This window comes from Fundulus heteroclitus, chromosome 4 (genome assembly GCF_011125445.2).
Source record: "Fundulus heteroclitus isolate FHET01 chromosome 4, MU-UCD_Fhet_4.1, whole genome shotgun sequence".
NCBI lineage: Eukaryota > Metazoa > Chordata > Actinopteri > Cyprinodontiformes > Fundulidae > Fundulus > Fundulus heteroclitus.
The window spans coordinates 8,375,423-8,519,601 of record NC_046364.1 but is presented as its reverse complement, the minus strand read 5'-3'; the positions used below and the strand labels follow the sequence as shown (position 1 = coordinate 8,519,601).

General features: G+C 39.2%; 4 protein-coding genes across 4 annotated transcripts in view; 2 read left to right on the top strand and 2 right to left on the bottom strand.

Moving 5' to 3' along the window:
- Nucleotides 1-35,967: 35,967 nt before the first annotated feature.
- ddb1 (damage-specific DNA binding protein 1) lies at nucleotides 35,968-101,580 on the bottom strand. The gene is made up of 27 exons (XM_036136003.1): nucleotides 101,410-101,580; nucleotides 99,167-99,315; nucleotides 98,355-98,471; nucleotides 97,965-98,186; nucleotides 95,565-95,679; nucleotides 94,384-94,481; nucleotides 87,717-87,875; nucleotides 86,395-86,478; nucleotides 84,801-84,917; nucleotides 81,655-81,757; nucleotides 80,924-80,999; nucleotides 80,721-80,829; nucleotides 72,588-72,766; nucleotides 69,329-69,492; nucleotides 67,143-67,250; nucleotides 65,078-65,285; nucleotides 63,768-63,863; nucleotides 63,444-63,555; nucleotides 60,487-60,610; nucleotides 57,291-57,455; nucleotides 56,632-56,726; nucleotides 52,841-53,011; nucleotides 51,285-51,394; nucleotides 50,448-50,617; nucleotides 39,733-39,835; nucleotides 38,601-38,724; nucleotides 35,968-36,510 (listed from the first exon to the last, which is right to left on the bottom strand). The coding sequence occupies exons 1-27, from the start codon at nucleotides 101,468-101,470 to the stop codon at nucleotides 36,427-36,429; spliced, it is 3,423 nt and encodes a 1,140-aa protein (XP_035991896.1). The 5' UTR covers nucleotides 101,471-101,580; the 3' UTR covers nucleotides 35,968-36,426.
- Nucleotides 101,581-102,683: 1,103 nt separating this feature from the next.
- On the top strand, nucleotides 102,684-120,075 carry cfap70 (cilia and flagella associated protein 70). The gene is made up of 26 exons (XM_012868205.3): nucleotides 102,684-102,819; nucleotides 103,617-103,803; nucleotides 104,002-104,097; nucleotides 105,051-105,136; nucleotides 106,183-106,374; nucleotides 106,490-106,672; nucleotides 106,892-106,986; nucleotides 107,867-107,939; nucleotides 108,084-108,227; nucleotides 108,332-108,481; nucleotides 108,605-108,694; nucleotides 108,834-108,925; nucleotides 110,747-110,807; nucleotides 110,923-111,105; nucleotides 111,211-111,342; nucleotides 111,420-111,548; nucleotides 111,704-111,837; nucleotides 111,982-112,097; nucleotides 113,308-113,514; nucleotides 113,625-113,767; nucleotides 114,012-114,164; nucleotides 116,805-116,966; nucleotides 117,225-117,314; nucleotides 117,581-117,682; nucleotides 119,165-119,212; nucleotides 119,682-120,075. The coding sequence occupies exons 1-26, from the start codon at nucleotides 102,739-102,741 to the stop codon at nucleotides 119,790-119,792; spliced, it is 3,240 nt and encodes a 1,079-aa protein (XP_012723659.2). The 5' UTR covers nucleotides 102,684-102,738; the 3' UTR covers nucleotides 119,793-120,075.
- Nucleotides 120,076-120,746: 671 nt separating this feature from the next.
- Nucleotides 120,747-126,906, bottom strand: LOC105930161 (transmembrane protein 138-like). Its single transcript, XM_012868210.3, has 5 exons — nucleotides 126,771-126,906; nucleotides 124,806-125,367; nucleotides 124,485-124,656; nucleotides 123,813-123,888; nucleotides 120,747-121,218 (listed from the first exon to the last, which is right to left on the bottom strand). Exons 2-5 carry the CDS (start codon nucleotides 124,931-124,933, stop codon nucleotides 121,106-121,108), a joined length of 489 nt encoding a protein of 162 aa, XP_012723664.2. The 5' UTR covers nucleotides 124,934-125,367; nucleotides 126,771-126,906; the 3' UTR covers nucleotides 120,747-121,105.
- Nucleotides 126,907-130,925: 4,019 nt separating this feature from the next.
- Nucleotides 130,926-144,179, top strand: part of LOC105930144 (CD151 antigen) — a 27,883-nt gene continuing 14,629 nt past the window's right edge. Inside the window, exons 1-3 of the mRNA XM_036136002.1 lie at nucleotides 130,926-131,103; nucleotides 137,354-137,438; nucleotides 140,189-140,380. Coding sequence (XP_035991895.1) covers nucleotides 137,355-137,438; nucleotides 140,189-140,380 — 276 coding nt within the window. The 5' untranslated portion in view covers nucleotides 130,926-131,103; nucleotide 137,354. The remainder of the gene's footprint in view (nucleotides 131,104-137,353; nucleotides 137,439-140,188; nucleotides 140,381-144,179) is intronic.

Below are 144,179 nucleotides of genomic sequence, written 5' to 3'. Positions count from 1 at the left end.
AATTCAGCCCCTCTGCTGAGACACTTCAGATTCATTAAAACATTTTGTAATTACCCGACTAATCACGCATTAATTCGATACGTTTAACAGCCTTGCTCTGAATCCTGTGGCTTATTTATTAGCGGCATTTACGCGGAACATTAGCGCTTGCACCACGTCTCGGTCAAAGAATTTCAATGAGCCGTGCGGTGGCAGACGCCCTGAGACCGGCCTGGGGCAATTTTCGCCCCGGCACCAATCACAGCCAAAATGACAAAGACTCATCCGCAGTCTTTGAAGTCACCTCCAGTCCTTTTTGTGACTCCTTAAGTTCCTTTTTTTTTTTTCTTCTTTATTTCCCATCTTGGGTCGTCAAGCATAATCCAGGCAGTGAGTACACCAGAGACGCACTTTGATTAAATTGGCCCACAGGAGGGAAAACGCTTTAGCGTTTTCCGCAGTACTGCAGGTGCAGGAACTCTTTCTGCATTTCTTAAGAGTTTCCTTCAACTGCTTCTATCTTTTTTAATGCCTCTAAACCATATGGACCTCAAAGAGCAAAAGTTCAGGCACAATCAACATGGGGAAACTTTTCAAATTCCAACCGAAAGCCAAGCAAGTATTTTTAGTCTTTTGGCAGAAATGAAAACAGAGAACATTCCAGGACTTTTTCCTACTTTAAAACGCCAGCCATGCACTAAAAAAAAAAAACAAGAAGAAGAAAAGAAGAGATTTTTTTGGGTAAATACCCTGAGTCGAGGTTGTTGAATCACTCTCCCACAGGAGAACCGAACACAATGAGAGGCAAAATGTGGCACAACACACCAAGGTTATCTAAGGTGCAATAATAGATAACAGATCAGTGATTCAAATCACACACTAAAACGCATTTTAGAATGGAAGAAGCAGACAATGATGAAGGCTCGGAAATGACCCCTAACTCAACCCTATTAAAAATGTACGGACTGCAATTGGTAGTCAGGTTTCTGTCAGGAAAGCAACCGATTTAAATAAGATGTACCATTTCTGCCAAGAGCTGTTCTGAAACATCCAACCAGAATAACACCAGCACTCTGTTGATGGTCCTTCAAAGGTATATTTTTGGTCATACTGATGTTTAACATCAATTTTAACAAATCAAAATAACAGCAGAAAAGATTTCTTTAGTTTTCTCTGTGGAAGGTGATAAGAAAGATTTCTGTTCAGGAACAAATTAGGACACCTTTGCATGATTCCCACTTAAAATAGTTAAAATCCCATACAAGGGCATCACAGGTGGATAAGCTTAGACAGACATAGTTACTGAAGTGACAGCGAGCATTGTGGGGAAGTGAAAAGAGCTGCCTGATGTCTTCGATAAAAAGACTGCCGTGTGTAGAGGTCTCAAAATGAATCAGAATGACAACATTCTGCATTTGGACGACCGTACGGGTAAGTTCTCCCTGAAAACAGAGACAGCAGGATGCTAAAAAACAAGCTTCCTAAGACAATGTGAAATATTTGGACGCTAGAAAAGGGGAATCGGTTTTAATAAACCAAATACAGCATTGTAGGAAATCCTCATACCTGCTGTTAAGCACAGAGGTGGACGTGTCCCGGTTTAGGGATGCCTTGCTGCAGCCAGACCTGCGCTGCTCACAGTGCTTCAGGAAAACGTGAGGCTATCTGAAATAAAAAATAAAAAAAGCAGAGCAGGTTGTTGCTGTTTTTTTTTCAGGGTGTCAATGAACGGAAACATACCAGTAAATCTGAATTAAGAAATTCAGAAATGGAAAGCCATGGACCGAGTCAAAGCCCAGATTTTCACCTGAGTTATTTAAGCTACTGGGGATAATGCTAGCTACTAAGAGGTAGGGTGTTTATCTTTTGTTTAAGCAAAAGGGAGCTGATTTCTTTTTTATTGTTAACGTACAATTAAATATGTTTATATTCCCAAGGTGAAAAGAGATATTGAACATTAAAATGTGACATTTCCTAAAAGGACAAATAAAAAAATACATGGGAGACGCGGGAAATGGGACGTTCTTAAATTATTCACATTTGAGCTTGTTATCATTTTAAGCCGCCGTGAATCCTAGTATTCAAATTGAGTGAAAACAGTTTCATGTTCATAAAATGACATGCATGTTACATTGTGATAAGTCCACCCCGGAGAAAAGAGCAGCCGAGATGCATTGTTTAAAGCACAAAATGAAGAGCAATATCATGGATGTAGGAGGATGGAGTCTCGCTTTATGCGTCTCAACACTGATTGTTCGCCAAGCACAGGCATATGTTTCCACCCTTTCATTTGTGCTCATGGTTCTCCACCCACTGAGAATTAAAATTTGCAGGCTTTAATTAGAGCCTATGTGACTTCCTGCTGGTTAGCCGTTTACTAGAATGACCCAAAAACACTGCGCCTCCTGCTGCTTTCGCTTTAGGGAGTTTCCATTGTACCCAATGATCAAGTTGTGATTATACAGAGTATTATTATCTCTAATGAAAAGAAACCATGCTACATTATGATACTTGGTAATGTCTTCTTTGTTACTGTTTTCTATAGAAGTAAATGATCCTGCAAGATGGTTTTTATTATCGTTACGTAAAATATCATTTTTTTTTTCCCACAATGTCTCCAACAGGCTTGGAAATAATTGATCCTATTATTTTACTGTGGGAATGATTTTCAGGCCACTCTAGAGTGCCTTGCAAAAGTATTTATACCCCTTGAACTTTTCCATTTTTGTCAAGTTAAAACTGTTTTTCAACGGTATTTTACTTCACAGGTAACTATTGTGATTTTATGTGACCGACCAACACAAGGTAGTGCAGGAGAACAAAGATAACAAATGGCCTGAAGGGTTTTGCTGATTCTAACAGGTTCTCCCAGGATAATTCTGTATTTAGCTTTATCCATCATTTCCTCAACTCTGACCAGCTTCCCTGTCAATGCTGATGAAAAATATTCCCGTACCATGATGCCGCCACCACCATGTCTTACCACATGCTGAAGGTGTGTTCAGGTGGGATTGGCTGTGTTGGTTTCCACTATATATATATATATATATATATATATATATATATATATATATATATATATATATATATATATATATATATATATATATATATATATATACAAATTATATTTTAATTTAGGGGTATCTGAGATAAGAGGGCTGAATAATAAACACCTTTTTTAGTTTTTTATTCATAAAACACCTTGAAAAGCATTATTTCCCTTCCACTTTATTGTTATATAGAAGTTTGTCTTAGTGTAGCAAATAAAATCCCAGTAAAGAAACAATGAAGTTTGTAGTTGTAACATATACTTATTTCTGCAAGACACAACACAAGTTTTTTTTATTAAAGCAATAACCCGACTAAGGCGTTGTTTTACAATAAATGTCATATTGACACTATACTGTACCTCTTGAATCTGACATGCGCATCCTTGGTGTTTACTGCAGGATACGGCGTAGCAATCTGACATTCAAGTGTTAATCAAGTCGTCCCCCTCCGCCACAGCTTTATCAATCGGGAGCGCGCTGCACACATGCACACACATCTGTCGAATACACAGCATGTTTGTGTTAAACAGAGCCACAAAATATCACAACATATTCCGGCTTTCATTCTTACACGCCCTATGATCAAACCGAGGCAGGAGAGACGCCAACGTTACTGACAGGATGTCAAAGAGATGCAAATTTGACAGGTCAATAAAACATTTAGCATGCAGCAGTGAGACTGGGACCCGTGATTGCGCAAGATTACAGCTGGCTGTTTTCTGTTTAACATGTCGAAGAATCTGCAAATGTATGTTTTCGATACATAAAAATGGGAAGGAATCATAGGCAGCAATCATCGGGTTTGCTTTAGTGAGGCAATATAAAAAAAAACTCTTCTCATTGCTGCTGCTTTATGTAACTTTTGCAGAGAAAAACAAATGTTGCAATCCATACAGCAACTGTTTCACTTCGAGTCTGCACACACTGAATTTAGACATTTCATTAGATATGCCATTTAAACCTTTCCTTCCTGAGCTGCATCTCTATTCCTCTTATTAAAAGATACATCTGGTTTATGTTTAAAGCTGCCGAGTGCAGGGTTTGACAGAGTCGGCATTATAAAACACTGACAAATATTGCATATATATATGTATCATGTAATATGATGTCATCTGTAGGATTACTGTGGAGGACAAAACATGTCCTGCAAAATTGACAACAGAAAAGTGAGCCACAGTTTGGTTGATGCTGCCTGTCACTGTGTCCTCTTCTTGTCAATAATAGCTCCGTTACTGTGATCTGACTGCAGCAAGAAAAATAAATGTGTTCTTGTGGTGAAGATTATCCTTGAATGCCCAAGAAATGGATGACAGGGTTTAAAAAAAAAATGCAAAAGAAAGGTACATGCTGGCCCAAGTTAAGGTTTTCGAGACAATGCAACCCTGAGGATGAATGGATTTCTGAACGTCTCTAATGGACACATGCTTTCATAGGGTTTTCTGAGCCGGCAGAACTCTTTTGAGGCGACACAATGTGAGCAAAATTAGGTGCAAAATGACTGCAGAGGTGGAAACAAATGGCACAAAGATGTGAAAACGAATCCCAAAATGCAAACTGACTACTGCAGAGGGATGTTAGATGACTACAGAGAAAAAAAAAACATTCTCATTAAAAAAAACACAATAAAAATTTGATTTTTTATTGTCTAAATTGGATTAGTTTGTCACAAAATGCCAACATTGAGACCGTAAACAACCAGAGGGAGATCTAACAAGACTTTAAATCTTCATCGTAATCCCAAAGATTTACCAAAACTGTTAACCCCATTCATGCATTATAACATTCTCTAAACATATATGTTTAATTATATTTAAGCATAACAGTTAATGATAATTACTACAATTCAGCTTTTTAAAACATGAATTCAGTTTTCACATGTATACAGATTTCTTGTGTTTTTTTTTTTCTGTTGTTGTTTTTTTGTCAAACAAATAGGTATAATAATTAATTTCCAAGAATAATTATGAATATCAGGCAAAGATAACCTGAGTAAATGCATAAAGTAGTTTTCAATTAGCTGATCAAGGGGGAAACACAGTAGAGAAGGCAAATATAAGCCTTCAGCCCCTTCCTATTTTCAATAAATGATTAGTTTATGGAATTTTGGTTCATCTTGTTCAATTTTTCATGTTACAAATTTATCAGAATAAATCAATCGAATCAAAATGAAGAAGGTACCTGTTCCCTAATTGTAACAAGTGGTCGGAACACCCTTGGTATCAACCGGTTACATTAACTGGACGTCAGTCTTTGGTATCACTCTGGAGGAATTTTGACCCGCTCTTCCTTGCAGAAGTGTATTAATTCAGCCACACTGGGGTCTTTTCAAGCATTATCAAAATTATAATTTCAAACCTTAACACTTCTTCAGAATCTTCTGGTAGGGAGCAGAATTTGTGCAGCTCAAGACCGTTTGATTCTCTGTGTGTTGATCTTCTTTTCTGAAATGCTGCATTGGTTTTAAAATAACTGTGACGGGACACAAACCTTCCAAAAACTTGGGCTTTTGTTCTGTCAGTGAGAACGTGAGAAGGGCCTTTGTGTTAACCAGCAACCTTCTCATGGATTCACGTGGAGCCAGCTGCGCTTTAGACGCTTTGGGCTCCTTTGTGACCTGATGGATGGATTCTTTGAGGGCTAATCACTCCAAGGAACTGTTACCCGTGTTGTATGTCTTCTCCATTTGTGGATATCAGCTCTCTTTGTGTCTCGCTGAGGTACAAAGGCCTTAGAAATTGTTTAGTAATCCCCTCCACACTTAGAAATATGAATAACTTTGTTTCTCCTCCGGTTTTCTGAGTTGCTCCTTGAGATCTTATCGCCCCGTTCATTTGTCAGACAGGCTGAATTTAAGTGATTTCTAGATTCTAACGGTGTGGCTGGAAAGAAATCTGCTTGTAGAAAGTGAGCCTAGTGTTTTTTTATTTGATTATTCATAGTGAAATAGTAAATGGACTGAATTCATACAGAGCTTTTCTGGTCATACCGACCTCTCAAAGCTATTCACGCGAGTCACATTCAACCACTCATAAACTTCTACACCTCATACATCGATGCGTACTGTAGATCGGTAATTGTCCATGTGCCCCAGGGCAGGAGGAAGCTAGGACTTGAACCTACAACTACTTTTCCCATTGAGCCACAGCCACCCCAATTAACTAGTGATTTAACAAGGGGCAAATTACCCTTTTACATAGGGCCAGGAGTGTTTGGAGAGCTATTTTACCTTAATAAGAGACACTTCACAAGACAAAAACGGCTTAGAAATAGCTTTTGATGCAGTGAATCCCTTTTCATGGGAGGCTTTGTGAGTTGGCAAAGGTCCTTTTATCCATTTGTCTAACGGCTCCTTTTGTGTCGCACCAATTTCATTGACACGGTGGAAACAAAAGCGTTTTACCCTTCAAATCACCCCAACAACCCGAAAATAGCAGCACACCTCTCAAAAGTCTGCGCATCAATCACGAAGCGAGCATAAAAAAGTCTCGCCGAGGCCACTGGCTTATGAACTGCAGCTGCTTACATCACAACAAACCCCTCTCCAAACCCCCGGCTCCCGCTCCCATCCCTCAGTTCCCTTCTCAAATTCACTTCACTGCTTCAGCAGATCTCTGTTTCCTTTCCACGCTGTCTTATGCATTATTCACAGTCGCGTTCGCAGGCTTTCTCCCCATCTTGTGCTTGATCAATAAAACATACTTGCTCTCTTGCTTCCTCACCTCTCCATCCTCGTGTCGCGGCGGGACCAAGAGCGGTAACCCGTGCCGGACAGGGTAAAAGCGACGTGGACGGATGGCCTTTCCAAACCTGGAGAAATGGTTTTGATCCAGGCCGTCGCTTCACTGCAAAAAGGGAACTAAAAATAAGTAAAAATTTCTTGAAATGATTGTAATTTTCCTTGATTTGAGCAGGTAGATAAGACTTTTTGCCAATAGAATGAGATTTTTGCACTTAAAACAGGAACAATTCATCTCTAAAATAACATAATTAGACATCCTGCATTGGAAATAAGACGATGGAGATGAATTGTTCCTGTTTTAAGTGCAAAAATCTTATTCCATTGGCAAATAGTCTTATTTACCTGCTCTAATCAAGGAAAATTACAATGATTTCAAGAAAATTTCACTTACTTTTAGTTCTGTTTTTGCAGTGTTGTGAGCATGAGGTTTGCTTCCGACTCAGAGAGACAGGGAGTTCTTGAGTTTCCCACTTGGTCTGAGGTTTTTCCACTGGAAAAAGAAAAAAAAAAAAAAAAGAGAGAAAGTGTTGAAAATTTCTAAAAGTTATGCTTTTTGTGCCGATGTGACCCAAACACTGCACGGAATATTAAATCAGCCAGAAGGGCGCTAACGGTGTCGTGTTCAGCCAGCGTTGTGGAAAAGGCAGAGCAAATAGAGTCCTTAACAGATTTCCTCCAAATCTGAAATGTATTTCATCAGCTCCATCAGACCCGACTAAATTAAACGACATGTTCTTTCGCCTTCGCCGTCGACTCCATGCGGTTAACACTCCATTTGCATTCATATTACGGTCTTTGTTCAAGGGAGAAAGGTAAACCTGACAAAGCTGTTCAGTTTGTGAACTTTATATGACGGTAATGGAAACTCCCCGGGGGGGATTTTGTAGCTAAATGAAAATGGCCATCTGTCACCGGGTAGGCTGGCATTTCAAATTCCTTCCATCGGGGTAAGTAGAAACTGAAGAAAATCTCTCTTAAGAGTCAATTTGTTGTAATGGGAGGCCTGACTATAACCAATCAAAAACACACCTTCGTGTTATTGCTAGCCATCAAGAGAAGGTTATAATCAGCTGCTAAAAATGCCCCCATATGTACCTTCACTTGTCTTATCTGGAATCTGGCTGCAGGGATTTAGCAATAGAGATTAGGATCTGATTGTCCACTTCATCCGCATTAATTCAGAAGAGACCATAAAAGCAGGATAATAATGACAGATTGATTTATAACTACTCGCTTGAGCTGAATTAACGTAAACCTGAATGGCTTTTATGCAGGTTCGGATGAGTCAGACTGCTCCCACATGGGTCTCTGAGAACTTCAGTCTCTGCAAATGAATTATGTGTCAATTATCAGCGGATCCTAATTACGTGCACAGGACTTTAAAGTTTAAAAGCCCTGCTTTCATGCGAAGTCCATTCCCTCATAGCTAAACGGTGCTTTGTTGGTGTTTCCTTGTCTTAGAGCACTTCCATCAGTTTTTTTATTATTATTATTATTATTCTGTAATTTCTCTTTGAAGCAAACGTCTTGGCAGGAAAAGCACGGTCGGCAAAGACACAGTTTTTTAAAAGAAATGACTGCTTTCCATTTAAAAGCGGCACTTCATCTGTTTGCATTGTGCTAAAGCTTTCACGTCTCACTGGGATCAAACCGATCCAGGCGAAAAGTTGCTTTCTTCACCTGTGGTTTCTACTGCCTTTTATGCAAGAACCTGAGTGTTAAAAAAAAAGGTCAGTCCTTAAACTGTATATGGTGAACAATGCCTTCAGAAATTTAGATTGCTCAAGATAACACGGCAAAAGAATTTGCAGATCTTATCTTTAACGGTAAATAGTAGAATTCAGCGGTGAACCATCACAGCCTCCAGGGCATTCATAGAAGGCCTTGAGTAGACGGAGAGATAAAAAAAAAAAACAGGATGAAAAACTACACTTTATTTCATATTTTCTGTCTGAGATCTGAGGTTTAGAGCCAAAGCAATGTCCACAATTATTGGCACTCCTGGTAAACACAGTGCACAAAAGCCTTAAAATAGATGGTTGTTACAGCAGTTTGGTGACCCCAAGATTAACCTTTAGAAATCCCCCCCCCCCCTCCACGTGTGTATGGTGGCAAAATAAACCTAAGTCTTCCTCCAGCTTGGTTTGACACAATCTCAGTCCTTGCTGGTGAAGATTCTCAGTCATCCAGGTCATGGTCATTCCAAAAAAAGTAAAAAACAAAGCAACTGGACTTGTTTTTCGTAGTTGAAGACGTTTCGCTTCCTCTCCAGGAAGCTTTCTCAATTCAAAAAGTCTGGAGTAATGTGGAGTAAGAAGCTTTATACTACTGCCTAACAAAGGCCTTGTAATAGCTTAGATAACATGCAAATTCAACCAAAACAGGTCCACCCCTTAGTAATGGGCGGTCGTTAAAGCCATTAAGCCAGCAGGGAGTCATTAGGGTTGTTATTGTTACATTACTCCAGACTTTTTGAATTGAGAAAGCTTCCTGGAGAGGAAGCGAAACGTCTTCAACTACGAAAAACAAGTCCAGTTGCTTTGTTTTTTACCTTTTTTTGTAATCTCAGTCCTTCTGAATGTCAAATGCTTGCTTTTACGTACTGAACTAGGGGCAAAAAGCACAGGCGACAACCTATTTTGTTGTAATCATTTAAAGTCCTAAACACCTGCTTTACTTCAATGGCATGATCTCTCATCTTTCCTATTTTGAAGAGCTGCTCAGAGCAGGATGGTTTAGAAAATGCAGACAAGCAGCCTGAGCAGAGAGAGCGGCCCTTTGCAGGAGCTGGCGTTATCGACTCCTGTCACCGGCACCTTTCTGATGTGCAGCTAGATCTTTAACGATTTAACCCAGGGCTGGCAGGAAGGGGAAAGAAACAAAGGTGCCGAGAACAGTGCTACCAAGCCATCAGGGCAGCTTTAGCGGATGTCAGAGTAAATTACACGACATCCTTTGATAAATGCCACTCAGAGCTTCGCCTACTTAAACCATCAGCTGGAGGTGGTGAGGACTGAGCTGGAGGGGGACAAGGAGCTAAGCTTGATAGTGACTATGTGTCAGAAAGTTTCCATCTTGGATAAGAACCAGCAGGAAATGCAGGGAACGGTGGTGATTCTAGTGACTAGTCCCAGTGTAAATGTACGACTCTAAAACTGTCCACTCTCCTTTGACCTTAAAACTCCTCTCAGCACCGAAGAAAAACAACATGAGCACACACACACAAACTCTTTATATTGCAATATTCTGCTGAAGAATGGATTCGCTTTTTCCATGTACAATATTGTCTGTCTAAACAGACGTCCTGCCTGTCTTTCAGTTGTACATACTCTTTGTTTGCGTTTTTAAATATCTTTATTTTTCCATCTCTATTTGCAGAAACTCATCTTCAACGTGAACACAGACAATACTGCCCGTATATCCATGCATGTACAGTATCTGACCCTCCACTTGTTTCGTCTGCAAATAGGCCCAACCTTTATATATTTTTTATGCTTATTGCACTAAATTTATCTTTTGTTGGGTGCCGTTCTGCTCACCTGTATTGGTTCAGTCTAAAGGAACTATGACAAACTGGATGATAAAAATAAAACGTTTTGTTTTCAAAGCTCAAACACTTACAAAGATAGCCATGCTTAAAATTACAGTCAATTCAAACTGATTATAATTGCTAAAAAACATTTTTTTTACCTTTTCGGATTAAATCGTCGTCTATAGCTATCAGCGTTGTTTTGATTTATGTGTTCACTTAGCCTAGCGACATCAGGAAAGAAATCTAAATGCCAGGGTTGTTTTTAGGTTTATCCAACCAGAAACAGTGAGAGGCTGCGAGTTTACATTCCCTTACAAGCCCAGCCAGTTTACAGTCACCGGTAAAACTAACCTACATGCTTTTGGACTTTGATGAAGACTTAGATTGGATGAGCAACGACAGACAAGACTAGTTAGATTTAAAAGGAAACACTGTTCCAACAACCGCCTGCGTTTGGCCAAATGGTCAAAAATGCTTTGGAAGATAAAGTGCTAGCATATCTCAGTAGATCAGTTTTCTCAACATTTATTGTGTGTTCCCGCATTTAATAATGAACTAAATTTGCTTCCTTGCTTGGTTTCACTTTTGAGTGGCCGTGCATGAAGGAAAGTCGGCCCCGGCAGCTGCTGTTTGCAGGTGGCCATCCATCAAACTCTGACTGCTCGTGTTTAACTATCCCACCAATCAACTGACACAGCGAATTGCAGAGCAATTTGTAAGCGGCGGAAAATAACTGCTAGTTGAATTAAAATTAGACTTTTCAAGGCAAGAGGCAGAAAACACAAATGACAGAATGCTGACCACATTAATAGTCTTCTAATTGCTTTTCCACTGCGTGGTCTTGGAGCAACCTTTGGTTCAAAAACTTGAGACCCATTAACTCTCCCCCTTTGTGCTCAGGTGTGATGTCAACAACAATAATTGTCCTCTTGGTGAGCTCAACAGGGCGCCATGGTCTGCTGGGACCGGAGGAAGCTTTGCCTCATTAGAACTCCCCCTGAAGCGTCAAAGAAGCCTCACCTAATTGGTTCTCCAGGAGACACAGTCTAAGACTAATAAGTGCCGCAGTTATTAAGCAGAGCGCAGCAGGATGGTTATGCAGTTATTGCTCTTTCTGCGGGCGACGCTGTTGTTTTTGGTGACATAAAAATCCAATCAGGGAGAGAATTTGTAACTATCAAAACTCACTGTTTCTGTAAACTCTGATGTTTGACTTAACAGACGTGTAGCGTGAAAATAAGAGCTAGTTTTTATTTTCCATTTCCATTTGGCTTATAAAACCAGCAGTGTTTATTATCTTTAATAATCCATTCAACGTTTCCCCTGAAGAACTTTGAATATATATGTATTTTGTTTTTTACAACAGATTCCTCATGGGCTTCCGTGCAACAAATAAACCAGACAAACACTACTCTTTGAGTCCGTATTAGACAAAAATAGGAACAATAAAGCATGTTTTTCAGTTTATGGAAGGCTAAAAGCTGTGAAATGTTCTGGCAGAGAAACATTTATGAAGTCCCTTTTATTGTACCGCTGAACTTTTGTCAAATTTGGTGACATTTGGCAGATTTGGTGTGACAGACCAACACCATATAAGTTGGGGTTATTAGTGCCTTGCACGTCGGCATGCAGCGGGAGGAAGCTGGAACTGAACCTTCGACTTTCCAAACAAACATCATGTTTGAAGTCTTTGCCCATTAGACTACCAATGGGCCAAAGTACCTTCAAAGCTTTGAAAGCACATTCAAAGCATTCAAACACACAAATAATCTTTGATTTTAACCAGTCCCTTGTAGCTCTGGTTGTATCTTTCGGCTTGTTGTCCTTCGGTATGGTGGACCTTCGCCTCAGTCTCAAGCCTTTTATAGCCTCTAATCGGTTTTGTTCCAACATTGCAAGTACAATCCATTCATGTTCTCGGTGTGCCCTAATAAGTTTGGTCATTATTGATCTTTAATGCAAAGAGAATGTTTTAGGAGGGCAAGATCTGATAAAGTTTTTTTTTTGTTTTTTTTTACATCACATTATTTTGGTGATATCTTGCAGCCCTAACTCTTACCACCATCCCTCTACTTGCCAAGGGAAAGCTTCCCTGCAGCATGATGGTGCCACCACCGTGTTTTACTGTGGGAGTGGTGTGTTCAGGTCGTTCTGCAGAGTTGCCGTTCAGCCACATTCAATTCAATTCAATTCAATTTTATTTATATAGCGCCAAATCATGAAACATGTCATCTCAAGGCACTTTACAAAATCAAGTTCAATCATATTATACAGATTGGGTCAGATTATACAGATTGGTCAAAAATGTCCTATGTAAGGGAACCAGTTGATTGCATCAAAGTCCCGACAAGCAGCATTCACTCCTGGAGAAGCGTAGAGCTACAGGGAGAGTCGTCTGCATTGTACATGGCTTTGCTGCAATCCCTCATACTGAGCAAGCATGAAGCGACAGTGGGAAGAAAAACTCCCCATTAACGGGAAGGAAAACCTCCGGCAGAACCGGGCTCAGTATGAACGGTCATCTGCCTCGACCGACTGGGGGTTACAGAAGACAGAGCAGAGACACAATAAGAGAGACAAAAAAGCACAGAAGCACACATTGATCTAGTAATCTGTTCTACATTAGATGGTAGTAGCGGGTGAGCCGTCTTCTCTGGATGATGTCACAGTTAACAGAACGCCAGACCAGGTGTACCTACTATGAAGAAAAAGAGAGAGAGCAAAAAGTTAAAAGCTGAAATGACGATAGTCATTTCAATGTAATACAATGCAAAACTGAAGAACAGTAGAAATCAGTAGAGTGAGAAAATTATGTTTTAAAGACACCAGAACAGCTTTATCCACATGTTCCACATGAGCTGTGGATTTCTGAACTTCTCTAAAACTTTATCCCTAACCTAAGTGGTATTTTCATGGGTTGTTTGTACACTAATGTTCTCACACAAACCTCTCAAGTCTTCACAGGGGGCTGAAGACAGATCCATGCGTTTTATCTTTATAAATCATGTATCCACTTCCTTGCACTTCACATCCATCCCATGATTTGTGTTGATACGACACATCAAATAAAACCCACCTTTTACCATTCACTGTATGTTTTTTTTTTTTTTTTTGTGAGCCACGAGCTGACCTGCAAACATAAACTTCTTTGACCTCAGCAGTGACAGCGCTGAATGATTCAATCTTCCTCTCGTCAGTCGTCCGGACGAAGAATGACCTGCAGGTTGATGTTAGGTAAGAGATGAGTGTGACCTCTTATCTAATATTGATGCGTTTGTGCGCCTGCAGGCCGTTGGACAAGTCCTCATGCACAATGTAAGACCACTATTAAATTTTTTAAATAATCCTAAATGAGAAGGGTGGGGAGGGGTCATGGCTTTTGTCACAACAAATTCATCACTGCAGCGGATGCCGCGTCAGAGGAATGCCACTGTCCGCGCTGAAGTATCGACTTTCGACAGCTAGTAGACAGGCTGTACACTGTATGTACAAAAATAGTCCCCAGACTTTGAATTATATATGTCTTCTAGCTCCAAGATTTGTTACTTGACAGAAATGCCCTTTGGAAGCACCTCAAAGCTGTTAGATGGGGACAGAAGATGCCCTTTCTCAGGTTATATTTAGACCCTTAACTTTGTTTAGAGGGTGGATTCTCTTAAAGATTTCCCATCGGGGGGGATGACCTGCTAAAAACAAAACTGTCCCACTGAAAACAGAAAAATGAAGCAGCAATAGATTTGAACCTGTAGGAAGCTATCACATATGTAGTATGACAGAATAAGACCAGGCTAGTGGTGATGCAGACATGTTTGCAGCTACTTTAAAAGACACCTTGAGGCTGACCACCATGTTTAAATATCCTGTTTCGCTGATGAAAGACGCATGAATACTTTGTGAAACTGGCTAATGTACCCGTACAAATCACCCAGTTTGTCCTACATAAAATAATCCCACAAGGGGACGGGTGATGGCTGGGGTTTAGGCGCACAGATGTATCTGTCTATGTTGATATCGTCCTCTGTGCAGTCAAGGATTGTGGGTGTTCAGCAAATACAGACAAACGTGCGTGCTGTTGTTCAAAAAGGCTTCGTGGCTGAACGTCGGTCAAACTTTGACTGTCCCAGTAGAGCCAACAAAAAATCATCAAACAGGAAAAATTGCAAAAGAAACATCAATTCAAAAGTGCGATAGACATTTTTTCCTGTTAGTTTTTTGATGATTACAATGTCTCCTCCCAATCAAAGTAAATCAGCAGCCAGGATCACACAGAAAGGTTCATATTTCTGACCCAAAGTGGCAGCCACTCTACTGCAGGAGGCGAGGGGCAGCTGACGCAGCTAAAGCTGTCAGAAACAAACAACATATTTTCATAAGAAAAGAAGCAGGTAAAGAGATTGTTGGCTGCAGCACTATGGAGCAAACTATCAGCCTCTATAAAGATCTTCAACTATTAAAAAATAAACAGAGTCTAATTCTAAACATCCTTGGGACATGTTTTACATCTAATAAAAATTAATGTCTGTTACAAATGAGAAGAAAATTATCAAACCAAAATATACAATAAAACTAACAACCTACAAACATGATGAACAAGTATGCAAATATCTGGGAGTACCTGGGAGAGCAAAATTCATTCTAAACCATTTTAATTTTTAATGCAAACTTGCTAGTGAATAATTAGCTCTACCAGAGCCCCTTTTGATGGAAACAAGAAGATACCTACCAGAGAAATTATATATATATATATATATATATATATATATATATATATATATATATATATATATATAGAGAGAGAGAGAGAGAGAGAGAGAGAGAGAGAGAGAGAGAGAGAGACACAGACAGACAGACAGACAGACAGACAGACAGACAGACAGACAGATAGATAGATAGATAGATAGATAGATAGATAGATAGATAGATAGATAGATAGATAGATAGATAGATAGATAGATAGATAGATAGATAGATAGATAGATAGATAGATAGATAGATAGATAAAACAAAGTGCAAAACTGTTGGTGCACCACCAATAATCTTCCTGACTGAAACACCTACTGCTAATGAGACATCTAGAGATTTACCTCAGCTAGAGATTTTTATTGTTCATATAAATCACCTCAATATTGTTGCTTTTTCACCCTTTTACATTCATACCAGACAGCTACTCTGACAGAAAAGACTGGACATGTTTTTAATTTGTGTTTCCTTGAAAGGGGACATGGCGTGCAAATTTCCTTTTCGCGGCCCTTAAATACCTTTGTTGTGTACTTGGAGTATTGAAACGTTGAAATTAGTCTTCGAAAGTGTTTCTCAGACATATTTAGATTCTTTTTGGGTCCTATTTTTCAATCTGTTCAGATTTTCTGTTACGTTTTCTTCGCTGTTACGTCACAGCTCATTTTCCAAAACATCTAAATAAGGTAACAGCCATCCCACCATTTCCCCGCCATGTTTAGTCGTCGCTTTGATTCTGTTGTCCAAAGTTGAGGATGCTGAAGCGGCCAAATGTTCAGTTGTTGGGTGCAATAAAAAAAGGGTCGATAAAAAATTCAATAGACTAAGAGTTTTTCTTCCTTTTTACATGAAGGTTAATATTACAGTCGTTAATCCTCCCAACCAATCACAACGCAGACCCACTAACCAAGCTCCGCCCCCTTCAAAGAGTTTAGAGAGCACACATTTATTTTTCCTTTTTAAAAACTTGTAGTTTTGGTAAAAAGTTGGTTGAATGAAGTGTTGAGTTTGAATTTGTGTGTTCTTTATCTAAAAATAGGTAAATAAGCAACAGCACAAAATGGTCAGGGCTGCACTTAGACTTAGACTTAGACTTTCTTTATTGTCATTTTGTATACACAGAGTGCATACAGAACGAAATTTCGTTTTCACACAGCTCAGAAATATTGCAGTAAAATATATGTTTTGAATTCGGTGATAATTATATCAATATGATTTCTATTTTATTGATATGCTTTTTTCTATGACGTCCAGCACTACATTAACTCCACCGGCCCCCGTTATCAGAACCTTGTCCAAGCGCCTGGTTGAACTTTATTTTTCGTGGGAGTGTACCCGCATCAGAGGGGAAAGTCCTCTTCAGAGGCGTGAAGCACTTCAAGGCTCAAAGCTTCAGTATTTCTTGCCTGTAAAGAAGAGGGACTTCATCTGATCGAGGGCTCAGTTCCTTCTCAGTATAGAAAAGGAAGGATGCAGCAAAGCGGCACACTGCTGATAACTCTGATATTTCAGCAGACTTTATTTTAGATATCATGACGCTCGCCGTGTCCTCGCTTACAGTTTCTTCAGAGCACAACCGTAGAGCCTATTTCGAGAAGCATTATGATATTCAATTCAATTCAATTCAATTTTATTTATATAGCGCCAAATCATGAAACATGTCATCTCAAGGCACTTTACAAAGTCAAGTTCAATCATATTATACAGATTGGGTCAGATTATACAGATTGGTCAAAAATGTCCTATATAAGGAAACCAATTGATTGCATCAAAGTCCCGACAAGCAGCATTCACTCCTGGGGAACCGTAGAGCCACAGGAAGAGTCATCTGCATTGTACATGGCTTTGCTGCAATCCCTCATACTGAGCAAGCATGAAGCGACAGTGGGAAGAAAAACCACCCATTAACGGGAAAAAAAACCTCCGGCAGAACCGGGCTCAGTATGAACGGTCATCTGCCTCGACCGACTGGGGTTACAGAAGACAGAACAGACACAACAAGAGAGACAAAAAAGCACAGAAGCACACATTGATCTAGTAATCTGTTCTACATTAGATGGTAGTAGCGGGTGAGCCGTCTTCTCTGGATGATGTCACAGTTAACAGAACGCCAGACCAGGTGTACCTACTATGAAGAGAAAAGAGAGAGAACAGAAAGTTAAAGCAGAAATGACAACACATAATGCATAATTGAAGAACAGTAGAACTCAATATAGTGAGAAAATTAGATCCTGATATACTCCAGTAACCTAAGCCTATAGCAGTAAAACTATAAAGGTGGCTGAGAGTAACATGAGTCACTAGTTATAATTTTTGTCAAAAAGAAAAGTTTTAAGCCTAGTCTTAAAAGTAGACAGGGTGTCTGCCTCACGGACCAAAACTGGGAGTTGGTTCCACAGGAGAGGAGCCTGATAGCTAAAGGATCTGCCTCCCATTCTACTTTTAGAGACTCTAGGAACCACCAGCAGACCTGCGGTCTGAGAGCGAAGTGCTCTGTTAGGAACATACGGGGTAATCAGAGCTCTGATATATGATGGAGTTTGATTATGAAGGGCTTTATACGTTAGAAGAAGAATTTTAAATTCTATTCTTGATTTAACAGGAAGCCAATGAAGGGAAGCTAAAATTGGAGAAATATGATCCCTCTTGTTGATTTTCATCAGAACTCTTGCTGCAGCATTTTGGATCAGCTGAAGGCTTTGAACTGCATTTTGTGGAATTCCTGATAGTAAAGAATTACAATAGTCCAGCCTTGAAGTAACAAATGCATGGACCAGTTTTTCAGCATCACTCCTGGACAGAATGTTTCTAATTTTGGCGATATTCCGGAGGTGAAAAAAGGAAACTCTGGAAACCTGTTTAATATGGGATTTAAATGACATGTCTTGGTCAAAAATAACACCAAGATTTTTTACTTTATTACCAGAGGCCAGTTTAATGCCACCCAGATTAAGTGATTGGTTAAGAAGTTTATTTTTTGAGGACTCTGGCCCAAAGATTAAAACTTCGGTCTTGTCAGAATTTAGATGCAGGAAATTTAAAGTCATCCAGCTTTTGATGTCATCAAGACATGACTGCAGTAGAAGTAATTGATTGGATTGATCAGGATTTATGGATAAATATAGCTGAGTATCATCAGCATAACAGTGGAAATTAATCCCATGCTGTCTGATAATTTTGCCTATCGGAAGCATATATATAGTAAAGAGAATTGGTCCAAGGACTGAACCCTGTGGTACTCCACAAGTGACCCTAGAGTTTGAGGAAGATTTATTATTAACATGAACAAATTGGAATCTGTCTGACAGATAAGATTTAAACCAGCCTAATGCTTTCCCCTTAATCCCTACAGTATGTTCAAGTCTTTGTAGGAGAATATTGTGATCAACTGTATCAAACGCAGCACTGAGATCTAACAGGACAAGTATAGACACAAGTCCATTATCTGAGGCCATGAGAATATCATTAGTGACCTTCACCAGAGCTGTTTCAGTGCTATGATGAGCTCTGAAGCCTGACTGAAACTCCTCAAGTAGGTCATTACTTTGTAAATGTTCACAAAGTTGATTAGCAACTACTTTCTCAAGAATTTTAGATAAGAAAAGAAGATTAGATATAGGTCTGTAATTTACTAACTCATCTTGATCAAGAGAAGGTTTCTTAAGTAAAGGTTTAATAACAGCTACTTTCAAAACCTGTGGTACATATCCATTTACTAAGGATAGATTAATCATGTCTAAAATAGTGCCACTGATCAAAGGGAATATGTCCTTAAACAACTTGGTTGGGATTGGGTCTAACATACAGGTAGAAGGTTTAGATGAAGCTAAAATTTTAGATAGCTCAGAAAGCTCTACTGCTTCTAAACAGTTCAAACACTGCGCAGATTCTAAAGATTCCTCCAATGCTGCCTCACTTACTGAGGACGAGGTAATCATGTTTGGGAGGATGCCAATTATTTTATTTTTAATGGCATCAATTTTATTTATGAAGAATCCCATAAAATCATTACTACTGAGAGCTAAGGGAATGGATGGATCAACAGAGCTGTGGCTCTGGGTAAGTTTGGCAACTGTACTAAAGAGAAATCTAGGATTATTTTTATTCTCTTCAATTAATGATGAAAAATATGCTGCTCTAACTCTGCAGAGGGTCTTGTTATACAACAATAGTCTGTCCCTCCAGATTAAGTAGGATTCCTCTTGGTGTGTAGAGCGCCATTTTCTCTCCAATTTCCTAACATTGCGCTTCAAGGAACGCAGCTCTGAATTAAACCAAGGAGCCAGCTTCCTGTGAATAATCACCTTCTTTTTCAAGGGAGCTACATTGTCTAATGCAGAACGCAATGAGGAAGTCACATTGTTAGCAAAGGTATCGATTTGTGAATGGGAAGAAACAGCAATGCTGCCATCTACAGGGCATTTCTGCAATACTGAGGATATTAAGAAGCGGACAGACTCTTTAAGTTTTGATACAGCATTATCCGATAAAAATCTACTATAATGGAACCCTCTTTTGGGGGTGGAGAATTCAGTTAGATTAAACTCAAATGTTATTAAAAAATGATCAGACAGGACAGGGTTGTGAGGAAATACTGTTAATTCTTCACAATCAATGCCATATGTCAGCACAAGGTCTAAAGTATGGAGCCGAGAGTGCGTCGGTTCATGCACATTTTGAGCAAAACCAATTGAATCTAGGATAGTTTTAAAGGCTACACTAAGGTTATCACATTCAGTGTCAACATGGATGTTAAAATCACCCACTATAATAACCTTATCAGTATTTAACACCAAATCAGATAAGAAATCTGACAACTCATCCAAAAACTGAGTGTAAGGGCCTGGTGGACGATACAAAACAACAAACAGAAGAGGTTTTATTGCTTTGCAGTTTGGATGAGGGAAACTGAGGGTTAAATGTTCAAAAGAACTGTAATTATTAGTTGGCCTGGGACTAATTAATAAATCAGACTGAAAGATAGTTGCCACTCCTCCTCCTCTTCCCACAGATCTGGGAATGTGGAAATTTGAATAACTGGAGGGGGTTGACTCATTTATACTAACGTAGTCCTCTTGTAGCCAGGTTTCTGTGAGACAAAACAAATCAATCTGATTATCAGAAATTAATTCATTAACTAACAAAGTCTTTGGAGGGAGAGACCTTATATTTAATAGACCACATTTTATTATTTTATTTTTAGGTTCAAGGTGAACCATATTGATTTTTATTAGGTTTTTATGATTTGTTCCTTTTAGATCAGTTTTTGATCTGTTAAGTTTTGGCCGTGGGAAAGACACCGTCTCAATAGGATAATGGGTGGGTAACAGTACAGAAGCTGCAGAGAGGTGTGTTAAACTACGACTCTCCATCGTCTTATAATCAGCATTTTTTTTTATCCCCTTGCTCTCGGCCAGACTCTGACTCAAACGTGTAATGCTGAATGGAAACGTCTTCCGCGGACGTTTTTTTCAATAAATGTGGGAATAAAAAGTTTCCTTTGCACTACATAATGGTATCTCAGCTATTAAACTACAAACAAAATGGCGAAGGGGTTGGAGTGGAACGCCGGGGGAGATGGTAGGGGGGCGGTTGGCGAAGGGCCGCATCAAAACAAGCATGAAGAAGACGCGGCCTGAGGCTGCTGATAATGGGCTACAAGAGCGGTCTCTGGAGCTTCAGACCAAAGCGTTACAGCTCCACTTAATATAGACCACAACTGAAGGATTTGAACGTGAAAAAGGATATATTTGTCCTCTAAGAAGATTATTGGTGCACCACTTAATTTAAAGTGACGACGGTCACAACAAAGTTGGTCAGAGTCTACTTTGGTTTTTGGCAGCCTTCAACGTTAGCCCTTAGCTTCAGCCTCCAAGACCAACCGATCTGAATTTACTCTACATCATGAGTGGTCGTGAGTTACTTACTGCAAGTAAAGCATTAGCTGCTTATACCTGGTTTTAATTTGAATCTTATTTATAAAATCCTGAACCATCCCTTGAGACTTAACCATGCAACGTCCTGTAACAGCGGTTCTACTTTTTCCACACAATGAGGGAGCTTTAAACTCCTAAAACATTTTTTTTTTCTCTCCACGTTTCCTACCCCGACTTCTTAAAGTTTGCGAAGATTGCCTTTGATGTCGATACCACCTGTGGCTCAGGCTCATCAGCACAAGTGTTATTGGGGAAAGATAATAAACCTCTCATTGTGCCTGAAGCTTTACCTCGGTAATCTGTATTGAAGGACATCGTGGCCCTTACTGCGAAGCATAAAGGGTGCTCCACACTGCCAGAAAAGAGCTCAAACCGTGATAAAAAAAGCTTTTTATTAACAAATATGGCTAGACTCAACGACACGTGACTCCCTCTGTGTCTTTGTGCCCTGTGAGTAAATGTACTTGTATTGTACACTGGGTGCCAGAGGATGTCTAGATTCTCCTCATGCATAATAAATGCATGTTTGGACTGCCATATTAGCATCTCAACATGGTTATCAGAGAGGATGCGGTGGTATCACACACTCGCCTCCAGTGTGTTCAAAAAAAAAATCAAAAAAATAAATAACACTCATCGCCCAATGTAGGGCACCTCGACTTGAATATTTCATGCTGTATGCTGGAGCATCCAATCCAATCCCATCTAAGTTAACATGATTACAAGCACTACATTATTAGCACAATTGTGTGGAAATGATGTGCAGAGAGAGCATTAGTGATCTCGAGATCATTTTTTTTTTTTCCATCAATCGTAATCTTCATGGTTGTGTAATTTTGGCAAATGTGCGGGGGTCATTCCCGTCTCTGATCTTGAAAGGAGACGTCTGCGCTTCTTATCACCGACACGCAGAGGAACACTCGGTTTCCTTTTCACAGACATGATTATTTCATGCATTTTGAGTCGAGTCTGAAATACTTCAATCACTGTGTCAGCTCTCTCGTGTCTTAATCTTCCTTTCTTATTACGGATAATTGTTGGATTGGGAAGACGAGACAGAAAAGCGGCACTCTAATCTTCTGGTAATCCGATTTTTAATAGTTCGGCAGGTTGCTAAAGGTCTAAATTTATTACCCGCAAATAGACGGTTGTTTCTAAGACCAGAATGAGGAATCATTTTAATATTTCCATGCTCAAATGTAAAATTGAAAGGAAGCTGCTCCGAGACACATACAATCATGCAAACAAAACAAGAAGGGATTGCAGTTTCCTCCCAATGGGCCAAGAATATTTTAGGCAAATGGAAGAGACAAAGAGCCCTCAGTCAGGACCTGCTTTATTGTATCATCGGCTTGAAGCTCAGTACTGAGACAGGAGGAAAACATCCCCTCAGCTGCTGCAGAAACGAGAATGGAAGCCACAAATTATGTGCCAGAAAGCGGAGGCTTCCTGCCAGAGCCGCATGCATTAACCATGCTGTTTAGACTCCATAAAACAGTCCACTTGTTTCCTTGAGGGGAACACAGAGTTCATCTGGGCAAAATTGAGGAGTTCTACCCGTTTGAGTCTCTAACAAAGAGCAGAGGTTTTTCTTTGGAGAGACGAGAAAGTCCAGTGAGACACTCAGGAACACCTTCGGTGAGTGCCGGCTCCAACTCTGAGGAGTCTCGAGGAGACAGCTGCTGCAAAACAGGTTCTCCTATGAAAACCACACGGGAATAAAAGGTTCGATGTTTGGACGTGACGTGGAAAATTATCCGAGACAGACGACATTAAAACAGGCTGCTGGGTGTCTCCTGCAGGGAGCACAAACTTAAAAATATGCCTGAATGAATACTTCACTAAATATGACCACTCTTGACATATATGTGTCTTTGGTCAATGCCCAAACACCATAGATTATTTAATATCTGCTATTAAAATTGGGTTTCATGGTCTGTATGAACTTCTGTTGGAAGCTGTTACTGAGGCAGAACAAATGGATGTTTCTGCCCTCTAACTCTCGTGTTCACTGGGTTTCTAGTTCACTTTTTTATTGTTTCTGCTCTCTTGCTTTTATTCCTATATTTTAATCATGTAAAGCACTTTGCATTGTCTCTGTACTGACTTGTGCTATATAAATAAATTTGCCTTGCCTTGCCTTGCCTTGCCTCTCCGCTCACATTTACACGGCCTTCTGATACAAAAACGCTGATTTTGTTAGTTTGTTAGTCGCTTTCTTTGATTAAGAGCACAATAACAGATTCCATATGTTCATCATTTGTCAACAAAAGTGTAAGTTTCTATACCACTCATCAGCTCACGTAAAATCCCCCAATGTGGGACATTAAAGGGTCTTTCTGTTCTAGTCATTGTAGATCTGCCTCTAGGGTTAAAGTTGTTGTCCCTCCACCCTCAGTCTTGTTTCCTACGTGAGTAAATGTCTTGTATTGTACACTGGGTGCCAGAAGATGTCTAGATTCTCCTCATGCATAATAAATGCATGAGGAGAATCTAGACCTACGGACTATAAAAGGTTTTCTTCCAGGATTGTCCTATAGTCAGCTCCTATCATCTACCACAGAAGTAAAAAAAAAAGGAAGGAAAATTGGATTGTTATTGTTGCTTAAGTATGGCTGTTTATGTACTGGCATCAAAAAGGATTTAAAGGGGCAGTGGCGCAGGGGTGGAGCATGTAAGCCATGTTCTTCATCTGGCTTCGTTCCATTACTGCCACAAAAATAAAAAATAAAAGGATTTCAGGAATCAAAAAAAAAAAAATTTTGTGACAGTAAATTAATATTAAAATCAGAAATTTTCACTGAAAAAATGGATCTAAAAATTAGTAAAATGTTCTTAAAATGTGTGTTTTTGTCCTAGATTTGAGCATGTAAATCAGATCATCTGTCAATGGAATGAGTAGTTTGACCCCTAAATTATGATAATTAGATATTCTGCACTTGAAATAAGATGATGGAGATGAATCGTTCCTATTTTAAGTGCAAAAATCTTATTCTATTGGCAGATCATCCTATTTACCCGCGTAAATCAAGGACAGATACATACATTTTAAGAGCATTTTACTTATTTTTAGTTCCCTTTTTGCAGTGACTGCAAAAAGGGAACTAAAAGTAAGTAAACATTTCTTGGCATTAGTATATTTTTCCTTGATTTGAGGAGCAAAATAAGACTATTTGCCAATGGAATAAGATCTTTGCACTTAAAATAGGAACAATTCATCTCAAAAATAAGATAATTAGATATCCTGCACTTGAAGTAAGACGATGGAGATGAATTTTTACTATTTTAAATGCAAAAATCTTATTCCATTGGCAAATAGTCTTATTTACCTGCTCTAATCAAGGAAAAATCCAATGATTTCAAGAAAATTTCACTTACTTTTAGTTCCCTTTTTGCAGTGTGCTTGGGCTTTGACTCCTTTTTTACATAGAGCTGTCATTTGTTTGATGACTCTACCTATAAATGCACACCTGCTTAAAACCGACAGGTAAAATCTGCAGATTACTGAACACAGAGCAGACTCTGCCTGTTGCTCCTTTAGGCTCAAAGTCAGCTCAGAGTGGAAGAAGGAGAGAGCCGAGTCTAGGACTGTGGAACAGACTGTATTGTTTTTGGTTTTTCTTGGGGTGAAAAAATATGAAGGTTTATAGTGCTGTCAAAAGTTTGTCCTTTAATCTCCTCGAGTTGCTGGAAGCCAGTGGCAGGTGTCAAGCTTGTCTGGGAGAAGCATCAGTTTTTCCTGCACTGTTTTTTTTTTTTTTGTTTCCCAGCTCCGCTCAACATTTGTGGTTATCTATTTAAAATCAAAACAACGGCGTGCAAAATTAACCTTGTGCTACCTGGATAATGCAGAATTATGCAGGGGACTGTCCGACAGGGAGTTGCACGTTTCATCAGGACAAAGCTGCTGGTTTTAATTTGATCTGATGCTGTTGAATACTGATAGGAAAGAAAAAAAAAGTTTGGTTTTGATGTGATCTGTGATAAAGTTTTTAATAAATCACACAATCTTCCTTATTCAAAAAAACGGTTTGCCGTGCGCTCCTGAGGAGAGCTAAAGACTTGAATGGAAGCAGGAGGCTCGGAAAAGCGTATAAATGGAGTGGTGTGGGGAAAATCCCACCTTTTTCCCGTGAGACATTTTTGAAACAGTGTAAATGTGCCATTTGAATTTATTCAGGGCAGGGCGCGCTGAGCACGGCTGCAGATGCTCTCTGGATGGGTTGGAGGTTTGAGGCGCCAACATCAAAGACTCCATCACTTTTGGTGCCAGGAAGAGCCGAGAGGGTCATCCGTCTCCGGATAACTGTAATTAAAAGATGTGAGATGGAACAGGGGGATCCGGGCGAGGCTGGGGTGAGAAAGCCTTGACTCGGCTTGCACCTGTTTTCTCTGAAGATAACTGTGTCAAACAACCTGAGGACAAAATGCTTACCTCAGCCCCCAAGCTGCTGCTGCAAAGCGTCTTGGTTTAATCAACACGCAGCAATCTCCAGAGGAGGCAGAGTAAGGCTGACCTCCCCTCTTGCTCATGATAGCTGATACCTTGGTGGGCTTATTTTAACCCTTTCTCTGCCATTTTGGCTTGTGCAGCAATTACTTGAACATTTTTTTTCATTTTGTCATGATAAAACCACAACTTTTAATATAGGAAGAGGGCAAATTGTTCCAAACGTTTCTTGCAAGTAACCGAGTGGGCTGCATTAGTTTTATTTCTTCTCCTCTAAAGTCACCTGCTTTCTACAGCTACCTTCGACTACAGCAGCAGTGTCCAAACTTTTCAGCTATTGGGCCAAAATTGTTAAACTGAAAGCGCTCAAGGGCCAAAAAATTTATAAAAATGAATAACATAACCAAAAATATGGTTAAGCCCAACAAAATATGATAATTTTAAACATATTAAACTGTATTTAGATGGCTTTTTGTGGATGGAAACCATTGACTTTTAATTAGAGCAAATGTATTATACACAAGTTAAAATCTTACAGTTCAATGTTTTAATTGAATGTACGGTACAACTCAAAACATTTGTCTTTTAATAAGAACACTTTTTACGTTCGCTTTCATAGTAAATAGAACAACTTTTACTCAAATGCAGACTTTGGTGCATTAAAATCCGATTGAAATTCATTTAATAAAAAATAAGCCAAATTTTTCTTTGTGGGGCCACACTTTGGACACCCCTGGACTACAGTCATAGTAAACCCCTCCCTGCAGCATGATGCTGCCGCCACCATGTTTTACAGTGGGAATGGCTTGTTTGGGTCGATTTATGACAAAAATCGACCTCAGACTGTTATTGATACTCCTAAGTGTCGTTGGAAGTTGCCACAGTGTTGTCACAGACAAAATGTTTTTCCTGAGGCAGACATGGTCGCTGGCTGAAGTGTTTTTATGTACAACCTTTATTTACTTTGGGGTCTCAGCAGAGTTAGAAATCAAAACACTGACGTTTTTGAACCAACCGGCAGAAAATTCACCAGATTCTGAGTCACTTCATTGTTTTGGCCTTTAACACAGGACACCATTGACAGAAAAGACAGATCATTATCAAACTTCCTGGATTGAGGGAGGCAATTCCTTTTTGTTGTTGTTTTTGTTTTTTTAAATCTGTAATTTAAGTATATTTTTTGTGAGAATAAACTACTGATCATCTTTCTGTAGTTCTTTCGATCAATATATATATATATAGATAGATAGATAGATAGATAGATAGATAGATAGATAGATAGATAGATAGATAGATAGATAGATAGATAGATAGATAGATAGATAGATAGATAGATTGATTGATTGATTGATTGATTGATTGATAGATAGATAGATAGATAGATAGATAGATAGATAGATAGATAGATAGATAGATAGATAGATAGATAGATAGATATACATAATAAGTATATTGTTTTTTAATTTGGTAAGTACTGAGGTCCCCAGAGGACACTTAGTAGGACACTATCCCACTAAAATGCCAGTATTCCTGACACATTAAACCTGAGTAAGTCCACTCTTGTGTATCAGCCAAACACTGCAACCCCCCGCACACCTTTTCTTCTCTTGATAAATGGTTTTCCAGACACAAGGAGCATTAATCAGAGAAAATACAGTGATGTGAAAAAGCGTTTGCTCCCCTACACGGTTCCTCGTTTTTTTTTTTTTTGCTATATTGTCCCACTGAAATGTTTCATGTCATCAAACAAATCATAACACTGGATAAAGATAACCCGTGTAAATAATAAATAACTGTTTTTTCTAAAGATGATTTCAATCATTAAAGAGGACCTATGTGAAAAAGTAATTGTTCTCTGCACATACACTAATAAAACTTTGCAATAACTGCAGTTGAGTCTTTAATTTCCCCACTAAGGAGTTTTTTGCAGAAAGGCTTTCCTTCAGCTACCTATGTGAGTTTGATCCTGAAGAGCCTGATTAAGGTCATACTGCAATATGTGAATTGGACTTAGGCCCAGACTTTGACTAGGCCACTCCAAAACGTTTTTGTTGTCGTGTGAGTAATTCAGAGGTGGTTGTCCTGCTGCATCACCAAAGTGTGACTGGGCTCTGGGAGGGTTTAATGGACACTTCTGGGCACCTTAAGGTAGCAGTTCCTGACAATCTGAAAATATTTTTTTTTAAAGGTAACCTCTGCTAGCTGAATTAGGCAATAACTTTCAACATGTGGCCATTTTTATTGCAGTCATAGTGATTTCAGCTCGACTCTTTCACAGATGTGGCTATGTTTGTGATACAATTTGCTGATCTTTCTGTACAAACCAACTGCATTTAATTTAACTTTTTTAAGCTAATCAAGTTCTTTGCAATGAATTTGAATTAATATTCATTTGATCTCTCTGGACAGTAAGATGACAACAAAACAACATTTGCAGGAATTAAAATGTGTTTTATTTTTTCAGTGAGCCTCTTAGAAAATGATCTGTCCCTCTAAATACACAATAGCAGATATTTAGGTACTTATATGTATGAGACAGACAGTAGCAACAAAGAGATGTGTTCTGTGCTCTTTAGCGTATGTTTTGTGCATTTTTGTTCAAGTGTCGTGTGTATGATGCAAAATAAAAACGCTTGAAACTCAAATCGTGAGAATTTAACGCTTCTCGCTTTACATGTTACTAAAACGTCTCAGAAAAATCACAGAAATGGCCTCAATATCAAATGAAATGATGAGGCGTGAAACTGATGGGCGTTAAAGACTGAGTTATATGACATACAGTATATAAAGCATTAGGGAACGTGGCATTTTTCCCTCTGAAGTAACGCACAGGGTCACCTCCAGTGTCCTAGGTTTCAGCACAAACAGCTTTAACTATTGCAATCCTCTATGTAAGGATGATTCTGACGTAGATAATGTTTAAAGGTATACTATGCAACCGGGGTTGATTTTCCAGCGAGGCTCCCCCCAGAGGGCGAAAGTAAAAGTGCACTGTCATAAAGATGTTCAGCTGTTCTGGTTTCTCCGTCAAGCCAGGCGCGGTTGTTTTGAGCTTAGCAGACAGGCAAACGCAACGAAAAGTGGAAAAAACGGCAGTACAAACAATGACTAACACAGTGAAGGTATGAACATCAAGCTTCCCGCAGCGCTATCTTGCCTCGCCAAGCCGCAGCCGCTGCCTCGCCGCGGTAGCGTCTCGCCAACATAAAAAAAAAAAATAATAATAATAATAATAATAATAAAACTCGATATGCTTCCATGTTTATTTGACGTTAACACGCGGTTCTTTGTTGTTGCTTTCGCGCGTGCATATAGTGAATGGCAGGGCAAAAACACATGGAGTTCTCGCCGTAAAGCGAGACTTCTGTGAGTGCGGGCCGTGAGCTCTTGCAATTGCAAGTGCGGTATTTCCCCCACAGACCCCCAGGGCGGCCGAGAAAACCTTTGTTCGACCTGAAATGACTCATTTAATCATCCAAAACGGTATGGAACACATTAATTAACTGAAAAATGTTGCATAGTATGCCTTTAAAACGTCACACCAAACCACTTTAGAGGCTTTTATTTCTTGACCCTGTGAGAAACATGCCTCAAGTATAGATGAAGAGGGCTTGAAACTCCAATCCTCCTCTGGGACACAAAGCTGGCATGTGGATTGGATTGTGGGGCGGCACTGTGGTGAAGTTGCTGGCACTGTTGTCTTGCAGCAAGAAGGTCCTGGGTTTGACCTGAGGTCTTTCTGCATGGAGTTTGCATGTTCTCCCTGTGCATGGGTGAGGTTCTCTCCTCCCACAGTCCAATAAGGTGATTGTTGGGTTAATTAGTCACCATACATTGCCCTTAGGGGTGTGTGTGCATGTGTTGTTTTTTGTTGCCCTGTGATGGACTGACGACCTGTCCTGGGTGAACCCCACCTCTCGCCTCGACCCTGCACAGATAGGTGCGTATAGAAAATGGACGGATGGACGATCGGTTTCTTGTACCTGATGTGGTTGGACTTTCAGGTGAAACAGACATTTGCAGCTGGTGAGCCCAGAACAGACGCATCAGACGGCAACAAACAAATGGCATCTGTTGGACTCCTGATCGGCTGCTCCCTTAAGATGTAAGCGCAGCCGGAAGGCACAGGCCCGTGGTGGGAAAAAATCAACTGTGGCTGGCCCTCTGTGATGTGTGCGACCACCACCACCAACTCCAAGGCTGACCCAAGTGCCTTTGTGACAATATTTCCCAGCCTAAAGAGATGGAGGTGAGAGGCTGGAGCTGGCTGCTAGCGTGATCCCTGGAAAGAGAGGAGACTAAGATCTTTGGCCACACAAAGGGAATCGGTAATGTTGTTGGTCACAGCGAGAGTCGAGGAAACAAGCATCCCCTGAGACGGCACTGTACTCCTTTCTTCCTACGCTCCGGTCCCCAATCCTTTGAGAAGATGTCAGATAAGAAGAGAGGACTTTTCCACACAGTCTTGGGAGAGCGATAAAATCTTCGAGCTGTTAAAGCTGGAGTGTTTTGATAAGTTGCTGAACATTTACTCGTTATCCTACCTAAAGCAGCTTTATATCCTGATCAGTAGATTGTGTGTTTTTTCATCTCTTGTTGTGTCCAGTTTGTTCCTCGGCTTTCTCTTCGGTAGATCCATGTAAACATAGATTAGTTACATCCATTATAAATTCACACTTTGATTAAAGTCAAAGCTCTTATCTCAGATGGCATGGATTAAATTTCTGGGCGTTTTTCTTGTATGATATTCGTTCCACCAGTGGGAAAGGAAGAATTTGCTCCAGAATGATACTTATCGTTTAATAGGGTAAATATATGAGGTGGATATACCTATAAGTCATACGGTAGTATAATTTAAAATAGCGCTAATATACACTACACACAAGATTATGTTCAAACATGAAATCTGAATCTGTTAAAGCCTAATTTATTATATCATTTTAACCAGAGACCCACAGTTATGATTTAAAAAGAAAAAAATGTGACATCTCACAATTTTGTATGAATCAATATAATTATTTGAAGGAAAAGTATTTTCCCCCATTTTAAACACCACTATTTTTATTTATTTTTTATAACATGTTTCCACCACAAATGAGCTCAGTTTAATTTAGCCAATTTGGACCTCCAAAAGGAATAATGTTCACATATTGGACCTGCAGAGCGCCACAGCTAACCGCTCCCCACAGGATCTCACCAAGGCTTGCCAAAGTAAAACAAATCTGATTGAGCGGGTTAATTTCATTCATTTGGTGTTTTGGCTCAGCGGCTGCCAGGTCCGCCACATGTGGCTGGAGCTCCTCAGGATCAAAGCAATCTTCGTGTTCTCCTACAGCGCAGATTTCAGCCAGCGGCGCTGACTGCTGCCAACATTGTGTGAAGGGACAACCGGTCTGACTGGAGGAATGTTGCTGGTGAGAAAGGGATCTGACTTTACTCCCTAAACCGCCTCTATATTAGTCATGCAAACTAATATAGTCATAAAGTTATGCGAATAAAGAGGTAATTTTATGAGAACTCCAAACTGCACCGTCTTCTCCCTGTCTTAAAATAAGAAATGTTGAGCAACTTCTGAATTTATTTTTTTAGTATAGGTTTCACAAATAAGCAAATGCTAAATCAAATTATTATTTGTATCAGGACTTTGAAATGATTGTGCAAAGGACTGTGTGACTTGATTCATGTAATGCTAAGACTTTATTCTTGTAATTTTCCAAAAAAGAAAAAGAAAACTTGTATTAAGGCCATTGTTGATTAAAGAAAATTAAAATTGGCCACAGAGGAATAAAGTTCTCACACAAGAAGAAAATAAAAGTGTTTTAGATTAATTTCACGTTTGTAAGAAAAAACTGGAATGTTTTCTGATGTTGAATAGGCGTAAATTGTGGAGGAAATAAAATTTCATGACAAAAGGCATAAATTTGCAACATTTAAAACAAGTAAATCTCTGACATTGTAAAGTCAGGATTTTGGATCATCTCGTGGACCACACTTTGGTCCACGAGATTTTAGAGGGTGGCCTCGTTTCAGGCAGAGGTGAAGTTTCTTGGTTCATTGTTCATAAATGATGGAAGGAGGGAGCGAGAAATGGACGGATACATTGGGGCCAGCTCTGCAGTAGTGCAGAAACTTCTCCGGTCTGTCGTGGTGAGGAAAGAGCTGAGACACGTGCCTGTGCAAATTCTCATGGATCCGGGTCATGGCAACCATAGCAGGCTTAAATCGAAGGCAGACGGACACTATTCAACATCCACCCAAGAGTCTTCAGTCTTTCGTTACATTCCGTGCTTCAATTTAAATGTGTTTTTTTTTTTTAACCTTGTTTTTTGTGATGGATCTGCACAAAAGAGTCTTAACATGAAGAGAATTTAGAAAAAAAAAAATCTAAAAAGATTAAAAAAAAAACTCAAAATGTGCATATATATCCACTTTGTTTGCTATCAAGTCCCTAAAAAGTTCTGATGCAACAAATTATCTCAAAAGTCACATAATTGTTTTGTTGTCAATCGGCCGGGGGCTCCTGCCGGGGGGTGCGGGGCGCCCCTGGGGTCTGGGGCCCATGGCCGGTGCCACTTCAGCGTAGCTGGCTGCCGGCGGAGCCCACGGGCTCGCCCCTGCAGCTCCTGGGGGCTTCGGCATTGCGGTGGCGGGGGGATTTCCTCGGGGTCGTCTCTTCTTTCCTTGGAGGGGTTGCAGATTCCCTGTGTTGGCCCCTCTTGGGCGTCCTGCTTTGGGGGCCCCTTTGGAGTCTGGGGTTATGGGTCCCCTGGCTCCTGCCTTGGTGCTCGCTGAAGGCGGGCCTTTGGTTCTCCACAACCACTATTGAGCATTTTTCTTCTGGATAAATTTCACATACACAAGTGCACTCTCACAATCATCCACAGGTGCTGGGTTCCAGGTTCTAAGTGTTCACTTATATACAGAAAGCCCGTAATTATTCTTTTTTTTACCTTCTTTTTTCAGGTTTCACATTATACATATCAGCTTAAATAATAATACATATGATTTAGCAATGGTATCAAGGTGTTATTCTATTGTATCTGTTACACTACGTCCGTTGGTTGTGCGGTTCTTTTTACATTTCTCTTTCCAGATGATGAAGCAGACGGAAGAGGTTTTATCATTCTTTCCCTTTTATCTCCTATTTCACCACTTCTTTCTTTTTTTCTTTTCTTGTTCTTCCTTTACTCTCCTACTTTCCCATTGTAGTGTCCATATAATTTGAAATACTCCAAAAAAAATCCCTGAGGTAAGATGTGGCGAGCTCATCCAGACTGATCCAAAGAAACAATAATAATAATAATTTAATAAGTTTTCTGTTATTTTGGAATGAACACGATAATACATCCTCAAAGCTGCGCATATATATAATATATATATATATATATATATATATATATATATATATATATATATATATATATATATAAAAACAAAATTGCAATTATGGAGTTTACTTCCTGTAAATATTTCTCTAATGTGCATGCCAATATATATTTCCATAGTGCTGTTAATGTCCTAAATACAAGTAGGAACTACTGAGAAATGTTAGACTAGAGGTATCATCATCACTTATTTTATTATATCCCAACACATGTTGCTTCCAAACAGTCCTTTGCCATTGCAACATTGAACAGATGGACGTGATGGTAATGATTGCAATTTGATATTTTCTGCATCTCTAGTTTAGTTTCATGGTGTTGGTGTGAAGCTGGGCTCTAACTTTTAATGTAATTAAGATACTACTGCATAGAGAGTGAAGCTAGTTCAGTAATATTTCATCTTGCGTTACATTTTCACAGAATGTCCACGAAAATATGTCATACATCTTTTGATTAAAAGTCATAAAATAAATATTTTGTCATTAAAAATATTTTTCAAACAGGCACTTTTTCCATTTATATATATATATATTTATATATCTCCCAGAAAGGAAAAGAGAAAGTTTTGCACCTGACTGCAGTTGAGCCTTGAAGCAGAAAATGTGAACCTACTGTAAAACTGGACTTAGACACCATTTTATTTTTCACACCCTGCTGTGTTGAATAAAACATGTGAAGCTATAGGTGTAGTTTGTATGCTGGAATATCCTTGCTAAGGCATCAACACAGGGGTGGCCGTTGCTTCAGTGGGTAATACGAATGTCATGCGTTGGATTCCAGCTTTTTCCCCTGCCACATGTTGATGTGCCCCTGGGCAAGGCGCTTAACCCTTAAAGTATGAATGTGGCCTTAGTGTAAATCAGTATGACCAGAAAAGAGCTATATACATTTAGTCCATTTATTGCATTTAGACCACGTCAAAACTGTAAAATAATAACATTTCCTTTTGAAGTTTCAGAGAATGTCTCAAATTTATTCTAACGTCAGGGGAAACATTTTTCAAAGACTGAATAAATTTCCCCCATTTGTTATTTAATTAAACATGAAACCAAATTAGGATTCATGCACTTCTGCGGATGCGGAATGGGACCGTTTACCTAATAGTTCATAATGAGGTTTAAAATGGTAAATAAAAAAATAACCCAGTCTGAATTGGAAACCAGAGATAAACAAGAGCCTCTGTGCCTCGGGAAGGAGAGAGAGAGGACAGAAATAGCTGCGGAGAACTGGCAGAAGACTTGGACTGCCAGTCATGACCAGTTTCCTTCAAATCCTCGGTGCAGAGCATTATTACTGAAACTAGATTTCCCCGTCACTCCGCCTGTACCCCAGCCTCTAGGACCTGTTTGCTCAGACAGAACGAGCTCGTATACTCACAGTTCACATCGTCCTACTGTGCACCAAAATAAAATGTTTTATACACACACAACAAAAATTAATCAAGTTCTTCATAAAATAACGTGGTTTCTGTGATTTCAAAAGGTCTGACGCACAAAAAAAGAGTCTCCTTTTTCTCCCTCTTGGTGGTTGTTCATTAAAGCGCTGTGGGCTAAGAGCAGCAAGCCCGCCTTCACTGCAAAATAAAGAGATGCTGACTGCATTCAGTAAATTAGGTGAACTGCAGTAACTGTGCAGGCAAACTTTAAAAATACTCGGCATTTAAAGCTCAAATAAATGCGAGAGCTGGGAGGGGGGAAAATAAAAAATCAAGTGGCAAGCAGATAAAATGTTAATTATCTCAGTTTTATCCGTCACGCTTCATGAATGTTGTTAATTTGGGCCTTTTAGGGGTGTTTGACCTTGTTTTTGGGAGCAGTCTGTCGATGCAACTTGAATTATTTCAAACATGAATTGGATTAAACCAAACCCCACTCTGTACTAAAGCTTGGATACAGGCAAGCTGCAGGGAGATCTTTATTGTGGAGAAGAAGAAAGACGAAACCGGAGACACGATGGCTCACTTTGTTAACGTCAACTCATCACAACAGAACCTGCTAAAAACATCTGGAAACGTTAACATCCTGCAGTCTGGGCGTCAGTTTTTTTTTTCTTTCTACCTTTCATTCATCTAGGTTTTTGATTTAAGGTGAAATTAGAGGCAATCTTCCTGCATTATTTTAGTCTGTGCAATGTAACAAAACCTTGCAACCATGATGCAGCCACCGCCGTGCCTCACGATGGGAGCCGCGCTCTCAGGTTCGAAAGCTTGACCTGAACTCCTCCAAACGGTCCTCATATTTTCACCCAATAGTTAAATCTTTGTCTCATCGGACAATAAAACCTTTTTTTCCATTTGGGTTCTTTATATGTGGGCCGCTGCAAATTACAGTCAACTTTAAAAGGTGTCGATTTCCAGATCCGGACCCAATGATGATGTCAGCGAATCCAACCGATCGGTGACCCAACGCACACATCACAAGCAGTTTTGGGCTGTGAACAGCAGTTCTGGAGCGTTTAGGGACTAAACTTAAACCCAGGTTCATTCCAGGAAACAAACAGTATTAAATAAGTTCAAATCAAGAAGACTATACCAAAAGCCAAAAGCTTGTTGGCTGCGACAGAAAGCCCATAAAGTCTTTGTAACCTGCTGACATCTATCCAAACATAAGTTAGGCAGTATGTGAATATTTAAGCTTGTCTGTATAACATTTAACCCTCTTATGGATTAGAGAAACTCTAAAGACACAGTTCTGGTTTCTATTAAGAATACACAGTAAAAAAAAGGAGGAAATGGTTCAAATAAATCTCTACAAGCCCAAAATTCACGCCTGTGGCGAGTGTGCTCGCTTCTGACAGCAACTGAGAGTTTGAAATCTTCTCTTTTTAGCTTGTGATAATAAAGCTTTTGTTATTTTTTTTTAGCTTTTTTTATCCAGAAAGACTGTAGCTGCTAATAAAACAAGACTAATGCTGCCGTCTTTTTCAAAACAATGTTTAGATCTAATATTAAATCAATCTTAGATTTAATATTAGTATTTCGGTAATTTCAATCACCCTGGAAAACATCAACTAAAAGTTTTAAAAAAATGTCACAGTGTGAGTTAAAACTGAGGTCTGGGAAACATGGGAAAAAAATAAATAAATAGATAAATAAATAAATACATAAATAAATAATAATAAAGAAATAACCTAGAAAAGATCAACGGACCGAGGCACAGACCAGTACTAAAGCAAGGTTTATTAGAATAAACAAAGAAAACATCACAAGGACAAAATAGCTATAAATCTATCAATTTCCTCATTTTATTTCTTACACAGTGTGTTTATCTCAGACTTGAACAGCAACCCGTTGATAGCGTGAGGTGAAGAGGACAGACAAACCTTTAACCTGCATGAAACTGCCACAAATCTTCCGGGTTTTCTTTTTATAACCGCCTCCTGTCCCCGTCGCGCACACTTAAAAAAACACACTCAGACCAAATTCGCCACTTTGGTCGTCCTAACAGGTTGGCGAGCGCTTCACCTGAAGTGCTCCACGCTCCTTCCGGGGGCTTTAACAGCCGGCGGCTCGCTGAAAGGTCGAACACTCACACACACTGTTTATAATTATTTACACATCTGTAAAGCCCAAAGCGTTTTCTGCCCACCGCTTCCCGCTCAGCCGGGGTCCGGGAGCAGCTAGTGGATCCTCGTCAGCTCCTCTACGATCTTAATCACCTCGTCCACTGTGGCTTCACGCTTCATGCCGCTGCCATCATCGATCTGAGAACGAAAGACAACAAGCGGTGAGCCGAGACAAGCCCCGCTTATGAATGGATGCATGAGCAGGAGCCCGCTACGGCAACTAATATTTCCCTTAAAATCAAATGTCATTCTCCTCTGCTTTGCTTTCAGAGTTTTGTTTCTGATATTCTGAAGAGCAAACGTACATGCTGGGAAATCTGTTGCCCACACAGATAACAGACTGCAGCGTCTTGCCTCCAGTTTACTTTTTTTATTGCACCAGAAGGTGAATACAAAGTCTCTTCCCTCAGAGACTGAAACCGCTCATAATTAAAGCAGCCAACAGTCTTGACGACTTTAAAACATCTGTTAAAAGTCGGCTCCGCGTCTGCCAACTTCGCTGTGAAAATAAAAAAGATGTTTCACTCCCCGATTTCGACACAATTATAGTTAAAATATAGCATTAATATTTAAAATATGCATAAATGCGGTATCTTCAACATGCAAATTAACGGCTATATTTAAAGCAATGTTCCTTTTGCACAGAAGTCTTGGCTTTGTACAGGGATTTTCTGGAAGAAAATCAATTCAGTATTTCTGCACTGCTGTTATCAGCTGTTTTTCACCTAACCTGATATATTTTAAGGCAGAATTATCTAAATAGGTCTTTTGAGGTTAAAAAAAACGAGTACCCTCACTGCTTCCTCTGGATTTAAAGAGGAAAATTAGAACCCAGGTCTGACTGATCAAATGGACTAAAGTGACTTCATCACAAATGCAGAAAAGTACTGGTCATGGAGAAGCGTTCCGCGGCTTGTTTCTATCAATTAAAGGGCTTAGAAAACAACTTTTGACCACAATTATTAACGAATATTTGTATTATTAACGAATAGAACACAAAAAGTAATAAATGCTGAATTATTTCCTAAATCTAATCGTAATGGATCTAAGGGGTTTTATTCTTTGCTTTAGGTTTGATAGAATGTAAACAAAATTATTTGGGTTGTGGTCGGCAGAGTCCTCTTCAACATGCTGGATACCAGGGAAGGATGGGTGAGGACAAAATGACTGAAACTCTTAACCACTAAAGAAAGACTCAGCTTCTAAACCCTCCCACCCCCAGACACACACACCCAGACAGACACACAAACGAAACTTAGGGAAGATATCCAGCAAAAGGAAATAATCCTCTTTGTGGGTGATTGACTGTCAGCTGGCCTGACAGACAGAAATATCTCCCGATTAAGAATATATATATATATATATATATATATATATATATATATATATATATATATATATATATATATATATATATATATATATATATATATATATATATATATATATATATATATATATATATAAAAAGACACTTAGCAACCAGTTCAGGTTCCCTCCCTGTCAATGACAGCAACTTAACTTAAACATGGAAGAAAACAAAGACTTGTGAAGTTCAGGGAGACTGTTTTATTCAGAGCTCTCACACTTTTAAGTCCAAATTCCCTTTCCAGACCCAAATTTCCATCCAGTTGTATAAAAATACAAAAAATTCACTATGAATTTTAGATATTTTCACATATTACTGAAATAATTTTGTGGCGCATGAATGGACTGAGTGACAGACGGACCAATGAACAGAAGGACTGACTGAATGATGGATGGGTGGACAGAGATGGAACTTTTTTTTTTAATTCAAATTTTGGATGTTTTACTTCTCTTTTCCAAACAGGGGGGGAAAAAAATCCCTTTTTAAAACTGGGTTGGATTCCTGTTATTTTGTTGTACTGGAAATGGACACGATCTCTATCAACTGGGGAAGAGATGCTTGGCCCCGCGCAACTTTATTATTTCTTTAAAATCAAATAAACAGCATGTTTAGGAATATTCTGGCAATGATGTTAAAGTTCTGATATAAACAGCTTTCCGTACACAAAAAGAACAACAAAAAAAAAAACCTGTTGTGTGAGTTGAAGAAACACAGAAAGTGAAGGATATTTGGGAAGCAGCCGCGTTCAAAGGGGAGTAAGCTTAAAGAGATGTTTGAAAGGCCGTGTTAAAACTAGCAGACACCTTTGGATTTGCATTGCGGCGAGAGGATTTGAACTGAGAGGAGAAACTGCTCCCACCTGCAGAGTGCTGACAACCTCCTGCATCTTTGCCCGACTGAGATCCAAGAAGCTTTCAATCAGATCCCCGTCGATGAACCCCGTGGCCTGCTCCGTCTTGCGCTCCGTGTGGAAGGACCTCCAGGTGTCATCCGGTTAAGGAGAAATCATTACCGGGCTGCCGAGGGTGGCTCTTAGGGTGCCACCATGCAAACTTCACCTCGGGGGAACTACTCCAATCAACAAATATCCTGCAGGCGATGACACGCTCAACGCGGCAGATAGCTGGTAATCATAATGGCCATTTTAAACACTTTTTTATAAGCTGAGAGCATCCAGAAGACGTAAACCGCCTTCGACTATGAAATTAATGGAAGACAAACGCCTTCAAAAGGGATGATGAAACAAAAATCACAGGGATTGCACTAGGGCTGGGCGATATGGATTAAAAAATAAATCTCCGATTTTATAATACCAAATCCGATTAATCGATTTTTTTTCCTCCTTTTTGTTTCATAAAAAGAAATTAAAGAAATTATTTTAAAACCTTGTAAAACAAGATGGCAGTCGTGCCATTATAAACAATGAAAATATAACAAAACATTTGCTGCTAGTGATATTACACATTGCGCTAAGAACAGGCTTCACTGCACTTGTGAACATCAAACTAAGTAAAAAAAAAAAAGTAAATAAGTAAATGAAGTACCTCGTATTATGGTAAAAAAAAAGTTTCTACTTAACAATATTTTGACAATACATTTGCTTAAACATATATTCAGGATCACATGCTGTTCTATTCATGGAAACCCAATGAGTGTATTGGCAAAATAAAATCCAGATTTTCCAAAAATTAAATCTTAAAGAATTCTAAATTCGAATTAATCGATTAAATTGATTTATCGCCCAGCCCTAGATTGCACAACAGACACTTGATCATTTTTCCCGTCTTCTGAAACAGAGAAGTCCCTTCCTCATAACGCCGTGCAGCAAAATGGTGACAAAACTAATTATTTGGGCATTAAAAATGCATCAGTTGCCTTCACAGTCGTTTCAGGGCTTGCTGCCACCGGCAGAACCAGCCGGTCAGGCCGGGTCACCTGACCCGCTGTCGCAGATGGCCGGCGGAACGCGGGGAGTCCAGAAAAAAGGATATAAGCTGTGCTCGATCTTGCCCACGCTCTTGATGACCTTGGTGAGGCGGTTCTGTAGGTCAAGCAGGAGGCTGTACCAGCCCTCGGACAGAGACGTCACCAGACCTGTGGAAAGAGAAAAAGGCGCACAGATAATTTATTACCTGCGAAAGAGCAGCTCACGTAATACCCTGTCGTCGTAACGAGGGGGGAAAAAAAGAGAGACGTCAGAAAAAGACAACGGCTGACAACAGGCGCCGTCATGAGAGCGGTGAAAAAATTAGGCCTCTCACTGAAAGCTGCCATGTTGTTCTGACATATTTGGAGATATTCATTATTCATTTTTCCAAAAAAAAGTACAAAAATAAAGCAACTGGACTTGTTTTTCGTAGTTGAAGACGTTTTGCTTCCTCTCCAGGAAGCTTTCTCAATTCAAAAAGTCTGGAGTAATGTGGAGTAACAAGCTTCATACTACTGTCCAAACAAAGGCCTTGTAATGGCTTTGTTAGGCAAAGGATAAAATTTGCATGTTATCTAAGCCATTACAAGGCCTTTGTTTGGACAGTAGTATAAAGCTTCTTACTCCACATTACTCCAGACTTATTAAATTGAGAAAGCTTCCTGGAGAGGAAGCGAAACGTCTTCAACTACGAAAAACAAGTCCAGTTGCTTTGTTTTTTTACTTTTTTTAGAATGACCATGATCTGGATGACTGAGAACCTTCACCAACATTATTCATTTTTACACTATTAAAAAAATTCAAGCGATATATCCAACTAACAAAAACTCTTTGTGATTTGTGTAAAATATAACTTAAAAAACAAATCATCTGGTAAGGAATGAATTGGGCCATATTTATTCCCAAATAAAACGATTAAAAAAAAATCACACCAGGTGAAAACGAGACGATTGTTTGTCAGCATTTAAACCCGATTCTGCTGCCGACTGTCGAGGTGAGAGCGAACGAAGATCGGAGGAGCTTCCCGGGGGACTTTGGTAACGGCTTGCTAACGAGTTTAAATTAATTTATAAAACAATTTAAAACTCCAGCCATCCAACTGGTTGGACAACAGTCAGTAACGGAGAACGTTCAACAAACGGCCAACATGCCTAAGTCTGGCCAAGTTCGCCCTGAAAGCAGGCGGCAAGATGATAAAAGAAGGCCTCCACAACCCTAAGATGTCATCGTGGCACCTCCAGCGGGATCTTGGTGCTACCGTTGAAGTCAAAGTGCACGCCTGTGCAACCGGAAGGAGACGGCACAGACCGAACATCCAGGAGAGGTGTAAGAAAAAAACAATAACTTTGGCTTAGTAAGAAAAAGTAAAAAAAAACAAGACGGCTAGACTTAAGTTTACCGGAGACGATGTAGACGAGGACCGGGACTTCTGGAATAATTTGGTCTGGGTGAATGAGTCTAAAACTGAACTATTTGGAAACAGAGGAAATGTTTGAAATAAACCAAATAAAAATAAAATAAACAAATCCTCATTCCAACTGTAAAACATGGAGGAGGAGGTGTCATAGTGTGGGAATATTTTCCAGCAGATGGAGCAATTAAATTGATTCCTTTTCCAGGGATAATTACAAAAATGAGATCAAACATGGATATGTGAAGACTGGTTGTCTCAACAGGTAGAGTAGCCGAATATTTATCCAAAATAATGTGCAAAACTTCCCGCTTTGGTTCAAACTTCACTGTGTAATTCAGAAAGTTTAAATCACTTGGAACAGTAGTTTAGTTTGTCGGCATTTTCATTTTCTCTCAGGATTTCAAAATTTTTAGCCTCTTTTAAGTCAATTTAAAAAACTGAAAACTTTTACGGCAAACACACATTTATTATGCGTGTTTAGTTAAATAAAAGCTTTAACTGTGCCGCTTCAACGTTTCTTCCAGGTTATCTGCTGCTGATTTGTAGAAAAACTTCAACCTGGGAAATGTTTGTTGAGCAAATTCGCATTACTCCATTTTTATGGAGTCAAATTTAACACTGAATGTAGACATGTATCTTTGACCATTTGCATCTATATTGTTGTACTTAATTTCATTATATTTGTTTATTTAAATAGCCCTTTTTGACCATTTTCTTTTCAGTTTACTCACATTTTGTTTTTCTTGTGTCTTTGAATCTAGCTTAGGGTGAATCCTTATAAACTTGTAAATTTGTATATAAATTTGTTCATTCTTTTGAGCACCTTTTATATAAATACATTATATTTAAACATTGACTTTTTTATTAAAATGCCTATTATATTAGATTTATCAACACATTACTTTATGGAAATAATCTGAGAAAACACTAAAACTGACAAACGGGGTCCTGTTAACCCGCACCGTCTGTTTTTCTGCATGTGAGGGTGTTTTAGGGAAGCTACGGTGCAACAATTACACCAAATTAAAACTAATTGTTACTTAATAGGTGGGTTTCTAAAATGAACAAAAGATCGAATCCCGCGGCCTTTATTTGTCAGAGCCCTTTGTTGGGACTAACGTGCCTACTGATATGTTTTATTCATTTCATTGTTCTCAATTTGTATCCATTATTCATTTTGTTCAGCTCTTTAAAATCAAGAGACAATCAATGCTATTCTCTATAATCAAGAGAACCGGAACGGTAGGGCGCATTTTTTAAGGCCTTTAAACAGGTAGCAATACTTTGCTGACATGCATTAATTATGGAAGAAATGCCAGGAAATTTAAACAAAACCTTCCGGATCCGTTTGAAGAGACAAGAAGAGATTTCCGCGTCACTCTTGGCCGTTTGAGGCGTTGATGGCGCCATAATTACGTCGTTACCAAATGACAGGGGGGTTAACCCCGACAGCTGTTTATCCGGCAGCGTATCAGCGGCGGATGGAAACATGAATGTCTTCTGAGCAAAAACGTAACATATCACCGTTATATTCACACGGTATTATTTTATCTTGAAGTAAAATCAATCATTTTCTGAGTAAATAGGATCACTTAATAGCATTCCTGGTTCTCAGATTCGGACAGGAAACTGACCGGTTGCAGGAGTCCCAACCAGGAAGCGGAGTTATCTTTGCCAAGTCTGAATCTTCTTAAAAATAAATTTACAATTGAATTTCAGATAAGACCAAATAACTTTGCATGAGGAAAAACCTCTGAGTCACCACGCATCTCCATCGTTTACATTTACTGACTATGATAATTTTGAGAACGCGAGGTCTGAGTTTATAAGAAAAGTCGTCCATAAATGTGTCTAAAAGTTTTTTTTCTTTTGTTATTTTTTTAGGGGGAAATAATCCCATCGCCTCGCAGATTTTTCAAAGAAACGTTTATACCACAGCATCTCGCGGAGCGATACGACCGGCAGCTGCATTTCATCTTCATTACATGCTGAAGCTCATTTTAGTTCGAGGGTTAGAGAAGAAAAGTTCTCAGAGAGAAGGACGACTGTGGTTTTCATTTCCTGTGAAACTTTCCTCTGAGACTTTTTAAAGGATCGCAGGCGGTGCAGGGGTGAAATAACGTGCCGCGTTTTGGAGCTCTGGGAGTGGCGCTCTGTCCAAACGCTCTTTCTCACCTCCTCCATCATTACTGCCACACAGAGCTACAAGCGTCAATCATACCGGGAGGCGACTGTCCGGTAAAGGAAACGGCAGTGAAGGATCTTCAGTTTATAATTTAATAAAAGATTCATCAGCACATTAATTCCTGTCCTTCACAGAGGAACTAAAAGACTTGAATACTGACCCAGTGCAGCAAAAGTTTCCAAGTGGGTCTGCTGCTGTCAGAAAATGGAAAAAAAATATCTGCCAGCAGATTCAGATTAGGTTGAGAGATGTTTGGGATTCATCCTGAGAAGCGCGGGCAGAGTCCTGGGGAAGCTGTGGAGTTTACGGCTCTGCAAACTAAATCCTGCTCATATCCACTGAATCAAGACAGGAGTGAGCACAAGTCTCAACAGTGAATGTCCCAGCATAAAATCAATAACCGCGTGTATGCCAAGAAGCCACGGGTAGAGGGGAAAACAGAGAAAAATCAGGAATTTAAAGACACCTGTTTGGGAAATCTTTCATTTTTTCTCACAACTTTACAAAGACTTAAACACTGCAGGGGGGAATAAACAAAAAAACAAAACATCCTGCATCACTAAACGAGTCCACTGCTTAATGATTTAAGCACCCAGTTGTTTCTGTGCATTGCATGCAAGCACAACGAGTCAATATGCCCCAAATATATCAACCGAGCCAGCAGGATCTTTGTGTTTGGAGGAGCTATCATTACAATGTAGAAGATTGCTGCTATGAGCGTCCTCGAAGCATGAGGGATTTAAAAGTGGCATAGCAGCAATGACCTGGGATGCAGCAGCACGACAACCAATTATAGCCATCAACCTGCAGAATGCGAGGTTGGTGAACTCACTGTCTTTGCTTCTTGTGCACAAAACATTAAAAAGTTCTGCACTCCCCCCCCCACCACCACCACCACTCAGCAAAAAAGAAAGTAGAAAGTATGTAAAATGCCCTCTCTGCTGCCATATGATGCATCTGTCGTGAGCAAAAGGTTATAAATCTCAGCTACACACACTAGCAATATTCCTCTGTGTCTGCCAGAGAACATTAAGCATGCAGGGCTGCTGGATTTTTGAGACCTCGGCCAAATCGTCAAGGTGGGAAGGACCGACTTATACTTCATTAGCTTGCCTCAGTTGACAGAAGAAATTTATATTGAGTCAATACATTTCTCCTTTGTTAATCTGACAGGTTATGACTTGCCTGCGTCACCCGATCATTCTCTGTAGCTTTATTTACTTTTGTTAAAGGCCTTTTCTGGACAGTTTCCATGAAGGACTTCATGTTTTCTAGGACTGAATTTTTGCACCGTTTGCAATCAAGAGACATTTTTATCTCCTCTGCCTCCAAATTAAAGACAGTCTCGAGTGAAAAATCCCTTTTCTTTGTCTTATGCTTAAAAGTTCACAAGTGGAAAATGAAACCAAGTTACTCAGAAATTACCTAAATTAACTATACCATACTGTGCTGAATCATGCATTACTATATTGTACTTCACTGTACTATAATCCTATCCTTTGCTTTACAGGGCTGTACTTCACACTCAAGTCACTGTGTTACACTTCATAACAAATTGATATATATATATATATATATATATATATATATTAGTGCTGTCAAATGATTAAAAATTGTAATCGCATAATGTCGATAGTTAACTCGAGATTAATTGCAAATTAATCGCATATTTTATCCTTTTATTTCTGAAAGTATAATAATTTTTCAAGCACTTTTCAGAATTGGAATGAAAACATCCTGGTACCAAATGTTACATCTCTCTCTCACATCTAATTCTGAGCAAAGGCAGCACAGTGTTGCACAAAGCTACCGAGAAGGTTCCTGGACTTAACTTGAGCTTTGTCTCTCTCTCACACACATCTAATTCTGAGCTTTCACACCAACAACAATAATTTCTTTGAGTATTTTTGCTTGCTGTTTATATCCATATTCATAGAGTTTAAGCCTGGAAAAAGGTTTTAAATTTCCAGGTCATTCCAGTCTTATACTTTGCTTACAACTGGGCAGGAGCTTAATACCCTTGAAAAAGACTGTTTAGTAACTGTTTAGTAACTCCAGGTCCTTCGTTTGGCAACGTGATTCAGCCTTAGTTTGTCAAATACAGAGACAATAAATTAATAAGCATTAAAGTACGGTTTATGGGTTGGTTGGGTTTCTGCGATGTTCTCAGCATGTTAAAAACTCATCTTCAGAACCAAAGTCTGCTCAAAATGGTATTCTGCACCATGTAATCTACTTTCAGCAGTTATCACCGGTTATTGCACTGTAAACTGCAGAAAAAACGTGCAGAGTTGCTCTGTCTGCCTTTACTACCGTCGGCTCCTATGGCGGAGGGATATTTCAGCTGGATACACTCAAATGTAGTGCAGGCGGGTCTCATAATAACCCCTCTTTCGTCACTTATTTTAGAGCCCAAATAAGCGATTTCACTTTCAGAAACCTGCCCAAAAAAACGCAACCCGTGACTCGTGAAATTTAGAAGCGCTTTTAGAAAAAAGAAGCCCAAAGTCGCATGTGTCCGAGGGTAAAAGAAACTTCAGTGAGCGCAGCGCGGGTCTGTTTTGCTACAGTTTTCTAGCACTCTTGAAACTACGGAAGGCGCCGAGGGTAAAAGAAACACAGTCCGGAGAGCGCGGCGGGGGAAAAACATTAAGGAACGGTGTGTGTTTTGACACGCGATTAACGGCGACAAAAAAATTGTCAGCGTTAAAATGGGTTTACGTTAACGCCGTTAATAACGCGTTTAACTGACAGCACTAATATATATATATATATATATATATATATATATATATATATATATATATATATATACATACACACAAGTCAGTAAAATACTGTACTGAAATATACTGAGTCATATAGCTGTTGTACCGGTGCTATTACACACCATGCCACTAACTTTACTACATAACATACTGTGTAATGGCCCACTACACAGAACTATACTAAAAAGTACTACACTGTGCAGCACCAAACTGCAAAACGTTATACTATATTGGCACCTCGCTACTGTGCTATACAATACTGAGATATATCACACCATCCCCTGCATTATTTAACTGTATTATGTTATAAATAACTGCTGCTTTTTGCTTTATTATACTGTGTTGCTGTTGGGAATATTTTGTATTTCTTTTATTGTGTTAACGATTTATTGGGTTTGTCATCATATATTTACTGGAATATATATGTGAGGTGGTTAGTGTTGTAGCTTTATTGTTTGTTTGTGTCCTTCACTATCTTCTGCCATTCTAGGAGACCTGCAGAAGACAGGAAACATGTTGTGTTGATAATGATACAAGGAATTTCTGTAACTGTGATGCACCCAGTTATCTGTGATACTTGTGACCAATTCTCTGAGTAGTGAATGGTCTGCATTGAGTGCCTGGAAGATATGTGATTAAATCATGCTATGTTATCTTGGATGCCATTGTTCCCCTACTTCCTTAGTGCTGCAACTGTGTTTTGTAATTAAGAACCTCCCCTATTGGAAATAAAAAGAGAGGTGACGACAAGGTGTGCTTCAGAGCCATGGAAGATTTGTAAAGGAGCAGATCTCTGTCGTTTCTCCTCTCGAGAGCAAAATTAACGTCTGTTGTCTTTCTTCCCTGATGTGTTGTTTAACCCTCCTGTTATGTTCATTTTATAGGAACAGCAATACTGTTCCCGGGTCAGTTTGACCCGGTGCATGTTTAATTATCTAAAAGATGTCTGAAACCAAAAAAATCCTTACAAGCATTGTTAATATTTTATTACTAACTCCATTACTAACTATTCTATCAATATTTAGTGCAATGGTGTTCTTTACCTCTAACAGGTAATGATCCAATTATGATAATTCACTCGTTTTTCAAAAGAAAAAACTGCATGTTCAAACTTTTTTTTAATGTTTCACTACTTTATTACTTTTGAAAGACCAACATATAAAACACAATAGTTTTACACAACATTGAAACATACCATTTAAATTTAGTTTTACATACATGCACTGTTTGTGAACCAGAAATGAACAAAATCGCAATACAACAATACAACAAACAAGCAATTGCAATATGTACAAGGTGTATGTGCATGTGAGTGTGTGTCTGTCTGTACATCTACACAGCACACGAGTGACATGTCATCACACTGTGCTTTGTGCAAATGAATTTTGCACATTCCGCGCAGGTTATGCTTGTCTTGACATCGTCAGATGGCCTGCAGACCTGGCTCCTCTTCCTCTTTCTTTTCCCCTCAGCAGCAACCTATAAACAGGAAGACCATGATTACTTTACTATGGTGTCTTTTTGCTGATCCCAAGACACACACAACTCACTCTCATACACTTACACACACACATTACACCCACACCTACACACACAAACACTTACTTACCTAAAACATTGGTGTACTTGATGCAGTCCTCTCCTGGATCTCCCTCACCGTGGCTGCAGCGGCTGGGGTCCTTGGCAGGTGCTGCCTCCGTTGGATGTGCGGTGTCAAAAGCGCCTTCCCCAGCTCCTCGAGAAAGATGCACCTCTTGTACAGCTTTGACACATTCCAGTCAGGAAATATCTCCGTGCAGATGATAAATGCATTGTAGGCTGATACATTGATCATGTTATAAAAGATGACCAATGGCCAGCACGCAGTCATCCGTTTGGTGCTGTAGGACCCTGTCACTTTGTCTAAGTTGTCTACCCCCCCCCCCCCCCCCCCCTTTGGTGGCATTGTAACCAAGGGTCATGCTTGGTTTCTGGTCCTCTCTTGTGCTGATTTCAGCATTTTTGTGCAGATTGCCCATGAGCACAACATTTTTTGCCTTTTTGGGGCAGTAAGACACTAGGGCTGTGGTGTCTGTGAAGGCAAACATGGAAGATTGAGGGGCCCTGTCCTTGATTACCAGCAGCTCAGCAGGGAGTTCAGCCCTGTTCTTTCGGACAGTTCCGACCATTGTGAGCTTTCTCTTTAGAAGCTCCTGACCCAAGTTGCAGTTTGTGAAAAAATTGTCACAGGTTATGTTCTGTCCCCTGAGACCCTGTGCCATGTTGAGCATGACCCTTGTGCCCTGATTCTTCTCTGGGGCTCCTCCAACCAGCTTTCCAGTGTAAACCTGCCTGTTCAATGCATAGCTGGTGTTTGCATCACATGCTGCCCAGATTTTTATCCCATATTTAGCTGGTTTGGAAGGCATGTATTGCCTAAATGGGCAGCGACCTCTGAATGCCACCAGCCTTTCATCCAGTGTGTGTGTGTGTGTGTGTGTGTGTGTGTGTGTGTGTGTGTGTGTGTGTGTGTGTGTGTGTGTGTGAGATTGGGGTGAAACATGTCTCACAGTTGCAAAGAAAGAAATAGTCTGACATTTCTGACACTCTTTTACCTCCAGTTTGACTGGTGGGTCAAATTGACCCGAACAGTATCTATGTGATATAAACATGCAGGGGGTGGTTGCAAATATGTGAGATGAACCATTTTCATATTATATGTTGATTACACTATTTAAGGCAAGCAGAAGAAGTTTCATACTGAAAAAATATTTTTAACTATTTTTCCTAGATCTTCAAACTTTGAAACGGGTCAATTTGACCCGTAACATAACAGGAGGGTTAATGAATGTTTTAGGTGCTTTAAACCTGACAGTTGCACTTTATTGTGTTCAACCATACCAGGGGTCTGCAACCTTTGGCTCTTTACACCTTCAGCTTTGGTTCTTAAAAGTTTAGACCAAAAATATGAGGGGGGGAAAAAATTGGTCAATGTTTCTAAATGTAAAGGTAATTTAAAATTGCTAGCTTTAGGATGCATTTAGTTCTGCAATATATGCATATCATTTCCAGAAAGAAAGAAACTAATGGTGTATAGAATATTTTACTATAGACAAATGAAATATCTTTTTGTCAATAGGTTGCAAACGACTTGCTTTTTCATCATTTTGATGCCATTTGCTATAAAAATCAAATGTCCAATTGAAGAAAATGCATTAAACCTAAATATAAAAATACTGTTAAATAATAAAACTTGTTTATCTTTAATTAAAAACAAGCTCTTTTTTCATAGAGATCAGTTACTTTTGTGGCGCTAAAGAAAATTAGTTAAGATGGACCGAGGGCAAAAATTGCTCTGCGGGTTGTAAAGGTTGCTGACTCCTAAACTATACTGTCAATCCTATACAGTCATATTTGTTCCTTATCTTTAGTCTGGAAACTGAGCTTTACATCAACATGCCATTGAAGAAACTGTATCCATCCTCATTTTGTAAGTTTTTCTTTATTTTAAAACTAAAATGGAAATAAAATAACCGTTCAAAAACTAGCAATATGTTCACTCCATGTATGTAACTTTTGCAGCTATAAAGGAGTTTAGTTTAGCTGGATTGTACAGGCTGCAGCTCTATGCTAGGCTATATAGTGTTCACATACATACAACCCTAGGCTATATATTTGTACAATGATGCTGTACCACATTTTACTGTGTAAAACTGTATTATAGTGTTCTATAACTTTGTGGAAAGCCTAGAAATCCCCAATGCAGTTATGCTGCGTTTGATTTTTGATGAAAACACGAATGAGTCACAGCAAACGGGCCAAGGATCTGCATTGCAGACCTCTGATTCATAGTAATAACCTTTAACGCGATTAAAGCCAGATAATCCTGCAAAAATCATCCATACATAAAACATGCTGTCGCAAAACGAGAGCCTGATGATATTGTAAAGTAAAAAAACAGGCAAAATAAGGCTCTTTTGCACCCTAAACGTATGTTTTTGTGCTGCAGAATGACAGATGTGAGAGAAAACAGAAAGAAGCCCGTCCCCATGAAGCTCCATATTATCGTATATATATATATATATATATATATATTATCGTATATATATATATATATATATATATATATATATATATATATATATATATATATATATATATATATATATATATATAGATATATATATATATATATATATATATATATATATTACAGCTGAAAAGGTGGTAATTAGAAAACACCTCTCTTCCATTATATGCCAAGATAAACTAACAGGGTGTTGATACTCATCAGCAGCACAGACATGAGTGTGAGATTCAGCTTCCTATCTAATGCCTTTCGGAAAGACAGAATATGTAAACATCCAAAATATAACAAGACGAACCAAAAGAAAAAGGGTCTTCGTTCAGATCGAAGCTGCAGGAGGGCTTACCGATCATGCCGTTCACCGTGCCGAAGAGCACAGAGCCCTGGGTGGGCGTGGAGCTCTCCCCCAGGTTCTGCAGCACCAGCGAGCCGTGGCAGAAGACGTTAACAAACTCGCCCAGGTGAAAGGCGCCGACCTCCTGCAGGTGCTGGCGCTCCTCGTCGGTGGTGGCCGCGCTGACCGTGGAAAAGGACAGACGTGGAGAGAAAGAAACACGAAAAGCAAAACAACGTCAAGGGCACACCTAGAACCTGTTGGGGGGGGGGGTTCTATCGATCAATCAAACGGAAAACGAGAAGGGCAGAGACGGGGAGAAGTGCTGGGGAAAAAAAAGGTCAGGGAATGATAGAGAGGTAATGGCTAAAAGGCTGAGAAACAGCGCAAAGAGCAACAGTAACAGAGACGTGCCACAAAAATAAAGGTCAAAAGCATTGAGAGGTCCACTCTGACATATTAGACGGATAATGAGTGAAGGCGTAGATGTAAGACAAGCCCCCTCAGACCACATCTTTCTTCCTTTTCCCTAAAGTCAACACTCGTCCAACAGTGAAATTACTGCAGAGGGTGGCTAAAAGCTCGGCTGCGAGATGAATCATAATTTCTAACACAAATGCAAGGACAAAGCTGCAGCGCCACATTCACACCAAAGACGCCGGCCTGAAAGCTATTTATGAAGAAGGACCAGCATCCTAATAGCCGCATCAGTCTGAGTCAGCAGGTATCGGCAGATAATTTAGGGAAATATCTGGTGGTAAGAGCAGCTGCGGGGAATATAATGATTAAAATAAAAAAATAAAAAAAACTTCACTCGGAGCTTTAAAGGAGGGGCTAAGCTTTTCTCACCTGTCCTTTTGGCAGACGAACAAGTTAAAAGCGTTCTCGGCTCCCAGGAAGTTGTCGTCGTCGAGAATTTCCACGGCGCTCATCCAGTTGGGGTTAAAATCGCGGGCGATCTGCGAACAACACACGCAGGTTTGCCTCGAGAAGAAAAGATTTTCTGCAAACTGCTGCCAACGCAGAACAGGAGCGAAACGCGCCAAACGCAACATCTGATTATTACTGGATGTGGTCGAACCTTTGACTGTAGCTCACCTACTGCAGGCGTGTCCAAAGTGCGGCCCGGGGGCCATTTGCGGCCCCTGTGCTGATTTTGTGTGGCCCTCCAACTCCATTTTAAGAAAGATTTGGTCCACCAGCACAGGTGGCTGATGCATTCTTAATTAGGGCAAAATTATTATAGACAGGTGAAAATCTTGCAATTTAAAATGTTAGGTAAAACAAAGAGTGATTATTTTTAATAACCACACTTTTTACATCCTATTTAAATTCTTAATAAACCGGACCACATCTGTCCAAGGACATTTTCTCAAATTCAGACTTTGGTTTAAATTTAGATTTGATTTCATTTATTAAAATTGGCTAAATAGAGCAAGTGTTTTCAAAGAAATACTGACCCAAATCCCATTCTTAAGTTGCTAAATAAAAAAGAATATTTTTTTTCCCCTTTGTTTTTTTATCAAGCCCAAAATAATTTGCTAACTGGATGACCATCTTTTGATAAGACAAATGAGCAAAAACCCTTTTAACTTTGGATCTACAATGATTTACACGTCCCTTTCTGGCTGAATTTTTGACTAATTTGTTAAATAAAATGATCCTGTGTTGTAAAACAGGTAAAAAAAAAAAAAAAACATAATTTTTTGGTTGTTTATTCATTATTTAATTATTAATTTTGTGGCCCTCGAGGACCTCCGACTTGATTAATGCGGCCCATGTGCCAAAAAGTTTGGACACCCCCGACCTACTGCTAAAGGTCTGCTTTGCACTCATTTTATTTCTGTTTTCATGTTACACTGTTTAAAGAGAGTCGATGAAATAATTTAACAACAAAACTGCTTTTTATTCTTTGTAAAAATCCCAATGAACTCATTTAGTGTTGGAGAGAGGAGATTTGACACATAATCGATACAGTTTAGCCAAAGACATGGTCTGTAATTGACCAGGAAGCGTCTGATTGACACACGATATCTGAGGAGACAGAACGCTCTGTAATTGTTCTCCCTGGCGAGTTAGTAACGAGTCCAGTTTGTTTGATTTGCACAAAAGCTTGACTGAAAAATGACAAGTTAGTTGCTAAAGATTTATTTTCCAATAAAAAAAAAAGAAAAAAAAAAGGGTGCAAAACACTAAATTGACTCGACGTGGAACCAAAACTAACCAAAATGTTTTACTCAGTCACAAAAAAATGCGACTCAAGATCATTAAATCGCAAAACTTACAGCGTACAATAAAAGCCGCAGTGGGAAGAAAGTGAAAACTGCTCTGGCATTCTGCATCAAACGCAGCCACCCGCAGCCTTCAATTTCACCGTCTTTGGGCAATTCCCCCTCACATCTCACCTCTTCAAAGTTGCCCTCCATGGGTTTGTACGCCAGCAGCAGCACGGACCTCATCAGGTCTCCCACCAGGATGAAATCGCCTTTGGTCTTCAGGTAAAGGGCCATGATGTTGTTGTAGTGGTTGCACTCGGTCCTCAGCTCCTTCTCGGCCGTCCACTCGTACAGACGGACCTGCGAGACAAAAGGGCCGTTCTGCTTTTAGCCGTCATCGCAGTTTTTCCTGCGCTGCAAACATGTCAACGTTGCTCTGGCAGGATGCTGCGAACTGTTACAGACGTTACGGCTTCACGCTGATCAACGTGTCTGAGGGAGTGTGAGGTTAAAGCGCTGATTAACTTGAGGAACCAGCTGCTTTAGAAACTTTTAACAATTAATGAGGGCAACATGTCGTGCTATTTGTGTTTTTTTCCCCAGACTTTTTTTTAAATAAAGTGATGGAGAGGCGCAGGGGTGCCTGATCTGTTTTTCACCCGCTGGCCTCATTACATCTCGATAGGAAGGTGTGAAATAATCCCCCCCAAACAAGGGACGGTTTCCACTTCAAAAATAAAAACCCACAAGTTCTTCAGCTACTTTCACAAACGCTGATTCTCAGTTTGTTTCAACATTATTACAAAGGTTAGGCAAGGTCCAGCAGCATCTTCATCTCTGCCTCGTATGGCAGCTTAAAGGCGTCACAACAACAAGTTAACCTTAACCCTCAAATTATCCTTATATAAACACATTCAAATGACATAAAGGTATTTCAAGCCTGGCTTCCAAGTGCTCTGAAAGGGTTTTAAAACGGCAAACAAAAGTTACTAATAGATAAAATATTAAACCAGCCTTGAGGTAGATGAAATAAAAGCTGCCGTCATCATGACTCTGCCCATGTTATGTATTTATCTACAGATGTTTACTGGACCAATTTATGACCAATTCCTTTAAGAAGTAAAAAAAAAATGTGGTAACTAAAAATGGCAAATATTTCCTTTATTCTGCGCTGGTGTAAACATACTTGGAATTAATTACTATAACGGTAAATTCAAATAATCTGAAGATTCAGATATTTAGTTTTGCTGTTCAAGCCATTTTCCACTGTTGGTTTTATTACGGCACAAATAAGTAAAGTGTTTGAGTGCTAAAATGTCCCTAAAGGCTTGAGGGCTGGTGTCCTGCAACTTTTATTTTGTTACTTTGATTCAACACTCCTGAGTCAAATAATCAACTTGTCAACAGGACTCTGGAGAACTTTAATCCATCCGCATACGTCTTTTTGGTAAAGACTCTTTAGCCAAAGTGGAAGTGCGTCAGTGGTTGCCATAATAAGCGCAGTCAGTAAGGAAGGAGGTAGAAAAAGGAGCCTGTATGCTTCCTCTTACGGCTAATTTAGGAAAGGAACCTCTCAATGTCCTTTACCGGCACTAAGGAGCTATAAGGAATCCCACAATCCTTTGCGGGACATGACGTATAAGCAGAGCCAACCTCACGGAAATGATTGAAAATGTCCGTAGAGAAGTTCATTTTGTCGTTTATTTTCATAAGGCCAGAGGCCGGGTTTTAAATACAATCATCCATGTGCATTTCTGTCACGTAACGATGCTGAACTTAAAGGCCGTCCGAAATCAGCACAGCAGTCCGAAGGTCCTTTCCTCCCCGCCATAGAGTTCTTACTATTAACCCCATGAAAGGTCAAGGAACTGGAGCTACGAGCTATAATTCAAGGTGTCCGGATGGAGACTCAGCTGTTTTAGATATGGGACACATTTAAAACCTCGAGGACCAGAAATGAGCCCCAGTGGTGTATAGGAACACCTATGATGTGATTTAGAAGCCGATTAGATACAAATGAAGCTTAATTTGACAATAACTGGTGTTTGTGATGCTTTGACTCAGTAGGCCAAAAAAGGATGATTTTTATTAATATTTGTTTCATTTTCATCGATATAAAGACCCAAAAATATGATGATAAAGTTTTAAACCATCACTGCCCATCTGTGAAAAGAACTCAGCTAAGAGTTTGGAAGAAAAATGTTGTTGCTCTTTGTTTCCATACTTGGGGGACAGATTGATGAAAACAGAAATCAAACATGCTTCAATAAATGCAAATCACTTAGTGATTTTAATCAATGCTGCATTTTTAAAACCGCATTTGTTGATGGTCTTCTAATCCCCCAAACCAAAATTTAAACATTTACTTCTTCAACCTCATTTACATCTTATCTCAGCTTTAAAATTTGGTTTCTTTTTTTTTAGGTCTTTGATTTCCTATGAAGTAACTGGGAAGAGGTTCAAAAACATGCTGCACCAATGTTTTTTTTCCCCCCTGAGCAAAATGATGAGCAAAATTAAGACACATGAGAATGAAAGAGCGCTTGTGGATGAGTCTAAATGCAGTCAAACCAGATGTTAAGAGAAAAGACTGGCCACATTAAACCAATCCATTCTTAGATGATCTGATTGCATTATTACAGAATAATCACACGATGGGGATTATGTTCACATAAACCGACTTTTGAAAAGCAAAACTGAGGAGACAACAATCGTTAGTTTTGTTTATGTTAATTTGTGCTTAACTGAACAATAATCATTTATTTATGCGCAGCTAGCTCAGAGTAAAGCAAAGGTAGAGACAGAAAGTAAAGCAGCTGGTAGTGAGAGACTTTGATGAGCTCCAGATATTTGAAATCCATGACAATTATATTCTTGATATCCCAAGATAACGCTCCCTTTCAACTTTTTAATCCCTTTAATCTATCTATAGCGGATTGTGGATGAGCATGGTAATATAGGGCAAGACTATTTGTTTCACACTTTATGTCAGGGGACGTCACTCCAACACACACATGGGACTGCAAAGAAATAAAACAATTGCTAAGAAATAAATCCAAATTGTTGAAGAGGGATATTTGCATTAGGAAAGGCGAACTCTGGCATTAGTGCGTTAAAAATGCCCACTGCAGACATTGTGAAACCGAAGCTCCCAGCTCAAGCTGAGCTCATCAAGTGAAAATTTACATGGCGATTCATCTAGTATGAGGCGGATGCCAGGCTAAACTCAGTTTTGGGCCTCGTTTGACTGCATTTCACCTCAGTGGGAAACATTTCTAGCAGCATTCAGACGCACCTCAGCTTACTGCTGTAATCCTGACCATCGACGTTACTCTGATGTCCACAGGCATCCGTCCCCAGAAGATTGTTATTACCATGCAGTCCTTTTGTAAGGGTTACTTTTCTCCGTGTAATCAGTGTTTCAGCTAAACTACAGCTGTAGCTGTCGAGACATCAATGTCCATTTAAAAAATAAAACTGCAGCTGCAGTCAAATGCTCTCTGCTTAATTTGGCTCAGATGAGAGGAAAATAATATTAGGCTAAAACAGAATTTGATATAACAGCGGGTGTTTTGTACTGTAAATAAAAACTGCTGTAGGATAAACTTTGTCATAACAGTTTATTCTGCATACATTGTGTTTGTAGCAACAGCACGCCCTCTATCCAACGTCTGTGTAGTCATTTTACATATTCCTGTTGAAAAATTATTTATTTTTTTTCAATAGTCCAAGCAATATAGTAAATGTTACCAGTTTCCTTTTTATAAGAGAGGATTAAAAAGCTTACTGTTGTCAAAAAACGTACTTAGCTAAATGATTTATATATTATCATACTATTTTATACTTGCAATAATTGTAGGTTTTATGGCTCTAAAATGTATATTCCCTTTAAATCGTTTTTATATTTTAGATTTACAAACATTGCTGTAACAATTTAGGGAAGAAAAGCTTTTAGCGAGATGTCTGTACGGGCCACTCACTGTGCTGTTTATACTGGCCAGTAGTTTTCCATTGAACTCCACCATAGAATAGACGGCCCCTTTCACCTCTTTCTCCGCCACGGTTTGCAGCTTCCCTGCAGGAAAGATCAGTCAGTCAGTGTTCAGTGAGCATTCAAAGTGCCACGCATGCAACGCCGAGTTAAATTAGCGCCTACAAGGTCCCGGTGAGAACAACCGGGAAAGAGATGTGAGAAAAATGTTGAAATTGAGACAGTGCTGCACTCAGAATGTAAGCCGAGGGTAAAAAAATAAAAATAAAAAATCAAGCGCTGGAGTAGGATAAATGAAATACAAGCAACGCATTTTGTCAGGAACAGTGTGTGAAGGAAGAAGAAGAAGAAAAAACAGTGCTGGTGAGAGGAGGGGGGGGGGGGGGGGGGATGTTGTCGAGGATGTGATAAGAAAATGATTGAGTGAGAGGGAAACAGGAGCACAGTAGGACACAGTGTCCGTGCCTAAAATACAATATTGAGTGCAGGGAGGAGAATGAGAAAATGAAACGGTGTGAAGGATGCGGAGAACAAAGCAGAATGATCTGGGTGAGAGGAGAAACATGACAAGTTGAAAGGAATCAAAGAGCGCAGTCGGGCTTGTTTGCTGCGGAGCGCGGAAAAGCTGAGGGGAGCCCGGCTGCTGACCGTCAGTGTAATGGAAGACAATGATGCGGCCCTGCTTGGGCTCGGGCTCCTCTGGGTAAACCATGGCAGTGCCCACGATGAAGTACACAGACGGGTCTTTTCCCAGACGGCAGGACACGATGCTGAGGGCATACTCGCAGGGGAGGAACTGATGGGCATGGAGAACTGAAAGGAACACAGAGCAGAGAAACACGGGACAATTTAACCCAACTTTATTCATAAAGCACTTAAAAAAATATATTAGAGGTCAAAGTGCTGTACAGATCAAAGAAAGATACAAACACCAGAACAACCAATACAACAGTAGAACAACTTAGAGTTCTACTGTTCTTCAATTATGCATTATGTGTTGTCATTTCTGCTTTAACTTTCTGTTCTCTCTCTTTTCTCTTCATAGTAGGTACACCTGGTCTGGCGTTCTGTTAACTGTGACATCATCCAGAGAAGACGGCTCACCCGCTATTACCATCTAATGTAGAACAGATTACTAGATCAATGTGTGCTTCTGTGCTTTTTTGTTTCTCTTGTTGTGTCTCTGCTCTGTCTTCTGTAACCCCAGTCGGTCGAGGCAGATGACCGTTCACACTGAGCCCGGTTCTGCCGGAGGTTTTCCTTCCCGTTAATGGGGAGTTTTTCTTCCCACTATCGCTTCATGCTTGCTCAGTATGAGGGATTGCAGCAAAGCCATGAACAATGCAGACGACTCTCCCTGTAGCTCTACGGTTCCCCAGGAGTGAATGCTGCTTGTCGGGACTTTGATGCAATCAACTGGTTTCCTTATATAGGACATTTTTGACCAAACTGTATAATCTGACCCAATCTGTATAATCGGAATGAATTTGACTTTGGAAAGTTCCTTGAGATGACATGTTTCATGATTTGGCGCTATATAAATAAAATTGAATTGAACTTCAAAGTGATGCATTATGAAAATATATTGACATAAAAAAAAAACAAGTATTAAAAGTGATAGAAATGACATGATTTATAAAAGATTAAAAACGGCCAGCGAGGACGCCTGCCTCGTTCACAGGGCACATCATTCCAGAGTTTAGGTCCTGCTACGGAGAAGGCCTGGTCCCCTCAGACACAGGGAGCATTCAGCTGACCCACGTCAAAGTATTCCACTAAGGAATGTTTTTTTTTAATATTTTTTTATTTTAAATTGTGATCTCAGCATAAACAAAAAACAAAAACATGTTAATCACTATGGCATCAATGTAGTCGTCCCGATCCTAAGTGTTCCTGGGTTAACTTGATGTTTATGCACTGAAAACTTTTCTTAAAATGAGTGCATTTGTCTTTGATTTGAGCAGGTAAATAAGATTATCTGCCAATGGAATAAGATTTTTGCAATTAAAATAGGAACAATTCATCTCATTTCAAGTGCAGTATATCTAATTATCTTGTTTTAGGAGTCAAAATATTAGTTTCATCGGCAGGTCGTCTTATTTTCCTGCTAAATCAAGGACAAATACACTTATTTGAAGAAAATGTCACTTATTTTTAGTTCCCTTCTTGCAGTGTGTTACAAACAGAAATGCGTCCTCGGCCATATTGAAGGACCACCTGGCTCCACAAACCAAAGTCAAACAAGAAAAACATGAGTGGTAACTCATGCCTGACTGCTTTATGAACATCAATTTTTAATATTTGCCTCATATTTTCAACTGAATTTAGGTCTGGACAATAACGGGAAGCTTTGTTTATGGTTTTCTTTAAGTCTTCTTACCTGTTTTATAGGTCAAATTTGTGCAGCGCAAGTCAGATTACGTTTCATGAGATTAAACACACATTTTTAAAGTTAATTGGTTGCGTTGGATTTTATTTAGAGGTATCCGAATAACTGGGCTTAATAACAAATGAACCACACAGATTTTCATTCACAAATCTATTTTGAAAATTCACACATTGCTTTGCACCAAAGTCAAAGACCATGTTAAGTTGGTTAATCGTGTAAAAATCATCCATAAATACATTGATGTTTATGGTCGTGATGGGAGGATATGAGAAAAAGAGGCATTAAAACTAAAAAAAAAACCAATAACCTGTGGTATAAGTCATAATGTATGACAAAGTGCTCTTGGGCCAGTCATTGAACCCTAAATTGCCCCTGATCTGTGAAAAGCAGTGTGAATGTGTGGCAGACTGCGATGGTGTAAAAGGTCTTTGATCGGTCAGTAAGATGTGAAAAAAGCGAATGATAAATCACTATAGAAGTCAAACTATGAACACAAAGTGTTGGTTAAAAGCAATAATTTCTCTGTTTAGTCGCTGGCCGTAAGCTTTCAGCATTCATGTCCCATCAAAATATTAAAAATAAAAAATAAAATTACTGCTCAGCCAATTTTCTCTTCTTCAGTGTGTCTGGTCAGGTTGTTCTCTTTATGCGGCCAGCGTGTCTGCAAAGAGCTACACGGAAAAGTCTCCAGGAGAAGGAAAATCGCTTCGGAGCTTCTTATTTAACTAAATTAAGCATCCGTATCGACCATCCCAGAAGGAATGTGGCTCATATTTTCTGTCAGTCAGGATTAGCCGTCGGTGCATCGATTTACTTATTATGCAAAGACAAATGCATCTTCCTCGATCAATACTTTTTCCGAGATATTACTTATCAATCTCGCCTTCATTTCTCTGCACCTGAGAGGCTTTTTAATGGGCTGAAAGCCGTTTTCTCATTAAGATAGGCAGTTTATACGATGAGCTAACTAATAAATGAAGTAGCACACAAATCAGAACCGATGCCCCCTGCATCAGAACGTGTCTCTCATCAACAGTACAGTCATTTGAGTACATTGTGCTGAAACAGTCGCTTATTTACACAGTAACAGGTAACATAGGCTCATTTATGTGGGGTATAGCAGCAACCGAGCTTTAAAATAAAGTCTTGGTGCAGAATAAATCTGCAATGCAAAACAGAATGGAGCAAGAAGCAGTCACGTCCACTTGGCTTCACTACAAAAACACCCAGATATAAACACAATATATACACATAAACGAAATAAAACAGCACCAAGCACCATTAAATGAGAAAATGTGTCACGCCAAACAGATTCAGGTGATTAAAATTGTACACTCCTTAAAAGATCGGCTATTCCTCCAAGTTAAACACGTTTTTTTTTTGTGCCATCAGAAGCTTTATACGAACGCAGCCGCTCTTTGAGTTCAAATGGAAATGCAGCCTCAGCCGTCTCACCTTCAAAGGTGTGCTGATCCACGACGAGCAGACTATGAACCTCCACCTCCTCGCCAAAGGAGGTCTCGTGTGGGGACGTGCTGCTGGGGAAGAGCTTGCTGGAGCTCACGCTGTTGGAGAGCGCCTGGAAACGTATGAAACGGGACGCAGAGAGTGAGTGAGGACGAAGACAAACGGGGTGCATGACAAAACAAAAACAAGACACACACACACACACACACACACACACACAATAGACAATGAATCTGCGTGGGAAGCACCGCCGGCACAGTCGGCGCCATCTGCAGCAGCAGATGCGCGGCATTCGAAATCAGGTAAACATCGTCCCGGCCGCCGTACGTGAGAGGCTCCGCGAAAACAAATGAAAACACACGCCTGTCCCCTTTAGAGAGTCAATGGAGCCGAGCAGAACAGGTAACACAGGCCGTCAATGTAAACATGGCTGAAAGGACGCCCTGGTTAACCATCCAGCTGACCTGATTGCTTCTGAATGCTGGCAACTAAAAGCTTAAATGAAAACGTTTAGATATACAATTAGCTTAATTATGGAAATAACGTCAACTGTCCTGATCACACTTAAGAAGTCTGTGAAGCTCTGCAGGCCGAAAAATGAGGATTTAGACAAAGTAGTCTTTTTATTATTATTATTATTATTTCAATGGCCGTCTCAGTATGTGTGGCATTTTGTTTAGATGCAAGATTTATGCTAGGGCTGAACAATTAATCGCATTTTCAATATAATCGTGATTTAAAATAACGCAATTTCCAAATAGCAGAGGTCTGCAGTTTTTTGGCTATGTAACAATTAGGGAATTATACACGTCCATTAGGTGTCAGTAAAATGTTTGAAGTGGGTTTGCCTCCACATGGAAGGGAAGACAGTTGCAGCAGTGAGAAAATCTAATTTTATTGCTCGTTTTAGAGTTTATATAATCATACATAGCATTAAGTACAGGTCAATCAGTTCAATACATAGACTTGCTTGTTGGTTGCACTTTATGTTCAAGGATTGATGTCCAAATCAATTAAAAGCTGTTCTCTTGAATAATATTCTGATCAATAGAAACATTAAAAGTTCATATTTTATATAGTCCTTGTTTACAAACATCTTTCTTTAGAGGCCATTTTTGTTGCTTGTGGTTAATGCAGAGAAAAGTCAAAATTGCAATTTTTATTGAAATATATTGTAGTCAGAACGCAATAATTACTGCTCCGAGTTTAGATGCTGTAGGTCTTTTAGCAACTAATCCACATGGCGAGGAAACAAATTGATTTGTTGTTTGTATATATTTTGAAACATATGATAAATTAAACTGGAAAAAAAATTGCATTAAATCGCAATATTAAGAAGAAAAAAAAAATCGCAATTAGATTATTTTACAAAATCGTTCAGCCCTAATTTATGCGCGTAATTTTCAAGGTAATTACAAAAGAACCCAAGTCTGTTACATCGAAAAGTAAGAAATTATGCCTGATTGATGGTAATAAACCTTCAAAATGTTATAGATTTTATAAATGAGAGCATTTTCAGGATGAATCAAGAGAACTGCTTTGCATAACCATAAACAGTTCAATTATTTCCACGTGTCATTCCCAGGCTGAACTGTGAACTGGGCCCTGGTTTAATGGGTCTCTCCTTGAGAGAAACTAGTCAATAAACACAAGTTGACTGACTCTCCCTGATGTTGTTAAATGTCATTTTTAAAGGGTGCTTTGGCGGTTCCTGAGGCTGCTGCCTGATGATTATGAACATGACCTTCATTATGGAGTGTTTACCAAATAATGTTGTGATAGTGATGGTATTCAGAATTAACAAAGTCAGTTTCCGACGCGGTCATTTAAAGATTTAAAAACAAAGTTGTCTCTTTTCCGTCTAGAGCACCTGGCAGGGCTCCTGCTGCCATTATCTTTATGCACTTTGCTTTTTTCTCCCTACAATGGAAAGTGTATTTTTCCCAGTGCTGCTGTGTTTGCCCCTGTCTCCATCTAAAACCGACCCACAGATTAAGCTTTCCTTGTTCTTCTCTCCTTTAAAAAGTACTCCTGGCTCAGTTAATCTTATATCACCTGGGGGTTTTATATGGGAGGAGCCATTACTGAAGCTATTGCCTTTGTGTACTCATTTATTCAGCCCTAGTAGCAAGTAGTTCAAGCCCAGGGCTTCTGTGTTTAGCTGAGTTGTTATTCTGGATGGAGCCATTAGCAAAACTACAGTATTAACTTTATGTCCCCCCCACCCCCACAAACCCATGGAAAAGTACCATTTTGGGCTGCTGCCTTTGTTGACCAGATCACCCTTGTGAAAGACGTCTTCATCTCACTGGATCTTTTATTTGGTTAAATAAAGGTTTAAGAAAACAATTAATAAATATTGCCTCTGTTAGTTTATTGTTTTTATAGTTCATCATCATAGCTTACTGCTGTGGTTTCTGGCACCAACTTCCTGACGACATACTGAACCTGATGGTTGTTTCCCTAATTAAATTAAGGGGTTTCTCTTTACTGTCGCCATGTGCTTTTTAAGAAGGAAGGATCGGAGCAAAGTCAAAGACTCGATGCGTTCAGGTGGGCTTCCTTAGATAACGTTTTACCATTTAGACGTTTACGATCAATGGAATTTCACTGAACTGTATTATAAACAGATTTAAATAAATTAACTGAATGGAGGTAAATTTGAATCCAACTAAATTAATGGATTGGACTAGAATAAAAAGGATTTATCTGATTTGGACCAAATTTGGTGCAAACTCAACAGGTTAGTGTAGGGACAAACCTTACGATGACATCTGGTAAGTGGGTTAATGCAGATAAACTGAAATTGAATCAAGGCTTCGTCAGCAAAACTAAACACCACTCCGATAAAAGAAAACTAAAACGTTCATCTCAGTTCCCGGTTGCGCTCATGGCCAGCTAGATTGCTTGTATAAGACCGTTAAATCTGAGCTAAGATGCAGCACCTGTGTGCTGGCGCTGGGCCGTACGGCAGACGTGGTGCCGCTCACGTCCTGGATCTCCACCCGGCTGGCCAGAACCCCGAAACACTGTGAAACCTCCTGGTAACAGATCCGCCTAACGTTGAGACAGAAAGTGGAGACAAAATTACAAAAGTAGGTTAAGCTGAAACAGAACAATAACAGCGGGTTGAGCCATTTTTATCATTTAGAGGGTCAGATAAAAAATAAAGCTACCTCAAATTAAAAAAAACCTGCAACAAATCTGGTGAAAAAAAAAAATTTAAGAAATCTGGATTTCTTTTCTAACTCATTGAGCCGTGGACTGACCTTGGAGTCTCGTAGAGGGGAACTGTTCGAATATGGAGTTTCTGAATTTCATCAATGGTGCCGATGGTTAGTGTGCTGTTGTTGGCCAGAGCCAGGCTAAAAGAAATGGAAATAAATAAATAAATAAAAGACAACAAAAAAAGTGTTATAAACTGCAAAAACAGATCTAAAAAATAAGCAAAATGTTCTTAAACAGTGTTTTTGTCCTTGATCTGAGCAGGTAAATATGATCATTTGCCAAAGGAATGAGTATTTTGACCCTTAAATTAAGATAATTAGACATCCTGCCCTTGAAATAAGATGATGGAGATGAATTGTTCATATTTTAAGTGCAAAAATGTTATTCTATTGGCAGATCATCTTATTTACCTGCTCAAATCAAGGACAGATGCACTAATTTTAAGAAATTTTTTTTTACTTATTTTTAGTTCCGCAGTGTTTTGCAGAGGAAAGGCCTAAAAATCTAAACAGACTGCAGTCTACAGAAAACACGTGCAGAGAGCTGCGTAAGCACAAAAGAGGCGCTTAAATAGAATGCTCTAAACCAGGGGTGTCAAACTCATTTTGGTTGAGGGGCCGCATTCAGCTTAATCTGATCTCAAGAGGGCCACACGAGTAAACTCATTGCAAGATTAAATAGAACTAATAAATGTGGACTTGTTGATTTTTATATTAAGTTAATTTCACTTTTACACAATATATTATGAATAACCTCAGCGTTTTTAAGAAAAGTATGTGCAATTTCAACAATACTTTTACTCAGTTAAACATTTACTTGTGCATTATGCATAAGAACTGATCACAGTGATTGTACAATGTTGAAAAACACTGTCCTACATGACAAAATACATCAAACAGATAAAATTTAAGAAATGATTTGAATTTTTCCACATCTGAAGCTTAATCTGCTAATTAAAACACAGCGCCCCTCGTGGACAATATAGGAACTGCATATTTTCAATTAAACAAAGTACATGTTTTTTTCAATAATTGTTTTATCATTCTCTTCCTTTTATCTTGTCCACTTGTGAAAGTCAAACCTGATGAGCTCTGTGTGGCATCTTATTGCCACATTGCCAGACAGGACACTGGAAAAAAAAATAAAAAAAAAATAAAAATTTTTTTTTTTTTTTTTATAATGATAATGCATTTAGCCACAGGGCCGGACTAAATTGTTCGGCGGGCCGGATTCGGCCCGCGGGCCGTATGTTTGACACCCCTGGAAACTATAAATGAAGAGGGGGGGGGGGGGGGGGGGGGGGGGGGGGGTAATACTGCTGTAGCAAAAAAAGAAAAGTTCCCCCACTGACCTGTCCGGGTAGCCTTCAGAGTTGAGCGGGCACATGTAGTTGACTTCCTTCAGGTTGACGTTGGAGAACACCAGCTTGTGGTTGGACGAGTAGATGACAGTGGGCCGGTCGGAGCAGGCGAAGACGTTGGAGGTGGAAAGCGATCTGAAGGTCCGCAGCACAGTGGGCTGAGTGCCGAGAGTGACCTTCTTGCGCTCGCTGAGGGCGCCTGGGGAAAGGAAACGAGGTCAAGGCATATATTTAACTCCAGGTTGAAAGGTGGGTGCACCAGTTGTTGTTGAGGTCGGAGGAGCAATTTGCAGTAATGTTTGTCCTTGTATGCTCAGCGAGCCCTTGAGCTTTGTTTAGAAGCACCTTTCTTGGCTGTTTTTAATGTCGTCGTTTTTAATATGTGGCCAGTAAAAGCGCATACAGCACACTCAGCATAGGGCCTGGCTCTGCCTTTTGATGTTCTGGTCTTTTTCTCCCCTCTAACTAACATACACTCCATGTCTGTGATCCTGTGATCTGAGCAAACCAAAGTTAATGAGTACATTTATATGCACACTCATACTGCAGTTGTGAGTCCCCTGCCTTGGTTTTTTATTCAATTCAGAACAAGAAGTTTACAGGGGAGTAATCTGATTATTCTCAAATCCCTGTTTATTTTCCTGCAGCAGTATCCCAGTCCTGGGTTGGCTTTGTGCAGAGGTTTCGTGCACCGCGGCAAACAAGAGGAGAAAGCTGTCTATTTATTGTTTACTTGGCGGATGAAAACTTCATCTGTGACTCTGAGAATTGAGTGATCGTTGACAACACTTCCAAAGTTGCAGCAGCCATATTCAGTCAAGTGGCAGAATGGTATTTTAGAGCAATGATGTGACAATACAATGTCATCTTGTGCACTGAGGAAATTATGTTATAATCTGTAATGACAGTAAGATGCATCTCTAATGGGCAACATTTTAACACTCCACTGCACTTTAAAATCTCATCACTTCCTAATGTCCTGAGGGGTAAATATAGTTTGATCTAACTTATGTACCATTTAATGAAATAACAAAACAGAATTAGTCTGGACTACCCAGACAGTTGTTATACTTCTAAAAAAAACAGCCATTATGGAGCATTTAAACAACTCAAAGTAAACGTAAAGTCGGCAGAATATGTTGAAAAATGTCTTTCCATCTACCATTTTCCAATTATATGCAATCAAGCGGGTATTTTGACGGGATGATGGTGTTTTACTGGCATCTGGCTTCCAGAGCCATTATTACTAAACTGGCAAAGCACACGACGTCTTCCTGCAGAATATATTCGCCTACATGTACCATAAAGTTACCTGATGAAACTTAAAATAAAAAAAATACATAAACAGGTGTACCAATAGAAAATGTTTATACCTGCGTTTTAAAATTAAAGAAACAGAACCCTGATTTAGCTGCAGCTGATATTCTGGGTTACTGAACCTAGGGTGCCAACATAATGATGTTAAAACTGGCAGCTTTCATTAACGATCTTGGAAACAGGTTTTCTAAAAACTGCATACTAAGCGAGTCTTGTCCTCTTGCTCTCTCTCCATCTTCTCCTGCTGCCAGCATTTTTGAATGATTTACAATTATCACCACCATCAACTTCATGCTCTCACGCAGTCTTTTCCTTTTACAGAAACGATTCCCGTCTCAAACCTGGTCTCTTTCCTGCACAGAATCGCTGCTGCCACTGATTTTGTGTAATATTTATCTTTTCCACTGAAAGTACTCCTCGCTAAGAGCTTTATTAGGTTGTTTTGTCTCTTTATAAATGGATAAGAACTTTACCTACCATGCACTGAGATGACGTCTGTTGGGAACTGGCTTAAAAAAAAATACTGAACTGAAACCGAGCTGATGGAATTCCACAGCCCTTAAAGTTGGTATTTATTTATCATAAAAGTTTTACTGGTATCCATGCACTTTTTGGTTGAAATGATCTTTCTAAACACAAATAATTAAGAAAAAACACATCAATAAGGTCTCGGATGGGTCTAAAACTGCAGTGTAGCTCAGATCTAATGTCTTGGCGTTGGTGGGGCGAGGAAACCTACCAGTCTGTAGGTCGAGACCAAAGTAGAAGAGAGCGCCATCTCCCAGGGCACACAGCAGGTAGTAGCTGCCTTCAAACGTTGTCATTAGGATGGAGCGAGGGATGATCTCTGAGGACGTAAACAAACACCTAATTTAGTTCCCTTTTCCAGCGACTAGCTACGTCGCCAACTGTGCTAAATGAGAAGAATCTTTTAGGGTTTCTGACCGATTACATGTTGTAGAAGAAACACTCGTGTTTGAATTTTTCAGAGTTTCCTCTGACTGGAGCCCTTTCTCGTGTCCCTGCGTCTTTCTCTAGAAATTAGCAGCTCTATTTATATTAGAGTAAATATTATCACCAAAAGAAGGGAAAAAAATTTTAAAAAAAACACCACGAACGGTGACAAAACCTGTAAAAGTCTGTCAAATGCTAGAGAAATGGTTCTTAGCGTTCAGTGAAATAAAATAAGCCAACCTTTCAAATATCACATACTTATTTCAAGGTTTTCTGTCCAAGTGCTGCAGTTAGGCTGCAGTTTTTTAACCAGAGATAAAGAAAAGCTGCATAGTTCAAATGTTTAAGGATTAAACAATTTCCAGTCAAAAGCAGATGAGCAAACCACAGCAAAGTGTAAAAGCAAGTGGTGGAGTTTTCTAACCTTTCAGCATGTTAATTTTTATTTTTTTTTGCTCAGTTCCTGCCACATTACGTAGTAAACTAAATGCATATGCATTTGATGCTCAGGTTGTCCTCTATCTTTATTAATCTTTAGAATGCAGCAATAAAAAACAGGTTTAAGCAACACAGAAAAATGTAAATTACAAATATCTGCAGGAGCAGGATGCGGTTGGGTTTATTTTGATAATTAGCATCTTTAAAAACTAGGAAAATAAAATCTGCCTCACAAGATGCCGCCCACATCCTAAAGGCAAATAAATCCCCCTCACAAACAGACAGGGACTGAAATAACAGCTCGCTCCTATTGAGCTGCAATCAAAACGATTCAAGCCCACAGTCAAAAAGTTGCATTGGGAAAATTGTAAATTATTCAGATTTTTCAAATACAATGGAATATAATAATCCTTTATTGGCCCACAGTGGAGAAATTCAGGCGCATCAGCAGCAAGTAAGGGAAAAAAGTTCACGACAGACGAAAAGAAAAATCCTGCTGTTATTAAAAATGGCAAATTCAGATTAAATGAAATGTCCGACTCGGTAGCTCAGTTTCCTTTAAATCTGTCATCCCTGCTCATCTTAAAACACCTTGGGTCGGTTTTTACAGACAAATCTTAGATTAAGCCAGGAGTAGGCCTAATCTGGACCTGTTAATTAGGAATTTAGGCAGCTTGCATATAAATATATCTTACATTTGTTTTAGTAAGTGTGAGACTATTGAGTCCTGGAGTAAATCTAATGTGAAGACCTGCAGCGAGCCTCATTAGCCTAAATGGCAGCACAGATTGTAAATTTAATCAAGAGGTTGAAAGGATCACTTCTATCCACCAGACATGGGTCTTCATTTAGATATTCTGTGTGCTCCATGCAGCCAAACTGTCACCAACCACACTAAGCAGAGGTTAAACTTTTTTCAGAGTTTACTTTAAGCTTCAGTTTAGTCACAAAGCAGCTCTGATCAAGCCTCTTGCAGCTATTTTTAGATGAGGCTGTGCAACAGGTAGACCTGCTAAGACAGCATCATGGTCTGGGACGAGGCTTAAGACCCGCCTTTAAAACCGGACTCTAAAGTAGGAAACGGTTCGTCTCTTCTATGATGAGGAAAAAACAGGTTTGAGTCTTATTAACATCTATATTTAACTTTGTACATAAACAAACTGGGCGGGGAATGGTAGCCTAGTTAGAGCGGGTTCGAATCCCACAGACCGTTAGTCCCAGAATGCTCCTAAGGAGTGGGTTAAATGCAGAGGACAAACTTCATTGTAATATCTTTTGCAATGGCAAATAAAGATAACTAAACATACACAAGATGATCTAACATCAGGTTTTAGTCAGGTTTGCTATAAACAAGCATTTTTAGGCTTTTGTTTTCATGTTTTGCCTCGAATCTGTTTTTGCAGAACTGCGCACTCAACCGTGCAACAGAATACGTGCAGCTTGATTTGACAGCGTCTCTGCCGGCCCCCCTCATGTCAGACAGATTTCCTTTTATCCAGTAAATTCAGCTACTCCACCCCCCCGTCCACTCACCTCCACCCAGCATTTCCTTGTGCAGAGCTGTGAAACATGGCAGTTTGAGCACACGTGCGGAGATGTCGGTCCACAGTCCCACGGCGCAGAGCGTGGACTCGTTGCCACCCTCCCCCAGAGGTGTGATGTCCAGGCAGGCCACCTCATGCTCCATCTCTGTGGTACTGAGGAGGAGGAGACGGGAAACTCATGAGCTAGCTCCCCCGTGCTTGTTCTGTGGAGGTTTGTGCATGACCGAGATAGCTGGAGATAAGTTGTTAACAAGAATGAGCCCCGGCTTCGATCCATTTTTCATCTCGTGTTAGCTGCAGTTTGTTAAATGTTAAAACAAGCCGTTCGCTCCCACACTGAGGTCAGATTAAACATTAAACAACAAAACTACAGTTTAACACCGGCAATGAAGCAATCTTTCCCCAAAAATTAATCCTGCAGAATTTAGATTTCAAATCACATGCTTTGCTATGCTTTGTTGAAGGTAGATGATTTAATTCAAATTCGTTTTGAACAAATAACCGTAGCGAAATCCTGAAATTTACTCGTACAGCTAGAGACAAAAAACAACAGACATACTTACAAAACCCAATCAGACAACATCAATACTGTTACACTCTGCCTCGTCTCACTTTAAGAATCGCCCACATGCAAATGTAAATATAATGAATACTGTCAATTTGCTGAGAGTTCATGCACTTACGCAGCTTCTGACAGGAGGGCTTCAGTCTTCAACATATGATTAAGCAAACTAAGCCTGTGTAACATTGAAACCATTTTCTGCCCCACAGCAAACCAGCTGCTTATTGATCTAATCCAAACACCATTTCATAGCCCTGATGAGTCTCTTCTATCATTTTATTACTTACAAACACTCACAGAGGAAGGCAAACATTGCGCTTCAAGCGGCCCTGTTGGCCCTTTTTACAAGCTCCGTTTCCCTCGCCGAGACAGAGAGAAAAATGGAAAAACACATGTACTTTCAGTTTATTGCAGAAGAAAACCAAAGATGGCATAAAAGGTAAACATTTATATTGCACCACAACTGGAAGCTGCATGAGGGATAAAAACAACATCAAGGCATGCCTGAGGACCTCTTACCAGGCCTTCAGGCAAAAAAAAATAAATAAAATTTTTAAACTGTGTCAAGCTGAAGACAGGAAAACACTGGATAATGTCATTTTAAAAAACTATTAGTTTCAATTTATTTCTGTTAAAGAGCTAATTTGATGCATTTTATTAGTCAATGCTAATTTATTTCCCTTTTCACAGCATCGAAGACTTTCTTGAGTTAAACATACGAAGGGATACTACAGGCAGTGTTTTCTTTTTATTTATACACCGTATACCAATGGATGTCCACGCAGCAGTCCTAATAGTATATATTACATATACAATATATATTATGAATAGAGACACATGTTGGTAAAGCTTCTCAGTCATCCAGGTCATAATCAGTCCAAAAAAGGTTAAAAAATAAATAAAACAACTAGACTTCTATTCTGAAGCTGAAGATGTTTCATTCCCATCCAGGAAGCTTTCTCGATTCATAAAAATGAAAATGATTTCCACTTTTATTACTCTTAATTCCAAATTAAGACGTTTATTGACTTGTGACAAAAGAACTAACATGAATTTATAGAAATTGCTCAGTTATTTGAGAGGCAGATAATTAAAAGATTATTCTCATTTAGACCCCTGAGGTCATCGCTGTGTCTCCAGAACCAGAACTTAACAGGGAGAGGCAAAATTTGGTTTCTCCATCTGAAAAGAAACTGTTAGCTCCTTTAAATCAGAACAGAAAACATTTCTGTTTACCGCAGCTTACTCATAAAAAGGCCAATGACCTAGCTTTTTGTTTGCTGAAAAATCGTCACTAACATTTTATTTCTTTGACGTGATTATGTCTCATGTTTTGAGAGGAAATTTTGATTAAAAACATCAACTGCCATTAAATCTCCCTCCTCGGTGGGTTTCAGTAAGATTTTTCTTTTCTTTTACAAATGTTAGAACAAATAAATCTCATTTGAAAGCTAAAATTAATCAAGTAAATTATACTTGACCCAAAAAGAGTCAGAGAGAAAGACGAGTACATATTGTTCATCAGAAATAATGTGATTCAGCAGCGGTTTTAGATTTCAGGGCATCCAGCAGGATTATAATTTGAAGAGGGATCTTCATGTTGATTACCTGCGTGCTAAACTGGATCTGAAATGGTAATTTTTATTTTTTTTATTTTTTTACATAAACAGACTTTTCGGGTGCAAGTTCTAATGTTTATTTCATAGTTTTACTTCCTGCTTTTTTCAATATACCAACTTTTATTCAGGCACGGGATCCTGAATGTTTAGCCAGGGCATAAAGTTAAAAGTGCTGCTAATGTTTTTAATAAAATTCTCCTGTTTTAATGATTGCGTTAATGTTGATTTTAAAATTTGAGCCATGGTTGTAACAGTTGGTGTTTTAAATATGCTTTAGAAAATAGCCTCTTGACTTCATGTCAATGAAGCAGTTTAGCAAAAAGAATTATTGTTTTCTTTGCTAAATGAATGAAAGCCCCACATTTAGACTAAAAACTTTAATCATCCCTCACAATATTTGGTAAAGAACCACAAAATGTAAAGCCTAATAAATCAGGCTTTTTTTTTTTTTACCCTATCAATTATTTTATTCAAAAAGTAAACATCTTGATATAAACTTTCTGGGATAATTTTCTCTAGAGACTGTAGTCAGATTTGTTTTTATTAACATTAGTTATTGATGTTATATTAAATTAATCCATTGTTTCTCTAATACAAAGAAAATGCAGCTGATTAAAATGAGTAATTACCATGATTTATGTGTAAGATGTTCACTGCAGCTGTAGACATCAACAGTGTAATTCACATTCAGGTTTTCAGTCTTATGCAAATTTTAGAGACAAAAAAAAAAAAAAAAATCAAGTTGAGTAGTATTCGCTATGCAGTCTCTGTGCTTCGACTGTCTTCCTCAGGAGACAAGCAGCAACATTTCCATTCACTTCTAAACTCAAGTGAAGGCTGAGCAGCAGAAAGGGAGCCGACTGGTGAGTTTGAGGAGTCGGCTGACATGTGGGTGAAGGAAGATGAGCAATTCTCAGATTTTAATGATTATTCAAATTTCAATTTTAACAATTTTTAATGTTGCAAAGCACCAAGAATTTAAAAAAAATACTGTAGAGGGGTGTGGAAAAAGTATTTGCCCCCGTTGTTAAATAATTAACTGTGATTAAATATTAATAGTGTCCTACCTGATCTGTTTGAGCTCTCCATCTAGGATCTGCAGGTAGTAGAGCGCTCGTCCCACAGCGAGCACTACCTGGGTGTGGTTGCAGGCGGCTACGCTGATGTTCTTGCCCTGTGGCTCCTTCCACTCACTGACCAAGACCTTGGTGTCCTGAAGCACCAGGCGCACAGAGCCTGATGTGATCTGGAGGGACACAGATCTTTCAGCAAGAATATAGGGCAAAGATTTTCTAGAGAAGTTTTAAGAAAGAGATCTTTAAGTGGAGAACTGGGTTTTATTAGCGTTGAACAGAGTAAAATACAAGAGCCTTCTATTGATTCACAAAGAGCCATTTAGGAAATGCCAAGGCGATGTTTGAATAGTTTACTCTCAGCCTTACCTGTGGAGCAGATACACGCTGAATGTTGAACACAAGTTAAAAGTGTGCAGTACAAAACCTCAATTAAACCTAAACTAGCAGAATTTACCATTTCTCACTGGAAATCTTGTACAGACACCTGACAATTCCTTAAAAATGGCATTTTTATTTTTATTAGGCTGCTTCTGTTGTTGCCTAGCTGTACGTAAAGTTGGAAACCACGATAAGGTTCATTCCATTTTCGTCTGACTGCATTTGTAAAAGCTTGAGAATACATAAATCACCCGAGGCTAAAGCAAAACACACATTAATTATTCTTTAAATGTAATGATTTAAAAAAAGAGCCACGCCGCCATGAAGAGACAAGAAAACAAAAGAAAAGGGCGCCACAGTAACCTCATTATTACACCGCAGCAGGTACGGAGAAGAGTGGAGCTAGAAACGGAGGCGTTGCGCCGTTTGAAAGGACACGTAATACTGCTGTGTAATGAGATGTGAAAGTAGCATATATTCAATACAGGACTCTTAATAGAATCTGAAGAAGGTGGAAAAACTAAATGGTGCCGTTTCTAAGTTTTGGTTTCTAAGCAAGAGTTCATGCAAACAGAAAGTGCTTGTTTTATAACCCGCAACTGTTAAATTATACCTTTTTTTATTCTTGTCTTCTTTAAATTAGCACACCTGGACGGTGTGTATCAGTAGAGTCTCTAAATACATTTAGAGTTATGTTTTAAGCTTAACTGGTACCTTTATCAGGGTGTAACTTCTACACAATCATGCTTTGAGCAAAAGACTTTAATCTCCAGGCTTACACACTGAAAATAAAAATGCTAAACAAGCCGTTTCGCATTTAAAAACGCAGCTCTTTAAACTTGTTTTTTTTTTTGTACCATACGCAACTTTTTTAATTAGTGGAAAGCATTAAATATGGCTGATGCTGCCGATATCTGGTAACAAAACAATTTTGGGCTAGTTTTGCCCTGGAAAACATTCAAAAGAACAAGTTGAGAAATGTCCAACAGAATAATAATGTGTCTCGCTAAAGGAGAAAAGAAAAAAAAAAACACTGATTCTTTTATTTAGAATGTTATCACAATGAAAATGAAAATTTGCATTTTAATGGGATTTTATGTGATAGACCCACCCTAAACAGTGTATAATTAAAGTGGAATAACTGAATTGTATTCAGTCCTAGAGTCAACACTTTGAGGAAACCCGGTTGCTGCACCTCTTCTGAGGCTGGGTCTCTACTCATTGCACATCTGACGGCTTATATTTTCTCCCCATTCTTCGGAAAATGGTTGAGGCTCGGCCAACTAGATGGACGGCGTCTGTGAAAAGCAAATTTCAAGCCCTGCAACAAACTCTTAATTGGATACAGTTCTGGACTTTGACAAGGCCATTCTGACACAGGATTACGCTTTGATTTACCAACTTCGCTCCTCAAGAGATGGCGCCCTTCATGTTTTAGATGTGTGTCCCCGCACCGGCTCGGTGAAATTAAGTGCTTCGTTACCTCCTCAGTAAGCCGTCAAGTTCTAATGAACCCATCATGTCATTGAAGTGTGAAAAGCCAGGGGTACATCTAAAAACTGACATCATTCCCTGTGGTGGAAGGTGAACAGCTGCATTAGTCCAGTGTTATTTCTCTACTAGGCATCACTTAATTCACAAAAACATGTCTTGTGTGCCGTCTTGCTTGTTCTCTATTGCTTTTATTAAACTTAACATAACAGATATATTAATACGAAGATTAAACTAAACGGGAAGTATACGTACCTGTTAGACAACTGAGGGCAAATGACTGCTCTGGAGGTTATTTAGGGGTGGCAACATAAAGCGGCTGAACATGGAGGAAGTTTTTTTTTTTTCAGATTTTAAACTTGTAAACAATTTTAAACCATTTATTATTTTGTTTTAACTTCAATTATATGCCATTTAGTGTTGGGTTTTAATCACAAAATCAAAAGAAGAAAAAGGATGCAGCCAGAAGGTCTCATAAAACATGACAAACTTTGAGGGGTGTGAAAACTTTTGCAACAATGTCACTGTAGGGGGTGATACTGATTGGTTTTTAATCAAACTGCATGCCTCCAAATGTTCTAAAGAGATATGAATAATGCCATCCAAGTCATAAACGGAGATACAAAATCAGAAGCAGAAGACAAGAGTCTTCTCATATGAACAAAATTGAATGCACTTACACTATTTTCCTTTAAATCGATGTGTAGTTTTAGTTCCTTCTGGATCAAAATCAGAAAGTTATCCTCAAAGACCAATTAGCAGAGAGCCAACTTCAACGTTAACATGAAGCAATGCATCTCCACGATAGGAATATGCGGTTCACAGGCACAACAAATATATCTCATTAAAGTTGTGTTTATGACCAATTGCTCTGTTAGTTCCACATTAACTTGTCTGAACTCTGATGTAGTCTGCTGCTCCCTTTGAGGGAAACATGTAGGCTTCTTCTTGATACTCAGCATTGTTTACAAGCTGCGCCTTTAGATTTCCGACCTAGTACACGCTGAGGAAGACGGCGCATACGGCCTGCTTGAACTTGTTTACTGGAATGAGCTGCACAAAATTTTTAACTGCGAGGTTAATTAAAACAGCAAAGCCGGTGCAGGATGATGGACCAAAATAATGAGCTACACAGATGCTAAAGGCGGCAGAATCAGGCATTATGCACATTATGCACTATGAACAGTGCTTTCATGTTACGTGGAGTCATTTTATATAAAAGTACCGCTATGCACGCAGTTTTCTATGTGATTATATCTTTAAAAAGACAAATTTCTGCAGTCTAAATCTTTTGTTGATTACTAACAGCCCCTTTTTCCATTGCAGGGTTAGCATTGGTAAAATTTTACAGTAATTTAAATTCCCTAGGTTCACATTTTCTTGGCTAATAGGGTCTAGTCTGGGGGTAGGACTATCAGATTACCCCAGGATTAGTGAGTAGCGGGGTCCAAGCGGATCGTTCAAAAAGAAGCGCAACAAGGTAGAAAACAGCAAAGTTTGATATCTTACACTTTCTGTGACACAAAATAAAATGTACAAGGTTTTTGAGTACAACTGTAGCTGTGTAAAACCCAAATATCTGCTGGGCTTAGCGAGACGTTTTCAGAGATGTCCGTCCCCACTGTGCTTACAGTTAAAGCTATAGTTGGTAATCCTGTTCAGGAAGACGTTTTTATTACACTGTGAAAATGCTCCTTCCATCCTGAAAGTAGTCAATACAGTATGTATTCAGAAAAAGGAGGTAAAACAATAGATCTCTGTGGGAGCTGCAAGCCTGTAAAAAACAATCAGTGGTCTTCACACCAAAGAGCAGAGGTTTTGGTCCTGCTCTCACTCCCCTCTGTCCCTCAAGTTCTGGAGGTATCGCCTCATCTATTGGTTGTCCAGCAACACACTCACGAAACACCAGTGTGCGTCCTCGTTCCTTGTTAGTTTTCTAGTGTTTACATATACGGTTAGCTTAGCGGTTAGCCGTTCATTGTAGCTCCGCTGCTCTCCCCTTATACTTTGAACAAGTTTACGGTGAGAAGAAAAAAAAAAAAAAAAAAAAAAGTTTCCATCCCTTTTTATGGCTTCACAGCTCTGTACTTCATGCTGTCAGGGTTGCTAGGTGACATGAATTACTCTGAGGTAAGGGCGGGAGCAGCTGGTGATGTCTTTGGTTTCTTATTACCGCCACCTGCAGGTCTGGAGTTGTAGCGCAGTTTTCTTTTCATCTTTCCCACATCTCATTAGGCTGATGTAAATAAATGATCATCAGCCTTTCAGACCAATGAAAACAGAGAGACACAAATAACCTAAGATTTTTATTTTTCTTATTTTGTATTAAAATCCCAAGACTTTCGGAGGAAGAGGGCTAATGCTTCAAACCACCTGGTCCACAGGTTTTCTGCTATTTTTTATAATGAGAGCTAAGGGCCAAATAACAAAAATGTTGATTCTGGAACTTAGTTTAAATAATTTAAATACTCTATATGAGCCCTAAAGGCAAGAGATGTGTAAACACTTTTAAATATGGAATAATACAAATGTTTTTTATGGTAAATAATGCATACTTATTGCAAGGTGGTAGAAATATTCACATTTCCGAGCACTTGAACATGAGCAGAGCTATCATAACACCCTAAATATTTGACAGAATGCCCTGCAGGAATGATCTTTTCAAAAATAAGGCGTTGAAGTTGAATTTAAGTGGAGTATAACATTCATTCCAGGCAAGTGTAAAATGCATGAAGTCTTTTTGCACCCCTTTTACTCTGGACTATCCCTTTAAATCATTTAAGACTGTTCTAGCAAAAGATTCATAAAATAGCAAAACGCCACAATTAAATATACATATTGTGAAATTTAATTTTAAATTGAGAGAATTTCTTCTTAATGAAATGCAAAAACTGAAAATAATACAAATTTCTTCAGTTTTTTTTCTTTTTGGTGTTAAAATGTATTTGATGATGTAAACCTTTGAACAAAGAGAACCTGAGTAAATAAAAAATAAGTTTTTAAAGTGTTATCTGGCCCTATAAGAGAAAGCAACTGACTCCCAAACCGAATATCAGGCAATCACTATGGGCAGAAACAGCCGCCATCAAGCATTTACCATTACTGGCACTGAGCTATTTACATGACTACGGAGGAACATTGGACTAAGTATTTTTGTGAACCGATTTGAGACAGCTGATGACCAAACGTCGTGTTTCAGGATAACCTGGGAGGGAGCAGAATTCATGGGTCCCTCAATTATGACAAGTTGTCTACATACGGAAGATCAGGTCATCACACATCCACCACAATGTTTGGCTATCAGTATAATGTTCTTTTTCTGCAATTTAAAAAGGAAGAATGTAGGGCTTGGCAATAAATTGATTTAAAAAGAAAAAGTAAATAGCCATGTTATATAATTTAAAAAAAGACTAAAACCGTTTGATTATGATAAAATAAGTTTATATACACCATCCTGATAGTGTTTTGACGGTCCTTTTTGAGGCCAACTAGAACCCAAAACCGGGCACCATGACCAGATATAAACAGATGTGGCGCCATCTACTGGCAGTATCACAGAACTATCATAATGTCAGTTTGCTTAAAGCTAGGGTTGGCAATTTTTTCTGGAAGTTCCCCCAAGTCCCGTTGTTATTATAAATAAACCTTTAATTTATTCATTTTCTTTTTTAAAGTTAGTTTGAAGTTACACAAGTGAAGTGAAGCCTGTCCTTAGCTCATTTAGGCTACGTTCACACTGCAGGTCTTACCGCTCAATTTCCTATTTTTTTGTGAAATCGGATTTTTTTTGCGTGTCCATTCACATTTCCAAATATATGCGACTTGTATGTGATCTGTATGAACTGAATGCTTTCAACCGAAGTGTCCCGCATGCGCACTCGAGGACGCGATGACGTCACACCTAGCAAGCATCCTCAGTGTTTGCGGAAGTAAACAAGGATTATAATGCTGGCGCGCATTTTGCGGTCATTTATTTATTTTCCAACCCGGAGCTTTCCGACTGCTCTTCTCATTATAGTCCGCTATGGGTGTCGTCTTTCTTCCTGCTTCTGCATAGTAGGACGCAGAATAGTGACGTTTGTCGAGTATCGTGACGTACAGGTCGGATAAATGCGACCCGCCGTACAGACGCAGGTCGCATTTGAAAAGATCAGATACGTATCGGATTCAGGGCCACATATCCAAGCGGCCTGGGTCGTATTTGAAAAGATCCGACCTGTGTTGTTCAGACTGTCGTAAAAAGATCAGATACAGGTCGCATATGGGCAAAAAAAAAAAAAAAAAAAAAAAAAAAAAAAAAAAAAAAAAAAAAAAGATCGGAATTGGGTCACTTCAGGCTGCAGTGTGAACGTAGCCTTAGTTATATTTTCATTGTTTACAATGGCAAGGCTGCCATCTTGTTTTACAAGCAAGCCTCACAGCTTGTATTTAGATGCACTTTGACTTCAGGTCAACTACCCAAAAAAAAAAAATATATATTTTTTTTTAAATAATTTCTTAGTTTTTTTTTGCGAATTTAAAAAAGAACAATTTTATTTTCAAGCTATATCGCCCTAGAAGAAGGTCGCCCAAAAAATTCCACTTTGTCATTGAAAGCCCAAATTACAGAGTTTGATGCTTCTGTTTCTCGATTGTTCTTTAGGTTTCACATCAAAAAACGCAATTAATCACATGTAATTTATGATTTATGAAGGGGAAGCAAATACTTATCCCATTTTATTTTGACTATGGTAGCCAGAACATTTTTCCTCCAGATATGATTTCCCAGAACCTTTTCATCTGCCTAGGCTGCTACTTGTGTTTTTTTTTTTTGTTTTTTTTTTCCAGACTGTTTACATAGATTACATCCCCTGGCGCAGAGCAGCTACTACTCCTGTAAAGGTGTGGTGGTGGTCTGGGAAAACAGATCTCTGCCCACCACAACAAATATCAGAATGAGTTTAAGACTATGAAATCAGACCAAACCTGCATTAATCTCATTTCTTTTTATAGAGGTCATAGTCTAAAAGTCGCATCCTGCAAGTCTATATACTAGTGACTTATTTCCACAGGGTTTATTTTAAATAAACTGCACTACAGCCTACCATCTGAAGGTATTGTTTTGTAAATTTCATTGCACTAAAGCTCTGAAACTGAAGCAAAATCACTTTTAACTCAGAAGAAGTTTGCAATAATCTGCAGATCTTTAATAATTAAAGCCAGTGTGGTGCGTCTCATTGGAACAGATGCTGCCGCCACAGTGTGTCTGCTCCATTTGAAACGATCAACGAGCTGGATAACTGCTCAAATTTAAATACCAGGACATACGGATCCAGAGGTTTCTGGTACAACTTCTCCAGGTTTCTGTCTCTCTCCATGCAGCTTGGAAGTAGGTGAAGTGAGAACTCCAGCAACACCGGAACTACTGACAAATCAGGTTTATTAACATATGTGTTTTGGCTTGTTCCTTTTTAAAAAGGTCTGTTAATTAAGTTTTTTTTTCCCATCTTTAACAAATCTCTTAAAATTGCTTTAATGAGAACCTTAGTTTCTCTGCCTCCACAGACACTGAAAGCAGAAGCTCTGGCTTTGTTTAATCATTTCCTCAAAGGTTGGCTAGTCCTAGTTATGCATTTGAATGCAAACTATATAAAAACACAAATATTCAGCATGGGTGGCTGGGTTTAAATGTTGCGTTTGCAAACAAAAGACAGAACAGTTGTGTCTAAGGTTGTCGGGAAATCGGATCTGCAGAGGAGTGCAAACTGGGAGACGACTGAAACAAAATGCTGGGGGCATTCTACCAGAAAGAAATGTCGACCACCCTCCAAACAGAAAGCACCATCTTTAGTTTACGGGCCTTCTAAGAAGTACCGCCTCCGTACCAGGACAGTTTTCTGGGCTTTATTTGTACCGTGGCACTAAGGTTCGCCCGCCCCCTCTTCCCATTTCCTGCAGCGCAAACGACAAAGAAAGAAGAGCGGCCCAGAAAACAAGCCTTTTTCCTAGAAAAGGGTCCCCCTGGTGGAAACTATAAGACCGGGTAGCTTCAGACAACTTCTCCCTTTAACAAAAACACCATTTGAAAACCACATGTTGCATTTACTCAGGTTATCTGTGACTGTTTTCTGCAACAGCTCACTGAAAGGCTTTGTGCTCGATAGAAACATTTCTTTGATGATCTGAAAGATTCAAGTTCAACAAATAAAAGAAATTGATTCTGTAAGAAGGCAAAATACTCCCCCCCCCCCCACAGAGCTGTGTGTGTGTACGAACTTGAATGAGTTGTTGGTGGGCAACATTTCCACAGTAAAATGTTTGCTGGTTGTCCACAAAGCCTGGCAGCTCAGTCTCCTCGACCTCCTCTCCGCTCAGCATCAACACTCTAGAGTAATAAAAAATAAAAAAAACAGCAGTTTTATACGAGATTTGTGAAATAAGAACAGGTGCCACCAATATCCATCCGGCAGGACCCTCACCTTGTCTGACCCACAAAAGACAGGACCAGCATATCATCCGTCTCCCTGCCAGCCTCAGAGCGCAGTGGCCACAAACCTGGAGAGGGGGGGTGGAGAAAATCAGGAATATAATTTCACCAGCATTCTGCAGGGATCGAACTCAATCTTTAACTATTCCATCTGTTAAAACGCAAACTTTTTTTTTTTTGAAGATGAACGGGCTGCAGATTCTTCTTTGGAGAGCGATCGATTGGCAAAGTAAATAATTGCCGTTCGTCAGGAAGCGAGCAGCTGGGACTGGCCGTGCAGACGGTGTCAATAAACAGCTGAAGCCTAACAAGTGCAGGCAGACCTTTAAGTGGCCCGTGTGTCTTGTTCCAGCGTAAGACAAATGCTTTGAGGGGAACCTCATACTTGCGGGCTTTTTTGCATTTCTCCACTCGACCGTTTATCATCACGGCGGACGCCAGAGTGTTCTTCGGTTCACTTAATGGGAACAAATGTCGCCAAACTCAACGCTGGCACCCTTCCTGGCGCTTTGAAAGCGACACGCCAGGACCTGTGACACGCTCGCCATCTGCTCGGCCTTCGGGTGCCAAGCTTGGATGAGCAACAGCTGGCGCGGCGGCTGCTGGGGCAAACAGATGTGCAGGTTGAAGGTTCTCCGCCGCGCGCCGCCGCAGAGGATTAAGGGCTTGATGAAGTCGGGACTAGAGAGAAGACTCGGGCTTCGACAAACAGGAGACACAAACCTTTGATTCCCGGCAGGTCGATGCTGGCGTGCTCGTGAATCCCAATGCCGTTGCGGATGATGCGGAGGGAGCCCTCCTTGAACGCGCCAGAGCACGTCACCAGCTGGGGACGACAAAGAGAATAAAAACGGTCATGAGCCGCCCGTTCTTACGCTCTGACAAAATCCATCACTGGCATTTTCATAACAACAGTGAAGATTGCAGTCTTTAATCACGCAGCGTTAGCTTCAAGTGTGAGAGCTTGGTGACATTAAAAAAAAAAAAAAAGCTAATGGGGCAAATCGGCAGCAATCAACCTCTGCTTTACTTAAAATGAATAAGACGACTGAGGCTAAATGTTCTCTTCTGCCTCTCTTTTCTGAAGACCTCGGCATTAATGACAAGGTTTTTCCCTTTGCAAAAATTACATCCATTCATGCTATTAGACATGTCTCGATAAATTAAAACATCATAAAAAAAAGCATCTTTAAATAATTCAACTTAAAAATTATACATTATGCAGATTCAATGCGGACTGTAATGAGCTGAAGTGTTTAGTGCTTCAATCTAATAAAAACCTCAAAATTCAGTGTCTGAGAAAATCTAAATCTTACATTACAGGAATAAAAAGCATTTTTAAAAACAGAAATGTTATATGACGGTCTTGTCTTGATTATAAAATCACGAGGAGGAAGAAAGCTGTCCAGACAACCCCTGTTGCATTCCTTGTTCTAAGACACTCCTGAACCAGAGACGCCAGAAACGCTTTTCACTGGCTGCATCTCAGTGAAAGGCTGCGTCTTTATGCATATCGTTTGGAAATCAAGGCCCCAGATTCTAGAGGAAAAGTGGAGAGACGCAGAGTCCATGTTGTTTGAGGTCCGGTGTGAAGCATCTCCAGGCAGTGAGGATTTAAGGAGCCGCGTCATCTCCTGGTGATGGACCACTGTGATTTCTCTTTTCTAAAGTTAGGAGACGTCACGCTTCCTACTGGGTAGCTGTGCCTGTCCACACCTCCCACCACTACCTGCTCTATTAAACACGGCATCACTCTGCCTAAACCCCAAAGACAATCTATGGGGTCGTGTCGACAAGAGAGGCCAGAACCAAACAACTCAGATGAGCTGAAAGATGCCATTATTGCAAGCTCAGCTTCCATCACAGGGGACAAACCCACCTGTGGCTTTTTTGGAATGACCATGACCTTGATGACTGAGAATCTTCACCAGCACTAATAACCAATATTGGTGGTTTAACCAATATTAACCAATATTTTAAATAATTCCCATCCTTCTCTGCTTCAATCTCACACACCCAAGCAAATGTTTGCTTCCTTCCCCGTCCATAAACACACACAAGATGGAAATGGGTATGGGCTTTGAGATCGTCCCCGTTTTACTTAACGGACCGATACGGACACTTAAACCGACTAAAATCATCCAATACAGATGCGAGCGCCGACATATCGTGCATCCCTGGTTTTATTGAAATATTCTGATCTGTGACTTTTGGATTTTCATTATTAGTAATCCATGATCATTAAAATTAAATTTGTAATTATCACTCTGTGAGTAATGAATCTACATAATGAGTTTTCCTTTTTTTTTTATTGAATTTCTGAAATGTATCCCTTTTTTGGAGGAGATTCTACAACATTGACATGATAATGACATTTAAAAAAAAACTCAAAACTTCACTCTAAAACAAAGTAAACTCTGCTACATGTCGCTAAAAAAAAAAACGCATCTTCTTGTAGAAGCGCCATCACCGATCTGTGTCCCAGCAGCCCTGCAGGCCTGGTGAATCACTTCATCGCAAAGCTTCAGAGACTGTCATTAAGAAATATGACAGCATTACGATCCAACCTCCATGGAGGTGAATAAATCTGCTTTCAGTGCAGGCTGACTGCAGTGCGCCCCAATGTTATTTATTCATCAAGTCGTGGTATACTAACAAGATTAATACCACAATCTCACCCGCTACCACCTGCCTCCCAACAGCTTCACCCTGATGGAAACAGTCATGATGAACCTGGCAACCCCCCAAACATGTTCTCAAATGCCCGCGCAGAATCAAAATCACTCCCATACAATGTCCGGCACCTTGATAATCCGCCATTTTTTTTATTATTTAGCGACAGTGGGCTATTAAGCTGCACATCTGTGCCCATAATATTAATCTGTGGCTACACGTTTAGCTGCTATGCTTGTTTCAATCCTTTCTGTCTGGCCCCCCCCCCCCCCATTAAAAGTTTTGGAATGTGTGTGCATCAATTAACTGGGCAAAATGCTCAGTGGATTTGCAGCAAATGGCAAATTAAAAACAATTGGGATTAGATTTAGTTCTGGACCTCTGCAGAATGAAATGAGACAGACAGTGTGTACGGATGAAAGCGGTCCGTGGCTGATGGCGCGCTCGTCTCTGCCCAGAGACTGCTGCCTTTGGAACCAGAGCCGGTGCCCTGAAGCCTGGAGTCAAACCCTGCCAACAAAACCTTCTGCACAGCATCTCTATTTCCCTTTTTTTTCCACCGCGTCATCTCCCACTGCTTCACCGAGTCTACACAAAGTAGCACAAATGGGCAAATAACAAACCTGCTTTTACAAAAAACATGAGATCTTGGCAAGAAAGTGTTATTAATATAAGGCTCACGCAATCCTTCTGTTTGCATTTAAAGCATGGATTATATTTTAACGTAAAAAAAATATATATAAATATGGATCAAAAATGGCTGCGTTTTAAATGTGACATTAAAATTCAATACAAGTTAACCTTCCTTATTTCCACAAAACACAGTCTGACATTTGCTGAAGGCGAACAGAAATGAAAAATGGTTTGAATACATGCAGATGACCGAGATGAGGTCTTTAAAGATACAGAGAGTCTTGAAAATACCAGAGCAAATGACCCCCGCAGCAATCTGCCTTTTTGCAATTGAACATAAAGACCAATTCAGGCTTGTGTACTTGAGAGGCGTTTTAACAACAAGGAAATAACCGCAATCCAAAGAAACAACCGCTGACCCAGCCCGGATACGAGCGCAGCGGGCGCATGTTAATGCAGAGCAGCAAAGAAACTGGAGGCATGAAAGACCCAGAAGAATGAAAAACCTCAGCTCTGAATGTTTTAGGATTGAGCTAAAATAAAGAAAAGATGCGGATGTTTACCTGGCCCTGCCCCTGTCTCTCCAGGTCGACCACACACATGTCCACAATCGGCCCCAGGTTGGTGAACGTCTCCATCACCGTCACATAGGAGCCCTGCTCGTTGCTGTCGACGTTAAGCTGCGAACAAAAAAAAAACGCGTCTCTTTAGTAAAGCACAAAAATTAATCACAGTCAGGGAATTAAAAAAATAAATAAATAAAAAGTGTCAACAGGTTCAGCTAGCAACGCTGAAAGTAATCATTTCTAATGCAGACTCAAAATAAAAAACACAGCTAATGTAGTAAACTTCAGATGAAAGGCTAAAGGATAAAATATGCGTAAATGTTTTAAGCTTAAAACTACAAAAGAAACAGAAAAACAATCAAGTTCAAAGCCAGAGTAAAAATTAATGATGTTACGTCTCCACAACAACAGGTCGACCCAACTCATGACACCCAGTATTAAATTCTGTTTACATCAATATTTTCAGTTGACCAATGATCTTTAATGGTCCCCATTTCTTAAACTTAAAAAAAAAAAAAGTTTGTTAGTTACAGACAGACAGATGTAATGTGCAGACTTTATGCAGCTTTATCTGTGCTAATTTAATATCCTAGTGGTTTTGAACCAGATAAACTCCAAAATATCGCATAGAGCTGAAAAATAAATTAATATTCATGTTGTATTAAAAAAAAATTTCCTTTGAGGTTGTCCTAAGAAATGATCACCGATTTTCCTTCATTTCAGTTTAGTCTCATGATAACTGAGATTTAAAAACGATGTATTGTGGCGGACCACTAGGGGGCTCCACTCTCACTCAGCGGAGAAGTTGTAGTGAGGAGAAATATGTTTGTTCGTTGGTGTATATATATGGTTTTCTGTACAGTTGCTCTCAGTTGGAGTCGAGTAAAGAGCTGTTCAAACCTACATCCTTTGTGTCGTCATTTTCACTCCTCCACATTGGTGACCCCTGTGAGCCAACATGTCCACATCTGATGGCCTGCCCAGCTCCTCACAGACCCCCCTCCACTGTTTTAATGGACCGCTGGTCTCCCTCCAGAGATCCTCATTTATCGGAGCTCAACCCCCCTGCAGCCCCTCCATGTCGCCTTCGTCCTCAGGCACGGATGTCCCAGGATCATCCTACAGGGCCCAAGTTCAGCCGTTTTGGACGTTTATTGAAACGCACGAATCTGGATTAGTTGTTATTTTACCCTACTGAGTGTTCGGGGGGGGCATATGTGGCGGACCACTAGGGGGCTCCACTCTCACTCAGTGGAGAAGTTGTAGTGAGGAGAAATATGTTTGTTCGTTGGTGTATATATATGGTTTTCTGTACAGTTGCTCTCAGTTGGAGTCGAGTAAAGAGCTGTTCAAACCTACATCCTTTGTGTCGTCATTTTCACTCCTCCACAGTATATCTTTATTTTAAAATGAAACTATATGGGTTCCATCCAGTCACATGCTTCACACTGAAGTTGACTTTTATAGCTATAGGCTATGTTGTGGCCTGAAATAAATGCCAATTTTAGCCATTATAAAAATAACCCAACAGAAAATTGCTTCTGAATTTTGTTAATTTGTCAATAAAGTTAACGAGTCGTGTCAGACTTACCTTCACGAGCTGGGAGTCTCCCAGTCTGGAGCCAACAAACACCACACCGTTGTCCAGGTAGGTCAAGCACTCCGCTATAGAGGTCTGTCAGCAAGGAGAGGAACATTTTTCTTGCTCATTAATAAAGTTTCCCCAGATTTCTTTGTCATGACTACAAAAAGGAAAATCCCCACTAAAAACAGACTTCACAGAATTACACATGTAATTCAGATAAATTCCATTTAATGATTTACATACCTGACAAAAGACATAGCTAGCATTCTCAGCTTTATTTCCCATTAATATATTAGATGTTCATAAGAAGTGCATAAAATAAAAAAATAAAAATTCTAAATGGTTTCTGTAACATGACTATTAGCCTCAATAAAGATAGCATTTATTAATTTCAAACTGAAAGATGAGAACAAGTCAGAAAAGTAAATTTTTCCTCATTCGGTCACTGGAATATCGGCTTAATTAATTTTTAATGTCCAGTTACAGGAGCAACAGAAAGCCCAGTTCAGTTAAGACAAACTCAAACTTCGGCATCGTAATCAGAACATGAACTAAAACGCAAATTAACCGTTTGCCAAACGCAGAATTAGGAGAACAATTAAACATTTCTATTTTCTGGCATAAAGAGCAGGCGGAAGTGTTCTGGCAAACAATTTATTTGGAAAGCTCGTTTACTTAGCATAAAAAATACACAATGTTATTGATGCGAAATTACTGCAGACTTTTCGGCTTGACATTGAAATCAAAAGCTGCACGTGTCTGCGCAAACTCGCTTACATTTACACATTTCTTTTTGAAAAGCAATCCATCTCGGGCTCAGCGCTCAGTCTGCTTGATTGCGTGCAGCTTCTGCATCACTCAGAACGAGAAACAATGGTTTCACCTCTCCAAACTCCCAGGAAGGTCATTACAACAAGGGTGCTAGACACTAAAAGCTGTACGTTTTGAACACGAGAGTGAGCCTCCAGCACAATACTGAAATGAAGTCATTGTCTAAATCCACTTTTAAGAGATAAGTGACATTTTGGCAAAAGGCAACAAGAAGCTGGAACGGGTTTTTTTTTTTCATCTTCCGTAGGAATGCGACAGACCTATTAGCTAATCGCAGGGCCATATACCATTAAAGAGTCAATCGTAACAAAAAGGAGAGGGTGCATCGGCAGTGGGAACAAAAAAGGCAGAAGAGGAAAAATCAACAAGCAAGATAATGGATGATCGAAACAGGTAGCGAGAGGCAAATGGGAGAAATGCCAGAGGAAAGTCAGGTGGATAAACAGAGTGAAGACAGGCTGAGATAAGGAGGCGGCGGGAACAAGATAAATGAGCACCTCTCCGAGCAGCTCCACATGCAGGTCTTTGAGTGCCACGGTGCCGTCAATTAGCTCCTCCTTCTCCAGGAGCAGCATGAACAGGCGGCCCTCCATGTCTCCCAGCAGGTAGCGGGAACCGTTGGGGTCCACCCGGTTGTGGCAGACGATGGTACTTTGCTGAGAGGAAAAGACGGGAACATGGATAAATATTTCAAAAAGGGAAAAGAAAGAAAAACGTGCAAACCTACAGTCTTCATCCTGATTTTAAGATTGACAAAAATTTATTCCAACTATATAGACCTGTAAGGCACTGAATCCCTATTTATGACATAAACTGATATTAGGCCACTTTGGCATCATGAAGTCATTAAACGGGCCGGTTGCACCTGTATAGATGACACATTTGATTTAATTTCATTCCAGTTCACACAAAAATGTAAAAACATGTCACAGTAACATAAGATTAGCACCCTTAGGCGTATTTGAACAGTTTATGTGCCAAAAAAAATTTATATTGGGATGAGTCTGCATCACTTTCTCTCTTTTTGGACATTTCTGGGTTGTTTTAATGGGTTGTAGGAAAACTGACATCTAGTGGCAGGATGCTGTTACTACACAATTAAAAAAATTTGCTACAGGAGGCGCAGTTTCAGCCAATTTATACACTTTAAAAGGATATATGGCTCTACTTCATGATATGATAGGCCTTTCTGGCTCTTAAGGGCCGGATTCAGGCCACAGGCCTTGAATTTGACACATGTGACCTAAACTGTACTAAAAGAAGTCTTCAGGGTTCATCTTGACAGTTCCGGCCACGTCGCAAAGACGTATAAAAATGCCTCAACGTAAGCTCGTCTTTCATTAAAGTATCTTACAAAGAAAAATAAGGAAATATCCAGTTTTAATTTGAGTACGTTGAGAAAATACCGTTTTAAATAAATCACAAAGGGAACCCTTACTGCTCCTTCTACAAATGCTTTAAAAATAAATTTAAATAAAGCATTTTTTTTTTTTTTTTTTTTTTTTTATAAAGGTCCATCATGGCATCTGGGAACTTTTAATTAGTCATCCATGAATTTCTCTTTTCCTCGGGTATAAAAAAAAAAAAAAAAAAGACAACATAGAGGTCTGAAGACTCAGATTCATCTTCCCACGTCCCACAGTGAGGAGGGTAGTTAAGGAGGGTTTAAAAAAAAAAAAAAAACAATCTCCCAGGAAACTGAAGCAATGAGCTGCAACTTCAGGTCACCACATTTCCATAACAACCATTAGATTGAATCCACATGGAAGGAGTGATCATTTCTTTATCAAGGTTTCTGACACAAAAAAGAGCATTTTGAGTCACCCACTCTAAAAACAAGAAACGTTTCCAAATATGGATCCTGAGTGAGTAACCGAGCCGTCTTGAAGCCTGTCAAAAAGGAATATGTCCAGTGGATCTGTGGGCGCCTAATAATAATGAATGCAGAAAGGTGTATTTTGGACAAAAGAAACCCGAGGGGAGAGAACACGACAGCAATCATACCATAGGTCAGACAGACCAGTCGAGCAGGCAGTCAACAGCCAGACCACCGACAAGTCTGGATGCTGTTAATAAGCCATTTGTTTCCAGGTAAGAAAACGCATGTATTATCATTACATTTCTCTTGGGTGAACACTTGAAATACTTGAAATCTATGTTTATGACTAAAGTTTCCATCGTGCTTGTGCAATTTTTGTTTTTACATAATTTCCACATTTCAGATGTGAAAAAAGGAACAAAAACTATTCAGAGGCAATATAAAAAAGGGAAAAATATATGTATAAAATTCTTGATATTTGCCGTTTAACTGGAACCATTAGGTGAAATGAATATAGTAGTTGACAAATGAGTCACTTGTAATTTTGCTAATAAGATGTTTTCATAAAGTTCCTCCCCCATGAAATAAACATACTCAAATAAAACGTTTGTTTAAACATTTTTATGCAACATTTATGCAATAAAAAGAGTTTATCTTAAAGGCTTAGAAGAGATGTCAACAAATATGTTCTATGGAAAAGATTTTCACTTTATGAGGAAAAACGCCCTCTTCCTCCGTTTTATACACAGTGTCCGCCATATCTTTGAACATTTGCGTCAGTGACTAGCAGATCACTCCTTGGTTTAAATAAAGCTACTTACAAATGGAAATTACACATAAAGGGTCCGGTACTCATCATCACAGACCCTATCATCAAGTTAGACTAAGCAGGGCTAATAATGTGAGAACAAAACCTGAGCACCTGAAGTCTGCATAGACACCATTAAAGAAAATTATTCTCAGTTTAATTCGTCTTTTTTTGGTGTGGGTACCTCGTTAAGACACCAAATCTGTGCGTGAGTGCGGCCTTCCACAAAACAGAGAGCACAGAGGAGGGATTTAAAGCAGTCTCTACCTTTGAATGAGTTTGGGGATGCGCAGAACTGGTGTCAAAACTGACAGGGACAAAACATCGGGAGTGCTTTGTCTTGTGTTTCAGGGGGACATAACTGCACACAGACACTGAAGAGTCTGCTGCGTCTCCACCAGCCTTTCAGACAGCACTTTAGACGCATTTGGCTCTTCTTTAGTTCTGCTAGAACAAGGACGACTACAGGAGGTCATTTCTGCCTAACGCACTCTAATCTAACAACACGTTTCCCTTTTTTTTAGTAATACTTTTCATTTCTTTTGTAATAACCTAAATTCCCTTTGGGAAACATTAAAGTACGCTCCAACTAAAGTCGTTGCTGAAATAAAAGCTGTTGCAGATTTCATGTTTTTATGTTTTAAAATAGTCCTAAATTCAATTAGGAGTGCAAGAAAAGAAAAGAACCAGAGCGGCACAGCTTTAAAGAAAAATATAAGGAACAGTGATTTAAATCCTGCAAACATCCTGAGTTTGAATAGAAGAAGAAAAATTACTCCTACTGATGTGATACTTTCACCACCACAATATGACCCTTCAAATCTAAAGCTCTTTCCAGAAGAGTCTCTCTGACCCAACGCTGAATCCTTTTTAAGGAAGCAACAGCTTTTGCTCATTCTGTTTGTGGTGACACGACTCAGACAGCCATAGCAGCTCAAATCCCCCCTTTAAGACCACAATATTTAGCCTCTTCACTATTAAACATTTTAAACATCACCAAGTGACTTTAGTGCCCCCTGGAGGGCAATCTATGCAACAACACTACACATAGAGGCAGGTGTATTTCTATTATTTAGGCAACGAAAACTCAATATTCATTTACGTTACACAAGGCCAATAAAATTGGATTTTAAAAATAGAAATGTCAGCTTTCTGAAAATGATGGTCATGTATTGTACAGTATATGCGCTCAGTACTCGGTCAGGGCACCTTCTGCAAAAAGAGGCGGGCAGACAGCGGCACTAATGATGCGTTGAACGCCGGCTTTGATGACGGCCTTATGAGTGTCAGGCAGCTTTGCTGGCCAATAGGAAACAGCGATCAAGCACAGTCATTAAAACAGGTACTGGCACAGTTGGCAATGTAGGTAGAAGCCAAGTCCATCTTGAAAATAATTTCACCCTAACTGGAAAGGTTGTAAGTAAAGGGAAGCATAAATTGCTCTAAAATATCCTGGCAGTCAGATTCCCTGACTTTCAACCTGTTTCTGACACACTTTTTCCTTCCATTCGACTCTTAAAAAGTTTACCTTTTTGGATTGAAATACCAAAATAAACTATTTGATCATTTTTGAATTTATAAAAATGTCTGCAGTTCTCCAAACTGCAGACATCCCTCTTGATTGGATTTTTTAATTCTGTCACTTTGCAGCTCCAGGACAATATTTGACGTCCTGGTGGTTAGGGAGCCCGGCGTTTCTGCCTTGGAGAGGCTGCAAAGGTTGCCGGTTTGAAACTGACCCCAGATTGCTCCCTATGCGTCACTCAGAGTGGCAGCACACTGCACCCTAAGGGACGTGTTAAACACAGAGACAAGTTTCCCCTCTGTGGGACCATAAAGGGAAATAGGTTAGCTATAAAATCAAAAATATATAGCCTAACAAAAAGAAAACGACACAAGCTCTCTGAACAGAGAACAGATGGTTGAAAGAGGGGTGAAAGAAGCCACCTTGGTCAAGAGAAAAGCTTCCAACTCCTCAGTGTTGTCAGCTCGGTCCTCCAACACGCCAGAGAGCAGTCCCATCATCCTGGTTATAGGTACTCTAATGTCCTCTGACGACCCAGGACAGTGACGGGTGGGTCATTGATCTGCATCTGACTTAAGGGCCGTTTACACTTTTTTAACCGAACCGAGCCGAGACCAGTCTGAGCTTGGATCAGTTAACCAAGCCAAGACGACCGTTTACACACCACACTGTCCCAGTTCCTTGGTTGCTCCTCGCCTCCTAGTGGTGTTCTGCGGTACTACCGCTCTCTGAGATTGAAGGCGGAAGCAGCAAAACAAAACGGCGGCACCCGTAACATTCAGGATATTGATATTGTGATATTTCGGTGTTTGCGGAGAGTCAGGGGAAGAAGGCAACCATTGGCGAATTTATTTGAGAGAGTCTGCTTTTGGGAAGTGGATGAGACAAACGAACGTCTAATAAGGATTTACAGATGCAGGAAACAACGACAGACACTGAGGTTCATCACACTGCTAAGCAGAATCATCCCTGGAAACCGTGTGGCACGGTAAGGAAGCTAGTATTATTATGAATGTCTGAAATTTGTCTGAATCGAGTGTGAATCGGGACGTGCAGCCAGACACGGCGGAAAAACTGCGGACAGTCAGCTGACTGCAAGGGGATGACGCGGTCTGCTCATGCTCTCTTTATCAGAAAACCGGGCCAGAAAAAAAAAAACCAGGCCGAGACCTACTCAGGAACTGGTCTGCATTTAGCGCGGTCCGGTTATGTTTAGCGCGGTCCAGTTCAGTCTGCTGACCATTTACGCACAAGATTTATCTCGGTTACCGAGCTCGGGCTGGTCTCAGCTCGGTTAAAAAAAGTGTAGTGTAAACGGGCCTTTAGAATGAACCAAGGAGGATGGGCCTCCATGTCTTTAAAAACAGCAGCGCTCCAACTGCAGGTTGCTAAGTGTGAGCCACCAGAATTGACAAAGACTCCTGGTAGGTGTCAAAATATTTTCAGAAAAGCTGAGGGAAAAAGTCCAGTTTACTTCCAATTTAAGCCTTTTTGCTGTCGCCATGACCCAAATAATTCAGAATTTGCAAGGGCATTTAACAACAAAAAAAAAGTGTAATTTCAGTCAACTCCAACAATAAAAAGCAAACAAGAAACATCTTACTGAGGTTCTAAATGAGACGTCACAAGTCAAATCTAGCCCTAAACCTGTTGAAACACATCTACAAATGAAGCTCTGGTAACACTGCAACAGCTGGATCATCTGAACGCTTTTAAAGATAAAACAAATCAGCAGGATGTCAACTTGAGATCATGATCAAATGGCTCAGACATCACCCCCCTCCCCCTTTTTTCTGCCAAGATAAATTACATTTTAAAGCTTGGATGAAGACAATAAACTAAAGTAGAAAAATATGCGTTGAAATGACATCTATACGTTTATAATTTTTTGCAAAATGAATCAAAAGGGACATAATTTTAATGTCTCTCCCTTCTAAAAGCTGATAAACAGAAGGTAGGTCTCTGAAGGAACGTGTATAAGCTGCAGAGACAAGAAGCCACTTTTCTTCTCTGAATGTCGAAAGTGTGAAATTACAGAAAAGCTGCTGCTGCCTGAATGAACTTCCAAGTGCCACAACCCCCCCACTCACTCACTCCTAAGTCAAACTGATAAGTTCCTAAGCAGCAAAGCCAAAGGCTCCAACACAAAGACACAGGAGGATAACAGCTGCGTAACTGCAAATTAGAGGCTTCGACATCAGAGGAATTTAAATGTTCTTTCCAAAATGTATGAAACTCTGGCACTGCGGCGCACAAAGAGAACAGCCTCTAATTATAGAAGCAGGCGGCTGCTGAAGAGCTCCTCTGGGCATTGAGGATGTGCTACAGACTGCAAGTTAATCTTAAGAACACTAAAACCAGTGCAGAAAGTGGAAGTTATCGGTACTCTGGGTGCATTTTAACACCAATTAACAGATTCTTAACAAGCAAACATATTCACTAAAAAGGTAAAAACGTAAGCATGTTTCTCAAGTAATACAAAAATAAACCAGATAATTCAGAAAGTTTCAAAGCCTCCCCTGGAAACTGTAAATATTGATGCAGCTCTGTCACACAAAGACGACACACCTGATCCGAGGCGATAAATCCACTTCACCTGTGATTTCACTTTTGTGAAGACTGATTTATGTTTCTAATCTCCAACAGAAAGGTTTTTTGCCTTGGATGCAACAATACCCTGTTTATTAAGAAACTGTTGCTGAGGCCAAAGTCATCAACGGCGCATAAAGGATCAATAACTGAATTATTTTACATAAATAAATGATCAAACTGTATCGAATGACTTTCTTGCAGCAGGGTTTAATGAGCTTTGATTTGTTTTTTCCTGCAGTCTGCAGGAGGAAAACAACACTTCTCCCATAATACTCTCTACCATTTAGGTCATTTCATCTGTTAGTCTGAGCAGGAAACAGAATCTAAAGTGAAACACTTAGAAAGGTAAAATAATGATATTTATGATGAACACTTTGCTGTAAACATTAACTCTTTAAGCTCGTTGTGATGTTTTTTTACCTTGATTGTTGGTGGTGCAATGGCCAGATATTTGTCCCCATTGTGGTAGGTGATCGACTCCTGCCCTATGATTATAGCGCCACCAAATGGCTCCGGCACTAAAACACAAGCACAAAAGGACAAAACTATTATAGCCAACTTCCAGACTCTAAAAACAATTAATTAATTAATATGAAATCCAAAACTTCTGTACACTCTTCTGCTTTTTGGTCATTTTCAAATAAGCCAGGATTTAATTACATAAACTACAAATGCCAATGAAAAACCAGAAACCATAAGTAAAGAAGAAGATGATTGAGATGGAGAGGAACAACAGGTCATTTCTTTCTGTGAAGCGTCTAAGGGAGCATGCATGCGATTACTAACACGTTTGCCCAAAATGTAAAATAGATGCACACCATCACAAAAGCCCGACATGATCCGACTTTAACCAGCTCTGAATTATCTTTCTTTTAAGGACTACAGCAAGAAATAAATGTGATGCAGGTTCTTGGACAGAACTGTTTTTAAATCCAAAAAAAGATAAAGACGTACGATTATTATGAATCAAAGCCTTATTCCCTAACCTTCATCTAATTTTTATCAGATATTACATAAATAAATAGAATATTTCCCTTTATAGTCCCACAGAGGGGCATTTTGTCTCTGCATTAAACCCATCCTTTAGGGAGAGCGTGCTGCCCACACAGAGTGGCGCACGAGAAGCAATCTGTGGCCTAGGGTCTGGCTCAGGGACCCAAAGTCACAGATTGGGTTTCAAACCGTCAACCTATGGAGCCTCTCCAAGACGCCAACACCTGGCTCCCTAACCACTAGCCCCCCCCCCCCCCCCCCCCCCGCTCCCCCCATCCAACTGGAACTGATGCATTTAATGACATAGGAAGGAAGATTGCCGGTATTTGACCTGCCAATGGCCGGTCAGAGACAATCAGGAGAAAATTGGTTAATTCAATGGTTCCTGATAAGACCAAGTCAATTCAGGAATTTTAGATATTGCATCAAAAAGGAATAAAAGATAGCGATGCTCCCTTTTAAACACCAATAGCACTGCAGGTTTTTCTCCATTTCATCTTGGGAAACATTTATATTGCTTTACTGATTTCAGTTTGAAATATTTTGCCTTTTTCCCCCACAAAATTAATTAAACGTGAAGCTAAGTGACACTTTCAGTACTGATTTACCTGGAATAACCATAGATGCCTCAGCCTCCACGTTCTCCTGTTTCCAGGGGCCCTTGTTGAACTCCTTCTCCCTCAGAGAAACTTCGTAGGTCTTTACGTGTCGTCCTTGAGGGTCCTTTTACACACAAATTACACAAAAGTTGTTAGACTGGAGGACACCCAAGTGCTCGCCACAGAACAACTGGTTAAAACAGTCACAATTAACCAGTTTTGATGAAACAACACTAAATGTTGTTGAAGATGTTTCAGAAGTGGAAATAAAAGAGTGAAGCTAATGTGAGTAGAAACACAAGCAGACTGCGTAGGAATCCTGCACCACAGTTTGGAGGTGCTGCCTGAAAAAGGTTGATACACTTAAAAACATCTATAAATAGTAAGCACTGTTACGTTTCTGGAAGTTGATGCATTGTTGTGCATACCATGAAGAGAACACAGTAATCTCTCATGTTAGGACACCACTACCATTTAATGTCCTAGAGTCTTAAAGCTATAGTTGGTAATGCTCTTCAGAAACACTTTTTATTATACTGGGTAAAATTGTCCTTCCGTCCTAAAAGTATTAAATACATATATTCAGAAAAGGAGGTTAAAATTCGATCTCTGTGGGAGCTGCAGGCCTGTAAAAACTCTGACACATCCCTGCTAGTCGGACCAAAGAGCAGGGATGGGTCAGAGCGTTGGTCTTGTCCTCACCCCCATCTGTCCCTCAAGTTCTGGGGGAAAAAAAAGAAAAAAAAAGAAAAAAAGAAAACAAATCGGCTAATCTATTGGTTCTCCCACATGCCAATCATTCTGATGCGCTCACGTAACACCAGTGTGCGTCGACGTTCCTCGTTAGTTTCCACTTTCTGGCTACGCATGCGCACTTCTAGTATTTATGCACCCAGTTAGCTTAGCAGTTAGCTTAGCAGTTAGCTTAGCAGTTAGCTCCGGTGGTAGCCATTGTAGCGTCGCTGCTCTCACCGTATATTTTGAACATGGCTGAGAGTCTCAAGAAGCGAACAGTGTTCATGTTTATAAGAAAAAGAGGAAGGTCGCAGTAGAAAGAAACAAGACCAGAGTGGAGTTAACACGATTCCCCTCGCAGAACAGCAAGGTAAGACAGTCTTGCACATGCGCAGTTATTCAAAAAAGTAGTTGGGGAAGCTTCCAGAAGAATCGTCGACTCTAGCTTTAAATGTGTGTAAAAGTAGTTTTAAAATGACTTTTACACTGATTCAAAGAGGAAAACACAGTAGCAAGATTTCAAACTAGGGCTCCACAATTTGTAAATTGCGATATATTTCAACCATAATTGCAATTGCAATTTAATTTGGACTTTTCTCTGCATTAACCACAAGCAACAAAAATGTAGATTAGGAGGTTCGTAAACAAGGACTATTTAAAACAAAAACTTTACCTGTTTTTCTTAATCTGAATAGCTTTTAATTGAGTTGAACATCAATCCTTGTTGAACATAAAGTGCAACAAATAAGCAAGTCTACGTATTAAACAGTTTGACTGGTACTTCATGCCATGATGAGATTCCTGTATGTTTCTGGTAAAAATGTAAGATTATATAAACTCTATAACAAATAATAAAATTAGATTATCCCACTGCTGCAACTCTGTTCCCTTCCATGTGGATGCAAGCCCACTTTAAACATATTACCAACACCTAAGTGACGTTTCTTATCCATTAACAGATACATAGCCAAAAACTGCAGACCTCGGTGATTTGGAAATTGCGTCTTTTAAAATTGCAATTATATTGCAAACGTGATTAATTGTGCAGCCCTATTTCTAATCAGATGACAGAAATTAGGAACCACTGGGATTAATTCTGCAGTCTATTCTACCTATTGTTATCATTTCTAATTAAACTACAACAGCATGGGGCCGTACTTTTCACAACATGGAGTCTAATGAAACACGCGTCGGTGCTTTGGTGTACCGTCTGATACCAAACCACTGTGATACGTAGGCCCTACCTTCCAGGCATTTGCAGCAAACCCAACCGCTTGCATACCTCAAATTGGTCAGGTGCTGGTAATGCTGTCCAATGATTCTTCTGTTGCTATTTTGCCTTACTGTCAGATGCTCTGGCAACTGCCTGAGAACATACTAAGCCCCTTATGAAGCCATCATTTCAGATGTGCCAGCTCCTTGTACATCAAATGATTTATTTATTGCATTTGGACCAAATTATATTGACATAAAAATAGCTCTGGATGACTAACCTGGTTTTGGACCTCTGTCAATCAATACATTTTGAGAAGTATCGATGAGAAAATGGTCATAATGAGCAATTTAAGAAAAATAATCCTAAAAATCAACAACTATACATGCCTATTATGCAACCTAATCCAAACAGGGTTATTTTTAGGTTTATAAACACAGCCATGTGGGACCTGACAGTACCTGGTAGATGAAGCAGACTGTTGGAGCCAGGCAGCCATACAGGAAGTGAACATCGATCACCTGCAGCTCCTCCAGCCGGATGTTGAAAGCCTTTAGCTCTCGGTTGTCCCGGTCCAACGGGATCACTTTGAACAACCCGTCGTACAATCTCAGACCGATCATGCGACATTCTGGATCAACAATTCCAATAATCCCCGTTTCTGATGGACGTCCAATACGATCCTGGAGGGAAAGGTTTGGAAATTTTACGTTGGTAAAAACACTTTAAATGTTCTTTGACTGCTGCTAGAAGGACGACAGGTTCTAAACGTGTTCCAAGTTATATAGCAGAAATAAGAAGTAAGAACAGAAAGAAGATAAAACTATTAAAAATAACAGTAAAATAAAAACCTGGACATTGCCATGGGCACGGGTGATGATGTCAATGCTCTCCCCGTTCTGTTTGTATTCAAGGATACATGCGTTGTACTTGGATGTGAGAATGAACAGCAGGTCCTTGCTCTCACCCTGGAAAAAAAAAAAAAAAAGAGGGTGAAATTTTTTTAAAAATTTCATTAATATAGAGAAATGGACTCCCCCCCCACCTCCTTCTGCAACCACTGCCAGGCGTACCCAGTTTACTGAGGGAAAGCCTGGTGTCCCACAATATGCTGCTGATCAGATTTCAATGCTATGTTCACAGCTACGGTGGCTTGTTAAGTCCAAAAAGGCTAATTTTTTGCTTCGGATTGAGGCCATTCTATATTAACGCCAAAAGGGAACCGCACCAGAGTCTGTTGGAGGCAGACAGGCTCCTTCAAAAAGTGGGTCTCAGTCCGGTTGTTTGGTCAGGACCAGGATTCGCTCGAGTGTATTCACACCTGCACAAAAGGTCCGGAACAAGGGGGGGAACAAACTCTGCTCTGTTTAAAGTGGACCAAATGTGGCAGGTGTGAATACAAATATAGAGACAACTTTTAAATACCTCTAAAGTCGTTTTTCTAGCCAAAATTAAGGATTTAAAACATAATTTTAGGTTTTTCTTGTTCGTCTGTTCTAATCAGGAAATGCTGGAATATCTAACTTTGTTTTACCAATTTTCTTACCAGATTTGATTATTGATTGTTCAGCCAAAAATACATTGGTCATTTTAACAGCCAACAGAATATTGACATGAGATAACAGCCCTTCAAATGACTCTCTTGCATCTGTGTAACTCCTACCTTTGGACGGAAGAGCTCCATGACAGCAATTTTTCCATACATGCCTACTTCTTTGACAGGTCTGAGTCCCTCGGCCGTGACCACATAGATCTCCAAGCGTGTGTTTTTAGCTATGAGCAAATTGAGGTCCTCAGCGGAAGTGAAGTGACCTGCGACAAAAATTTCCACATTTACAACATCGTACATTGTGTTTAGGACAGACAAATGTTCAACAGCTTGTAAAATGGTTATCTGGTGCACCTAAAGAAATAGGAACTACAGAGAACTTCAACTCTCAGCCATTTTTACTTTAAATGACTGCATCTATTATAAATTCAAACAGCCAAAATTAGGGCTGCACAATTTTGATCACTTTTCGATTGTAATTAAGTCTCATTTTTGGCCCAATTTATGACCCTTTTTCCTCATTTTCCTTCATCACAATGTGTCCCAAATTTTTATGAGCTTTAGAATCACAACCACTACAAACATACATCCAGTGTGGGCATCGAGAGCATTAAGAGCCCAACCAAAAGGCCAGATATGTTTCTGGCAAGCACTGTTGCCTTGCAGCAAGAAGGTCCTGGGTTTGAGTCCTACCCTGGGTCTTTCTGCATGTTCTCCCTGTGCATGCGTGGGTTCTCTCCGGGTACTTCTGCATCCTCCCACAGTCCAAAAACATGACTGTTAGGTTAATTGGCCTCTCTAGAGTCTCCTTAAGTGTGAGTGTGTGCATGAATGGTTGTTTGTCCTGTTTGTCTCTGTGTTGCCCTGCGATAGACTGGCGACCTGTCCAGGGTGCACCTCCTAATTCTTTGCAAATTCATACTGCAATTGCGAATCGATATATTGAGCAGCTCTATGCAAAAAATTACAATAATAAATTCATAAGTAGAAGTAAATGTTTTATGGTTTACGTGAAAAAAAAAAAGTCACTGCTACTGATTTACTACAACAATACCGTTTATGTCCATCCCTTCCCCACATGATCTCCCTGGAGGCACATGGTGGGAGGCGAACACATGAAGCAGTAGAAACCTTGCTTACACTTACAAATTTCAATATTTTTCAGTCACTGTGGGCTTGATTGCACAATAACAGCTGTAAAGTCAAGCTTGGTATGACTGTTACAAGCAAATTGAACTTTAGTTTATTTGTGAGTTGGAAAAAAATAAATCATAATATACCATAATCTCAGTCATCATCAGAATATCAATGAGTGCTGTGTCAGCAAAGTTATGTTTAGTGCAATATTTGATGTGTGATTCATATATTAAAACTGTTCTTGTCAAAATTATATTGTTTGCCAAAGGGAAACTGTCATTAATGCCCAACCCCTAAATCCTTAAAATCTTAGTCAACAAGAACTCACGTCTGTGTCGATAGTAAGAAAGAGCAGTGAGGATAATGTGGATTAGTCATAATTGTATCATAATTGAAAAATTCAACATAAAACATCAAAACATCATGTTTCCTTAAATATTATGAAGCCCCAAATACCACTAGGATGAGAAACTACAGAACCATTTTTTACATAAATTATAAACTAACAAACATCAGACTTTATTAAGCCATTGACTTCTTTAAAAACGAAACATACCATTTCGTAATTTCATTTTTCTAACACTAGCACACGAGTTCCTCATGATTGTTGTTAACCTGCCCTATAGTAACTGCGTACACCGGTTGATCCTGAAATGATAGTAAACAGAAAATAAATAAATATGACATTTGAAAAATAAGCATTTGAACGTAACTGATAGCCTAATGGTTAAAATGTATATGCTCCTAACAGAATGAGAGCTGTGCTAACTCATAAATTACGAAATGTCCGATTGTTGTTGTTTTTTTCCACTTGCGTCAGAGCACTGTTTTAGCTTTTCTGTAGCCTATTTACGCCAAATTAGATTACCAAATGTTATATGATTGTGCATAGCCTTGCTTTGCAGACTTGTACTGTAATGTGCAATCTACTTTCCAGCTGAAAAAAAATCTTTTTTATCCGTTGTTATTTAAAAACAGTTAAATAAAATAATAACCAGCATGGCATTGATCGGTTTTGCGTTGCAAAAATAAATACAAAGAGCTGTGCAATGCGCTGCACACACGACACCCTGCCTAATATTAAACGTAAACATCTGAGCTAAAACCTAGCAGCTAGGTGCTACTAAAGGCCTGTGTGAAGCGCTTCGGCTGAAGCGCGGGAGCCCCGTTAGCTCGCAGGTGGCCAACGTTCCAGTCCTGCACGGATCGGCCATATTTACCCGTGATGCAGGCGTTCACTGCCGTGGGCTTCTGCGCTGTTACCACGTAGTTATAAGACATCTTGACAGCAACGGACAATAAAACACTGGAGGAGTGTTTAAATCTCACACAAGTGACAAAATCATTGATAATTAAACTACCGGAAGTAGTTGCGGAAGTGGTTTAGGATAACGACGACGTGCACTGCTTCTGGGCTAGAGCGCCCCCTTAAGTATCGAAGGGCGTTCTACAACGGCAAATTTGCAACGCGTCCTAACGCTTCAGCTTCAGGAGCTTTTCACAAATCTTTAGCGCTCTAAAATTCAACAATCTCAAACAGGTCGGTTCACGTTCCATTCACAGACGTGTATTATTATCATAGTTTTATATTAGACTTGCTACAAAACTGTATCGTTATTTACTTTATTTATTTTGTTACTGATGGCTTTTATCAGTAACAAATCATGTGCATCATGTTGCCCTGGAGGGCAACATGATGCACATGTATATATATATATATATATATATATATATATATATATATATATATATATATATATATATATATATAGAGAGAGAGAGAGAGAGAGAGAGAGAGATAGAGAGAGAGAGAGAGAGAGAGAGAGAGATAGATAGATAGATAGATAGATAGATAGATAGATAGATAGATAGATAGATAGATAGATAGATAGATAGATAGATAGATAGATAGATAGATAGATAGATAGATAGATAGATAGATAGATAGATAGATAGATAGATAGATAGATAGATAGATAGATAGATAGATAGATAGATAGATAGATAGATAGATAGATAGATAGATAGATAACAGCCCCAAATCCTTAGACCTGTCAAATCTAAACTACATTATACAACACAGATGCTGATTTAAAACATGCCAATAGTTTCCTAGGCGCATTTTTCAGATTATGGACATTTTTGAAGGCAACATTTTATGTCATATTTGTATTTCAGCAAATAATCATGTAAGAATTTTAACAATTTTAACATATTTAATATCAAAACAGCGTTGCATTCAAGAGAGTGGTAAAACAGCAACATTCCATTTTTGTCATTAAACACGAGAGAAACACAACCATTAGCCCAAGATGGTCAGTAAAACCATGTATGTCTCTGTGTAAAACTATGTATCGTCAGCAACGTTGTGACTTATTACGTGGTCCAATTTTATAAATATTATGATGATTGACGTCACACGCGCTAAGGGTGATTATCCGAGGTTCTTTGAACGCGCCACGAGCCTACACACTGTTGCCATGGACACGCTTTAAACTGTCTTTCACCACGAGTGCACGCATTGCCCTGTTAACTTTAACTCTGTCAAAATGTCAGAAGAAGAGACGTCAGAAGAAACGGCAAAAACAAATTTGGAAATTCAAATAACTGCAAAACGTGGACATAACCTGGTAAGCTCGCTTTTAACCATCGGCAATTATAAACGTGTCACTTTAGCTAAAGGTGGCAACGAAAATTAGCTATCATGTCACAAAATGCGCAGAAAGCACTATCTTCCCTTAAAAATAAGTTTATTCAACTATGACTATACTTATTTCATACCTAAAATGAGGCAGTGTACCTGAAGTTTACTTTTTATACACTATATTTCATATACTTAACAATAGTATAGTAGATTATACTTGAATTATACTGAAAATTATAAACAGAAGTACATTAATAAAACTTAAGTTGTAATTATTCTTAAGTATACTTAAAACTAACTTCGAGTATGCTCCTTTTTGCTAAGGGATGAGCAAAAACACACAGTAATTACAGTTGGAGAAGATGTGGTTGTTATACAGCTTTTTGGGAATTTCCAACGCAGGCGTCCATTCATGTGCAAATGCATCAGCACATGAATGTAAGAAAATATCATTGGTCTTCATGAGAAGGATGTTTTAGCGATCTGAAATGGTTCATGAGGATGGAAAGATTCACATTTTGGATTACTCAAACGTTCATTTTGACAAGGAAGCAATTGAATCGCGTATAGTCTGTCTGTCTTGTCTGTGTTTAATAGCTTTACATATAATATAGTATTATACATATAATATAGTATTATATAATTTGATTTTGGCTCCGTCATAAAAAAAAACAACTAAATGTACAGTAGTGGTGCGACACAGAGAAGTTCAGGTGGACCAGATCTATAAATAACAGGACCATTCCTAAAAGCTGCATTATGATGTGTTGATTTTGTTTTCAGTACGGAAAGAAGACAGACAGTCTGCAGAGTTTTCTGCAGGTTGAGCTGGATGGGGTGATGCTGGGAGAGTCACAAAAGAAACACGCCAACCTGTTGGAACACGCTGTTGATTACGACTTCACCTGCAGATTTGATCCACCGAAGGACGCCCAGGCTTTCAGTATCATAGCCCAAAAGCCAATCACGTGTAAGCTGAATGTGTAAAATGTAACGCCCAAGATCATCCAAGTGTAAAACTGACATTTTAATCTGTTCTCTTTCTTTTAACTGTCTTTTTTCTAAGTGTGATTTTCCAGTCAGACACACTCACCCAGTGTTTAATACTTTCTGTGTGTTATAACACAAGTGTAATAGTACTAACTGTAATATATCATTTTGTGATCAGTTACACTGATGGAAGTCCTGAGTGAGGGAAAAAGAGGAGATGTGAAAACAGTGGTGCTCGGCCAGGCTGTGGTTGACCTGTTTCCCCTATTGCAAGGTGCAGTTTTTCCTCTTAAGAAACTAAAGATTATTATGGTCTGGTATTTCAAGCTGCAGTAGGTAACTTTTGTAAGATTATCATATAATATTTTTTGTTATTTTTTTTATATTTGTTACATGTTTGTTAAAACTATCACTACGCCCTGACAGTAAAATACGATACATATAATCTCTGTGTGTGTGTGGGAGGGGGAGGGGGGGGGGGTTCTTAGACAGAGACAGCCAATCAGAGCCTGACATTCCTGCCCCTCACAGCGCTACTGTCATTCAAGCGTAAGGTTGCCAGATGGCAGAAGCTGTGCAGAAAAATGGCGGAGAAACAACCCACTTTCCAGGAAAACCTCAACTTTCTTGAGGGGCACCTAACCTGGCGAGCTACACTGATAAAAGTGAAGCACTCTACGTATCAATCGGGGCCAGCTCCCATCGAATCTGTTCAAGGAAAGGAGGGACATTCAGCAGAACTTTCCGAGTTGATTGGGCAAAGTTGTGCCCGCCTACCAAAGGTTGGTTTTAGCCAATCACGGGATCAAATGAAACAGGAATCAGCAGGCACCATGAGAAACCATATGTAGTTGAGGCTCCTCTTGCTGTTCTTCTTTTAAAGAAGGAATCTGGGATTCTGATTAACCAGATGTGATAGCAGTAGCTACGCATGCTGCCATGTTTATTTTGGTTCAGCTGTGGGCTCAGCAGCTATTGCTTTCATCACAGCTGGTATGTCCTGCCTCAAACCATAATACTGAAAAGTGATCAGCCCAAACCACTGATATGGGAGCAGAACAAGATGGATTCTCGTGTGTTTGTGAATGTACAAATACTGTAAGAATTCAGCTTGCAGGCAAAGGTTGAGTGGCACCTGCTCAGAAAGCAGATAAAGGTAGACACTACAGCAGCAGTTGTAACTGAAAGGAAAATAGTAACTGATTTTAATTGTCTGTTGTCCCCCAGGTCAGCGCAACCTTTCATGCACGGTCCCAGTCCATCCCCTGATCAGTCCCGGGATTAAAGAATCTCGGCTGGGATTCAACCGAAAGGTTAGTTACTGACTGAGCTCCTGTCTGCAGTTTGATCACGTGCTGAAGGTTTAATTCAATTCAATTCAATTCAATTTTATTTATATAGTTTACAGTCCTTTAATACAGTGTTTCCATTTCTGATGTCATCAGATCATCAAACATGCATTAAGTCACCAAGACGGGTCAAGTTTCATATTAAGCCACATTTCGTTAAGCAATTAAATACATTCTTTGTGAAATATGTTTTTAAAATATTTTATTTCTGTCTACACACACACACACATATATATATCTATATCTATATATATATATATATATATATATATATATATATATATATATATATATATATATATATATACATACATACATACATATATACACGATAACATAAGATAAGCTTTATTGATCTTAAGTTGTAGAAATTCACATGTCACATCGGCTCAGTAATCAGTAAACAGAAGAAGGTGCCAAAGTAGGACAAGGTGCATCAGGTATATACAGTGTGTCCTCGTTTATACAGTGGATCAAAAAGAAGTAGATAAGAAAATAAAATAAAAAATACAAAATAGAAATAAGGCAGAGGATATCTTATGTACATTCACGGTGACTTATATACATGTGTATTGACATATATTCAGGTGTAATAGCAGCAGAAGTCACTTCTTTCAGGATTATTGCACAGTGTATTAAATAGAATTGCACATTAGATATTGCACGTAGGTTATTACAGCTACAGTTATAGTTGGTTGTGGTTACAGTTATAATTACAGTTATTGTTATTGTGCAGCATTGTATAATCTGATGGCAGCAGGAAGGAATGACCTGCGGTAGCGCTCCTTTTTAAAGACAGGATGTCAAAGTCTGGCACTTAAGGAGCTATATCTACATATATATAGATATATATATCTATATATATCTATATACATAGATATATATTGGTTTTTATAGCATTTGTCTGTAGGGTTTGATCAAATGTTGCTGCCTCCTAAACATGACTATGAAAATCAAGGGGAAGCATTTCAGTTAAAGATTAAATTACCATATCATTTATTCCCATTTAGCAACCAACCCTGGATGTTTGTATCAGTGTGTTGGATCCACTCCTGTCTGAAGCTGAGCTCTCAGCCTGTACTTTCATGAAGGTAACTGTTGAAACAGCGTATTCTCTGCCCGACTCATGGACGCTGCCGCCGGGATTAGCTCCCAGCCCCTTCACACACGCCGCTGCCCTCGAGGTTCCTCTAACTGCAGATGTGAGTTCTTATCCTAGTATGTTGTGTTAGAGCCATCCAACTAAACAGAATAGGTATAGAATCGCAAATCTGACTCTTTCTGCGGGGAATAATATTTTTTCTCTGTCTGTTTTAGCAAGATCAAGTGCTGATGTTCTGTGAAGGACAGCTGAAGGCAGGGGGCCAGAGGGAGCTCAAAGGGCGCCAGAGAAAGAGGCCCCATCAGGCCTTGTTGGTGCCAGGGAACCACTTTTTACCTGAAACCTTTTTCCAACCAGAGCCCATTGAACACGAGGATGGAGAGCTAACTGGTTTAGAGGTAATGGCAAACACAAGTTAAACATGAGGCTGAAGACATTAGCTGGAAATAAATGCTTTTTATTTTCAAAACACGGGACTGAATTTTCATTCACTAATCCCTTTAAACAATTGTAGAAACAAGCTTAGGTGTTATGCGGGAGCTATGCCCATCAGTGTAGGGTTGGAGCACACAAAGTTGAAGTCGCATTGACAATTAGAGATCTGAATGTCCCTACAGGACCGGTCGTTTCGCAATGAGGCAGAGATTTCAAAGAACAGGGTGAGCTGGGACACAGAGGCGCGATGCTTCCTGGATGCCGGTGGTGCTTCCAGGTCAGCTGAACGTTCAACTCCTCTTTCTTTCACCTTCATTGTACGTCGGCCACAAGTGTAGACATGCAGCTTTGCAAAGTGAAAGTCAGTAAGGGATAACTTTCACCTTTAAGAAGTGCTTTATAAATCCTAATACATCTAACTGCAAGGACAAAAAAATACAAGCTTCCCCAAAATTGGTTTAACATATTACATGTCTAGTTATTAAAACTCACAGTTTCCAGAAAGAAGTAGCATTCTCTGGTGGAAGAATATAAAAACTGATGTGTGATTGTCAGAAGCAAAATTTTATCAAACAGGACTATACTTGTTTATATATTATAGATCTTTTACCCATTGAAACACACGCATTGTTGTTTTTGTGTGTATTAATTTAGCCATTCAAGGCTAAGTTAAGAAACTGAAACTACATAAAAACATAAATATCCCTGGCGTAGGGGTAGTGCATGTGACCTATGTGATCAAAGCCTTAGTCTTTGATTTGGCCGTCTTGGGTTCGAGTCCTGGCTTGTTGACCTTTGCCAGATGCCTTGCACCCCTCTCTCTCAACACTGTTGACAACTATTGCCACAAAACTAAAATAATTAAAAAGCATAAATATACCTTTGAGAAATTTGAGCTCTATTCAGTTAACATAGCCAAAACGGCTTTGAAATAAAAACAATAGCAACAAAAAAACAACACAATGGCACAAAAAGTCCCTAGGATAACTTAAAGGAGTAATCTAACTTACAACCTTTGTTTATGTTCAGACATATGAGCGAAAAATGATGATATTACGATCTCATCAAATCTCCCTATTTTGAAGCTACACAGATGTAAAACATAAATGGGTCTCTCGACACTTGCTCTCATGTATAAATGATGGTTATCATTTCAGATTGCAGCAGAAAATCAGAGAGAGCCGACTGTGGCCAGTGGAGATAATGAGGTCCTCAGTTCCACTAGCAAAGGTAAATTCACTCACTCCAGCTCACTGTCAATAGCTTTTTCCATCCTAAAGTTCTACCTGTCCAGGACAAAGAGAGTGGCAGCGGTTCAGTTAATCATACTACTGCTGAGCGTCTGATGGGTGCTCTAAGTGTCTCTGTTTGTAGCTGGGTGACCGTGAGGACAACCCAGAGATCCCCTTCCATGGTTTGGCTTTTGTTGACATGGGGCGGTTGTTGTATCCTGGAATCTCTCGCATCCGAGGAGCGTACACCGTTCAGCCATTCTATGAGACCGAGCTGCTGAACAAGGTCAAAAAAAAATAGAAGACATGTGTTTGCATTTCAGTCGTATAGCTGGATGTCTTCCTTTGCTGATGGTTAAAGTGGACTTGGTATTGATTATACATTCACAGACCAAGCGAAGAGTCAGCGTGTTAAAGGCGCAGGCGAAGGCAGCAGCCATACAGGCAAAGGCTCGGGCCGCCTCGGCTGCAGGAAGTCACAAGAAAGGATGGGATGGAAGCAACAAGGGATCCAAAGATCACAAAGAGCCAGCTAAAAAGGTTGGAAATGTGCTTATTGTCAAAGATGAGTTTTTAAAGTAAGGTTTAATTCCCATTTCTTATGATAAATGTTTTGTTGTACGTGTGTAGTAACTGGGTGTCTGATCTGTTTTAATATGGCAGCAAACTGTCAGCCAGAACAGGCAGCCTGCAGCGGACGGCTCCCATGAAAGCTTGTCTGACACTGAGATCCCAGTCAATGTAGAAGGAAATGTAAGTTTCTGCTCTGTAGGATTTTAGTTGTAGTTAGATACAGATTAGGCGTATTCAAACTTTGCTTGTGTGGATTTTCTTACGTGACTATTTCAAACCTTTAAACTCATTTAAGAACATTTTTTTCTGTCAATGGCAGATGTACGTTGACGCCAAAACGTATATTATCATTGAGATAGCCTTGAATAAACCACTGGTACCAAAAACATCCCCCGAGGAACTGGCTCAAAGGTAATGTAACACAACTACTGTCATGACAGGTTAGGAACAGTAGTTAGGGTCTATGTTACATGATTATGTCAATTAAAAGTATCGACTTGTCATATCACAATGAACACTGACCCTTCGTAGTTCCCTGTGCACTGCTGTTATACCTGTTTTTCCTCAAGCTCTGTTGCCTGTAAATCTGTTTTAATGTGTGGTCTACAAAGCTTTTGCACCATAGAAACAGCAACAGCATCGTGTTCTTTTCTCAGAGTGAGAGTGCAGCAGTCCTAAAAGGTGGCCAGTGGTGATTTGAGGTTTTGCATCAGCATCTCCCGGTCAATCAAACACAATTCTGAACTCTGCAAGTCTTCTTCCAGCTGTGTTAGGAGATACAGAGAAAATTGGTGAAAAATCCTTGATAACTGGAAAAGTAACAGCAAAAAGTCAAAATCACCAAATTTGGGTTTAATTAAGGGGGAAAAAAGAGAAAAAAAAATCTATATTTTCAGTCAGGTAAAAATAAGTGTTTTTTTTTTTTGTTTTTTTTTTTGGATTTTCATTATTTATTTTATTTCTACTCATGCCAAGAAGAAAAGGATACAATTTTTGTCATTTTGTGTTTTTTTGACCGTCCCTTTTCAACACAAGGCAGTAAAGTAGAAACTGTTTTTTTTTTTTCTTAAACAAAAGAATGAAAATAAAATCAGTTTTTAACAGTTTAAAACAGGTTTGTCTAAGATTTTATGTCTCAGTGAGCGTACCTTTTGGGAAATGTTTAAACCATAACAATATTATCAATAAGCAATAAGAAAAGAAGTGAAATAACGTCTAAAACTAACTGTCATATTCTCAAGACAGTGAATGTAAACTTGGGAAAAATATGGATCACCTTTTATTTCAATTAAGCAAAAAAGAAGAGAAAAGATTATCTTAAAGAAGATTATCCAGAGTTTTGTACACTTATTTGCTTTTGCTGGGACTTTTGTCCCAGGACTTTTTATTTATTTATCTTTTCAAGTAAGATAAAAACAATTTATTTGACTGATAACCATGTTTTAGGTATTCAAAAATAGTAAGGCAAAACGTGCTATATTTAAAAACCATTAAAAAAAAGAATGCAGTTCATCTGTACAAATAAATAATTTGCATTTCACAATTTCACTCACCACATGGAGACAAAAGTCACAGTAAATGTTAGAAAAACACAATACTTCTAAAGAACAGAGTTCAGTGCAGCTCTATGGTAGAGATGTCAGGTTAGTCCCTGATTAATTCACCATTCACCGTCTCCCCACTGTCCCATTTCTTTCTGCACTTTCTCTCTCAGTATCTTCACAATATTTCTGCAGCAATGGAATGTCATCTTTCTACCTTTTTACACGAGGAAGCACTTTTCACTCTGAAACTGCAGCATCAGGGAAATAATCTCTTCCCTCGCTGCCCTGCTTTTGTCGCCGGCTGGACAGACTCGCCTTGTGAGAGTCATCCACAGTTACAGTCATGTTCCTGTGCTGCGCCGCGCCTCATCCAGTTACCATAGAAGTGGTTAACGCAGAAAGAAGTCCGGGTTGCAACACTGAAAGGCTGTATATTAGTTCTGCAGGCACAAGCAGCAGCCCGTCATGACGCCGTTTCTCGATTGATGTAAAGACTTAATAGGTCTGGTAATGATTGTTTGGTTACACAAGTTTGTTCGGCATTTGTTTTTGAACTGAGTAACGTAATAATCACTCAGGCTTAAAAAGTCTGGTAGGAACAGATTCACATCCATTTACTCGCTTGCCTGTTTCTCTTTTGGTTTCTTTCTGACTGCGAACCTAAAAGAAGTGTTTCCAATCCCCGCAGGGTGCAGGCACTGATCCCTCCCAGATCCCAACATCTGGCCGGTCCTAGCCGAGCAGAAAGAGTGAAAAACACTGACACGTTTCTAATATTATAAAGATATGATATTTAATTAGGCGATCCTTGCAGTCAGGGACAGGTCCTGGCCCTCTGATTTCCCCTCTCTGATGCTCTTGCAGGCCGTGCTGGACTTCCACAGGCAGGTAGGCAACACAGCGGCTGCTGTCTCTGAGCAGTATGTCGAACTATTTGGAGCGAACTGCAAGCTGCCTGAAAGCCTTAGCCAAGAACAAATGTTGGCCGAGGTGATGGGAGGCCTCAATGTCTCTGGAAGATATTTTACCTTCAAGGAGGAGATGAAGGTTAGAAGAACAATCAAAAATGAAATTCTTGGACTGGATCTATGATATATATGTTAAATCCTCTTCGGTTCAACAAATATACCTGTGTGTGTTTCTGGCTCGTAGAGGGCAGTGGTCAGGATTGTCCGTGACAAGATGAAGCGGACAGAGCCTTTCACTGACCCTCAAGAGATAAAAGAATTTGTCAGCAAGCTCTACGTCTACCTGGTGGATGAAACGCATGTGGCTCTCAGCAAGGTGACACACTGGCACTCATTTATTCAAGGAGATCTTTTTTGCTCGCTCGTTGACCTTTATCTCAACAATGTCTGCAGATTTCGTCCAGCGAGGTGCAAGAAGACTGCATAGATGAAACGAAGTTTGAATCATGTCAGCTGAGACATTTTGCTAAAGAGGCACAATCTACTGGAAATTATCAGCAGGCGGCTCAGTACTACCAAGAGGTACAAGAACAGGAAAACAACTAATTTCTATAGATGTTAAACACAGCAAGGCTGGAAGGTGTTGACTGATATCTGTTATTTCTAGCAGAATCCCTATGCGGGTTACCACTGCGCCTGGCTGGTAAACTCACTAACATCTGTTTGTTTACCTGCAGCTAATGGTGAGGCACCCTGATGAGCCTTCGTACAAGTTTGAGTGGGGAAGCCTGTACATGTTGATGGGGGACTACATGAAAGCTAAAGAGTGTTACCATGAGGCCGTGTCCACCCAGCAAACACACCAACCCAGGTGAGAAATAGCTTCATATACACCGCAGATATGAAAGTTTAAGCATTCATTGAATTTAACCAACAATTTACAGCTAAAAGAAACAAGCAACTGTTACCAAAATGAGTCCTAAATTTTTGTTTCCGTCTTTGCTTATTCGTCCAGCCTGATGATGTGTGGGGTTGTGGCCGTGATGTTTGAGCGCTACGAAGAAGCCCGGACCTTCCTGGAGCGAGCCACCAGCATAGACCCGCCCAGTGTGGTGGCCTGGACGCTGCTGGGTCGGTTCAGAATCAGGATTCCTCAACAATGTTGCCATTAAGATAAGATAAGATAGTCTTTATTGATCTCACAATGGAGAAATTCACTCGTCACATCGGCTCATACAAGAAGGTGCAGAGTAGGGAAGGTGCATTCAGTTATATACAGTGAATCTTCATATATACAATGGATCAAAAAGAATACCAAAAAATACAAAAAAGGAAATAGGAATGGGCATATGATGTCTCATTTACATTTACTAACACTTGTGTCCATATCAGATAACATCCTGCTCATATTTGCTACAGTGAAATGAAGGCTATCGCTTTACAACAAATTCTGAATGAGCCATGCTCTGTATGTGGTAAATTAAATGCATTCTTCCTGATTTTTTTTTTTTTTTTAGTGAAGCAATCCTAAAAATGAGAACTTTTCAGTGGAACCGTCTCTTATTGGTTGAGAGAAATCGATTGTCTTTAAGTCAGTAGATTGTTGTATATATAGTATGCAAATATGCTCTATAATGAAAAAGTCTGTTAGTCAAACCCAAATCAGCCTAAACAGCAAAATATAGTCATGGTGCAATTATCATTATTTTAGGTATTCATATTTAAATGTAAGCTATTTTGTTTTTAAGATTCTAAATAAGTTCAATTTCAAGAAGGGAAACCAAAAGAAAATACTTGGTATGAACCGTAAATATGTGGCCATAGCTTTGTGATATTTAACAAAATCAAATCTGAAAATTGCCAGCATTTCACAGCAATATTGTGTTTTGCTCAGATGAAACTAAGACAATCTTTACAGCAATAAACCTGTCAGGTGAGTCAGGTCTGAAACAAAGGTTGAACATCTGGAAAGCCACCCATGCCAGCTGTTGTGTACGTATGATGGAGGATCTATGATGCATCATGATGTGTTTTAAAAAACTTTTAAATTAAAATTTAGATTTTTTTATGCTCAGTGTGCGATTATGCCACTGCACTATGAGATTCATTTATTTAGACATCTTTATTTAATAATTGTTGTTAGGGCTACTCCAATAAAGTATTTTTTAAAGACGAGTTGCACAAGATTGCCACATGACACCATACACAGAAATACAGCAAACATTAAAATCCAAGCTTTTAACCTCTAACAGATCTTAAATAAAAGCAGGGTTGATGGGAATGGTTAAAGGTGCAACACACATATTCTAATTTTACATTTCTGTTGGGATCTGGTGTCAAGGTTTGCTCCATTTAACTCTAAATGAAGCCGTCATGTCTGAGAGAGCATTTCTGGAGGCCAAAACGCTACTCGGAGAAGAGGAGACAAACAATGAAAAAAATGTAGACGACGAGAAGAAACACGCTGGGGACGGCGTTAAAGAAGTGAAGGTCCAGCAGGATGAACAGGAGACGGATCCTCTTGCACAGCCTCTCACAGCTGAGGAAGGTGAGGTGTGGCATAGTTACGGTCATTCTGTCAAGAGGAACCAAATTAACCTAGATTTAAAGCCTGAAGAACTGATGTGAGCTGACAGTGTCGGCCTGTTTCTCTGACAGACGCAGAGTTCTCATTCCAGGACTCAGAGGAGCACAGAGAGCCGTCAGCACAGAACGAGAGCGCCAAGCCAGCTCCAGTTAAACCCACCCGTAGCATTTTCACGCACACAGTGCAGTTCTTGCTGCAGAACAATGCCCTACAGGTAGGCAAGCCTAGAGGATTTAGCAGTGGAAGGTCACATACACACAGAGGGTGTGTAATGTTTTGAGGTTGTAGGTTAGAGCTAGTGAGACAAAAACTGTGACGTGATGACAGACTTACGAAAGTAAAAAAAAAAAAACTGTTTGTCATTAATTGATTTTGAATTTTTAAGGTCCCAAATTCTGAGCTGTGAGAATCTACCTGAAATGAAACAAATGAATGTATAAAGTGTGTTCTGTGGGCAGATGGCAGAGTATGCTTTGTCCCAAGAGCTGCTGTGTCCTGAAGGAGGCTGCGGCGTTGCCTACCTTTTCAACCTGGCCCAGTTGCAGCTGCTCAAAGGTGACTACAGCAGTGCTGCCGGCAGCCTGGAAGAGGCGCTGCGTTACAGAAACCAGGTACCTTCACACTGTCTCTGTCTTGGTTTTAGACCAGGGGTGTCAAACTCATTTTGGTTTAGGGGCCAATCTCAAGAGGGCCACACGAGTTAACTCATTGCAAGATTAAATAGAACTAATAAATGTGGATTTGTTGTTGATTTTTATATTAAGTTAGTTTCACTTTTACACAATATATTATGAATAACCTCAGCGTTTTTAAGAAAAGTATGTGCAATTTCAACAATACTTTTACTTAGTTAAACATTTAGTTGTGCATTATGCATAAGAACTGATCACAGTGATTGTACAATGTTGAAAAACATTTATTCACATTTTTTGGAACTTAAAAACACTGTCCTGCATGACAAAATACATCAAACAGATAAAAATTAAATTATTTGAATTTTTCCACACCTGAAGCTTAATCTGCTAATTAAAACACAGCGCCCCTCGTGGACAATATAGGAACTGCATATTTTCAATTAAACGAAGTGCATGTTTTTTTTCAATAATTGTTTTATCATTCTCTTCCTTTTATCTTGTCCACTTGTGAAAGTCAAATCTGATGAGCTCTTTGTGGCATCTTATTGCCACATTGCCAGACAGGACACTGGAAGAAAAAAAAAAAAATTTTTTTTTTTTTTTTTTTTATAATGATAATGCATTTAGCCACAGGGCCGGACTAAATTGTTCGGCGGGCCGGATCCGGCCCGCGGGCCGTATGTTTGACACCCCTGTTTTAGACGAAAGACCAGAGAAAATACAGAAATGTATGAATCCATTAAAGGTCAAAGAATCTGCCATAAGGAATCCACTTACATTGTTTCAGTATAATGTGGTAGTTTCACACCTTTGAATTAATAATTAGATTAATGCTGTAGAGAATTTGCAGAGCTGCTTCACAAAGTTGTAAAAATCCCTTTTATTGTTTCAGTATTCTCAGCAAAAGCCTTTAAACCTCTAAGGTTTTTAGATGGAATCCGCTATTAGATATATTTGGGTAATGTCATAGCCCTTTTAAAGCGATAAAAAAAAAACATTGCAAGTCATTGCAGTTCTGCAGTTAGTTTTGTGGAAAGGCAGTACATTTAATTTCTGTTGTTATGGAAAGGCCGTAATCAGAATTTTAGTTTATAAATAAATCAAACTATATTCAAGCAACAGTAGTAGAAATACTGTATCTGAAAAACTATTACTTCCTTTTGTTCCATTTGTATATTTTAGTCAGAAGGATGTGAACAGAAAAGGCTTTGAACCACATGCAGTGTTGATATAATCTGTCAAAGTAAATTGCTCATTATACTTGCGTGAAGAATCAAGTTGAGTTTGGGTTATAGTGCAACTAAGCTATTTGTTGGAACTGCTGTTTCCCAAACTACAAGCGTGGAATAAAAATGAACTTAATGACTAAAGTATTTTTCACATTGGAATCATATGTAGCACATGTATTAATTCCCTAATATCAGTTTATTATCATTAGGTATTGATAGGCTGACATATCAATACTTGATGATATTGATTGATGAGCTTACCAACACTTGAAACCTTTTACACCATTTAAGCAGTGAAATGCACTTTATTACCAGTCAAAAATACACACATGGTCAGAGTGCCTGGCTGTTAGGTCCCACTGATTGTATACTTTCAATAGTTTTCTTTGTAAAGATCTTTTCTCACTTTGCTTTTCGTAAGCTTTCAGTTTAAGGTTTTCTAAAATCATTTAGAAAAATGTAAAAAAAAAAATTTACAGTAGGAAAGGTTTGCTTTATTTGGATAAAAAATGACTTTAAAGGTTGGGTTAGTGATTTTTCTGGAAGTTTCCCCCATACCCTTTTTGAAGAACTGCACATGTGCAAGAGACTGTCTTAATTGCTCTTCTGCTCCTCAGGGGATCGCTTGGAAAAAAACAATCTCCTAAATCCACTCTGGTCTTATTTCTTTCTACTGAGGCTTTTATCCTCTTTTCATAAACTTGAATGGGGTTTGCTTCTTGCGGCTCTCAGCGATGTTCAAAGTAAGCGGTGAGAGCAGCGGAGCTACAATGAACGGATAACCGCTAAGCTAGGCGCTAAGCTAACCACATAGGTAAACACTAGAAGTGCGCGTGTGCAGCCAGGAACTAACAAGGAACGAGCACGCACTGGTGTCACGTGAGCATGTCAGAATGATTGGCCTGTGGGACAACCAAGAGATAAGCCTGGAAATTGAGAAACAGAGGGGGGTGAGAGCAGGAACAAACCTCTGACCAATCCATGCCATTTGGACCGAATGGCTCTCACCGAGATCAAAATTTTCAACCTCCCTTTTCTGAATACATAATGTGTTGACTACTGTCAGGATGGAAGGACGATTTGACACAGCATAACAAAAAGTGTTTCTGAACAGGAATACCAAATATAGCTTTAACTGGCCGCATAGAGATCCAGCATTTAAGACTTTATGCCATCTTAAGGTCAAACTGGGATGTCGGCCATCTTTGTTTCTGTCTTCCTATCTAGCAGCAAATGGGATCTGTTAGTGTTCTAAATCTTCTTTTAATGAGACAATAACCACATTTTACTCTGTATGCTCTGACCTAAAACAATTGTGCTTCATGGTTTTAAGCAAACACATTTTTCAGAAAGCTAACATTTAAATAATTGTCTCTGATATGATCAGAACCCGGATGCCTGGGCCCTGAAAGGTCACTGTCACTACCTGCAAGGGGAGTTTACTGAAGCCCGGGAGAGTTATGAGTGGAGCCTGGTCTTTCCACAAGCACCCTCAGAATCTCACATTGTTCTGCCCCGCCTGGGATCCGTCTACCTTATGGAGAATAAAGTAAGATCTCAGTAATGGCTACGGTTTGATCAGAACAGTGTACAATACTTGTTTTTTTTACATGTTCTAAAAAATATTTCTTTTTTTTTTCACATTTACAATTCTAATGCTTTGAAGCAAATAAATGTCCAAAAGACCATTTTGCTTTGTTAAATCCAATTACCATAGTGTATAATCATTGTAAAACATGTAAAACATTTCTGTAAAAACAAACTTTTACTTTGTGACCTTCTCCATGTTTGTGATTTCTATTCTCAGTTTGAGCGAGCTAAAGAGGTCTTCCTACAGGCGTGTGAGCAATCCCCATCTTGCCTGACCTGGTTGGGCCTCGGCAAAGCCTGCTACAGGGTAAAAGGCCACATCTGTAATAATGCAAACATTGATTTTGTTTAAATTTGCTTAAGTTTTTTTATGTAGCATCATAAGGATTTTTTTAATTGAACAGGCTTAATATTATACATTTAAAACGATTAGATGTTGTTTAGAGGAGCTGCTGACAGGGGAGGTAAACGATCACATCTTAGAAATATTTTGTTTTGATCTACTATCTGACAGGTCTGGCTTAGATTCTTAATTTACAAAAATTCAAGTCTTGGTTGTGTGTGTTTGTGTAGTTGGAGGAGCTTTGTGTCGCTGAGGAAGCTTTAGCTGTGGCCACTCGTTTGAATGCAGCAAACGCAGAGGTGTGGGCTTACCTGTCTTTACTCAGCCTCAAGGTAAGTGATTACAATTAATTCTTCTCCACTTCAGCAAAAACATTTCCCCACCATAATGTGTGTGTGGGTGGGGGGGCAAAGCTGGTCTTTTCAGGATAAGCTTTAGCCTGCAGTCCCAGAAGTAGCCCCGAAATAGCAACTGGGGTTTGCTGGAAACGGGCTTTAGAAGAGTCTGATTGGTTTAATTAAAAATTAACCCTGTTTTTAATTTGCTGATCCATTTATTCTCTAGACCAGGGGTTGCCGAACTTTTCAGCCTGAGACCCCCAAAATAACAGTGCCAGAGACTGACGACTGTCTTTTGGCAGGGAAGGGGCAGAGTAGCCTCGTGAGACCATCCTGATCTCGCGAGGTTTCAAGGTTTCACTCGCAGATCAGTCTGGATACCCTCCGTTGAAGAAAATTTGGAGCCGTTCACCAAACGAACGTCCAATCAGCGTTGGCTTTGAGGCGGGTTGAGGTGTGACGCAACGGGAAGCGCGTCAGTTCAGTCTAAAGAACATGGCGGCTTCAGCCGATGAAACTAGCGTTAGCGTGGCTATCGAGCAAGTTTTATCGGAATTACAGAGTATTTCTCTGCTGAGCTAACGAGCCTTTACTTGCAGCAGCAAGAGTAGCTTGGCTTGTGGTTGTGTTTTCGTCGTCGCTCGTACACAGAGCGACGACGAATCTGATTGGTTTATTTGGCCCGTCTATCACCAACATAGGCCAATCAGCTAACCAGTATTTTCGCCCCTTCCCAAAATTACTTCAACGGAAGGTTTCCAGATGGATATGCGGAGCAAATCTATCTGGCGGAGTCAGGTAAGGGGCAGAGGGGTCTTCCCCCTGTTTTAAAGTATGAAATGTTGAGTGTTTCATAAAGCTCTACTTTGGCATCAGTTTCCCAAATAAGGAAGTATTCAATATTTTAGAAAATTAGCATTCATATATCATAAGGGCCAGGACTTTGAAAAGATTGTGCAAACGTCTGTGACTTTATTCTCGTAACATTGCAACTGTATTCACTTAATATTGTGACTTTATTCTCATAATTTTATGATTGTATTCTTGTAATGTTCTTTGTTCTTATACGCCTGATAATATGACTTTATTCTCATTATGTTCACAAAAAAAAAAGGCATCACGGCCATTGTATATTAAAGAATTGGCCACGGAGGAGTAAATTTCAACAAAAAAATTCACTCAACTTTTGAGATTAGTTTCACACATTTTTTTGAGAAAAACTTGTGTGCTTTCTTATGTTGGAAAGTTTAAATATTTGAAAAAAAATTGTTTTTCCTTGATTAAAGGCATAAATCTGCTATGTTAAAACAAGTATATCCCTGACAATATAAAGTCAGAAATGTAGGATCAAAATTTGAATTATCTCACAAACTTTGGGAACCCGTACTCTAGACCATCATTAAAAATTGGTTTGAAATTATCATTTATTTTGCGCTAAACTGACCTGCATTAAGCGTGCACTTTGTCTTTTTTCAGTCGGGGAGACCAGAAGAGGCAGATCAGTTTCATAACTACGCAATCAGAGTAAGTCTGTTTTTTTTCTATGAGGTCTACTGTTGCTGCTTTTAATGACTTAAAATTTGCAGTTTCTTTGTTTTACAAATTTGTTTTACAAATATGTTTAGGACAGTTTACCTGTTTTTTATTTAGAACATCTTAAAAAACATTAGTTATAGTTCAAGATAAAAAAAAAACACATTTTAAACTCTTTAGTGCTCTGATCAGGTTGAAACGGTTAAACTGTATTATCGCATCTATTCCTCTTCCTTCCTGAGCATTTCAAATGTGTATCGTTTGTTGTGTTGTGTGGATCTGAACAGAGTCACTACTATCAAACTGTTTTCCCTTATTAACCCACGAGGTGTTTATGATGTGCAGAGAATCCGTTGTCATGTTTAAAAGATTTCGTTTTCAGTCATTTACACTTAAGTTTTCGTATTTCCTAGTATAATAAACCAGAACATGTGTCATCTACTTTCTCATCAATCTACAGTTCGGCCTGCAGGAGCCGTCCCTCCTCAGAGAGATCAGCGAGCTAAAGGATCAGATTCGAATGAGTCAATTGACATCATGCTTCAAAAGAAGTGTTGAAGCAGAGGTTTAAACTGTTCATCCAAACACATTTTATAGATCTGCATTAGCCATGTATTTCAAATAACACTTTATTGCATCTTTACACTGGAATGTCCTAAAATAAAACAAATTAATATGTTAAGAAGATGGTTGATCAAGCCATAAACATTCAACTCAGAGATGCACAAATAATCTTAAATGCATATAAAATAAAAGGATTGTTTTGTTGTTGTTGTTTTGTGTTGTGTTTTTAAAAGGACTGTAGCAAAAAAATAAAAGACAAAAATGTAGTTGCAGAATATTAAATAACAAGTGACAAGTAAATAATGTCCAATGCACATTAAGACACTGCAATGCTTATGTTTTATATATTTTATAAAACCAGTATTCATAATTTTATGTAACCCATCACCTGTAGACCTGAGATACTGCTGAGTCTGTGCAGAGGTATGAAAGGTTCGCAAACCTGCAGTCTAATATGTTATGATGAAAATTAGGTTCTAATTCCAAAAAAAGTTCAAAAACAAAACAACTGGACTCTTTTCCGAAGTTTGAAGACGTTTCGCTTCCCATCCAGAAAGCTTTCACAATTCAAATTATTGGAGTAATGTGGAGTATATTACTACCCAAAAAGTCCTTGTTATGGCTTAGATAATATGCAAATTAAACCCATTGTAAAGGGGTGGACCAGTTTCGGTTTAATTTGCATATTATCTATGCCATTTTGGGTATTAATATAAAGCTTGGAACTCCACATTACTCCAGACATTTGAATTGAGAAAGCTTTCTGGATGGGAAGTGAAACATCTTCAAACTTTGGAAAAAAGTCCAGTTTTGTTTATTTTTAACCATTTTTGGAACGATTATGACCTGGATGATCGAGTATGTTCACCAGCAAAAGGTTCTAATGTTGAGCTGTTACAACCTGAAGCTATAATGTATATAGCATATACATTACATTACATAAAATAAAGCTTACAAAATATTTCCACACAGTTTGTCAAATTTTAAAATGTCAACACATACCTGAAATACCTTAAGATTTGGCACAAGGGAAGGAAGATGTCATATGGACCATATGTTTGAGCTGTAAAGTAGAAAATCTCCTCGTGTGTTTCAGTGAATGCATTTCAGGCTTCAGTTTATGTTTTGTTACAATTTGTAAATTAGTTATGTATCTCTAAATTAGCTACCAAATACATTTTTTCCTCACCGTGAAATCGAAGAAAATTGAAACGACCGGAGTATGTTGGGATTTTCTTTTAACATCATTCATTCAATGGGTAACTTTTTCACAGTGACATTTCTGTAGCATCGTGTGCTCTTTGCGGATCCCTCTGCAGATCACTGTCTGGACCGGGCAAACACTTCTCTCAGCCAGGGCGAATCCTCATAGAGACGAGGGTCACCCAGATACTCTGAGGTCCGCTTATAGAAGTAGTAGTACAACACAGAAGCTGCACAGATGGAAAAGAGATAAGGTTAGGAGATTTTAGCACAAGAAAAACAAAATCATCAAGTGAATAACAATGTTGAAAAACATTTTAATGAATGTCATGCAACACTGATGGGATTTAAATATAGTTTTTTTTCCATCATAATTACAATTTTTCAGAAGATGGTACTCTTCTAAAAATACTCGAAACACACGATGCAGGTTTGAGCGCCTATGATCATCGGTAATATGACTCTTTATAATTAACAACAAAGGGAAAATCCCTTTGAAAACACCAGGACCTAACAGTGAGTCTGATTGTGCACGAGTACAGATAAACCTGATGAAGTGCCATTATAAACAGAGATTTGGCTGTGAGTCTCACATAAGTGTCTAGATGGCTCTTACGCCAAAAACAAAACAATTAGCGGTGGCTCTTAGTGAGGACAACCTGTTGAAAACAACACCAACTAGACCAGAAATCATTTTATCTGCTGATGAGTTAATACAAGCTGTGTCGCCTCTCATGAAGTCGTTCCCTGCAGTTACAGCTTACAGCTTTTTTGGATGTCTCTACCGGCTTTAGCATCAGGAGACTAAAACTTTAATGTCCCGTTCTTCTTTGCTAAATGCAAAGTATTGAACGCATCACAAACTCTCTATGTACAGTAAGTATTTTTCTGGAGGTACAATTGACGTGAAATTCTCACCAGATGTCAGAAAGAACGCATCCAGTCCACACATACAAAGACATAAACCATAGTATATAAAATTACATGGGGGAATTGAACCCGCTTACTGAAATGTATTAAATACTGCAATACCAAAGGCCTTTTTTTTTTGGGATGACAGCTTCAAGACACCTAATGTATGAGGAACCCAGCCCCACGCATTGCTCAGATGTGATTTTTGGTCATTTCTTCCAGACAAACAGTCTTTAAAATTGTCAAGGTTCTGTGTTTCGGTTCTTTCCATAGATTTTCTACAGGATTCAGGTCAGACGATTAACTGGCCAATTTCTTGCAGATGTATTTTCTTTCTTTGAAACCAGTTGAGACCTTCCTTGGCTGCATGTTTTGGATCATTGTGTTCCTGAAAAGGCCACCCTTCTCTTCATCATCGTCCTAGTAGTGATTTTTTTTTTTTTTTACAGCAATTTTCTTGCATGTTAGTGTGCAAACAGGCCATGGAGGTATGTTATGTCTTCTGAGCTGTGTGCAGAGGTTGGGTGTGTCTTTTTTCTCCTCCTCCTCCTATTGCAGGGTGAGTCAGCAGGTGTTTACTCTAGGTGCTCTGCGTTTGGACTAATCAGCAGGAGCTTATAGGGAGGAGGATCTCAGGAGCCAGATAGTTCTCTCTTTTACTGAGGGAAAAGGATTGGCTCTCCAGTGATCAGCCCTGGATCCCCCCGTCCCGCCTCATGTTCACCCTCCCCAACACTTCCAGTTCCAAATCGTTTTCCTCTCTGGAGCAGAACGGAGACCTCACATTTCTCACCATCACTTCATCCTCTGCCAACCTCAGTCTCAGTGGACAACCCACCTCCTTCCCGGCTCCCCTTCAAACTATCTACAATCTGCTTATCATCACCACTAAACTCCACATCCTCCACAAGCTCTCATTTTTAACCACCTACCTCTCACCTCCAGTGATGTTACGGCCTCTGTTCCAGCCTTCATCTAGCCAAGGACTAACCATAAATAAACTGTCTAATTGCAAACTATTATAATATAATGGTGCATTACTTATTTTTCTCTTTGAAACAAGTAATCTGCTAATTTCAGGTCTTTCTTGAGCTCTCCACAAGTGGTCCTTGGCTCTTGGACAACTCTTCTGATATTGTTTTCACTCCTGTCTGAAGTCCTGCAGGTCCTGTAAGATTTACGGTGTAATAAAACTTATGCGCTCTGGAACCTTTAGGAGTTTAGAAGTTATTCTGTAACCAATGCCATCAGTATGTTTTCCAACATAAGGTTTTGGCCATCATCAGACATTTCTGATATGACATCTTGATTATGAAAAACATTTTCATAGACCGCAATTTGGGACTGAGCAAGATATCTTTCACTAGATGGCAGGATTGCTTTCTGCTAACTCTAGGATTTCAGATGGTTTCAAGACTTTCAATGCCTTTTTACCCCTCCCTTTCTTCCTGTTTGGTACGTCTTCCCTCTAATATTCCATTTCATAACAATTATTTTAATTAATTTATGGACATCTAAGGTTTGATTTCTTTGAATGTACAAAATGGATGGGTTGTTACTGACATTTTGTGAGATATTCACGCCCTTCACAGATAAATGTGCTTAAAGAATTGGTGGTGAGTTCACTACTCATTTTATTTTTACATTATCCAATAGGATTTGATGTTGCTTTGGTCTTTCAGAATAAAAGAGGGGATAATACATACATAATACCTGTCAAACATTTTTAGATTTGATTTATTGTATTATTTTCTACCCCCTTCACAGTTATGCAGTTATAGGCAGTGGTAGAAATATTTATGCAAGTTAATGTAACTTTTTTTTTTTTTTTTTGTGACATGAGACTACTGTGGACCCGATCTACGGATCAAACCTTCAAAATGCAGAAGATTACATGAAAATGGCATCTTACCAGATCTTTGAAACACAAAAAGCACTTGAAGACCATCTGTCCACACATATCTGTTTGTGTTTAGCCAGCGCAGATTCTGAAAACGTGCAGGAAAATACAATTAATACCAAATTTTTGGTTGAAGCATGCAATATATATATATAAACCATGCTACGTTTATAATGGATTATAAACATAAAAATGCAACAACAAAAAAATGCAAAGTAACATCTCTAGTCGTTTTCTATTTTACCAAAATCAAAAAGTTGGTGTTAGCTTATTATGTATTCTTATTCATTCTAAAGAGTCTTTTATTGGGTCTCTTCAAAAAAAAAAAATTCTTTAAAAAACTTTTTGAATTGTGAAATATGTGTCTTGCCCTCTTATGTCTTTGTGCTTATCATTACTTGAGGTGGTGCAATTCCCATTATTGTTTGATTCTGTTCATTTTTGTTATCGTTTATAACTAAGTTAGTGTAATTCTGTAAAAATACCAGAAAGGCAACATGGATAAAATCACTTGGACTTTATGCTTATATCCTCAGATACAATCTTAAATGGGTAAAGCCATGATTACCGAATGTGATGGAAATCTGTCTTTCTAAATAAAAAAATATATGTAAAAAAAAAAAAATCTTTTTGAAAAAAATATCAAATCATGATTTTGTTGTACGTATTTCTTTACGTGTTTACCATAAGCCACGAATGGAGTATGATGCTGAAGGTCAGGTAGAGAGTGGAGAGCATTAGCAGGGCCCTAAATCGCTCCAGCAGGATGGCAACCAGGCCAACCTGGAACACGTAGGTGTTGAAGAGCATCAACAGAATGATGATCAGGTTAAACAAGATGCAAATGTCCTGCATGCTGTGGAAGAGAACAAGATAAAACTAGTAGCCACGAAGGAACCCAGAACAGAAAGCTCATCCTGGTGCGAATAGAAGTCTACCGTTTAGGACGTATGTGTTTTACTCTCACCGCCTATCCCGCTGAAACCCAGAGAAAGTTTGACTCACATGAAAAGCACCAACTGGACAGCGGGTTCAGTCCTCAGCAGTTCGCTGAAGGAGTTGACAAACAGGTCAAAGGAGAGCAGACTGAGCTGAATCAGCAACACAAGGGAGTAGTTGCTGGCGTGGAGCATCTCCGACCCGAAGGCTGGGTGCCCGGGCGGATTGTGGTTCCACTGTGAATCCAAGGCTGCAGCACTCCCTCACGTCCACTGCAGAGAAACATCGACCTGGACACTGCAGGTCTGACGGTTTGGGTGCCTCAGCGGGGCATTCAGGTACTCCTGCTCTTCCAAATGCAGATCAGGTCCGTTTGGTACAACATTACTTCTTCATTCCATGTTGTTGTTGTTTTTTTTCTGATGAATTCAGTTTATTTTAGACAAACTGAAGCACCGCCAAACAGGAAAGCAAGGTTTGGTTTAGAGACGAGCTGCCAAGAATTCAGAGAGGTCAGCATGTTTTGATTGTTGTAGATCCTGCAGATGCAGCTGCGCAGTGCAACCTGCAGACATGCATATCAGAGCCGGTGAGACATCAGGATCCTGAGGGGAAAGGGGCAGAAATCCTGTGGAAGGAAACAGCAGGTCAGCAATCTCCAATAAAGTAGCATCTTTTTATACATTTGTTTGGATTTTGTGTGCATTTAAATAGGACAAATATGTCTTTGCAATAGTTTGCTATACAGCTGGATGATATAGAAAAAAAATCATATTGATAAAATAGAAATTGTATTTCTTGATATTGATAATTATCGACAAATTCAAAATATATATTTTAAGTGCCGCCCTGCCCATTTTATGCTGTTGCTTGGCGACCTAATTTTAGATACAGAACACACGAACTGAATTCAAACTCAACTTTTTATTCAACCAACTTTTTACCAAAACTGCAAGTTTTTAACTCTTTGAAGCCTGGAAGCAGGGTTTCTGGGTTTGCGTTTGTGATTGGGTGGGAGGATGCAATGACTGTAATAATAACCTATGTAGGCTAGAATGTAAAAGGAAGGAAAAGTGTTATTCTATTGAACTTTCTATTGACCCTTTTTCCTATAATCAATATACGTCTAACGATCGATATATATCGTTATTGAATTATCGTCCAGCCCTAGTTTGCTATTTTTTCATACAGTCTGAAGAAAAATAGTGGAGGAAAAGTGATCAAAACAAAGAGAAAAATAAGTTTTTTTTATATTTAAATAAACAATAGAGTAAGCATTTAAATTCCAAAATAAGAAATTAAGTGACAATAACCCAACAGCAGAATATTTAAACGTAAAGACGTAAAGCTGAGATAAACTTTATTTTCTGGACTTAAATACTGAAGATTGCATCCTGCAGATTAAAGAGAAAACCGGCCCCCTCTTCAGCAATATTTCTGATTTTCAGAGCCTTTTCTCAGGTTGTACAGTAAATCCTCTCCTTGCCTCTTCTTATGAAGCTACTATCAGACAGGATTCGTTACACTGACACCTGGTGGATCCTCTCATGATCCCAGTATTTATAGCTCAGCATGAGCATGACAGGTGTGAGAAAGATTAGGGCTACGTCTGAACAGTCGGCCATCCAGGGAGGAGAAGCCTACTTACTCTTGAAAGCTGGCCCACTCAGCTTTTACGTTAGTGGCTTTACTTTGCACATGAAAGCACACCCAAAACATAAACAGGCAAATAAAGGAGTCTATAGTTTTTCCGCTGTTATTCCTAATAGATTAAAAAAAATGGAAATATTATCTTACACTTCTGCTGTCATAAACCTTTTAATCAACAAACGTTTCAGCTGTCCTGGCATCAATTGTTTACCCAAAGAGAATAGCAGCGTAACTTATTAAATCATTGTTGTTGCCTGTGGCTCTAAGTCCTGTTCTATCTAATCTTAGAAATTTCTAATTTCCTTGTTGCCTGGCAGATGTAGAACATGCTACATCCCACCATCTACACACGTCTACCAAAAAAAATAAAAAATAACAAACCTGAACTGGAGGGTTCATTTCAGTTGCTGAAGCTGTCCGCGTCTCTCTGAGGGACGCATGTAAACAACAAAGAGTGCTGCAGCCTGACAGCTTGTGTCCTTGGAGCAGCTTTTATCCCTTCACCTCTCTAATAAACACGCAAGAGATTTGTGACTTGCTTGTCTCTGTAGAGACTCGTTCAACAGCAGATGATGTTAAAATTCCTGCCTATTTTGTGCTCACAATTTAAACATGTTAAGCTTGTTTTGTCTTTTCAGTCAGGGCATAAAAGAAAGTGTGTTAAAGTCTCAAGTCTGGTTAGATGTCTTCCTTGTGCTGTTTGTGTTTCATTGCTTTAATAACCGTAATCTTTCCATTAACCTGCCCTGGATTTCCTTTTAATTGCCATGAATGTACATTACATGACCTTGTTTTCTAAACCTTAACTGCTCTTTTACGCCCCACACTGTGCTCTGCAGTATCCAGCTCTTCTAAATAAAGGTGAGAAGTTTTCTAGGTCATTTCTGTCACATTTCCCTTCAAGATTACGGTACTGATTCCTGGAAACTGGATCCAAGCTACAAAGCAACTGCTGTCATCTTGTGGTGGGTCTGTACTACTACACACAGGGAACACAAAATGTTACATACAAATAGCTTCCAAGTTTTATTCCTCATTGTTTTGTCCTGTAGCATTTACACCAGGTAATTCAGATATACTAGACCAGGGGTGAAAAACTCATTTCTATATTGGGCCACTTTGGCATCATGAAGTCATTAAAAGGGCCGGTTGCGCGTGTATAGATGATGCTTTTGATTTCATAATTTTGTTTCAATTCAAATAGAATTTTTTTATTTTTTTTTTAAATGCACCGTTACATAAAAGTAGCACCCTGCAAAGAAAGTTGATATTGGGGGGAGTTACACTTTAAACTCATTTTGGACATTTCTGGGTTGTTTTATTTGTGTTGTGGGAAAACTCACATCTAGTGGCATGATGCTGTTACTACACAGTTATAAAAACTCTATATTCGCTACAGGGGCCACAGTTTTAGCCACTTTATACAATTTAAAAGGACATATGCCTCTACTTTATGGCATGATTTACCTTTTTTGGCTCTTGAGGGCCAAATAAATTGCCTTGATGGGCTGGATTCGGCCCGCGGGCCGTGAGTTTGACACGTGTACTAGACCATGTGTCTTTGTTGATTTGCCAGACTTGGCAGCAAAACTCAGCAAAACAGAGATTTTCACAGTACTGACCCAACTTTTCAAGCAGAAAACTCATATTTGTTCTTGTTAGAAGCTGAGCCAACTGAGGACCTATGTCAGACTGCTGTTCATAGACTAAAATTAAGTTTTTAGCACTATCTTCCCAGACATTCTGACAAAACAAACCAAAATGCCTCCATCTGAGCATGGATAATGAACCCCAACATGTCTTCCAACCTCAATGAGCACTGGAGATGTCATCGCCAACAAGCTGACATTGAGTGAAAATACAGAAAATGTTAGTAAAAAAGCTCAACAAAGGCTCTACTTCTTACGTATATTAAATAAGTTTGGAGTGTGTAAAAAGTTGATGACCATTTAACATAACTCTCTGATTGAATCTGTCCTCACTTTTGCTTTTATCACCTGGTTTGGCATTCAATCGGCTGCAAATTAAGCAAATTGTAAAAAAATTGCTGACAAAATTATAGGAGTGAGATTACTCAATTTAGAAGATTCTTTTAAGAAGTACTACAAAAGGCAGAACACATAATTCTTTCTTCAAATCATCCACTTTAGTGAATTTGAGCTGCTACCATGGTGGAGGAGATTCAGGCATCCTAAATCAAGAACAAACAGATGGGAAAACATTTTTTACCAGCCAGGCCATCATTCAGATACATTTAAAAGGTTATTGAGCCTGATTTGCTGTTCGGCCAGTTTTATTTTATACTTGTACATGAATGCTTACTGATTTTATTGTTGCTAAATTCATTATTGATTGTTTCTGTGTGCATGGGTGTTGTCTATGTTTTCTTGCCCCACCTTGCTGTAAGGAGAATTTGCCTTAGGGGACACAATAAAGTGGTACTGAGACTCTTCCCAAAGCTGTAGGCTAAGCCCACTCCTGGACACATTTTACACTCACGACTGTGTTCCTTCCCATCCGGGTAATTCAATCTTTAGGTTTGCAGATCACATACTCTGGCTGGACGCACCACAAGAGGGGGAAAGGCTGCCTACAGAGAGGACGGTTAAACATCTGATGTCACGGTGGTCAGCTACCAACCTCATGCCATCTCAGAAACCAAAAAAGTCATTGTAGACTTGCGCAGGACCAAAGTCGACCGTGCCCCCCCCCCCCTACATGAGGTGGAGTTGGTGACCTCATACAGATTCCTGGGAGTTCAGATTACAGAAGAGGTGACTTGGTATGCAAACACTGAGGCAGTGCTGGCCAAGGCCCAACTCTACTTCCTGAAGATTCGTAGTAAGAACAAACTTAATCAGAGGCATTTATTTGTTTTTACACTATATTACACACACAGACACTTGCATGTGCACTTTATGCACAATACAAAACATGTTTTGCAATTTTCTGTTCTTAAGGAATGTAATTTTGTTTCTTTTTTATCGTTACCGTTTATTACTTATCTATTTTTCCTTACTTTTCTTTTACTTAATTTTAGTGCGAAAAGGGTATGGCACCTTTAATTTTGCTGTATGTGACACCTAATGACTATAAAAGCTAACAGCTACTACTAGAAAATAAAAGATGTGCTAAAAAACTGTTGCGCCATTGAGGACTTTATATCTCGGATCAGTCATTTAAAGGATTCAGTTTAAAAATGTCACTGGTGTTAAAAGAGGTGCACAGCGACATGTTGTCAGTACTGACATGAATGCTGTGTCTACAGAAATCTCCCAGTATAACAACATGTACAAAGAAAACGCAAGACGTCTAAGGACGCACCCCTGAGGTACCCTGCAGATCGTTTTGATTGAGGATGACCAACATTTGCCAAATACTAATGGGAAATATGCAAAGTTGTTGGTTTAACTCTAATTTTCCTCACTGCATATTTTTTTTTCTATGGATCTGCATATGAATGTGTAAGCTTTTATGATTGTAGCTAGGTCAAACAAAGAAAAAGTGGACCACGCCCTGAAGGTACTGAAGAGGATTAGGGCCATTAAAAAAAATAAAAATAAATAATAATAATAATAATAGAAATAGAAAAAAAGTGGAAAAAGTTAGAATTCTGACTTTTTTCTTATAATTCTGAGATTTAAGTTAGAATTGAATAGACTTTTAATGCCTTTGTTATTTTATTTTTTTAATGGACCTAATCCCCTTCCGTATGAAGGACACTTGAATGGAGGGAAATGTTTTAAACTCAGGAGATGGAGGGCCAACAGTTTGGCTTCTTCCAGCAGATTACCTGGATCTGGATGTGTTTCACATCCAGGTAATCTGATCCACTGTATATATTAAGATACGCTGTATATAACTGATGCACCTTTTCCTACTTTTGGCACCTTCTTCTGACTATTGATTGACTATTGAGCCAATGGAACAAGTGAATTTCTCCAACGTGAGATCATTAAAGCCTATCTTATCCTATCTTATCTTATCCTATCTTATCTTATCTTATCTTCACAGAGTGGGACCATTAATTGACAGCAACTCATTTACCTTTTCTGAATACCAACATTTCTATCTTACAAATACAGATGAAAACTATTTGTCTACCTTTATATGAGCCAGACTCAAGTGGAACTGTCCAGTCTGACCCAAGCCAGTTAAGTCAAAATCCACACCTCTGCCAAGTACTGAGTCCAACATTCCTGTATTTAAAAATACAGTTTAATCGCTCTTATGCGGTATTTTAATTTTCAAAAAAACAAAAAAACAATAGCATGAGATTTTTAAAATCATTGATTATTCCCAACATGCCATAAATATATCATGGCTTACAGTTTACTTGAGCTGCAAGCCAGGACAATCAAAACAAACCAATAAATACATAGAGGCATGTGAGTTTCTTTGTTTTGATCAAATTCATTTTTTTTGTTTGTTTTTTCTATTTTTGAGCTGCAGAGACTTCTTACCTAGACTGAAATCTGTAATCATGGCCTCTGGACATGAAAACCAAGAAACAAGGTGGCATGGGGAGGAGTCTCCTCAGGCAGCTCCAGCCTCTTTTTTTCTGAGCTCAGCACTTTGGTTGTTTTTCCCTTTTCCCAGTCCAGCTTCAGGCCCTCCTAGCTGTAGCGTTTCCCCAGCTTAACGTCGACATTTAATCAAATCCAGCGTGTATTTCATCTCTTTTTTTTGTGACGGCGGACAGAAGAAACAGCAGGTGAGTGCCAACAGGAAGTAGTCGGTGTTCAGCTTTAGCTCCTCTCACTGCGGTCAGACGCAGACGGAGCCGCCGCCGTCGACCTCGGTCCAGCAGCTCAGACGCTTCGCAGTTTAACACAAATACTCTGTTTTAATCTGTTTTTTTTTAATAGACTGTTTAAAGTGGGCCGTGTTGATTAAAAAGTGATCTTTATTCGCTGTAGGTTTCATCAGCTCATTCACCTTTAGCGTTAGCTTACAGAGACAGATACTGGCTTTAACAGTACAGGGAAAAAAAGCTTTTTTTTCTGGAATATAGTCATAAGTAACATCATAGGGGATATATTTGTTATAATGACAACAATAAGTGATTTAAAACGCTTATTGTGAGTTAAGACTGTCTAAGGGACTGGAGTAAAGTGAGTAAACTGAGTTAACTTTCTGTAGTTATTGGGTTTTTCCAGGTTAGTAGAAGTTGAATCTGGACCCCTTTACTGCTAAATGCAGCTGCGATTGCTGCCAGCTATAATTTCTTTATATTTCCGAAACAACAACACAGTAGTTGGTAAACAAATATAATTTCATTGGGGAAGCTTAGTTCATATTATAAGTACTTTTCTATATGTCGTTTAAGGTCGAATACATAAAAAAAAAAAAAAAAAGAAGAAGATGATTCAGGAGTTTGTGGACGGGTTTATTTGTTTTTCTAAATATTTTGTGATTTTTCTATACAGAACAGCTACAACAAACTAACAACCTCTCTTTGTTCTGCCTGAAGCCAAATGCAATGTTTTTTACATTTTACAAAGCTTAAGACTGTTACTAAGAGCAGAAACTGTTTTACAGGTAATGTTGTAAGTTTTACTTTTATTCAGTTTGGCATGGACAAATACAAGATCCTGAGTATGATAACCTTCAGTAGAATGCCCTCAATAATACGGGACTAAAACTAAGATTTGTCACAAAAGTAGCTTGCCTACCAGCCCGCAGATGGTCTAATGTCTTTCCAGAAAAATAAAAAATCTTAAAAAGAGTGATGGTCCAACCCCTTTATTTTAAACACGTGTTCTTCATCACTCGAGATGTTTCCAAACAGTCTTGTTGGTCTTTTCTGTAAGTATGACAAAAACGGACAGCCTTCTTGTAGCCAGCTGACAGGCCGTGCGCAGCAACAATCACTGTAATACTGCATTACTTAGAAAGACTGCTCCATACAGCTAGAGAAAACAAATTTTTTTTAAGGTACCATATATTTTGGACTATAAGGCATATTTAAATCCTTAAATATTTCACAAAACTTGATGCTGCGCCTTTTATATATGGTTACCGTTGTGCTTACTGACCAATTTTATGTGGTACAATGTGCTCAGAAATCTGTTAAAATGTATAAGTATGACTTTGGTAAGCAATGAAGCCGTTCCGCTCAATGGATATTCGAAGCATTACGATACACTGCGTCAGTACCTGATTGAACCCCTGAGCTGTCTACAAAAGACTGCCTGACTGTAATGTCAAAATTAGAAGTCCATTCATGTAAAGGCCCCCATATACCCGCACTGTAAAAATAGACCTAAAAACAAGAATTTTTTTCTTGAAATGAATGTATTTTTCCTTGATTTGAGCAGGTAAATAGGACTATTTGCCAATGGAATAAGATTTTTGCACTTAAAATAGGAACAATTAATCTCCATCTTATTTTAAGTGCAATATATCTGATTATCTTATTTTAGGGGTAAAAATACTCATTCCATTGGCAAATAATCTTATTTACCTGCTCAAATCAAGGGCAAATACATTAATTTCAAGAAAGTTTTACTTATTTTTAGTTCTCTTTTTGCAGTGCGGGTGCAGTTCACTCTGCAGAGGTCCGCGCTTACTTGAGGCGTACTCTGAGCATACAGATACGTGCAGAACTCAATTTCTACGACCTCGTACGCTGTTTCACACCATAAACTTCTTGTAGGCAAGGAGTCTTTACATTAAAACAGTTTTTTATGTGACACCGAGCTTGATACACTGAGCTGCTCCAAGCAGACTGTCTCCAGGACGCAGCATCACAGTCCCTCTCTGTTCTCACTGACAGGTGGGAGCCTGCTGGAAGAGAAACGGCTCTAGGTGCTCAGCTAGCTGTTTACACATTTTACCATCCCTTACACCGCTTCGTCCCACTGGCATAAATTGTGGGAATCGTAGGAATTTGCCACAAGAAATGTAGGCAATAGTACGCTCCACTATGAAAACGTTGGTGGACGTCGAGTTATTGGAATTGGACAATATATGATATCACCGTCACCATTGTTCAATATCCCAGTAGCATAGGGCTGCTTGAATGCAATATTTTACAGGTTATTATATTTCAGGTGCAATAGATGCAAATTATTTATGCCAATAATATAGAATACAATAACCCTCTATCGTCCATCAGTGGGGAAACTCGGGTGTATCTGCAGCATGTAAGGGAAAAGTTTGCAACAGAAGAAGAAATACTGTACAGTTATTAAAAATGGCATAGACTGAGTCGGATTAGATGAAATGTGCAACCGCGTAGGGTGATCTGAAGGTAAAAGATACACACACATGATTGTGCACAAAAGTATGTTTTACTAAATATACTTTAATATTTTTTGAAAGGTGTGATATATTATGAAATCCTATGTGCCATTGGATTAGCTTTCACTGCCCTCAACACCCACATTTGATGAATATTTAAAATCAATGGCTTAGACATGATTTTCAGCAACGATTATCCACTTACATGTTTCCCTGATATTGCACAAACCCTAGAGTGATGTCTCTCGTTAGTTTGAAAAATATCTATCTGACAGTCTACATACCTTAAAGGGCAAAGGTTTGAAAGCAAGACCAAATTTGTACATAAATCCCCAGTTAATGGGTAGATTTTTCAACAATAAATTAACAATTATATAAAGAAAAACTTATCAGAATGCAATTTTACAATGGTCATCTGTTTATTCATGCTGAGACTTTAGTATTACTATTTTTAACATCACCATGGCATGGATATAATATGCAAACGGAAGTGAAGCCGTGACTCTTGCAAATATTCTTCTCTCTAAAGCAAAGTCCTTCTTTTATTTTTATAATTTATTCATTTATTTATGATGTGGTGACATTAGGGAATACCTAAAGGTAAATTAAGGGGCATATCAGGGAAAGAAAAGAGGTAATATGCAGGCAATACAGCCCAAAATACATAGAATGGTTAATTTTATCCATAGTAGGCCATAAAGACAAAACAAGTCCAGTGTAACCAAAGAATGAGGAAACTCTTCTTTGAGGGTAAATCAATGATACAGAAGTGCTTCACTAGACTTTTAAAACCTAATTACTACTTTCTAAATACTACTTATATAATTAGAATGTATTTCCTTGCGTGGCTTTTTGATAAAGCATTTTTTTTACTGTTTAACTAAAGACTATTTACAAAATAAACTGAGCTGATGACATTCTAAAAAAAGCACTACAAAACACATTGAATTGCTAAGATACGTCTTTAATCATGCACTTAAGTGTACTAATATTTTTCTTTCTTTTTAATGTAAACGGCAATATTCCTATTCTTAGGTTTGTCTAATTTGTTTGACAAAGGATAACTTCCCTTGTGCAAGAGTATACTGAACGCTTGGTCATGTTTAAAAGCAGCTTCTCTGAGCTTGTTCTAAGCATTTTAAGCCTTTAGATAAAACACGAGCGCTGACATCAGCAGTGTTGTTACAGCTGTCAGACTGACAGCACATATTGACTTTATTTAACAGAGAACTGTCTTTCTCTGAGTGAAGAAAAAAAAAAAAACTTAATTAGATCCACAAACCATCCAGATTCATTTTAGAATAAAGCCCACAGATATCTTCACTCAGCAGTTTTGTGTTGTGCTCTGGAAGAAAAAAAAAAAAAAATGACAGCGTTGGCAGTTACGTCTTGTTTGAATTTAATTAACAGGAGCGCTCTAAAGGGCCCACTGCAACAGATGGAGAGCAGACAGGGAGCAGCCACACTCCGTCACTCTCTCATATGCATCGCCGCCCATAAAGAGACTGTAAATGTGGGGGTGGGGAAAGGAGAAGAGAGTCAGAATGAGACATGGAGTGGAGAAAGAAGGAGGAAGCGCGAGTTTGGGCTTGACTGGGAACTTTATCCAAGAAAACTGTGGGTTTAAAGCAAGGATTGAAGAGCAGAGTTAACATGAAGGCAGCTTGTGTTGTTCTTAATTGTGATAATGATTATTTTTTCCTCAACCTGTCGGTGTTTGGGTAGACCGTGACGAGACTGCTGTCAGATTGGAATATTTTTAGTATGTTTAAAAAAAAAATAAAATAAATAAAAAGATTGGTTAAATATGAATGTAACCCCTGTGAAATGTACATCTAAGGCCTAGGGTAGTGCTTTGAAAAACGAAAAGAGGCAATCATGAGGACAAATATGTTCTTTAAAATCCCAAGACACAGAAAATAATTTTTTCTGTAATCCTGTTTACAGAATGGAGAAGAGATGCAAACAGTAAAGAGAACTTGATCTGCGTTTTCTTTTCTGCAGTTTTAAACAGTACTGGAAAAATGATTTGTACACCAATATATTGCTAGTTGAGAAAGTATCATTAATGCCTAAAGTCCTGCAATTCTTAGGGGAACTCAGTGTTCAGTTTATAACAACTTTGGAAGATAGTTAGTATTGATTTTACATGACTTTTTGTCAATTTTGTATTGAAACTATTTTGATAGTTGGTGAAACCGTTCAAAAAACAAAAAAAGGTTCTGATAATTATTTATTCCATATGACCCAGCTGGAGCTGAAGGGCATTTTGGGATTTTGTCCCTGGGAAAGTTGGTGGCCGACACCTGAGAATAAGGTGATTATTCTTTAATCCCATCCTGTGCCAACCTTTAGCTCTTACTCACGTCTTAGTCATGGACCTGTATGCATTCAGATGCAATAACTCAGCTCACTGACTCTGTCCACGCCTGTAAACTAATACTCACTCCTCCACAGTCTCATTTAGCACTGCCACAATTCATTTGGTAAAAGCAGTTCACAATAACTATGAAGTTAGTTTTTAGGAAGGTGCAATTCTGTGCCTGCTGTACCAGCAGCTCCAACTTATTGGTTGATTTAAAAAAACAAAACAACAACAAGGAACCTACAAAAAAGTTGGTTAAAACTATTTAGTCTAAGCTAATACCTGCTAGCTTTAGCTTATGTTGTCCAGGAGGTTTACTGCTAAACTGTCGCAGGTAAAGACGCTTTATTGGCCTTTTTAGATTGCTCTCAAACATCAAGGCATGCAATATTTAGACAACATTACAGTATACCATCTTTAGTATCACTTTGGTGTTTGAAATTGATGTGTGTGAGTTTATATGAAGAACTGCATACTACTTAGGGTAGTAGAACTTTTTATTGCCTACCCTGGAATGGGTGACAATAGTTGAATAAAATTTTGGCTCTCAAAGGCCAAAATAGTGCAACATTCGTGAAATTATAACGTGTGTAATAGTAGTGGAACAATAAGACAGTAAAATTACATTAATAATTGAATAATCTCTTTTAAACCCTGAGTTTTGGCTCTCAAATGGCAAAATAGTGCAACTTTCATGAACTTATATAATATGTATAATACTAGTCGGGAGAGAGAAGGCTGCGTTCAAGTAACAAACAAACAAACATCAAATTGGTATCTGTGCCTATTTGTTGGTACTCGCTGATACCGATACCACCATTTTAGTGCTGGATCGGTGCCCCATCTGTTACTGGTATAGGTATCGGTGCAACACTAGTTATAATACAACGGAGGAAGCCCTGCAATCTAACACTGGTTTATAAATTACATTTTATTCATCTCTAACCGTCCCTTTCTGAAGTGCATAAATGCTCAATGATCAGGAAGGCCACCCTGGTCAAAGATGATCCCCTCCATCGGTCCAGCAGCTCTCGTCAGACACAAGGTTTAAAGTCCCTGTGGCCCAAAAAGTTATTTATTCGGGTTGCTATATCCACCTTGAACACTTTGAATAATAGCAGCATGTTTACACAAAACAGACCTGTTTTATACGTTTTAATGTGCTTTTTGTGAGTGGTATGGGGTTCCATTTGTGCCAAAAATAAGTTAACATGTCTTGTGACGTATTTATGTGTCTACAGCTATGTTTACATGCACAAAAAAAATGAAAAAACAAACCTGGATGGACTTTAGTGGAGAAATTTTGTAATTTGTTTGGTTTATGTTAACTATAGTTGTCCATCTACTCTTTCAGCATGGGGGCTTATGAGGAGAAAAAGGAAACATGTGGAACTGTCTGCCTGAAATACCTGCTGTTTACGTTCAACTTTCTCTTTTGGGTAAGTTTCCATTTAGGTACACGTAGCCATGTTGCAATCCAATCGTCATGCGAACTTTTAAAATGGCAGAAAAAAGAAAATGTGAATAAGGCATGTTTCCATTCACTGGGTTCAGCGCTCACAACATGGTCATCGTAATTATTAATCTCTTTCTATATAGATAGATACCACTGGAAACTTTGAGGTCACCCAAAACATGGCATGCTTTTTCAAGAAAACCCACATTTTATTAATCAAGTGAGTTGCAAAATTAGTAAAAAAAATATGGTTGAGAATTTGAATCAGGTGAAGCTGCCACTTGAGGATTTCTTGATAGACCATATTAACAGACAAGGGTTTTTTTTATCTTAAATGCAAAATGTATATATTTTTTGGCTTACTTCTCTGAGAGGGTTGTTCTTTCAACAGATGGCATGTTTTTAGAGTCTGTATACTCCAGTTAATGATTATTCAATTAAATTAGTTGACGACTGTTTCATTAATCGATTAATCCCCATTAATCCAGGTAATTGTTTCAGCTGTAGTTGTCTGGTTTATTATCAGTGTTTGTAGTTGGAGATATGCACCAGAATGTCTGTTGTTTTTATTTAAATTTTTACTTCCAACGTCAGCAAAGATAACACATCAGAATTCACATTTGTTTTGCACAATGAGGTTTAAATATAGTGTGGCAGTCAGTATAAAAAAGCACGTCCTCCGGGTTGTTGCTCATTGTCAGTGTGAATTCACAGTTTTCCGCTCTGCACATATGTGATAATGAATCTGTTCTTTCCCTCTCTATTGGAAAAAATACGGTAAATTATAAACGTAGTTGCAAGATCGGAGTTGTTGTAAATAATTTCGGCGAAAAGAAAACTAAGACTGCTTTCTTCTTCAGTTTTCTTCATAAAACATCTAACCATAAAGTTCAGGGAGGTACTTTTAGATCTTTTTTTTTTTTCATTTTTAAATAAACAGTAACACATGATTTTAGAAAGTAAGTAAAAATCATTATTTAGTCCTGTGACTGCAGTTGTGCATTTACAGTGTTCTTATACAGCCTTGAAATGTAAGGAAATTGTCTTTCATATGTTTCAAGTCTGAAGTATGGGATAAGAAAGGGAGTGGAAAAGTGTGATTCCAAACATTTAGTACTTCTAAAATACAAAACCATGTTTCATTAAATGATACAAACAGACAATTTATTTTAAAATAGAATAAAGTCACCTGACAGCTTATGATCAGTTAAGTCTAAAATGAAAAGTCTTAATCGTTATAGATTTAAAGTTAACAGGATCTCAGCACCGTTTTTTTGTGTTCAGTGTTGTGGTTTTCATTGGGTTTGGAGCATGTCAAAAGAATTATTAAATGTTTACAGAAAAACTTGCCAAAGTGAAAACCTATTCAAATTAGGCTAAACTTGACAGACGGAATTGAAAATGTAAGTCTGAATCTGTAAAGTGTGCAGGAACCCTGTTTTTCTGGCATGTTACCTGTGAGTTTCCAACATGTTTTCATGAATGGACAAATTCTCTTATCCTGCATAATGTTCAGAGGTTCTACTCACGGCCACTGGGAGGCGCCAAAGTTTGAGCTTCACATAGTTGCAGATTTGATTGAACTATTTACTTTGATTGCGTGTGGACAGCAGAGGTAAAACACTTTGATTCTGTTATTTCAAAGCCTAAATCTGATTCTTCTTCTTAGCTTTCAGGCGATTCTGGCCGATCTTACACATGTTTCTGTCATAGTATAAAGCCTCTGCTGTATACATGTTCTCAGCTCATTCTTAAGTTCCTAGTTAATTAGTTAAACTGTGTTGTATCGATAAGAATCTCCTTATTCTCCTGCACTTGCTGCTATTGCACTTCTGGTTAGACCTAAACTGCATTTTGTTGCCTTGTACCTGTACCTGTGTAATGACAATAAAGTTTAATCTAATCTAATCTAATCTAATCTTCTTAATCCTGACAGCTATATGCTGTGATGTTCCTCCCATTTTCTTTTGAGTGGTTTCAGTTGTTAAGTGAGTAAAAACCCCTGGATGGTAATTATTATGCTGCTGTTGTAATGTACAGTAGTTTCATGTTAAAACCTTTTTGAGGCCAAAACTGATTTTGTCCACATAATGTTGGGCATTACAAAATACATGGCTTTTCTTTTTTGGCAAATATTAGCTGAGCCAAAGTTTTATATCTAAAGGAGTTTGTCGTTTCTTTGGAGTTCCAGTAAGCGATGTGCAGAAGGGTGTTTTTTATCAGGTAAACCATGCAGTTATTTTTGTTTTTTTTATATATTAAAAAATAAATAAACCATGCAGTTTGAATCCACAGGTTCTCCAGCTAAGCTTCAGGTGATGGGACAAATCTGAAAACCAGTTGTTAAACATTCTTTTTTAGCTGGTACATTTTTTTTTTATCAACAGTGCATTTAATGCTTTCAAATTGAAGCACATCCTTAATTGCGGTGTCAGTTTTTTAATTGTTTTTAAAAATAACAAACAACTTTTGGCTTTTACAATATTAGCTGAGCACTTTCTGCTAATGAATGGCGGACACATGTTAGGCTATTTCAGCTCTATAGTTATCCTTTAGGATGAGCAAATCTTGTACTTTGTCCTTTTAGATGCTAATTTAGACAATTTAGAGATACAAGTCAACTTTCTTTCTCCTCATCTGTGGCACTTTCTACTCCTCTCCGGACCAAAACTGCACGCCGTTTCTCTTTAACGTTGACAGAAACCACAGTCTCATCCCGTTTCTTTCTCCCAGCTGGCGGGAGGAGTTGTGATGGCCGTGGGTGTTTGGACCTTGGTGGAGAAGAGCGACTACATAAGCCTCCTCCCCTCCAAGACCTACGCCGCCTCCGCCTACATACTGGTCCTAGCCGGAGCCATCGTCATGGTAACAGGCGTTCTGGGCTGCTGCGCCACCTTCAAGGAGCAGAGGAATCTGCTGCGAGTGGTGAGAGATCGCACATAGGTAGAAGGATAATGGGAGCTGCCCGCGACTTCAGTGCTGTGAAAATGTCACAATGTGTGAAGGAGAAGTCACTTCTGGGGTTTCGGTATCAACAAAATGAAGTCAAAACATGCAGGCAAGCATGTTTTTTTTTTTTCTGCTACTAAGCACAACAGTGAAAGCTTTTTTTTTTATTATTATTATTATTAATTAATGTAGAGTAATTGAACTGAGCACCTTGGCAAGAAAAACCAAGTGCTATTTTTCCCAGTACCTACTTGTTATGAGATCCAGGCTAATGTCTTGCATTTTAGACAAAACAAAATAAATGACTTGGAACATAGAACCCTGTTGACTTTGCAGCAAGAGGGTCCCAAGTTCTTTCTGCATGCAGTTTGCATTTTTTGTGAGAGAACCGATGCACGTACGGCTTCCTTTCACAGCCCAAAAACATGACCGTTAGGTTAATTGGTCTGTCTATATTCCTCTTAGGGGTGAGTGGATGTGTGCATGGCTGTTTTTGTCCTGTATGTCTTTTCCATCTGCTGCCTATCGAGTGTCGCTAAACATTTTCCCATTTAATTTAAGAAGCTTTTTTGTTGTTAAGTCATTATCCAGGGTGGCCGCGGGTCCTTAAAAAGTCTTAAAAAGTCGTAAATCAATTTTCCTCAAAATAAGGCCTTGAAAAGTATTAAATTGTCTTAAATTAATTTTGCATGGGTCTTAAATATTGGTGTGTCACGTCACCGTGGCAATCTGTTCTGCTAGGTCGAATATTTTTTTCCGGTAGCCTATGCGCTGCGTTGTCGATGGCCGTTTCTCAATATGCGTTCTTGAGCAGGCTCGTGTGCTCTTGACACGTCATCAGCCACAGACCGAGCACTGTTGGCGCGGTACGCACGTGGCGTCACCATCTTATGAGCAACGCTCCTTGCCTTTAAGGTAGGACAAATGGTGTGAGAGCGCACGTAGCAACCAGCCGTTACACATGCAACAGAAACAACGATATGACCGACTTTTCAGCTGTTAAACTATCGCAAGAGGATGTCCAGGCGCCCATTTTACTGGTAGAACTGTGGAACAACATACGCCAAAAAAGTTCGTGTGAATCGCCCGGTGGACGGGCTGGGAAAATGCGTGACAGCAACCGCAGCGGTGCGCGAACCCCGCCGGCCGGCCGGTGTCGCGGGAGCGCGCCTCGCTCTGTACAGCTGAATATAGACGAAGAAAACGGATTAAAATGTGACCAACGGAGTTACTTGTTCTTATATTAGTGATATCAAAACGTTTGAATATACCTCTTGTGTGAAAAAAAACGGTGTTTATTTGGCAGATTCGTTTACAAAAGTACGGGTTTAATGAACACCATTAAATCCAAAGTTTTTATCTGAGGTACGGCTGATTTATTTGTTGTGGTCTCTTGTCATTCACATACAACAATAAACCGTGAGAACCGACGTGAGTTTTGAAACTGCAAAGCTTTGTCTTAAACGGAAGATCAGACTGCATCTACAGTAAACAGCACAGCGTTCATAGACCAGTGTGATGCATTCGCGACTGTTAGAAAGCTATGGTGCTTTCAGGGGCATGGGACATTTCAAACTTACAAGGAAAGAGGCATAAAACGGAAAAGAACTTAACTCATACAATAATGTATTTTTCCAGAAAATAGCGTGACCTTTCTAACAATACTTAATGCTCTATACTTGTATTTATTAAATTGTTTTTGATTATGCACATCTGCTAGCTTTTTATTCTGAAAATTCTATAATATTACAACAGCAAATTATGAAAGTTCTTCAAAAGCCTGTTTAAAAGTTCCAAATGGGGCTGCAGATCAAACAGCAACAATTGCCCTGTCATTGTTTTAACGGCCAGAATTTGCATTTGCTGACTAACTACAGATGGATATACAGGAATAAAGTCATACAAGTGCCAACCCCTCATAGATAGCAGGGGGTGCGTTTTTTGGCAAATGGCTGCCGAAAAATGCACCCCCTATGTTTTTAATCTAAAAATTGTCCCAGACTCATGAAATTCATAATGGTAGCTTAGAACACATTTGTAAACATGTAGGAAATGTTTAATCAGCTACAAGTGTATATTTCAGTAAAATAGCAGGGGGTGCGTTTTTTGGCAAATTTACATGTAAATGTATAACACCGGCACCTCAGCGGTGGCCTATAGACCAATTCATTGTTATTGTTTTGATGCGGGTTTTTCGCGCATGCACGCCGGACTGGTTGGCAAAAGGCGAACACAATGGCGGACGCAAACAGAGAAACTGACGAGTTCTCCACGTATTTTTCTTCTTCAGATAACGTATCACAAGATCGTTATAAGAGTAAGTTAATGGTTGATAATATCAAATTGCCAGATCCACACAGCAAAAGCCTGAAGGGACGGAGGGAGTCTGGGAAATGCTGACAAGTGTTTCGTACCGCGACATACACCTGCCTTATAAACACGCAGGCCAGTACAGACAAGAGAGCACGAAAGCCCCTGAAACCACTGGACGGCTACAATTATTTTATAATCGGGAAAAAGGCTCCAGCAACCCCTGTTTTATTTATTTTTGTTCTGAAGGAACAGTATTTTATATATTTACTTGATTTTATAAGCATTTGTTCATGGGACTGTAATGACATGTTTGTCTTTTCGCATTACACACATTTAGTCGATGTTCTTAAACTCAACAGTCATTTTGATTTGTATTTCCATCGTACGTTTGGTCTTAAATTTCATTTAGAAGTGGTATTAAAAGGTCTTAAAAAGTATTAAATTTAACTTGTTTATACTTGTAGACACCCTGTTATCAGTTTGAGCCATCTAGTGAAGTCCTTGTAAATAGAGATTCATCAAGGAATCAGCTGGTGATAAATTGACCTATTTACAGTTTTACATGCCCTGACTAGTGACCAGTTGGTTGCAAACACAAAAATCCTATCTTTTTCTGGTCTTTAAACGCACCACACCTCGGCACTACCATGTTTTGCTAACCGCGATTTGAAGGAAGTCGTTAATTCGAGAACGGATGTTGGAGTTTTCTGTTTTGGTGTTTAAAAATAGAAGCACACCTGTAAAAAAAAAAATACAAAAGAAGAAGCACAAAAGGTGTAAGGAGGTTTTTAAAAGGAAATTGTATGTTTTTATATAGAGTTCTGTTTATCATATTACTCCTTCGCTGTTTTGTAGTTTTTGCTCGGTCGTACTTGGACTTTTTACAGGTGTGAAAAAGAGCTGCGTGCGACACGCCGTCGATCCGTACCCACCCGGGGAGTTTCGTTTTTTTCAGGGTAAATTGACCTCGAGTCGACGTTCAGCAGATACCAGGAAGGCTGAATCTTTTATAGCACAGTTGCTGTGCTTTCTCATTTTGAGCCTTTGTGTCGAGGAGCTCACTGGTTCCAGAGACCAGTTAGCAGGTAATGGTCTACATTATGCTGTTTAGAGTTAGCAACGCTAACCACACTGATCATATTAATCAATTATGCAAGATGCTACAGGAAGCTCCGAATCATGTTTTCATCATTTTAAAATACTAATCTAATCATGAAATAATGAACATCGATGAGACATTTCCCCACAGGAACAGTTGCTAATAATATTGACGTTGGTGAGCAATTAAGTCTTTTCTGGTTTCTTATTAGAAAATCCTCGTTAGCTAATCACTCTACCCTAAAGTCTTAAATAAATGAATTTATTTATAAAGGACATCTAACTACAGTTGACCAAAGTGCTTCACGTGGTAAATGATCAACAACTCCTCCATAACAAGCAAAAGTAATGAATACAACAAGCA

What these genes read in the sequence shown, in the direction of transcription:
- cfap70 (XM_012868205.3), top strand. Translation starts at nt 102,739, where the DNA reads ATGTCAGAAGAAGAGACGTCAGAAGAAACGGCAAAAACAAATTTGGAA. An exon ending in CAGTCAATGTAGAAGGAAAT is followed by an intron (nt 108,695 to 108,833) that starts GTAAGTTTCTGC and finishes TGTCAATGGCAG; the next exon opens with ATGTACGTTGACGCCAAAAC. An exon ending in CAGCAAACACACCAACCCAG is followed by an intron (nt 111,838 to 111,981) that starts GTGAGAAATAGC and finishes TTATTCGTCCAG; the next exon opens with CCTGATGATGTGTGGGGTTG.
- LOC105930161 (XM_012868210.3), bottom strand. Translation starts at nt 124,933, where the DNA reads ATGCTCCACGCCAGCAACTACTCCCTTGTGTTGCTGATTCAGCTCAGT. An exon ending in GTCCAGTTGGTGCTTTTCAT is followed by an intron (nt 124,657 to 124,805) that starts GTGAGTCAAACT and finishes TCTCTTCCACAG; the next exon opens with CATGCAGGACATTTGCATCT. An exon ending in TTTTGTGTTTCAAAGATCTG is followed by an intron (nt 121,219 to 123,812) that starts GTAAGATGCCAT and finishes CCATCTGTGCAG; the next exon opens with CTTCTGTGTTGTACTACTAC.
- ddb1 (XM_036136003.1), bottom strand. Translation starts at nt 101,470, where the DNA reads ATGTCTTATAACTACGTGGTAACAGCGCAGAAGCCCACGGCAGTGAAC. An exon ending in GAGACTCCCAGCTCGTGAAG is followed by an intron (nt 84,918 to 86,394) that starts GTAAGTCTGACA and finishes TTTTGTTCGCAG; the next exon opens with CTTAACGTCGACAGCAACGA. An exon ending in GGATCAGCACACCTTTGAAG is followed by an intron (nt 57,456 to 60,486) that starts GTGAGACGGCTG and finishes TGTTCCTTTCAG; the next exon opens with TTCTCCATGCCCATCAGTTC.